We start from the raw sequence: 144,179 nt of genomic DNA on the forward strand, positions 1-144,179 counted from the left end.
CATGGGTATCCCTAGGGGGCCTGCGGTCCATTGAAGCGTCTACCACCGCATTGAAAGTCCCCACCCATGATCAGCTCCCCTTCCAGCAGGTCCAACAGGAATTTACCCAGGTCTCTGAAGGCTGGCTGGTGAAGTGCTGGGGGTATGTATACGGAGACCATGTTGTACCTGCATCCTTCCCACTGACAAGACAGGGCAGCGAATCGGCCTTGATCGTCTGAGCAGGTTTTGTGTATCACCAGTGGGGAGCTTTTGTGGACTAATATCCCGACCCCACGGGAGCCCGATGTGAATTCAGCGTGAGTGACCATCTTAAAACCCCACCGATCTAGCGCTTTGCAGGCCCCACCCATCAAGTGTGTTTCCTGGAGCAGCACGACAGTGGGGCCCTTCCTCTTCAGGTATTGTAAAACCAGACCCCGTTTTATCTTGTGTCCCAGCCCATTAACGTTCCAGGATATCACTGACAGTGTATGGCAGGACATGTTCGCAGCTCGGGAGTTAGGGACTCCTTCTGTAGAGTATGCCATTGTATACTGACTGGAAATCTGTTATGTGCCCGATATATATCTGTGCCGCAAGGCTGAAGCGTGTCATTAAGGTGCCCTTACATACTAACGCGATTAACAAAGGACCTGTGCGCGTGTTCCTGATCCCTATCAGTAATCTTAAGTGTGTACTGATTAACCTATAACAGTGCGAAACTAGGCCGATACCAGCCAACCCCCCCACCCCCCACCCTGCCTCCCTGCCCGGCGGATCCCAAACTGTCCACCACCCCAACTGAGCAGAGTGCCTGCTACCCTTAAACATTTGGAACATTCTGGAGGGTGAGACTTCTGTGACGGCGATGAAATCCTAGTCCCCTTAGAGTGTTCACGTGATGCTGTGCCAACTTAGTGTGTCCTACCTGCGGCAGTCTTCTTTGGGTCCAACATTTTGCCACAGAGCAGCTTACCCGTGATGCAAGCACAACCGCCTCCCTCCGCCCCTCCGCCACCCGCAAATCCCAGTCCGTATTACAGATGCGCTGTGTTTCGGCTGCTTACTAGATGTTGTCCATTGCAACCTGGAATCCACGAGCGGGGTTGTTGCAGAGGTCAGCCATGAAGTCCATCTGTCGAGCTCATCGGTCGTCCCGTTATCTGTTGTGTCATCTCGCGTCTCGATTATTGGGCCCTCCCGCTGGTCTCCAGCCTTCCAGCCAGTCTTGTGCGTCTCCAGGTGATTCAAAAAACCACACTTTCCCCTCCGATTCTACGCGCAGCTTCGCCGGGAATATCATTGCATATTTCAGTTCCCGAGTTCTAAGTTCCTTTTTGATTTCCGTAAAGCTAAGTCATTGCTGCGCCACCGCCGCCGTATAGTCGAGATAAAAAGAGACCTCTGAGTTATCAATTTTCAGCGGTGGGGCAATTCTCGCGGCCTGCAGAATCGCGTCACGGTCACGGAAGTTAAAGATCCTCACCAGTATCGGACGCGGCGGTGCTCCCGGTCGCGGCTTTCCTCCTGGTACGCGGTCGGCGCGTTCCACCGAGAAGTATTTGGACAGTCCTTTCGGTTGGAGCTGGTTTTGAATTAGGTCTTCTACATATAGGTTCAGTGCCGGGCCCCCTTCTGACTCCGGCACACCCACTATGCGCACATTATTGCGCCGGGAGTGGCCTTCCTGATCCTCGAGTTTGGCTTTCATGAGGCGGTTGTCATCCTCCAACCTCTGCATTTTTTGTTTGAGTTTGGCCGTATCACCCGTTAGTCCCGACGTCGTCTTTTCAACTTCTATTAAGCGATCTGACAGTTTCGCAAAGTCCGCCCTGATTAGGGAGACGTCGGTGGAGATTGATCCCATCGATGTCTGCATCTTTTTCAGTGCAGCCATGACATCTTGGAGCGTAACCTGGTCGTCGCCTGCTGCCCAGGTGTTGGGCTGCGACAGCTGGGGCGAGGTGCGGGACGCGTCCGCCTGGGGGGCGTCTGAGGTGTCTTTGGTGTAGGCGAACTTATCTAGCCGTGGGGGTGGCTGTCCTCTGGTCCCCCTCCCACTCATCTTGCTGGGCCTTGATAACTTTTCCTGCTCACTTTGACTTTGGGGCCCCTTCAGCGTTGTCTGGGCTTCACGCCCCCGATATAGCAGTCCACCAGTGTCCAATTGACTGCCTGTGGGCGAGGCCCACTCCGTGTCCCCCGGGACCTGGTGCTGGTACTGTACTGTGGCCTCAGCGCTGCTACAGGTGGTTCGCGCACCTTACTGCAACGGTCCTGTGGTGCTGGCGGTCACACTGCCCCCCCCTTCACCGTGGAGGGCCTTGGTTGGGGCTATAATGCCTGTGGCCCCCCGGGGTCCGCAGAACCGTGCGGTGGTTCCGCTCCGCTGTTGCGCGCCCGCCGGGGATGGTGATACTGCTGCGGGTTAACGGCCGCTTTCAATTGTTTTTGGCGCGAAGACTCCCGCGTCGCTGGGTATCGCGGTGTCCAGTCCCCTTGGCCTCATGCCCTGTGAACAGGAGTCCACTTTATCTTCCTGCAGGCGGCGCTGCCGTGAGGTGGCCTCGACTCCTCACCTCCACTCCGATGATGTCCTGTCCGCCTAGGACGCCGCGCCGCCGGGCCGCCGGTCAAATACAGTCCCCGGCTCCGGTGTGGCGAGGAGGCCGCTATTTCCACCGCTATGTCACTCTGCGAGGCTCAGGGGTACAGGTCCCAGAAGCAGTGCTCCGTGGACCGGAGATTCGCCCGATTCCGATGCTGGGGCACAGATCCGATCTTTCACAGGATAAGTGGACGGATTTAGCGGGGATGACTTATACCGTCACAGAGCTCTATTAGTGTGCGGCCATTTTGCCTGGTCGCTAGCCACGCCTCCCCTGTATTGTATTTTTGAATTAAATCGTCTTCTAAAGGGTGTTTTCAGCTTCCTTGTGGAGAAGACTATCCCACCGATCCATTAAATATGGTTTTGCTGAAAGTAACAACTTTATGTCATGGGTTTAAAGTCCATTGATTTGTATTAAAAATGTGTGTATATATACTAGTCTAAATGTGTACGTTTTCATAGTTTGTATGCCCAATTCACCATTTTTATTAAGAGCAATGGTCAGCCCAAATGACAATTGTTTAATTCTTTTGATGTGCTGCCTGCTATTTTGCATTAAATGCTGGTTGCACTTTAGGCGTCCTGTTGCTTTATTGTTAACACTATGTATGCTTTTCCAATTATTTTTTTGATGAAACAACTAGGGCCCATGATCAGAGTTTGGCTGAAAAGATAATCTGTCACAAAATGGAAGATGTCCTGTCCACCATATGGCAAGTGTATTAAAGCCTATAGCACTTCAAATACTGCAGACAGGATATACGCCATGTTTTGTAATGTCCTTCATACTCTGTCAGGCCCCAAATCTATCTTTAAGCCAGGCATAAAAATCGATTTGATAGGGTGTGTTTCTGGGGCTTTAAAATGGGCAAGGGAAATAAGAAAATTGACATAAGGACAGAGTTTATGTGTGGCAAAGCTCACTATGGGAAGCTGATAATGATTTGTAGGTATTATTTTAGTATAACATGCAAGGCACATTAAAAAAGCATTTAAGTGCATGTAGATATGCTATAATTAGCATGAGATTCACCAGATAACTTCCAGATAAATTGGCAGGAAACCAATGATACTCACCCAACGTGATTTAAAATCTGCTAGTTTCCATTAACCCCTTGTGTGCTCATGATGGCTCCTCGCCGTCATGAGCCACGGGCGGCGTGTGCTCATGACGGCGTGGAGCCGTCATGCCGCCGCCACTCCTCCCACGAGGCACTAATTCCCCTCCTGTGCTGGCAAATTAATGAGCGGGCGTGGTCATGATGGAACCATGCCGTCATGAGCACATGCCACCCGTGACTCATGACGGCGTGGAGCCGTCTTGAGCCCCGAAGCGCTGCGCTCACCCCGTAGCCCCCCGCGCCGTGGCGGAATTTGCAGCGCAGGGAAGGGGTAAACTGCCCAAACAAGTTCTTGAAGTATACCCGTGAGACCCCTACGTAAAGATATCATCAAATTTTATACAGTTCTAACCATAGCTGCACACACATATTCTCTTTTAAAATGTTTCACTTTTCACTAATTTCCACAAAGGGACCAAACTTGCAACACATTGAGAGGACCTGGTTCCATTACCACATGGATAACAAACTCATGCTCATCATGAAATATTGATGGGAATGTTTAAATTCTGCAATCGGAGTGCGTTTCCTAACTAGGATTTTTTCAGTTTTGGACTTCTGCAATACATGAGCTTCAGGAAGAAGGGTGTTGCAGGTCCTCATTTAGTTTCCTTTCTAATATTCACAGTTTCTGTGTGGGATAATTAGGGTTCCTCTTGTGTATTCTCATATATGTGACTCATAGAAGTTTGAAAACGCTCCTAACATCGGGGTGACACTCTCTGCGGTGAGCTTGTTTTTTGTGTTGGGGGTCTTGGCCAAGAGGGAGAGTATGAGTTGTATGTTATCGGCGTAGGAGAGAATGTTGTATGCGCAGTTGACGTTGACCAGAGGGATTATGTGTGTGTTGAAGAGGGTGGGGTTGAGCGATGTACCTTGAGGCACTCCGCAAAAAAGATGAAGGCTTCCGAGGAGTAAGATACCCGGGTGATGGCTTGCATTCTATCTGTTAATAAGGAAAGAACCAGCAGAGAGCGTATGTTGTTTGTGGCGGTGAGGAGTGCTGTTTCTATAGTGTGGTTGGGCTTGATTACGGACTGCATGGTGTTGAAGAGCTGAAGGTTTGCTGAGGTGGGTAGTGAAGTGCTGGTTTATTTCCTTTCTATAAGACCTTGGATGGGTGGAACAAACTCCTTATGGATAGCAGATTCCGAATCTGGTATTCAATCTACAGGCTGTTTTTTAGAACACACATAAGTAACTTAACTACAATGAAGGGATGACTTGCCAACATATAACACTCATGTTTCCAACCAGGCTTCCTGCAGATTCTGGGCTTTCTAGTATACCTGTCTCGCTGCACGATGATCTGTATGAAATTCGCACACTAACGTCCTGATTCAGGCAGGTATCATACATTTTTTGAGTGACTTTACTACTTTTGGCCTTTCATTAAGGGCCTGATTTAAAACGATAACTCACACTTGTGAGTAACTTACTCTTTTTAAGGAAGTTTACTACTTTTTGCTTATTCATAAAATCTGAGTTTAAGGTACAAAAAAAATAGTATTAAAGTAAGCACCACACATGGCCAACCACTGGAACTGAAACACCCTCCCGTAGAAAATAAAGGAGTTCGGGAAATAAAATAAAACCCCACAACAAATAATGTTCTATTCAATTATGTACAATAGTTAAAAATATAATGAATTCTCATTTAATCTTCAATATATAAAATAGTGCATATTTATTCATTAATTACAAAATATTTCAATGCCCCATTTTGAATATATTGTAACTATGTTTATTAAATATAAAATTATTTTCAATTAATTCTCAACATTACTTCATGCATATTTAAAATATTTATTTTCTTTCGGCTTGGATTTATTGTTTAATTTTGACTTCAGAAGAATGATTTTAATTTCATTCAATATAGTTCTATTAGTGAAACATTTATTTCAAAATTAAGTTAATAGTGCTATAGCATTTTTTTTATTCTGTTAAACTAATTATATAAAGTACATTTACATTCACATTTAAAATAAAATAAAAATATTTTTTATATTTAGCTTCGGGTTATAATGCATTTTTTAAACCTTCCCTATACTTTACCGTTGGGAGACTCCAGAGGGAATATTGCCTTGCACACTTTTAACTGCTTTGTTTAATTTTTGAAATTTTAATTTGTATTATTTGTTTTTCTTTGTCACTTTCACAATAGTTCCCCTTGCAATTCGGCCATATGGTTTTCATAAATGTTCAGACAGCATCCATTTGAAACTCTTGAAAAAAACATCTGATGTATGTTCATCTTGGGAGCAGTACAAGCTAAACCTACTTTTCGAAAACATTCCAAACTGTCAGTCTGCCCTCTTACTTCAATATGTAAGACAGATTGGACAATCTTGACTGACATACAGTATTCTGAAAATAGGCATTTAAAATAACAGTCCAAAAAATATTTGATATGTTTTGCATTTATTTGCTAAACTACAACCAGGTTTGTGCGGACATTTCGAAAGAATTCTCAATTAAATGAAAGTCATTGTAAAAGCAAATAATAGATACTGTGTTCCCATCATATAACTCAAAGAAATGTCAAGGTGTTTGCAGGCCAAGCTGATATAGCTGAAATTGTACCATTTACAGCGTCATTTTTTGCTTTTTAATTTTGACTTACCCCAGTTCAAACCGTGCAGTTTTGTTCCACAATAAAATGTCTTTTAGTTATGTTTCAGAATCTCACTGTTAATGTCACATTCTGGCCTATCAGTAGCTTCCTTGGTTTCCCTCCTTTGGTGTGTAGAAATGCATAAACACTGGACAGAGTGAAGACTGGGCTGCATTGGACTCAAATTGATGAGATATAAGAAAGAAAATATAGCCTGGCAGAAGGTAGTCTTTAGAATGCGATTTTTTATATTCTGCCGGCAGAAGAAGATACATTTCACACATTTTGTGAATCAAAACGTTATGAATCTTGTGGGCATTTACACTTTTGAGTAGTTTTCAAGCAAATTAACACAATTTCTGCAGGAATATTTCCTGCTAAATATTGATTTGTGAGTTTTATTTTTTTGCAAATAAGTTAGATACAAATTTATATAGATGTTGCACGTATTGTGCTGGAAAATGGGATGGAATATTTTTCTGTTTTACTCAGGGGAGTAGCTTGGTCAATGAAGACAATCACGCCAGCATATAATGTAAAAATACATTATGCTTAAGGGGCAGTGAAAAGGGAGAGGAATGCAGATTGGTAGGGGTACTAAGAGAGGGAAAACACAGCCTTTTGGAAACTTACCAACATTTTTTAAAACTTTCCAAACCAGACAGTGTGTGTTTTTGTCTGTCCATGTAAAACTTCCTAGTGCTATCCGACAGACACCTCAACATACCCGACTGAAAACACCCGTTCCCAACTATCTACCAGAATATTAATTTACTGGGGGGGGTGTAACACCCCCTTGAAGCTACGCCCCTGAGTTTAATGTTTCGGAAAATTTTAGCAAATATTTTGAGCACATAAACCAGCAAAATGGAAGCTTGTCAGAGTTTAATCCTGCCACTTATTTTGCTGAAAAACAAGTAAGCAGTATTTCGTAATGCTGAGGTTCTGCTATGCTGTGGCAGTGCGTACCGCAGAGACCCTTCACTCTGAGACACTGCAGTGGATGCTTGCCCTCCTTTTCTACCATAAAAAGGCTTCGATTAATAATTTACCCAGATCTTGCCTGCGCAAATCACGGCTGACACTTTGGCGCATATTTACAAGGGGAATGCGCCACATAGCAGCTGTTGTTAAAGAGTTTTTTTCCTGTGAAATCTATTTTTGCTGTCTTTTTCACACAGATTTATTTTTACATTTCACAAATGTTATGAACATTATGAAGTTTGATAACTTTGGCCAACATTTTCCGAAAGTGTGCATTAATAAAATCTCACGGTCACACATATCACTGCTTCAATCACCTCAGTCAATTGCAACACAGCAGTTGAAAAGGACAGATGTCAAGGATAAAGATAGATAAAGTAGAGGGAGAGATAGGAATATGCCCACTGTAAGGACTGAGGGACATATTTTCAAGACAGGCGAAAGAATTATCGCCATTTTAGCGGCAGAAAACTGGCGCTAAAACGGAGATAATGGGCTTGATAATATGCTCTATGGAATTCCAATTGAAGCCCATGTTAGATGTCCTTCACATCTAACATGGGCTTCAATTGGAATTCCATAGAGCACATTATCAAGCCTATTATCGCCGTTTTAGCAGCAGTTTTCTGCTGCTAAAACAGAGATAATTTTATCGCCTGTCTTGATAATATGCCCCCGAGTTGGTTGGTAATGAAAATTCTCAAATTTGTGGAGGAAGTGGCAACTCCTCTCTTGGAGAATGTTCTGCCAATGGGTAATCTTCCTCAGCAAATCTCTGAACTTTTACTATATTACCACTCATAGTGGTATTGCACACTACGCCAATGCTCTATAATTTGGAGCTCTGCTCAACTTACTCCGAAGACTGTAAGAAATCTTGAATGTGACAGATAGAAAACAATTGTATCTATGCCTTTGGAATTCCATCTGTCGAGCCCTGAAAGTCATCTTCTCTTTACCGGTGGCTGATTCTGCTAATTCAAGGCTCTCTGCATCACCCACAGGGCTATGCATGGCAATCGGCCCACCTTCATACAACTAAGGATTGGTGATACACCCAAAGGAGCCTACTCCCACAACCATCCCACCTATCAAGAGATAGCGCCTAAGTGCTAATTTGTTCTCTGTGCAGATAGCCAAGGGCCAGATGTAGGTAATTCTATTTTACCACTTCTTAAATACCGAATTTTACCGATTCGGTATTTAAGAAGTGGTAAAATAGAGGGGGGGGATGTAGGTATTTCAGAATCGGTAAATACCGAATCGTTAAGATTCGGTATTTACCGATTCTGTAAATACCGATTCGGTAATGCCCATTGATTCCTATGGGCCTTGAAGCCCATAGGAATCCATGGGCAATACCGAATCGGTATTTACCGATTCGGTAAATACCGATTCCAGCAAGGGTGCAGGGGGTGTCACTTTGACACCCTCTAGCACCCCAAATACAGGCATGTGTGCCATGTGGCACACAGACATGCCCTAAGGGCATGTCTGTCTGTCACATGGCATAGGTGTGCATGCACACATGTGCATGCACACCTGGATTCGGTATTTTACCACCCAATTGGATTGGGTGGTAAAATACCGAATCTGTAAGGCCTTAGGGACTCTGAAGAGTCCCACCTACATCTGGCCGTTACCGAATCGGTAAAAATACCGATTCTGTATTTTACCGATTCGGTAAATTTACTGAATCTGTAAAATAGGCCCCCTACATCACAAATACCCATTTACCGGTCGGTAACGGCCGAAATCGGCCGTTACCGACCGGTAATTGGCGACCTACATCTGGCCCTAAGTTCTGTTACAAACTACCAGCAACAATAAGGACCAGCCATTATCACCTTGAATCCCATGAAGCACATTCATCCCTTGTCACCTATTATATACTTCAAATAGGCAGCCTACCAAAGAATTACCCGCTAAAAAGCTTTGTTTGATTCTCTGGTTAACTATTCCTCCTAAGCAATGTGAATGTCTGGAACAAAATCAACAAGAATACCTACTTATATTGATGAACATTCCACCCCAACGTGTTACCTTATAAACAAGCTACTTACATTTACAGTAAAAACATGGTCACACCAGTACCCAAAATGAAACAATCATGTTCATGCTCAGAGGCACATGGCCTGCTACGTTAATGATGGAAAAGGTAGGAGCGATGGCTGATGACCACTTCTGCATCATCAATGTATCCCTCCAGCGAGACCGCTTCCAAGCTGTTAATGAACAAGCATTTATTCTCCCCCTTGAAAAACAAAATGTGAACACGTTCAACTTTTGACTCTTTTCTATGCTACCATTCGTAGCTAAGATTCTTGAAGTAGAAATACTTTACAATACTTTGCAAACCCCATGAATGTGTAGAATCAGGTAACATGTTATTTGATGCTCTGTGAGACTTGATAAGTTATGTTGATTTGTACAGCGCGGCTAATCAACTAGTTGAGTATCCAAGCACTGTAGAGGGTGTGTCGGTGTAGGACTGAGGGTGATGGGAATCAGCCCTGAGGAATTAGTCGAAGTACAAGGTCTTCAGCTTCTTGCGAAATTCAAGAAGTGAGAAGGAAACCCTGATGTGTAGAAGGAAGTTGTATCAAGTCTTGGGTGCAATGTAAGAGAATCCTAGACTTCCCGTTCTTCTTCAGTGGATGTGGGGAGTGTGAGTGAGTGAGGTAAGTACATGGAGGCCAGGGGAGGTTCAATCCACCTGGCCTTCATGGACTTATCCAGTGCATTTGATACAGTAAGTCGGGGTAAGTTATCGACACTTATGGAAAAAAATGGGCTTTGAGGAAGCTCTTATTACCCTGCTACGCAGGTTGCATGCGTCAACCACTGTCTTTATTCGTTACGGCCCAGGAGGAGAGAAGACTAGACCTACTGCCTCAACAGAGGACGTGCGACAGGGCGGTATCCTGTCTCCCTTTTTATTTCTTTTATATACAAATAGAGGTGGAGAAATGTTTTACTAGATCAGCACCTGGATTATCCTAGTATAGGAGGGCAGTTGGTCCCCCTTATTATCATAAGCCGATGACACGGTTTTGATGGCCTTACCGGCAAATAGCGTTAAAAAAAAGTTGATTGCTTTTACTGATTTTATGACGGGTTTGAACTTGAAAGTAAATTTCAGTAAATCATTCATCATGGTATGTGGCCCCAAGCAGACTAAAACGCAAACATTTGTGTTAAAAGAAAAGGTCATTGATAAGGTACCAATTTTACATACCTGGGGAATGTTTTTAATAATAAACTAAATTTGGACCATTTGATTGTAGCCAGGTCCCAACATACTAGTAGAATTATAGAGGGCTGTTCTGTTTTGCGTACAAACTGGGACATAAGCCAGTGACAGAAATGTTGACTTTATACAAATCAAAATACCTTTCGTTTGCTACATATGGGGCAGGAGTTGGGGTTCACCAAAAAAGCAGCCAGATTCAAATTTTAGAAAATAAATTCCTGACTTGGCTGACCATGAATCACAGGATCTAACACAAAGTTCTAAGCTTGGTTGGGAAAATGATCAATGGAAATTCCCAAAATATTTCAAATTTTAGAAAATAAATTCCTGAAAAGATTACTGTTGATCCCCATTAGCTCTCCTACAAAATGTTGTCACTCTGAAGTGGGTTTAGACTATGTCAGAGATAGAATAAATATTGCCCCATTGATTTTATGGGGAAAGGTATGGACTTCGGCTGAGTTATTAGTTATTATACTGGTGTACTGGCCTCTACAGCTAGGTCAATTTCCAGCACTCAATGATGTAGCGTGAAATCTGGTCGATCGCTACAAGTCTCTGCTATCATTTGACCCTCTGATACAAACCACTGTGAAATCCCACTATTTTCAATTGTATGCTTTATTAACTATCTGCCCTTGTTAACTATCAACTAATTACTAATATAGAAACCAGTGATTATAAATTGTATGCTTATATATTTAGATATTCCCCAAAATTTGTTCACAGACTACAATTGAAGGAAATGAGCCAAAATTATCATATACTATCTGAGGAGCGGTGACCATGTATCTATCATGAGATCTCAACTGACTTGGCTGACCATGAATCACAGGATCTAACACAAAGCTCTAAGCTTGGTTAGGAAAATGATCAATGGATATTCCCAAAATATTTGTCACATCATTTCTACCAATCAGTCATCCCCTGCATTCCTGATCTGACTGAAAAGTGTTCATCCCAAAAGGAAATTTGTACAAATATGTAACCAGATTATCTGAACTAGAAAGGATAAAACACTGGAATAATCTCCCCAAAGATCTAAAGCTAGTGAATGATTGTTCTAACTTTAAGAGTAAGTCAAAACAGCATGTGCTCAACTTACAGTCATGAGAATAAAGATTCATTCAGATGCCTCTGTCTTAAAGTCATCACAGGATGCCCTCCAGCAACTGCCCCTCTAGCTCTACTTCACCTTATGTACATAATTGTGTATACTGACTATTAAACCTGGGCGTAGTTCGTAGAGTTTTGCTATGCGGAACTTCACGAAATTACAAAAAAACTCTGCAAAGTTTTGTAAGTGGTGGAGTGGAGTGCGAACTGCTGTTAGCACTGGTCTTTCTGCTGCTCGAGTAGACATTCTATCCGAGCGTCAACTCGCGCTCGTAAACTTACCTTTCGTGGGCATGAGTGGGGAAAAAACTCCACTGCACTACAGAGTTTTCTGCACTCCGCAAGCTCCTCAGAGCACGGTATGCGGCAAACTATGCAAACTCCACGAACAGAGAGGAGTTCCCCGCCTAGGCCTACTTACTATCCTGTTTAGGTCAAGCATTCAAGACCTCTTGTATATACCTTAGTATATACTCTAGTGTATATACTTTAGTGTATACTTATATGTGTATGTACTTTGTGGGCTCTGAAGATCAGCCCTAGGACTTGTCTGTTTCCGTTTAGGGACTTTTTTCTGTTCAACTGCCTCTATTTAACTGTCTTGATAGAAAACAACCAGTAGAGGTCAGTAAAATACTAGAATTTCTTTTTGCTTAGGGACTTTCTTTTTCTTATTTTTTCTGGCAACTGCCTCTATTTAACTTCCTTGATAGAAAGCGACTAGCAGAGGTGTGGCGACTAGCGACTAGCAGAGAGGTGGCGCCGTGGCTAGGGCGACTGACTCCGGCGTCTGGGGATCACGGTTCAATCCCCGGCACCGGCGGCAGATTAGCTCAGCACCATGTGACTCTGGGCAATAGCTTGCTTGATCTTCTCGACGGCCCCGAGCGCCTAGAGACCCTTACGGGTGATTGTGCGCTTCACAAATGTGGATTATTATTATTATTATTATTATTAAAATACCAGAATCACTTTAGCATTCTCTAGATTCCAGTCCATAGAAATTGTCTTCCATGGGCACCCGTAGACAATAATATTTTTTCAAATCTTGTATTTTCAGTTTTATGACCACTGAAGGCCCTGATTTTATATTAAAAACAGAGATTTAGACTATAACATTTCCAGCTGAAAGGCAATATTTCTCTCCATGTGTTCCCATAGTTGGTGTGTCACGCAGGCTAATGTGCTGCATAGCTAAATGCATACAAGGTCCGAAAGGCGAGACTGATTGTATTGCAAATGCTTGTTTACTTGGATTTCAGTCTGTTGGAAATCGGGTTACTTGTTGAGGGGGTGAAACCCCACTCAAGCAGCAATCACAATGTCTGTCAGGGTGAAATACAAGCAAATCACAAATTAACCTGTGCTGCTTAACCCTCTGGAAGCTTGGCACAACTTAGTCAGGCTAAAATTAGAGGCAATATATAAAATATTTATGCAGCACTTCTAAGAGTAATAAGGTGCAAGCACAAGAAATATTCTACACCGATTTGGAAACATAGAGTAAAATGTAATACATTTTTTACACCAGAATTATTACAATCCAATCAGTAGCAACGTAGATAAGCAATTTTAAAGATTTAAGTGAAAATAGCGTCAAAAGCACAAAGCGGAAACCATGGTTGTCTGGCCTTGCAGGACCAAGACAAAGTCACCCATTCAGGCCATCTGCAATGGTGCGCCGGCAAGATATAGGGACCAAGTTAGCCCCACTGAATAAAGTACCTTAAATCCTTGTTGCGGAGTGATGCGAAGTCCCAAGTCGATGATGCTGTGTACAGCAGAGGCGATGCGAGGTTCTTGTGGGGAGCATCATGGCATTGCGGTTCTTAGGTGGCGATGTGAAGTCCGTGCCTGGAGGTGTGTCATGCAATAGAGGTTTTGAGGAGCTGCAGTGCCAATGTGTGGTCCATGCATGGAGATGCATCATGCAGCAATGGTTGCGAGGGGCGGCGGGCTGCAGTGTGATAGTCCTGCATTGGAGATGTGTCATGCAGCGGTTCCATTTGTTGATTTGAGCTGTGTTGGTTCTGTAGGGATGACAAATGGGCTGGCAGAACACTTCAGGCCCACTTCCAAGAGTCAAGAACTGGGTTGGCACCACTTGGGAAGACAGCCTCACAGGTAGCAGAGTCCAGGCCAGCGGCGGCTGGCACAGGTAAACGTGGTGGGCGGTTGGGTGGGGAGGGGGCAAGGGGAAATGGACAGACGACATATTAGGTATAATTAAATAAATAAGTTAACACCTATTCCGTCGTCTGTCAGCTTCCCCCCTGTCGCGCCCTGCCGTGCTTCCTTGTGCCAGCCGCCTCTGGTTCAGGAGCTGGGTTTAAGGCTGTTGGAGCCTGTTCTGTCCCTGAGGCTCTGATCAGGAGGTCAGCCAACTTGCCCTTGGAGTCACCCTTGGGGGTCATGGGTTCAAGATGCAGGCCCAATCCTTCACTCAGGCATCAGGGCAGCAGGCAACTAGGTAGCAGGTTAACAGAGTTGCAGTCCATCTTGCAGAGAGCCCAATGAGCAAAGGGCTGTCAGGCTAGAGAAAGTAAGACACAATGGAAGTTACATAATATTGCCAACAGAATCTTAGGAAGCCAGGAAAAATATTTGTTGTGCAATAAAAAGACATGTATGGCATAATAATGACAGTGGCGTATTAGGTAATTGGGTTACTTGTATGGGGGTAGAACCCTGCACAAAGCATAGAGTAAAATGTAATAACTTATTTGACACCAAAATCACAAAGTTCGCCAACAAAAATATTGCTGTCATAAATAAAGCGTTTTACTAATATTGATAACAAAATTATCATAAACATATAAGTAGTCAAAAATATAAATTCACACAAACTCGACTGCATTGATATCACCAACATAATTAAATTATAATTACAAAACATATTAATAATAATTTGTACTTAAAATAAATTATGAAAATAACAATTAAACAACATATAAACATATTTTACCAACTAATTAAACATATACCATTACGAAAATACATATAAATCACCCAAAATAAAACGAAAACCAAACACATCACAAAATCAATGAAAACATATTTGTGCTAACTACAAAGATTTGAACTAAAGTAAATATTTGTAAAAATATATATATTTATTTATATAAACATATACATCCATATATAAACACACATACATGTATGTATATATATATATATATATATATATATATATATATTCTCTGAAAAAACCATAGGTTTAACACTCGTTATAGTTAGGAATTAGCATTTAAAACACCTTTGAAATTCACTGAAAAAACCATAGGTTTCACACCAGTTATAGTTAGCTGGACATTTTACTCATACAAAACCATTGAAATTCCCACGTTATAGTTAGTTGGACTCACTATAACTCGTGCGCCCGCCATCCACTGCTGATGATGTCACATATTACATCATTCATGACATGGTCAGTGACATCACTGATGACATCACTGATGACATCTCAAATGACATCACTGATTACATCACTGATGACATCATCCAGTGTCTGTGTGTTTCTGTAAAGTTAAAATATGTTTAACATATTGAAGAATGAGTGTATGTATGAGTGTCTGGATAAAGGATTTAGTATGTGCGTGACTGACTATATGAGTGGGTGATTAAATATGTCTTACTGTATGCATGGGTTAGTGAGTAAACTGTTTGAATTTGTGCATCATTATGTCTGTTGTTGTGTAAGCTGCTGCATGTATTGATTAGTAGTTATATGACTGGATATATGGGTTATTGATTGGTTGCCCAAGTATTTGTATGTGAGGGTGAGTGTGTGTGTGGGTGGGTGGCTGGGAGGTGTGTGACTGTGCATAGATGTGTGAGCAGTTGATTCACTTGGTGTATGGGTTCACGAGTGCATGTGGAAACAGCTGTATTTGCGGTTGACTGTGTGAATGGGTGTGTTGGTGAGTGAATGGATATCTCAGTGCTACATGTCCAAGTAAGTTCATATGTAAAACACTGTGCATGTGAGAGTTGGCATATATCAATGACTATACATTAGAGCCTGTGATTGCGTAAGTGGCTGTATGGATCAATGTGTACTTGTATCAGTGATTGTAAAAGAGAGTAAGTATGTGTTAGTATATGTTTGAATAAGTAAGGTTATGTGTGTATAACTGTATAGATGAGGAAATGGGAGTGTGATTGATTCTTTGAATGACTGACTAGGTTTGTGAGTAACTCCATGGATGAGTGGCACTGTGTGAGTGTCTGTATAGGTGTATGAGTGTATATGATAGTGTTGTATTGATGGGTGACTGTATGTATGAGTGATTGTATGGGTGAATGAGTGGATGTGTGTGTAGACTTAGGAATCAGTGAGTGCGTATGCTGTAACTGGTATTGGTGTGTCAATGGTTTCTGGAATGGTAATCTGTATTTAACACTGGATGTATCAAAGGTTAGATTAGAGTGTGAGGAGGTGCATCGTATTATCACATGAATGATGTCATCAGTGATGTCATTTGAGATGTCATCAGTGACGTCATTTGAGATGTCATCAGTGATGTCATCAGTGATGTCACTGACCATGTCATGAATGATGTAATATGTGACATCATCAGCAGTGGATTGCGGGCGCGCGAGTTATAGTGAGTCCAACTAACTATAACGTGGGAATTTCAATGGTTTTGTATGAGTAAAATGTCCAGCTAACTATAACTGGTGTGAAACCTATGGTTTTTTCAGTGAATTTTAAAGGTTTTTTAAATTCTAATTCCTAACTATAACGAGTGTTAAACCTATGGTTTTTTCAGTGAATTTCGAAGGTTTTTTAAAAGCTAATTCCTAACTATAACGATTGTGAAACCTATGGTTTTTTCAGTGAATTTCAAAGGTTTTTTAAAAACGAATTCCTTTATATATCGAGTTTGTAACCTACAATTTTTAAAGTGTTTTTTTTTATTAGCTGTTTTTTATAACTATGAATTAATATTTTATTTTTTGTAAAATTATTTTTTCAATGTATTTTTCATGTTTTTTTTAATCATTTGGTCCTGGGGCACTCAGGGTGCGCGCACCGGTAAGCTTACCCGTATCATTTTGACTTGGAACGCTCAGGGTGCGCGCACTGGTAAGCTCTCCCGAGAGCGCAGCGAGAGCGCTATTTCTGCGTTCGTAAAAAAAAAATATGTATGAAAACTAAATAATAATGCAAGACATTCAGTACCATACTTATAAAAGTAGTATTTTTGATTTTCCAAATGAAAATGATTTTGCATTTCGGTAAAGCTACCAAAACATCATTCAGGCGCGCTGCGTAAGCGCCCCCGGGAGCGCCTACGTTCGCGCCGCGTAAGCGCCCCCGTTATCGCCCCGGACAGCGCAGCGTAAGCGCGTCAAGTCATGTGACCTTAAAATAACTCTTTTCATTGGTTGTTAACAGTTTTTTTACAACTAATGAAAACCCCACCCTTTTCCTTCACTTCTTCTTTCACTTTGGAGACAGCAAGACCTGTTTTTTTCTGTCCTACCATTTTGTGGAAAGAATGGCTGCCAGAGCACCCAGCAGCAGTGAGGAGTCAGATGGTTTCATTGATGAAGAGCCTCCTCAGCCCAAGGTCAAGGAACATTTTATTTGGAAGTTTTTTTCAATTCCTGAAGGATTAAAAAAGGTGAATGCTCCCAAAGTGGAATGTAAAATCTGCCAAACTGTGCTTTCCCGAGGAGACTCCAAAAGGAAGTACAGTTTTGGAAATTCAACAATGATTCGCCACGTTCAACGCAGGCATCCTCAGAACTATGCCAGGGAGAGTGTCTGAGACCTGGCACGTAATCCCCCAAGGGATGGTGCCTCTACATCAACAGGATGAGCCACAACATCAGGGAGAGGACGTGCAGCGGAATTAGAGATGATTTCGAACATTCAACCTGTTTTTAATGACATTACTATAAAATGCAAGCAATGCGATGAATTGCTTTGCTATGGTGAGCAGAGCATCAAGCTCATTACACGCAAGAGACACCGCTGCCCTCCCCAGCCCTAATTTTTCCCCTTTTTTTTGCTCCTGTTGAGCAGTTTTGCATTCCCTGTTTTTATTTTTGTTGAGAAAAAAATAGAAAAAAGAAGAAAAAAAACAGTTCTTTTTAGAACTACCTCCAATTCTCAAAAAAGAGCTGTATTCTTAACAAATTCAAAAGGAGTAACTGAAGTGGAGTGCAGTGAGAGAGGAAAGGAAAATGAGTGAGAAAGCAAAGAAAGGGACGAGAGGGGAAGGGAAGTGAAGTAGGGGGACTGAAAGAAGGTGAGTGTGGGAGGTGAGTGAGGAGAAGGGGAGTGAACAAGGGGAATGTGGATAAGTGAACAAAATGTAGTAAAGGAACGGGGGTGTGGAAGGGTAAGAAAAGAGCAGTGATGTTGAGGAAAGAGTGGAGATACAGACTTGATAAAGGCAATTGAGTGTGAGACATGGGGAGTAAGGGAGTGAAGAGACAGAGAAAGTGAAAGAAAAAGTGAGAGTAGAGGACTGAGTGAGGGAGGAAAGAAACATAAGTGAGGGAGTGTGGCTGAGTTATAGGGAGTGAGCGTGATAGAAGAGGAGTGACAGATTAAGGGGTCGGAGAGAATGAGGCTAACAGAGAGAATGAGGGAAGGGGAGTGTAGAACAAAGAGGACAGAGGAAGAAAGAGAAGGAGTTAGTGAAGTGAAGTAAGGAGAGTAAGGGAAGAGAAAAGAGTGAAGGAGCAAAAGAAGGAAAGAGACAGGAAGGAAAGCAAAGGTTAAGGTCTGAAAGAAGGTGAGTGTGGGAGTATGGCTGAGTTGTAGGGAGTGAGCGTGACAGAAGAGGAGTGACAGACTAAGGAGACGGAGACAATAAGATTAAAAGAGAGAGAATGAGGGAAGGAGAGTGTAGAACTAAGAGGACAGACGGAGTAAGAGAAGGAGTTAGTAAAGTGGAGTAAGGAGAGTAGGGGAAGAGAAAAGAGTTAAGGAGTGAAAGAAGGGAAGAGAGTACTAGAAAAGTAAATGAGAAGGTTTGAAAGAAGGTGAGTGTGGGAGTATGGCTGAGTTATAAGGAGTGAGCGTGATAGAAGAGGAGTGAGAGACTAAGGGAATGGAGAGAATGAGGGTAACAGAGAGAGAATGAGGGAAGAGGGGTGTAGAAGTAAGAGGACAGAGGTAGTTAAAGAAGGAGTTAGTGAAGTGGAGTAAGGAAAGTAAGGGAAGGGAAAAGAGTGATGGAGCGAAAGAAGGGAAGGGACAGGAAGGAAAGTAAACGAGAAGGTCTGTAAGAAGGTGAGTGTTGGAGTGTTGCTGTGTTATAGGGAGTGAGCGTGATAGAAGAGGAGTGACAGACTAAGGGGACGGAGAGAATGAGGCTAACAGAGAGAAAATGAGGAGAAGGGAGTGTAGAAGTAAGAGCACAGAGGGAGTAAGAGAAGGAGTTCGTGAAATGGAGTTAGGAGAGTAAGGGAAGGGAAAAGAGTGAAGGAGCGAAAGAAGGGAAGAGACAGGAAGGAAAGTAAAGGAGAAGGTTTGAAAGAAGGTGAGTGTGGGAGGGATGTATGACGTTACAACGCAGGCTATTACAACGCCTGCCTTTACAACGCGTTTTTTACATCGCAATCCATTACAACGCATAGCGCTTTGGGGTGCTGGATAGTGAAAAGTTTAATTTACTATTCCAACACCAGTCCCCGTGGACACTAGGGAAGGTGTTGGATAGTAAATTAAATTTATTCCCTATCCTAGAGCGCCCCCCAGCGCAATGCGTTGAAATGGTTTGCGTTGTAATGACCGCGTTGTAATGGTAGTGCGTTGTAATAGTTTCGTTGTAAAGGTTGTTCACCGTGTGGGAGTGTAGCTGAGTTATAGGGAGTGAGTGAGACAGAAGAGGTGTGAAAGACCAAGGGAATGGAGAGAATGAGGCTAACAGAGAGAGGATGAGGGAAGAAGAATGTAGATAAAAGAGGATACAGGGAGTTTGAGAAATAGTTAGTGAAGTGGAGTAAGGAGAGTAAGGGAAGGGAAAAGAGTAAAGGAATGAAGTAAGAGAAGAGAGAGGAAGTAAAGTAAAGGATAAGGTCTGAAAGAAGGTGAGTGTGGGAGTAAGGCTGAGTTATAGGGAGTGAGCGTGACAGAAGAGGAGTGAGAGACTAAGGGGACGTAGAGAATGAGGCTAACAGAGACAGAATGAGGGGAGGGGAGTGTAGAATTAAGAGGACAGATGGACTAAGTGAAGGAGTTAGTGAAGTGGAGTGAGGAGAGTAAGGGAAGGGAAAAAAGTGAAGGAGTGAAGGAAGGGATGAGAGAGGAAGGAAAGTAAAGCAGAAGGTCTGAAAGAAGGTGAGTGTGGGAGGGGAGTGAGGAAAAGTTGAAGATGAAAGTTCTTGATAAAGCGCACTGCGACCAAGCGGCTTCCTGGCGCTGGGTTTTGACAGAAGCACACAGAGGCGGACCTAGGGAAATTTAAAAAGGCTAAGCTTGGGCAAACAGATGGGTCTTAAGCGCTTTGCGGAACTGGGGGTAAACAGTGATGGACCTGATGGTCAGAGGAAGACTGTTCCAGAAGCGGGGGGCTAGAATGGAGAACCTCGTTCCACCAACTCTGGACTTGCGGAAGCGAGGGACATTGAGAAGGACCTGATTGGAGGAACGGAGGGTATGACTGGGAGTGTAAGGACTGATCAGAGAATTTATGAAAACCTGGGCAGTGCGGGCGTGGGCCATAAAGACTAGGCAACCCATCTTGAAGAGGGTTCTCTGAGGAATGGGGAGCCAATGAAGGGACTTGAGTAGGGGAGTGGTGTGATGAAACTTGGGAAGATGGTAAATGAGACGGGCGGCTTGATTCTGGATGGCCTGAAGACGGCGCAGTTCGTAGGCAGGAATGCCCACGTACAGGCTATTCCCGTAATCTAGACGGGAGAGAATCATAGCCAAAACAATAAGTTTAAGGGCATCAGGGGAAAAAAAACGAGAGATTTTACGGATAATACGGAGGGAAAAGAAACAGGATGAAACGACTGGGCTAATCTGGGGATGCATGGATAGGTCCTGGCTAACTTTAATACACAGAGTCCTAACTGAAGCATAGGGGACCGGGGGAGGACCAAAGGTGGAGGGCCAAAAGGCAGCAGACCACGGGCTGGAAGAACCACCTGTCAGGACCAACTCCGTCTTGTCCGGATTTATCTTAAGATGTGATTCATCCAGTCAGAAATAAAAGTGAGGGTGGTGTGGAATTTCAAGAGGGAGTCAGGGGAAGGGAAAAGGTCAAATACAAGCTGAAGGTCATCCGCTTAGTTATACATGGAGACCTTCATGTCAAGCAGAGAAACAATAAGGGGGTGAATGTAAAGATTGAAAAGGAGGGGGGACAGGGAAGAGCCTTGGGGAACCCTGCACGGTACCAAGCGGGTAGGGGCAGAGAAGCCTGAAAGGTGGACCGCCTGCGACCGCCCTTGGAGAAATGAGGTGAGCCAAGAGAGGGCGGTGCCCTGAACGCCCGCTGCCCTGACACGGCCGAGAAGGATGGAATGGTCGACCGTGTCAAACGCAGCGGACAGATCAAGGAGCACCAAAGCTTGAGGTAAGTTGGAGTCAACCTTACTCTTCAGCTCGTCTAGGACGGAAAGGACCACTGATTCAGTCGAGTGGACCGGACGGAATCCCGCTTGGTGGGAGGCCAGAAGGTGGTTGTCCTTGATGTAAGCAGAGAGGCAGGTGGTAATATGATTCTCCAGGATCTTCCCTAGGTAGGGGAGAAGAGAAATGGGCCTAAAATTAGTGGGGAGGGTGGGGTCTGAACCAGGTTTTTTTAAAATGGGGATGACTATGGCCGATTTAAAGAATGATGAAACTGATCCTTGAGATATAGAGGCATTGAGGAGAGAGAGGGGAGGATCAGGGCAACTAAGGAACAGCTCCCTTAGGATGCGAGCCGGCCCACAGTCCGCGGGGGAACCAGACTTGACTTTCCTAAGGAGGGCAAGGAAAGATTCCTTTGAGATAGGAGGAAAGTGATCAAGAAGGGAAGAGGGCAAGGGAAGGAGATGGGAGGAAGGAAGAGAAGGTACCAGAGGAATGTTACGTTTGATATTAGCGATCTTCTCCATAAAAAAATCTTTAAGAGAAGAGCAAAGAGCTTGGGAGGGAACAAGATTAGGGTTGACTCTGTCAGAAGCAACCAAATTATAAACAATGGAGAAGATCTCTTTAGATTTATTGGCCGCCAATGTGATCTTCTCAGAAAAGTATTTGGTTTTGGCTGAGAGGACAGCTCTCTTATAGCTGTTAAGAAGAGATTTATATTTGGCCCGCAAGGTGGGGCAATAATTGCGCCTCCACTGGCGTTCTGACCGTCTAAGGTCCAATTTAAGGGTTTTAAGTTCATTAGAGAACCATTTGTTAGCCTCATGGGGGCGACAGGCCTTAAATTTCCTGAGGGGGGCGACCAAGTCACAAGAGGCGGACAACCATGAGTTTACGGCGTCCACTTGGAGATCGAGGGAGAGGTCAGATAGATCAGGAGGGGAAGAAGCAAGAGAGGTGCAAAGAGAATTGAGGTCGACCCGGTTCCAGTTCCGGGCTAGAATATTCTTGGGTAAATGGGGTTTATCTATTGCGCCAAGGTCGATGGAAAAAGAGATCAGCGAGTGATCCGACCAGGTGCATGGGAGGATGGTGGGAGAAAAAATGGCACGACTGGCCAACCAGATTTGGTCCAGAGTGTGTCCGTGAACGTGGGTGGGGGCATGAATATGGGGGGAAAAATTAAGGCAATGAAGAGTAGCCGAAAAGTCTTTAGAGGTCTGGTCTTCCCTGGGGTCCCCAGGCCAATAATTGAAGTCGCCCAAGAGAAGGACCGACGAGTTATTGACCACCAGAGTAGCTAGGAGTTCCTGCAGAGTAGACACAAAGGAGGGCATGTTTTGAGGGGGGCGGTAGAGTAGGACTATAGTCAGAGGAACCAGAAGATTCACCGAACGGGCAACTAGAAAGTCCACATTGGAGATGGGGGGTGAGGAAGAAGCTGGAACTGAAGATTAGACTGGATGATCATAGCCACACCCCCTCCGGCTTTCCCATCCGGGCGATCCGCACGGAGGGCATAATAAGAGTCGGGGAGAGTGGATAGGACATCAGGCAGAGAATCTGCGGAGAAAGAAGTTTCTGTAAGAAACAAGAAATCAAGGATTTCAGTATCCAAGAGATTAAAGAGTTCCAGCTGATGCCTGCCTGCCGAACGGGTGTTAAGGAGATAAGCAGAGGCAACAGTAGGTGGAAGGGGGGGGGAGAAGGAGGGGAAACCAGAGGAACAGTTCATGGGGACATGCACAGGGTGAGAGCAGGCTGGGGGGGAAGAGGGGCAGAGAGATTTAATGCGGCAATACGTTTGAGCAGGGAAGTGCTGAGAGGCCAGTTACCATAATGAGCGAGAAGTTGAGCAGGGGAGTAAGTCACACAAGGGGCAGGGTCAGTGGCCCCGGGTCCCGACCGGTCGCGGACGGGCGCAGACAGGCTTAACGTAGGCGCCACTTTGGCGCGCCTCCGTCGCGCCCGCTGCGCAGGTCCGCTGCGCGGCCGGGAGGGTGGTGTCATTATGTAGGAGTCAGGGGGGGCGTGGCAGGGGGGGAGTGGCCGAGAGACTGCACCGGTAACCCCAGAGCACCCTGAAGATGGCGGCAAGACCTCGCCCGTCCCCGCTCCAGCAACCAGAACGGCAGTGAAGGGGAGCGATCAGCGAGTAGGCGCTCTGAAGTGCGGGCAGGTAAGGAAGTTAAAAGCAGCAGCAGGAGGTGTGCACAAAGTCCAAAGGTTACACTTTAAAATAGAGAGGAAACGTTGCTGCCGGCAGGGCGCCTCAGGAGATCTGCAAGCGATAGTCGAACTGGCGCGATAGCAGTCATGCGCCAGAAGTACTTGTCAGGGGGGGAGTGGCCGAGAGACTGCACCGGTAACCCCAGAGCACCCTGAAGATGGCGGCAAGACCTCGCCCGTCCCCGCTCCAGCAACCAGAACGACAGTGAAGGGGAGCGATCAGCGAGTAGGCGCTCTGAAGTGCGGGCAGGTAAGGAAGTTAAAAGCAGCAACAGGAGGTGTGCACAAAGTCCAAAGGTTACACTTTAAAATAGCGAGGAAACGTTGCTCCCGTTAGGGCGCCTCAGGAGATCTGCAAGCGATAGTCGAAAAGGTTAATTGGTTCTACATTTCAACACTTTGAAACTCACATAATATTCACCCATCCCCCCAGTGCTCATTCAGCCTGTTTCCATGGTAACTCCCACCTAACCCAGCCCACAGGTGAAAAGTTCATGATACTATGTTGCAAAAGAATCCAGCAAGGGTGTTTGACCTCTAAATGTACTAGCTAATCATGTACAATGTTTCTTTCAATGACTTTTTCTCCACCATTAAAATGACTTCTTTAAAAAAAAAAGCATGCACCCTAATTTTCAGTGGAGATTTTTAAGAAAGCACCAATCATTTCTGGTTTTTGAAGTGCACTGAATCTTACCCACTTTTTATCATAATCAAACTGCCATTTCATTTCCACAACTCATCTGAATAGAAGCACATCTACCCTCAAGATGCCAAAAGTCTGGTTTGTGGGTCATAGCTTTGTCTTCTGGAGTGAAAAATTTGCAAGCAACAGAGGAATTTACAACCTTGATTTACCAAATGTGGACATTGTGTGGATTGGACAGAGAGGATTAAGATGCCACCAATTGATACCATTGGTAAAATCCTTTATGCATCTTCCACACCCTGACCTTATAATTGTGCACTGTGGTGGAAATGACCTAGGCACTTTGACTGGGGTAGGTCTGGAAATGCTTTTAAAGGACATCTTTGGGCAATTGATGTCACTTTTTCCAAAAACTGCCTTGGTATTTTCTAATATATGCCAAAGGCAAAAATGGAACTGGTCCAACCAATTTAGTCCACAGATTGAGAAAGCAAGGAAACATGTAAATAAATATGTTTCTGCTTTCCTCAGAGACTATGGTATGGGTTCCATTTACCACAACAACTTGCATTACAACATGCAAGGCATCTATAGGAGAGATGGTGTGCATTTTACAGATGAGGGGAATAGAGTTTTCCTCTTGAATATAAGATTCTGCATTGGTACCTACTTGTAGGTACAAAAAACACCCACATAACACAACATCTTTTTTCAGAGCTACCCTACCTCTAAGCACTCAAAATAATTTTTTTACTCTATTTTCTTGCACTATTTTTCCCCGTGGTGCGCTCAGGGTGCGCGTACCGGAGAGCGCACCTGGGAACGCACCCAGCGCTTACCCCGCGAATTAAAAAAAAAAAAGGGTTTTTGCCCTTTAGGGTCCTTCTAGACCCCCCTTAGAAAACCCAGGGGGTCAGGGGTTATCTACTCTGCCCCCTTTTAATTATTTCCCCCTTTCTTTTTCACCTCTTGTGTCTTGATTCTACCGAGACACAAGATGGCGAACTCTCCGGACTGTTTAGAATGTTGACAGACACCCCACAGCCAATCAGCTTTCCGCTCACGCACTCCTGTAGCGTGCCGGGTGCGCTCCCCGGTACGTGCACCGGTGAGCGCTCGGAGCGCGCCTATAGATATATATGTGTTTTTGAAGTTGATTTTCAAGAAAACCACTGGGGCAATTTTTACCAAATATAGCAAAGGCACATCTGCATACCAGTCCCTACAATTTTGCCAAATTTCTCGTAATTCCCTTCAGCCATTCGGGCTGTAGACTTGTCAGACCGTCCTATGGAAATTAACATGGGGAAAACACGTTTTGGGACCCCCCTTTTTTCTCAACCCCCACTTCACGAATCCACCCGAAACTTTTAGGGAAGGAGCGGAGCGGAGCTGGCCAAAATTTTGGAAAATTACACTCAAATTCCTCAACCGGCGCCACAGTTATTCCCAATAGAATGTTGCAGATTTCCTATGGTAGCTAGGTCCTAACTATAACTACCTACTGGCGACTTCCAGTAGGTAATATATACATATATATATCAAGCAAAATGAACTAAATACATACTAAATATCATAAAACAAATATTAATTAGCATTCTCTATAAATGACCATAAGTGAAAATAATCAGACCTAAAGGAAGCAATCCAACAAAAATTAACCATAAAGAAACTTAAACAGTAAAATCACACCAACTATTAAACCAACAATATAAAAGGCACACACATGTTTGCAACTTGCTCCTTGAAAAACTACAAGAGCTGCAAGAAGAGGAGACTCTGCTGCTTTTTCAGAACCATAACCCGAAAACAGGAGTGGAGATATATACACAACTACCTTGCAAAGTAAGTAAAACATATGTTTAAGCTAAAACATAAAATGTATTAAAGTTACATATGTCAAATACCAAATAATTAACTAAACACTCTACTACTTCTATTTCTGTATGTTTTGTTGTTATAAAGAAATTACTACAGCATCAATAAACAGTTAATCAACCGAAAAACAAACCCACTTATATACCTGGAAAAAGACATACAAAAAGTACATAAATTAACATTTTTACTAAACAGTAACTTACCCTAAAACTGATGAAAAATAAAACCTAACTAACCCAGCCTCCACTACCTATCAACAAACAAACATACATTTAAAATGAAAGTAATGCACTTTTTTAAACAACGGAAAAGAAAACCACCTGCTTCACTTTACAAAACCTTCAACTGAAAACCTGCAAAGAAAGTGTGCAACATCTAGTAAACATACATGTAAGTAAAAAAAAGATAAAACGATGCATAATTTTGTTTGTGAATAACAAATGTACTATACATTTACATTTACATATTTTATTAATTTATACTATTGCACTATTTTTAGACAGAATGACAGAAAGAGCAAGATAATTTACACCACTTGAAAGGAAAGCAATTATAACACATGGACTGCATTTACAACTAAGAAAGTACAACAATGGAATTGCACTAAATATTACTTGATTGTTTGCTATGGAAGGACATTGTAAATATTGCTAGGGAACACAGCCATCTCCTAAATGTTACAGAAATAAAAGTAAGACATATATTGCAAGATATAATATTGAAGAAGCACTAGCTCCCAAGAGTCCACTACTAAAATCCAAAAGATACACTCCCTAAAGTCCCCGAACACATTCACTGGCCAACTACCAGCTTTACCCACTTTAAAATACCTAATTAAACAAACTAAAAAAGTCTCCAGTGATATCCCTCCTGCCTATAGAAGATACTAAGTTATCCAAATACCTGAACACTTAACAACCACACATAGGTCCTCATTTATTTATTTATTTTATTTATCTAACTTATAAAGCGCACTATCACCTCGAGAGGCGTCCTGGCGCTGGCAGGCTCGAAGAAAAAGAGGACAGCTATTAACAGGCTGAAGATTAGGGAAAGAGGGGTAAAAGCCAGGTTTTTAGCTGCCTTCTAAAGGCAAGAAGGCCGTTGATCTGCCTAAGTTCAATGGGTAGAGAGTTCCAGAGCTTGGCCTTAGCCACACTGAATGATCTACCTCCTGCTCTGGATCTCCTAAACCTCGGTACGGTCACCACCCTGGCCGAGGAGGAGCGTAGGTTATGGGCCGGCACATGCCAAGAAAACTTCCTTTGTAGACAGGCCGGGCCCAACCCGTGAAGGCCTTTGAAGGTCAGACATAGGGACTTAAAAATCACCCTCTCCCTCACTGGGAGCCAGTGCAACTGAGCTGGAGCCCCTGCGGAGGAAGATATCGTTGGCCACCCTAAGGCTAGTTTAGCAGCTGCAGACTGGAGTCTCTGGAGCCTATCCATAAGGTAGCTCGGGGACTCTAGCTGCAAACCGTTGCAGTAGTCTAACCTACTGAGCACGGTGCAGCGCACCACCTCTATCCGAGCAGTGGGCGGTAACAGGGGCAAGATTTTTCTCAGGAGGCGAATGATGGTCATGCAGCAAGCTGCCACCTTTGAGACCTGCGCCTCCAGGGAGAGATCACTGTTGAACATCACACCCAGGTTCCGAACTACTTTCACAGGCTGGACCAGTGGAGAAAAATCCTTTGGCCAGAAGTTGCAAGGTAGAAAAGATTGTATCCTGGTCTGAGGGCAATATAACACCTCAGTCTTCCCTGTGTTAAATTGCAGCGAGTTGGCTTTCAACCATTCCGCAGTGGCTCGCATGCAGTTGTGGAATTCCTCCAAGGAGGTAGAGTCATTTCCCTCCAAGGTCAGAATCAGCTGCGTATCATCAGCGTAGTTGACAATTTCGATCTTAAAATGTTTGATGACCGCTATTAAGGGCTTCATATAGATGTTGAAAAGAATTGGGCTAACTGCCGAGCCTTGAGGGACGCCATGCGAGATGGTAGAGAAGGCGGATTGGAAGGGAGGAAGGGACACAGCTTGTTCCCTACCCTGGAGGAAGGACTCAAACCCCCCAAGGGCACTCCCTGCAACTCCTACTTCTTTCAGCCTGTCCAGCAAAATGTCATGGTTCACCTTATCAAAGGCGGCAGACAGGTCAAGCAGGATCATAACCCTTGCCTGTCCCCTGTCTGCCCGCCAACGAAGCTCATCCAGTACGCTCATTACGATGTTGGTTGACTTTTAATGCCCTTGTACATATGGGCCCCTTTCACACATTACTCTGTGTGAAAGGGGTGTTTCATGGGTGTTGCTGTTTGTGTTGCCATGCAACATTCATGCAACCTGACACATTCCCAGATTTACAACATTTTGTACAGCTAGGAATGCATCAGCATCCTTTGCCTCCCCCAAGGAGGAGTAGGAGTGGCGCAATGTGGGGGAATTCTTTTATTTCGCTCTGTTTTTCCCTCTTTCTATGTGTGCTGTATTCTGCAGCATGCATAGAAAGAGGAACATTAGATCAATGACTGTTTTTGAGCAGGAAGGTATTCCTTCCTGCTCAAAAGAATCATTACTGCAACGCAGGCACCCTTGCAACAAGAAGCAAGGGTGCCTGCACTGGCGCGTGGCAGCCAATTCTGCACCAGTGCAGGGGAAACCACACAGAGGTTGTTATTACAACGCATCCCGGTGCTTTAAAAATGATTCAGCCCAGTGCAGCAAAATGGCTTGCGGCGCCTTGCTGCGTCATTTTGGAGCAAATGAGGTCCTCAGTTCAGAAATATAAAATATAAATACATGGGGCCCTTTTGCAAGTATCCATTAATTCTCTCTCCTCCAGCTCCCAGCTTCCCTATTATGAATGTTCCTCATTCAGATGCTTCTCCAAGAGTCAACAGGCTCTTGAGTTTATCTGGTGATTGCCATGATATGAGTTTTCATTGTCAGTGTCCTGTTTACTCTGATCTTCAACGCTAAGCAGCTTCTACTGCCTCCATGGCACAGAAGTCAAGCTAACCCCTGCAAGGTTGGTGCCGTCTGGCAGGCGGCCACAAGCAAAGGCCTTTGGATTCCCAGAGACAGGGCACATGGCGTAGGATGGAGAGCGGAAGAAAGCATCTCCACTGGTTACAGCACATTTCCTAGTACTGAGGTACATCCACCTTTCTGCTTCTCTCTGTTAAACGTCATCTGGCTCAGAGCATAGCAAGGGCACACCTCTCAAAGCACAATGTTCTAGTCCTTCAACGGATATGATACAGAAAATGAAATGACATCAAGAGAAGTAAATTGAAGGGTAAATATTTGAAAAGATTTATGCCTCTGATTATCAAGAGTTGATGTAGCAATATGCATTCAATCTTAGGGGAAAATGTACTAACTTTTTGATGCAGTGCAGTGCAATGAGCTGCGCCAAAGGGAGAGAGAATAACAGAGCCATGTTTACAATGTTTCTCACTCCCACCGCACTGGCATACTTTAGGCTGTACTGCACTAAGGGACTTAAACGTTCACCTTGGGGAAAGGGTGTGTGCTTTCTGTCAAGCATAGGTTTTGTAGGGGAAGGGTACCCTTTCAACACTAAATAACCATTCATAGAAATGGTTTAACACTTTTTCTAAATGCAAAACATTGAAAACGTTTGGAGACATTTTAAACTTGCTCTACCATTATGCCTACTTTGAGGAGATGCAATTTTTCTGGGACCAAATCCCTGTCTACAAATGTTAGCAACCACTGGTGGCTGCATAGGAATGCCCATGTACCATCCATGGAATCCTCCCTTGACTCACAGTGGCATAGAGTTAGCCCTACAGTTAATTTCTGTAGGTAACTTTTCAATGCTAATCATGTTGGAATTCGAAAGCCAATCCCAACACAACATGTTGCAACAGGTTTGACCCAAATAAAAAAGTATTAGTAATGTTGCCCCACTCTTTCAAACGCTTTGTCATTGTAGGCTTTTATAAACATCCAGTTAACCATTAGACCCGAGGACTGTGTGATATGTTTGTAATGAGATGTATATAGCATGGACCTAGATGAATACATGAATGAAGATTCATAAAGCACTGATGTCGCCTGGAAAGGCTAACCTGGCTTTATTGTGCAATGGAGCACAACACATTGAAGGGGAAAGGAACGTTTCAGGATTGTGCACAATTTATTTGCTTCCATAGTGGTCCAGGATGTAGGTGGGTCCAGGGGAAGGCAAGGTTCAGCAGATTGTAGGAGCTTGAGGTTCTTTTTCAGTAGAGGGTGAAGTGTAAATGGTTTAGTTTCAGTTCAACTTTTCAGTACCTGATGTAAACTCAGCATACCAGAGTCAGCCCATATGCATACATACTTAGTATACCACTGTGACACGATTCACTGGTCTAGTGGCTAAACAGTGAACTAATACACATGTGGGACATCTCACACTAGTATTCTGATATTTGTGTGTGCTAGTGACTATTCTCTCTTCAGGGGGATAATGCAGGTCCTGCAGCACAGGGCCTCCCTATTAATTCAGGGGAGCCCCCAAACAGCTCAAGATGAATGAATATCTGTGAAATATGAGAGACTTCAAATGAAATGAAATGAATTATTTATAAAGCGCTGACTGCCACTCCGAAAGGAGCATCCTGGCGCTGGTTTGGCGGTGGAAAGGAGCTCAGGCGATCTTAAATGAGAGAGAGACAGAATTCATCTGTGGCTCCGAAAACCCACGTTTTCAGTGCTTTCGTATATTGAGTTTCAGTTTTTAACACTGGGTTCCAAGCTTTGGTATCCAGGACGGCCAATGTCTTGCCTCCCTTTGTTTTGCATCTAAAATGGGGGGGGTTTGAGGAGAATAGCTTATGAGGATCTGAGGGTTCTGGTTGTAATGTAGGGGGTGAACCTCTTTGAGAGGTACTTTGGTCCTTGTTTAAGTGAGGCTCTAAAGGTGATTAACAGAATTTTAAAGAGTATTCTTTTATGCAGTGGGAGCTAGTGAAGGGTTTTTAAGGCTGCGCTTGCTGAGGACCTTCGCGGTAATTTTAGTACCAGACGGGCCGCTGCGTGTTGGACCACTTGGAGTCTTTTTAATGTTTGTTTATTGGCTCCTGCCTTGAGGCTGTTGCAGTAGTCCAGGTGCGAGAGAATCAAGATGACTGCTACTGATTTCCTTGCGGTGAGTGGAAGGTGGGCGCAGAATCAAACGGTACTCTAGGTTTCTAGCTACCTTCACCATATTAGGCGGAGGTGTTGTACCTTCCGGCCACCACTCACCAGGCAAGAACTAGACCTCTTTCCCTATCGGTAGGATCTCAGTTTTATAGGTGTTGCACCAGAGTTGGTTGTGCTTCATCCACTGGATGACCTCGGTTAGGCATGTTTTGAAGTTAAGTTCAGCGTCCGTCGAGTCGTTGTCTAACAATAGGATCATTTAGGTGTCGTCTTCCTAGGATGGAACTTCGATCCCAAATGATGCTATCAGGGAGATGTAAATATTAAACAATAACAGGCTTAACGATGAACCTGTGGTACTCCTGTTGTGATGGTGCGTTCGACCGAGAGGTAAGTTCCAAGGGACACAGCTTGTCTGCGATTAGAGAGGAAGGATTTTAGCCAATACAGTGATGTGTTGGAACTACCGCTGGCTTTGAGTCTTGCCAGGAGGATACTATGTGAAATAGTATCAAATGCGGCTGTCAGATCGAGTAGAATCAGCACAGCCTTCCTGCCTGTCTCAGCTATAATTTTTAAAGCGTCCGTGATTTCTAGAAGCGCAGACTCTGTAGAGTACTTGGGTAGGAAACCTGATTGCTGAGGGTGGAGGGTATTGGCGTCCTTGACAAATTTGTTTAGCTCTTTGTAGACACATTTTTCTATAATTTTTCCCAGTAAAAAAAGCAATGATATTAGGCGGAGGTTAGAGAGGACAGAGGGGTCGATATTTTGCTTCTTTTTCAATGGTTTAACTATTGCTAACTTCCATTCATCTGGCACTATGCCTGAACTTAATAAGGAATTGACAATTTGATTTATTATCGGGTTGACAGTGTCTAAGATTTAGTGGAGAATCGTGGGAGGACAGGCATCTAAGGGAGAACCCGATTTACATGCTACCATTGCATCACGAGTTTGCTCCAGCGACACTGGTTCAAATGATCGGATGGAATGACTAGTAGTGGCAGTATCGTGCTCCAAGGCAGTGTTCTGGTTGCGGATGGAATCCGTTACAAAATCCTTTTGGATATTCTGGATTTTTTCTTCAAAGTAGGTTGAGATCTGATCACATAAGCTCTGGGAAGGAGGTAATTATTTCTGTAATGCTTTGGGGTTGGTAAAGGACCTTAAGTCTGGGAAAATAACTTTTTGGTCTAGTTTTACCTCCTGTCTTTTGTTAGCGTAGTACTCTTTTTTGGTTAATTTGATCTGGGTTAGGTAGAGCTTCCTACTTATTTTAAATGCTTTTTTCTCTTCTGCGTCATAACATCTTCTCCACTTATGTTCTTGTTGCTTACATTGGCGATTTATTTGTGCAAGAGTGGGCGTGAACCAGGGAGCTTTACAGGATTTTTGTTTCACATTCTTATTGTATTTCTCTGGTGGGCTGAGTTCGCTGCTTAGAGCAGTTAACCAGGAGTGAAAGAGACGTGAGTCTATTGCGGTAATCCCTGTAAGAGCAGGGACCTGAGCCTAGGCAGTGGTAGCCAATTTAGGATTGCGGGCGAGTTGTGTCCATTTACGCCTAGATTGGAGGGCGGCAGGTTGCTAGTCTGGACGATTTGTCCATGGAATCTTAAGCGTGAGGGGAACAAGATTGTGGTCTGACCATATTTGTGGTATAGGAAAATCTGTGGAGAGCAGGGTGAAATTGGAACAGACCCCGTCCAGTGTATGGCCAGCTTGGTGTGTGGAGGCATCAACTACCTGGTCCAGACCGAGTATTTCTATTATTTGAAGAAAGCTGTCCACACATGGCTCTTTCCTGTCTTCCAGGTGCAGATTAAAATCACCTAATAAGGCGAAGTTGGCATATCTCAGGAGGAAATGACTTAGAGTGTCTCCTAGTGAGTCGATGAAAGTGGCGCTGTGACCGGCTGGGCAATAGATCAGGGCTCCTGAAAAGGACCTGGAGGCATTTAGTCATATACAGAAGCCAAGGCGTTATGCTCCCTTAAGTGTGTCCAGCTCAAAATTGGTACAGTGTAATGTATCACGAAGGATGATGGCCAGGCCCCCTCCTCTGGTGTCCCCTCTATCTTTCCTATAGATCGGGCAGTAGGGTGGCAGTGCTACTGCGATATCGGGATTACACCAGTCTTTCAACCAGGTCTCAGTGATAAACATAAAACCTAACTGTTGCTCCATGATTAAGTCTCTGCTATCTTGGGCGTGTTTACACAATAAGCGGGCATTAATTAGTCCCCCTTTCAATTGAGCAGTGTTAGTAGCTGCTGATGCCCTGGCGTTAGTGACTTAGATAGGAATTTCCAATCTGCAAAGGTGACATGAGAATGCCCCCTTTATGTTGTCAGCAAAACACACAAGATGATGCACAATGGCAAAACATTCACCCCCAGTCACAGATCTGGGTTTAATCCATCGTTATTGCAAATCAGTCTTGGCCCTGTGCCTCATGGGAACAGTCCTGCCTGAACTGCCAAGCCATGTCTTCCGTGGACTGGAATTAAGCATCCTAGGACCGGTTTATGGCTATCAGCCATCTTCAGCCAGGATAGCTTGACTCCAGTGGCGTAGTGAGCACGGGACCCACGTCTGGGCATACCCTTCCCACATATGGTGAACAGCAAAACACACAAGATGATGGACGGAATGTTGCACAATGGCAAAACATTCACCCCCAGTCACAGATCTGGGTTTAATCCATCATTCTTTTGCTCACCAAGCCACCCCAGTTCAGACATGGTCATATGCAAATCAGTCTTGGCCCTGTGCCTCATGGTAACAGTCCAGCCCGAACTGCCAAGCCATGTCTTCCGTGGACCGTAATCAAGCATCCTAGGACCAGTTTCTGGCTATCAGCCGTCTTCAGCCAGGATAGCTTGACTCTAGTGGCGTAGTGAGCACGGGACCCACGTCTGGGCATACCCTTCCCACATAGGGTGAACAGCAAAACACACAAGATGATGGACGGAATGTTGCACAATGGCAAAACATTCACCCCCAGTCACAGATCTGGGTTTAATCCATCGTTATTTTGCTCACCAAGCCACCCCAGTTCAGACATGGCCATATGCAAATCAGTCTTGGCCCTGTGCCTCATGGGAACAGTCCAGCCCGAACTGGCAAGCCATGTCTTCTGTGGACCGGAATCAAGCATCCTAGGGCCGGTTTCTGGCTATCAGCCGTCTTCAGCCAGGATAGCTTGACTCCAGTGGCGTAGTGTCAGGCGCTATCAGGCATCTGCACGGTCCCCTTGTGCTGAAACTTTTTAACGTAGCAGAGGAATAAACCATACCTGGACTTTTTGGGCAGCATTTCCTGCACTTGGCGCGGCCTTGGCGCGGACGGGCACAAACAGGCTTGCCTTTGGCGCGTCGCACCAGCATTAGCATTAGCCCACTAGCACATTTTGCAGGGGGCTCACATCATTTTGTGTTACACCATTGTCTCTCTTTAGGTTTCCACTCACCTGTTCTGTGCTCCTTACCACTTCACTGCTATCCTGTCTGTGTGTTCTTGCGTGCTCCCTGCCTACTACCTTCTTCTGTTCTCCATCCCAGTGAGGAAGCAGGTTCTGATCATTGAAACCCCCTTTTCTGCTTACGGACCTCTGCTGTGAATTGGGAGCTCCTCCTAATGAAGTCTCTCCCACTGTAATGCTCTTGGTCAATGATTTCGAAATGTAACCTCCAGTGCCTATCTTTTAAAATACGACCAGTTGCTGTGGACATCTGAGTTAAAGGGCTCTTCATAGATGCGTGACAGATGTATGATATATGTGCAGGTTAACTGAGGAAGGCTGTTGTCTTACTCAGCTTGGCATCTGTGCACAGGTAGCACTGTGATAGATTGGGCCCAGCCTATGATGTATTTGGCAACTGTACCTTCCATCTAGAGTGAAATGTGTCATGTCTCATGTTTTCACTGAGGACTCTATATGTTAAATTGTGATTAAACTGAAACTCCAGACAGGAACATGGTACAAGGATCAGCCTAACTGCCTTGTATATAAACTATTGATCACAAAATGGAAATATGAGATAATGTCTTAAATCTGGATTCCTTAACATACTTTATAATGTGGCATATTTCACTAAGGCAGCCCTTAATAAGTTTAGTTCTTCGAAGTGGCTTGCTGTGTGAGTTAAGTACTGTACTACACCAGCTGACAAATCTGACTTCAGGAGACAAAACCCATTTCAGGAGGATTAAGAATTTGCTTCTGCAGTAAGGAGGTGGGGATGGAATTTACACAGCCATTTTCCTGCCACTCCTTTCTGATGCAGGGGAGGTATGCTCTCAATGGCTCAAACCTCAATCTCTCCCTAGAGTTGGTCCCTGTCAGTCCTGGTACCATTGGCGTGAGTCTCCCTTCCATTTGTTTGCTGTTGTCTCCTCTGTTTTTAATATGTTTGGCTGGTTTTAGATGCTTTGGGCACTGTGCCACTGCTATTCAGTGCCACAGTGCAAGTGCTCCCTATTGTAAATTGCTGTAATATATTAGTGACTCCATGATTGCCTAATTTGATTTACTTGTCAGACCCTAGTACAGTGCATCATGTGCGCCCAGGGCCTGTAGATCAAACGCTGCTAGTGGGCTTGCAGCACTGATTGTGCCCCTCACAGAAGCAGCTTGTAAAGTGTGGCTCAGGCCTGCCATTGCAGAGCCTGTGTGCAGTCTAGTACTGCCATGTCGACTTGGTAAGTGCAACCCCTTACCAGTCCCTAAACCTTCCCTTTTCTACATGTTAGCTACCCCTAAGGTAGGCCCTGGGGCAGGGTGCATTGTATGTGAAAGGTAGGACATGCCCGATGTGTGTAGCATATCCTGATAGTGAATCACAGCCAATTTAGTTTTTCACTATTGCAAGGCTACCTGTCCCCATAGGCCAGAATGGGCAGTTTGATTATAACATCTTATAATCCTAACTGACCCAGGGATCATGGTAGAAAAATGTATGTAGTAAGCCTGAACTCAGAATGATAAAATACATATTTTAGTGAAGTTGGTTTTAACATTCTGTGTTTGAAAATACCAATTTTAGAAAGTAGGTATTTTCTTGCCTAGCCATCCAAGCCTGCCTCTGCTAGGTTGTGTATTGCATGTCTGGTTTGTGAGTGACAGGGGCTGAGGGGTCTCCATGAGGCAGGTTGAGTCAACACAAGGCTGAATAGACCTATCTGAGGGGGGAACACCAGAGACCTACCTGAGATGCCATCGGGCGGAGCAGGGCCGTGAGGGGAACAGCTTCCTGGGGTGATCGCCGCTTCTCAATTGCGGCTCCTAGACTTTGGAACACCCTTCCAAATCACATAAAAACCTGCCCTTCTCTTCTTCAGTTCAGAAAAAAACTGAAAACGTGGTTATTCAATCAGTAATCTACATCCCTGTACCTCCTGATCATGCTGAGATAACAATGCATTTAGCGCCGAGACGCCCATGGGTAATTGTACGCGCTCTACAAATATCATAAAACATAAACATAAACATAAACATAAACGGCGGCGGCACTTTCTGCATACCAAACCACAGCCCCCAGCAGCCTCAGGGGCGGCGCGCTCGTGACGCGCTTTGGAGCGCCCGGAGGCGCTAGAAAACCGCTGACCTCCCTCTCGCCCCGCGAGTCACGCGCGGGAGAAGCCCGGGACAAGGGGGGGCCGTCTGTGGCCATCTAGGGACGACGAGGGACGGGACGGGCTCCCCCCTTTTGATCCAATCTACAAAATGGGTAAGCGTAAATTACAAACATCTTCCAATGGGGGTCCAGTTAAATCCAAAGTAGCACGCAAAGCCGTTGCATCAGCAAGTATTATGTCTTATTTAACTACTGCAGTGGGTAAACTGAACAAGGAAATTGCTGCAACGGAACGTGAATTGGGACTAGAACAGATAATTATGGATAGTCAATTATCCCCTACAACAAATAGACTTCCAATTCCACTGGAGCCAGCAATAGTTGTTGGTAAATTGCCTAGTATTGTCCCACAAGATCTAACAAATACCACTGATCAAGAGGGTTTAAATAATATGAATCAAGACATCCTACAACCAGAAGTCACCTGCACCCAGGTACAAACTCTCCATGCTACTAAACGTCTTAAACGGGTAATTCGAAAACCAAACAAGCAAGGACTATACATACGGAAAAAGGTCCGTTAACCGTTAATTGACATTGAATCCTCACTGAAAAACATGGTGGAGAAAGTACTTGTGGATAAAATTGAAGCGACACTTGTGCAGATCTCCAATGACATAATAGAAACTTTAAAGGAATGTGTAGTAGATATACTCGGGAAATGTGAAAGGATTAATACATTTTTGTCCTCAGATCCCAGAAGGCCATGTACATGCATTTCAAATACTGCACCATGGCCATCATCTAATCCTAATATACAAACACAATCCCCTATGGAACAAGAAAAGAAAGCTCAACATCCTCCAATGCCACCTACCCCGCCCCAAGTATCTGTGGGTAATGCACAGCCCCAAGTATCTGGGGATAATGCAAAGCCTCAAACGGTCACCAGTATAACCAGGGTGCAGCAGACGAGTAAAACCTGTCCTGCTCAAGTTACATCTAGAGACTCAGTAACAGGCATTTCTAATTTACCAGGGCCTAGAACCCAACGCTCAAGACCACCTGTACACCTTCCCCCAGAAGCAACACCTTTTGTTGCTATTCTAGTGAACGTACCAGCACTGAAAAGGGGAGAATGCGAGTCAGATATTGCACAGTTAAAAAATATTAAGATGTGGTGTGATGCAAACTGTACTGGCCCCAACAACATCTCTGAGTACATCCAAACAGGCAGAAGGGTTGATTGGGTGGGGTATACACCCAAGAAATTTGCAGGGGATTGTATGATTGTTAATTTCAATAGACCCCATGAGGCCCTACGGTTATTCTGGGATGCTACTGAAGTGAGGGAAGACGGGATCAGAGCAGTACCGTTAGGTTTCTTTTATCCTCTACCTGCAATACATAAGCCCCAACCAGGAAGGGTCCTGCACAGAGCACAACCTAGATACACCCCCTGCCCAAGTTCATGGGCCACACAGAAAACAGGCTTGTTGCCAAAAATTAGTGATAAACAGGGAGGGGAAGCCAGAAATGGCCTTGTGCTAACAAATAGGTTTGCTGCCTTCTCCAACTTAGAGGAAAATGATTGACTAATCCCACCAGGTAGTATCACAAATCAGTCACAACTCCCCATCCCACCTGTAATTAAAAAGAGCAACACAGTAACTATTCTTGATGACACACTCTCCCCATCTCAACACACTCGGCCGCAAACCATTGAAAAAGGTAGTAGTGTGAAAATGATGAGCTGGAACATTGCAGGCTTACGCTCCAAAAGGGGCGATACAAGATGGTTGGACCTGTTAAAAAAATGTGATGTTGTGGCCCTACAGGAGACTTGGGATAGGGATTGTGATTTTTGGTTAGATGGATATATTTCTTATGTTTTAGCTGCTCAGACAACAAGTTCAGGCCGAAATAAAGGGGGCCTGTTGTTTTTAATATCTGTAAATGTGAAGGGCACTGTGAAGGTACTAAACACACCATCCCAAAACTATTTAGTTCTGGAGGTTACAATGCCTAACACCCATAAATGTGTCTACATTAATTTTTATAATAGCATACAAAGTATAGCTTTAAATGCCAACAAGCCCTCAAGACCCTGCATTGGCTCCCTTTGCACAAGAGAATACTCTTCAAAATCCTCATTGTTGCTTTTCGAGCCTTCAACAATACTGGTCCTGCTTACCTTACCAAACGTTTCCCTCACTATAAACCTATTCGTTCCCTTCGATCCTCTCAAGAAAACCTTATGACAACCACCAAATTCAATCTGAAGTCTAAAGGAGGTAAAACCCTTAGCACCCTGGCCATCAAAGCCTGGAACAGCATGCCAAGACACCTCAGACTTCAGACTCTTGAGAAACCCTTTAGGAAGCTCCTCAAAACTTGGATTTTTAATCTCCCTGACGACTGGACTAAATCCGCCATCTAACTCCCCCTTCCCACCACTCTGCGATTTGGGCTCAAGGATTCACAGCACCATGATGCTCCCTCCGGAGCGAACGCCGCGCTTTACAAATACCCCTCCAAATTCCAAATTCCAAACATTAACTCGTTGATGGAGTTTTTATGTAGATATAGGGAGAGTCAAACCACTTTTGTATATTTTTTCCTGATGGGAGATTTTAATACTCATTTATGCCAACAGAACTGTCATGTCATGGATACAATTAATACTGATATGTTACAATTATCACATTTTGAGCACTCAGAAAAGTGGTTTGCCCTAGAAGAACTTCTTTTAGAGAATGACTTATATGAACCAGAGTTCTTCGACAGAAAAGACCGGGTGCCAACTTATAGTGCTAGGGACAGTAATACAATCATTGATTATATATTTATTTCACCAGGCCTGTTACAAAATGTAATGTTTTATAATGCTGTACAGACGACTTTTAGCGACCACAACCCGGTAATACTAGAAGTAGATAATAACAATCTGTTTTTATTTACAAAAGGAATAAATATTGATCCAAATATAGCAGGGTACACAGAACTGATTGTTAAGGACCAGGGGAGACGTGTCAAATGGAGCAATATCATCCCTGAGGACTTTCTCCTTTCTCTTAACCTAAAGATGGGCAAAGAAATTAACATCTGTATGGACCCAACTAGGTTTGAGGGGAATATAGTTCAGTCCTTTGAAATGATTTGCTGTCAAGTATCGGATGACCTAAAAAGTAACTCGAAAAAGAAAGAGAAAAGGGCTATGGGATGGTTTGACAAAGAATGCTCCAAATCCCACTGTGAATTATATAAAGCATTAAAAAAGATACCACGTGATAAACAGGAAGTGGCCAGCTTAAGGCAAAAGTATAAGGCAAACATCCTAAGACAGAAAAACGAAATAAAAAGAAGGGCATGGGAAGACCTATATGAGAAGGCCACTCTGAGGGACAGTGCTAAGTTTTGGAAAATCGTTAATACCCCCTTATTTAACGGGATTGAAAATGCACCGTTAGAAGTAAATATCCCGGAACGAGATTGGTTAGAGCACTTTCAAAACATCTATGGTAGCAATATCGCTGTAGGTCCCCAAGACCAACAACTGATTGAAACAGACGAGGTTTTAGCCAGTTTTACTATTAAAGAGGTGCAGAAGGCAATTGAGGACACAGCAGGTAAGAAGGCCCCTGGCCCAGACGGCGTACCGGCCGACATGTTTAAATCAAACTCGGGCATGTGGGCAGTAGTTCTCACTAACGTCTTTAATGTGATTAGCTTGGAAAGGACAAAAGCGCCAACATTATGGTCACAGTCTGTCATAATCCCCATTTTTAAGAAGGGCCAAAGGGGAGACCCTAGATGCTACAGGCCCATTTCTTTGTTAGATTCTTCCTTTAAAATATTGGGTAAAGTCATCTTGGAAAGAATCTCAACTTGGGCAACAAACAATGATATCCTGTGTGAAGCTCAGTATGGCTTTCGAGCCGGGAGAAGCACAGAGGATCAATGCCTAAATTTACATCTTACTCTGGGTAAATATACTGTGGCATCAAAGGGGATGATGTATTTGGCTTTTATGGATTTGTCCACAGCTTTTGACCTAGTCAATAGGTCAAAGCTGTGGACAATACTTTTGAATCTGGGCCTAGACCAAGCACTAGTGAATTTCCTGGCACGACTCCATAGTGATCTGAGGGCTACCATACGTATGTCCCAAGAGGGAAACTGTACTGCCTTTTTTAAATCAGGAAGGGGGGTGCGCCAAGGGTGCATTTTGGCACCAATGCTCTTCTCACTTTATATTAATTCACTGGGAAAGACCCTGGAAACGGCCTCCATTGACGTACCACGTATGGGTGACTCTTTAATGCCGGTTTTATTATATGCCGACGACACTGTACTGTTGTCAAGAACCCCCAATGGTTTACAACGTCTCTTAAATTCTTTTGGGGCTTTTATGCAAAGCTTGGATTTATCAGTTAATATTGAGAAATCCCATGTTATGGCAGTAGGTAGTCGTAAGAATAGCATTAAAACCCTTACCTGTAATGGTTCAGTGTTATCTAAAGTTAAAGTTTTTACTTACTTGGGTGTGGTGTTCGATGAGAAGGGGACATGGGCACCACAAATTACAAGTAAAGCTGTGGCAGTAAAAAGATCGGCTGCCGCCATCCTAGGTTTTGCAAAAAGGTTGGGAGGCAAACCACCTGAGGCTATATTAGCAATCTATAGAGCTAAAACTTTGTCTATTGCGAGGTATGGGGCTGCGATATGGGGTTACAAAAATCTGGCCCATATTCAAAGAGAAGAGAACTTATTTTTGCGATCCCTACTGGGTCTTCCTAAATCCACCCCAGCCTTTTCCGTACACATGGAATTGGGGATAGGGTACATTGAAGACCCATTGACCCTGGCCCCACTACTGTCGTGGATTAGGACATGGCTTAATCCAGCCTTAATTTTAAACCATGTGATCATTAGGGATTGTATGGGGAGGGAAAATGTGGCTAAGATCGGTTGGCTACAATACATTAAAATCACAGCAGTATACCTAGGCCGACCGGAGCTATATACAAACCCCGAGAGCCTAAGGAGAGAGGACATCGATTGGGTAAAGAAAAACTTTATAGAGAAGAAGGAAGCAGAGAGAGAGGCTAGCAAAATTTTAAAACCAACCGTCAGGGCCCACTATATGATGATTGCTTCGTTATCTATTCAATCTTACTTGACGATAGTAAATAAACCTTTCCATAGGTGGGTCCTCACTAAATTCCGTTTTAACCAAGCACATTTTTTGCTAGGAGAATTCGAAAAATGGTGTAAGCCTCACGAAAATGCTCCCTGCAAATGTGATCACTTCTCAGATCAAGATTTATTACATTTTGTGTTTTTCTGCCCCTTTTATAAGAATGGGAGGGAGAGATACATTAAACCAATTCTGAGAGGTTTAGATTTTATACAGGTTAGACCAGCCTTATTGTATCTGCAGCTCATGGAAACTACAGTAGTAATGTATGGGGTAGCCAATTTCTTGATTATGTCAATTCGATCAAAGCAAGCAAGATCAAGGTTAAATACCTAATGTAAATTGATTGCTTGAATCTATTAATTGACTAATGTTTTTGTAATTCAGAAATGTGAACTTATGATCTGCATGTCTTGCACTTTTTCCCCAGGCTGCTAGTACTTTTGTATTTAGAACTGTAAATATATGCTAGTTTTGCTAACTTTTTAAATTTTGTACACTGTTAAGGGCCTATAAAATTGTTATTGCTGTAAACATGATGGCAAAGATGTTTTTATATGAATTTTTCACCTTTTAATAGCAACTCTTTTAGCCTTTTTTAACTTGTTTTTAATAATTTGTCTGTATGATCGAAAGTCATTCTGTAGCATACTTTTATGATTTTAAAACAATCGAATAAAGTGTTTTTGACTCTGACTCTGACTCTGACCTATCTGCATTGGGAGTGGTGGGAGGAGTAGCACCTGGGCCTGAATAGGGATATGCCTGCCTTACACAATGCTGACTCCACCTCCTGTGGTGCATCTGATGATGCTGGCTCACACTGACAAAGGAAGAAGTTGTGCACTGGCAGAATGCACCCAGAACTGTTTTGGACTAGGTGCAGAAGGGGGACCCAGACCCCAGAACTTTAGATGACTTCTGGACATCAAGACGGACCTTTTGCCAAGGAGAAGAACCAGAGAATCTCCAGGAGTTTTTGACTTCCCCTGTGCCAGTGTGTTGATTTCTGGGGTTGGCTTGCAGTTGTTTCTTTATTGCTAAGGAAAGGTGAAAGACTTTTAATTTTTTTTTAATTTGTTTTATTGAAAATCAGTCTCCGTTTAACACAGCTTCACGCCTACAACCCTGCGGGCCGGCAGCTTAATCATTCACAGCAGTGTACACAGCTATTTAGTCAACAACCCAAGGGGCAGGCAGCGTTCATCAACATTAGGTATCCAGTAAACCCTTGCTCGTGGTAGTCATGGTGCACCTAACCCATTAGTCGAAAAACAGCATTCACCTTGTACAGTAAGCTTATGAAAGCAAAACTCACAAACATCGCACCAAGGCCAGAAAGATGCAGCGACACCAGGCAGTCGGGATATCATTCCTCACGTGTGAAGCTAAACCCAGCCCCCTCTCTACGATATCCGCCTGATGTGCCATATACGAATCTTTACCATCAGTGACGTGTCCAGGGGGATATCTCGTGGTGCGTCCCATGTGGCGAGTATCAAGTACAGGGTACGTGTGTGTTAGTGTCAGTAGTGGCAGGGACTGTCTCACTCGGAACAACCGCTTTGGAAAGCAAATATGAAGTATATAGTCCCCAGAAGTTCTTGGACCTGTTCCTGGGGGTAGAAATTCGCTAAAGGTGTCAGTTTGGGTACTACAGTAAAGCATGTCATGCGACCATTGCGCCACTGTGGGTACAGGGCCTTTCAACCAGCACATTGCACACCGTCTCTTTGCTACGAGCAAGCCCATGTCTACCAATCTGCGGACTGCCTTAGGCAGCTGTTTAGAGTCCCCCAGGAGAGCCTAGGACGGGTCCGGAATAAGGTCCACGCCCACCACCCTTCCCAGTTTCAGAAAGATCTTTTCCCAATAGCTATGAACCTCGGGGAAATGCCTAGCAAAGTGGACAAAGTCTGCAGAGTGTGCTCGGCATCTATCCCATGCCGAGTCCTCCCTCAGTCCATATCTGCATAGCCTCTCTGGGGTGTAGTACGCCCTGTTCAAGGACTTGAAGTGGATGAGTCTGTGTCTACTGTGCAGTGATATACGTCTGGTGCTGGTGCAGAAATAGGAACACATAGAGTCATCTATCTCCAGTTGCAAGTCCCGTTGACAGGCTAGCCTAGCTTTCGTATATTGACTTGCTTTATGAGACATTGCTTATTTAGAAATGTTGGAAACCCCCTTTCGTGGCGATTTAGCTTTAATAATGTAAGACAGTTCCAGCATTTCAGGTGGTTCCGGCAGATCGTCTCCCAGTCTTTCACTCAATTTTCTCCACACCCTATGATATTGTAATCTCTGTAGCAGAGTGCTGCTAGCAGCTGAGCTCTCCACTACTTGCCACGTCTTTACTGCACCGTCACTAAACAAGTCCCTCACAGTCAGTACCTTCAATGTTTGCAACGCACGGACCACCCCTTTATCCCTGCAGGGAGCCAGTCAAAGGGCCCACTCCAAGGTCATAACCGGAGAGTACAACAGGGCCCCGCCTGCAGGTTTAGTATCAATCAATCAATCAATCAGGAGTTTGTTAAAGCGCAACTACTCACCCGTAAGGGTCTCAAGGCGCTAGGGGTGGGGGCGTGCAGGTTCCATTCCATCACGGAGGGGGTCTGTCGAAGAGCCAGGTTTTGAGGTTTCTTGCGAAGATGGGGAGCGATGTTGTCTGTCTGAGGTGGAGCGGAGGGGCGTTCCATGCTTTGGCCGCGAGGAAGGAGAAGGAGCGGCCTCCCGATCTGGTCTTTCTGGTGCGGGGGACCACGGCGTAGGAGAGCTGGGATGATCGTAGGGTCCTTTGGGGTGCGTGGAATTTGAGCCGGCTGTTCAGGTATGCTGGTCCGGTGCCGTGAAGGGCCTTGTGTGCGTGGGTGAGCATCTTAAAGGTGATTCTCGCCTCGACGGGGAGCCAGTGGAGTATGCGCAGGTGCTGGGAGATGTGGCAGTGTTTTGGCAGGTTGAGGACCAGTCTTGCGGCGGCGTTCTGGATGTTCTGTAGCTTGCGGATGAGGTTTTTGTTTATTCCGGCGTAGAGTGCGTTGCCGTAGTCGAGTCTGCTGGTGACCAGGGCGTGAGTGACTGTCTTTCGGTGTTCGAGGGGGATCCATTTGAAGGTCTTACGAAGGAGGCGGAGGGTGTGGAAGCAGGAAGATGAGACGGAGTTGATCTGGAGGTCCATTTTGAGCTCGGAGTCCAGGATGATTCCCAGGTTGCGTGCGTGGTCTGTGGGGGTTGGCGGGTTTCCGAGGGCGGTGGGCCACCAGGTGTCCCTCCAGGCGTCGGGGTTTGGGCCCATGATGAGTACTTCTGTTTTGTTGGTGTTTAGTTGTAGGCAGCTGTTTTTCATCCATTTGGCGACGGCTTCCATGCCTTCTCGAAAGTTGCGTCTGGCGGTGTTGGGCTCGTTGGATAGGGAGAGGATGAGCTGGGTGTCGTCTGCGTATGACACGATGTTGAGTCCGTAGGTTCTGACGATGGGGGCAAGTGGAGCCATGTAGACGTTGAAGAGCGTCGGGCTGAGGGAGGAGCCTTGGGGGACTCCGCAGTTGGCAGGTGTGGGGTCTGAGAGGAAAGGGGGGAGTCTGACCCATTGCGTCCTGCCGGAGAGGAAGGAGCAGATCCAGTCGAGGGCCTTGTCCTGGATTCCTGCGTCGTAGAGTCTGCGTATTAGGGTGCGGTGGGAGACTGTGTCGAACGCCGCTGATAGGTCTAGGAGGATGAGGGCTACTGTTTCTCCTTTGTCCAGTAGGGTGCGGATGTCGTCTGTTGCGGCGAGGAGGGCGGTTTCCGTACTGTGTTTTTTTCTGAAACCGGATTGGGAGGAGTCGAGGATGTTGTGTTCTTCAATGAATGTGGCGAGTTGGCTGTGATGGCTTTCTCGATGACTTTCGCTGGGAAAGGTAGCAGGGAGATGGGTCTGTAGTTTTTGAGGTCGGTGGGGTCCGCTGAGGGTTTCTTTAGGAGGGGGTTGACCTCGGCGTGTTTCCAGTCGTCGGGGAATGAGGCGGTCGCCAGGGAGCGGTTGATGGTGTGGCGGAGCATGGGTGCGATGGTGTCTCTGTTGAAGATGTGGTGGGGCAGGGGTCCGTGGGGGCCCCTGAGTGGATTGACTTCATTGTCTTCAGTGTGTCTTCGGTGGTGAGGGCTGTCCAGTCATCAATCGCTGGTTTCCGGGTGTCAGGGGTGGTTGGTGAGGGTTCAGTGTGTTGGTTGTCTTCATCAAAGTTGTCATAGATGCTCTTGATTTTGTGGTGGAAAAAGGTGCTGAGTTTGTCGCAGAGGTCTTGTGAGGGAGGGATGTCGGTAGACTCGCTGGTGGGTTGGGCAAACTCCTTGATGATGCTGAAGAGTTCCTTGCTGTTGTGTGCGTGGGTGGAGATTCTGTCTTCAATTGCTTTTTTCCTCGTTTCTCTGATGAGTTGATGGTGGGCGTTGGTGGCGGCTCTGAAGTTGTTGTGGGCTTCTGTGGATTTGGTGTTTCTCCAGGCCTTTTCGAGGCGGCGGCATATGCGCCTGGACTCTCGAAGTTCGGTGGTAAACCATCTGGCTTTCTTGGCACGGGTATTGTTGTTTTTCTTGAGGGGGGCTATGGTGTTGGTGCTGTCCGAGATCCATCTATGGAGGGTTCGGGCTGCGGTGTTGGGGTCGTCGTTTTCCGCGATGGTTGGGGTGGAGTTGTTGAGTGAGGAGGTGAGCTGGTCGTCGGTGATTTTGGTCCAGTTTCTTTGTGGAAGCAGGTGCTGGTGTCTGTGGATGGTAGGTGTTCTGAAGGTGAAGTGGACGCAACGATGGTCGGTCCATGGGAGTTCGGTGGTGTGGCTGAAGGTGATGGAGGTTCCTGTAGTGAAGAGGGGGTCGAGGGTGTGTCCTGCTGAGTGCGTGGGCTCGGTCACGATCTGGCAGAGTCCAATGTTGTGGAGGTTGTCCAGGAGGCATGTGGTGTTGGGGTCCAGTTGATTGTCGAGGTGGAAGTTGAGGTCTCCCAGCAGCGTGTAGTTGGTGGATGCGATGGCCTGTGGGGAGATAATGTGCGTGATGGAGTTGGCGAAGGGTCCGCAGGGGTCCAGGGGGTCGGTAGATGAGGGTTCCTCGGAGGGCGGCGGTGAGCCTGGCCAGTAACTTGAAGTGAAGGTGTTCCATCAGTTCTGTGGACTCGTCAGGGAGTGTGCTCAGGCGGAGGGTGGATTTGTGGACGATGGCGATTCCTCCTCCTGGGTGGGTGGGGCGGTCCTTCCCGGAGATCTTGTATCCTTGGGGGATGACGATGGCGATGTCCGGTCCCGAGGTGGCGTTGGTCCAGGTTTCAGTGAAGAATGCTATGTCCGGGGTGGTGCTGTCGAGGAGGTCCCAGATTTCTGTGGCGTGTTTGTGGAGGGATCGGACGTTGAGGAGGATGCATTGCAGGGCCTTCGGTTCGGTTGTGTTCTTGTGGGCGGGTTGTGCTGGATCCGTGTTCTTGGCGGTGCTGCAGGTGTGCTGGCAGCGGTGACAGCTGAAGGGTCCATGGGTGTCGGCTGGTGATGATAGCTTGCAGTTGTTGTTGCAGCCCGGGTTGAGTGTGTGGAGTGCTGCTGGGTCGTAGCGTTGGCGGGGCGGAGGTCCAGGGTTCCTGGTGCTGACGGGCGCAGACGTGCTTGCCTTTGACGCGCCTTCGGTGCACCAGCGGCGCGCCCGCAGCACGCAGCCCTGCGTGGCCGTGCAGTGGCCGCCATTAAGTAGGGGTCGGGGAGGGCTGGACAGCTGAAAGCCGGGAGCGGGGAGAGGTGCTGGATTCGGCCAGTCGCGCTGGGGGGAGAGGGGCCGCGGGGGCAGCAATGGCGGGGAAAGGTAAAGGGAGGAAAGAAGGGATAAAGAAAAAAGGGAAAATAAGCAGAAATAAGGCACAAAAGAGCAGAGATGCAGAAAAGGGCAGAAAGGTGAAAGATGGAAAGGGTAGAAAAACGAGTGAAAACGAGTGAAGGAGCAGAGGGAGAGAAAGGGAAAATGGGCAGTAATAAGGCACAAAAGAGCAGAGGTGCAGAAAGGTGAAAGATAGAAAGGGTAGAAAAGCGAGTGAAAACGAGTGAAGGAGCAGAGGGAGAGAAAGGGAAAATGGGCAGAAATAGGGCACAAAAGAGCAGAGATGCAGAAAGGTGCAGAAAGGTGAAAGATAGAAAGGGTAGAAAAACGAGTGAAGGAGCAGAGTGAGAGAAAGGAGACAGAGGTCCACTGGACCACCAGGGATGAGGCGCAGGGAAACCTGCGGGTGGAGGAGGGCCTCGATCACCAACACTCAAGAGTGCAGGGGCAGGGCACCTCACTTAATGGTGGAGCTGCGAGGGTGGAGAGCAATTTCACTGACAATGAGTCAGTGGTCTTGCTCGCCTGTCCCCGCAGTATGCCAGGCGTGGCGTGTCAAATTAAGCGAGCCTAGTATCCCCACACTGCGGTCTGCGGGTTCACAGATTGTGGCTGGGAGAGGTAGCGGGTCAGCAAAGAGCCTCTCCATGTGAAGAAACAGAATATCTGGTGAGCCGTGCATCCATTGATATGCCTGTGCTCTGTATTACAACCTCAGATCCTGCACACCTAGCCCACCCATCTGATACAGGAGAGTAAGTGTCTGCCAACGCACTCTTGCTTGCTTGCCCACCCAGACTAGCTTTATTAACAAAGTGTTAACCAGATGAATAAATGATGCTGGTAAGACAATGGGGATATTTGTGAACAGAAACAGGAACCGGGGCAGAATCACCATCTTCATGATGGATACTCTACAGAGTAATGATAGCGGTAGCTTAATCCATGCTTCTACGCCATCCTCCAGCCTACTAACTGCAGTACCGTAGTCCGTGGACCAGCGTAGTGGGAAATCCGGTTCAAAGCGCAACATAGCCGGGGTAAGTGGGAACATATTTGATTTGGACCAATTGACTCGTAATCCAGACAGCGCTCCAAAGTGCACAGCTTCTCTGAGGATGGAGGAGAGATTGTTCTCCGGGTCACGGACATACAGCAACATTTCATCCACATCGGTGGTTACCACTATCTTATAACTCGGGAAATGGATACCTTAGTGGCTATGATATTCCCATTGTGCGCACGCCAGCGGCTCTGCTACCAGGGCGTATAAGACGGGGGATAGTAGGTAACCTTGCCTTGTTCCATGAGAAATAGCAATGGATTCCATCACCAGAGTACCTATTTTTATTTGCGCCCTGGGTGAGCTATACAGGACCCCAATCAACTGTAGAAAGATGGGGCCAAGTCCCATCCTAGTTAGCACATGTCGCAGGAAGGGCCATTCGACGGAATCAAAGGCCTTCTCCATGTCAAAGAAGACCGCTATGGCTTTAGTATCCTGCCAAACATGCTGGATGGTTCCGAACACCGTGCGAAGGTTATATGTAAGAATCCTATCTGGGACAAACCCCGCCTGCTCCAGAGCTACCAGTGTCAGTGCCAGGGGGGAAAGACGATTGGCAAGCACCTTTGCCAAAAGTTTGGTATCCACATTGAGCAAGGAGAGTGGGCGATAGGATCCACACTCATCCCACGGCTTATCTGGTTTAGGGATGGTGACTATCACCGTCTTCTTCATTGATGGTGGTAGTGTGCCCGTCACACACATATCATCAAAAAGCGTGGCAAGGTGTGGAAGTAGTAAATATACAAAGGTCTTATAAAAACCAACTGTTAGGCCATCCACACTCGGGGCACTGGATGCCAGCATACCTGATAGGGCCAGCAATATTTAGTCTTTTTCAATGGGCCGCATAAGAAACTTGCGGTGCGTGTTCGTGAGAAATGGCAATTTGATATGTTCGAGATAATCCAGGATTTGTTCCTCTGTACCGGAAGACCAAGAAGTGTAAAAGTCCCCGTAATATCTCCTAAACCTGTCTGCAATGTCCACTTCTTCAGTGAGCAATTCTCCCTTCTCCGACCTAAGCTCAGTGATCAGCTTTCTGCTGCGCTTGGCTTTAAGAATCAGCGCCAGGACTGACCCCGGCCTATCGCCCTCCCCATAAGTATGCATCGTCACATATTTACCCATGTGTTTCAATTCGCTATCTGCAGCTTCCTGGCATTCCCCCAACCCATCCTTAATTGCCTACTTGGTAGCCTCGTCCGGGCTCATCAGCAGATTTTGTTCTAAAGCACCCAGTTCCCTTTCCAGAGTGGAAAGTTTACCCCGAATTGAGCAGAGTATCCCCGAATGCTTAGCCATAGCCATGCCGTGGATGTAGACCTTAAATGTTTCCCACACTACTGGAAACTGTCCACTGACCCCTCATTAAGGGGGGAAAAGGTTTCTATGGCTTCAGCTAGTTCCTCTCTAAAAAGGGAGTCCAGCAGTGAATTCGGGGGGAAGCACCAAGTGAACGGCGGGATTGACTTCCTAGGCGTGACAAGGACCAGCAGTAGAGGAGAATGGTCCGATAGGGTACGCGGAAGTAATGAGCATTCACAGATGTGCTCTACAAGCGTCTAAGAGGTGAACCAGTAATCTATGCGCGTGTGTAATTTGTGATAGACAGAGTAATGTGTGTAACCTCCCTTGTCTGGATGCCGTGCACGCCAGACGTCGCAGAGGTCTAAACGCACCATAGCGCTTTCAATCGCCCTCGCTGCTGCTTTGGCCCTCCTCGACGAGCCCCTCGATTTGTCCAAATTTGGGTTGCTGACTAAGTTAAAGTCCCCACCCCAGATGTACCATGCCTCTGGATGTCTGGCCATGTGGCTGCAAGTGTAGTGAAGAACTCCGGACAGTCATAGTTGGGGCCGTAGACATTTACTATGATTAAGTCAATACCCCTTCCCTGACATCTGGAAATGACATAACGACCATTCATGTTGGAGTCTAATTGCACCAGTGTATTGGGAGATTGAGGGTTCACCCGTGTCAGGCACCCTCTGGCGTGCGTGGTAAAGCCTGATACATTAACATGATCCATCAACCCTCTGCTATGCAAAATTACGCTATTTAGTGTAAGGTGGGTCTCCTGTACCAGGGCCACATCAACATTCTGCCTCTGCAAGTAGTGTAATACCTTACGCAGTTTACGGTGGTCACTCATCCCCGGACATTCCACGTGAGCGCGCAGAGGGAGTCTAGCGGCCTTGGCGCTGGGGTCTCACTGGGCCCGCCATCTGTACTTATACTGAATGTGATGCAACCTGACCTAAACAACACGTGGTTAGAGTGCATAACTGTCAGAGGCCAGTATGAGACTTTAAACAACAAAAACAATGAAACTCTCCCTTTTCCCAACCTCCCCCCTCCCACGACAGACCGCCCACAACTTGGTTGCGAAGAATCCCTAAAAACACCTAAACCGTAACCCACCTCCCTCTATTCCAACATTATCCCCTTAGTGTGATGCACTCGTGGGCAGATGTTGCTCTACTTTGCAAGGAGGAACAATGTAAACATTAAACAGCCCTGCTTCCCGTACATTGTCCAGAACATGAAACTCAGCATCGCTGACCCAAGGGCCCTAAATTTCAACAGACATCTAGTACACTAACGTAACAATGACATTGCTTAACCTTGTAGCAAATGGTCCAATAGTCCGGAACAGCACTTACCACTAGTTCGAGCTCAGGCTCCATGTGGCCTCCACTTATGCAGCTTACCCAAGGCCCTTCCCAGGCTAATAAGAATTAAATATCTGGCGACAGCCCAGTGCATCTGCCAAGGCCAAGAAAACACCAAACCTTCTGGCGGCCCCAGCCAGACAGATTGTGATCCCACCTCGACTTCCGTGCCCAGGAGACTCAAGTGTCCCCACCCCCTCTGTTTAGTCTGCCAGCCAAACTTAGCAGTGTGTCTTGGTCGTCCACAGCTAGTCTTGTTCGTCCAGATCTCCCCCTGCCTCATCATTGAGTTGTCCAGCCTTTTAAAGCCTTGTGGAGCGCTTTTGGGTCTGTGAAGACATGGGAACGGCCCTACGTGTTGACGCGGAACTTGGCAGGGTACCGCATGGCGTAATCTATGCCCAGTTCTCGCAGCTGTTTCTTCATGGGAATGAATTGTCTACGTAACTCCTGCACACGGATTGCAAAGTCGGGGAAGAGCGGGGGGGGCGCTAGAGGGCGCACTGCGGAATGGCTGGCTAGCTTGTCAGCTCCGCCGGACGGTCGCGTAACTAGCGGCCTTTAGCCCCTTGAAACCCCATAAAAATAAGCGGCGATTGTAAATATGGGCGTCGGAAGGTGAGGCCGTCATCCCGAGTTAACGCTAGAAGGCGATTTCTGCGGGGAGAGGAAGAATCAGCCCAAAACTCGGGCTCCGGGCTACAACATCGCCAAAATGGCCGCTCAGGGCGCCTGGCGGATCGGCGCTTACCGAGGCTCCTGATGAAGTGAAACAACGGTGCACACCCAGCGCCACTTGGTGAGTGGCCACTGACCACCAGCGCGACGACTGCGAGGCTCGAGTAAGCCCCCAAGACACAGCGCCGCACCAAGCAAACGTGCGTTTCACCGCGGACAAGATGGCGGCACCCGTGGAACGCACCGGACTGAAGACGGCGGCAGACGCTCCCGCAGGCCGACTTCCCAACATACGCTGCCTGTGCAGAACACACAAGTGAACCGGTAACGGAGGGAGGCTCCCAGCGATTACCAAAACGCATGCCTTGCATCGGCGCTGACAGCGGGACAACGCAGAGGGCCGCCAGTGTGCCAGCCTCGGAGGTGAGCAGACAGTCCAGATAATACGCGGGGCGCCCGTAATTTGTGCACAGCAGCGCATAGACATCGGCACAATAGCACGCCTCAGCTGCCAGCAGGAGACTTCTGCACCGCGCAGTGGCACCTGACGTCCACAAGCACTATCTCTGGCCCCCGCGCGGGAGATGAGGCTGGCTGCACATTGCTCCGCAGAAGAGAGATATACATGGTGCTTGCGCTTCTGAGGAGCGAGCCCCATAACTTTGCCAAGCACATCGGTTCCGCGCACCAGCTTTGAGGAGAGACCCCCCAACGCGTTGCAGCCACTAGCATAACGCCGTTTGGAGCCCTGAGCGGACGGCCCTTCGCGGAGGCGACCGGCCTTATTTCCAGAGCACGTGGCTGACTAATGACTACACGCAAAGCTCGGTGGGGGGCTGCAGCGAAAACGCACCGCGTCAGCTCCACGGCCGGTGGGACAACGGCTAGCAGCCCCAGATTGTCGTCGGCACACACTACGCCGAAGCAGCAGATGGACATGGGGAAACCAGACAGGCAACAAACTAAGCTCCAATTTGAGGCGCGAAAACAAGATAAAATGGCTGCGACGGACCATGAGGCGGAAGGAGGTCAGGAACAATCAGGCGCCACGGGCATGGAATCAGTGCTGCGGGCGATTCAGAAGAGCCTGCAGGAAATGAACGGAAAACTGGACAATGTGGTGCAACGAATGGACAACATGACGGCGAACATTGAACAGCACGACGGGCGTATAACGGAAGCCGAACAACGAATCTCGCAAGTGGAGGATGACCATCAGGCCATGTCCAGGTCCTGCGGAGGTCTGGAAAAAACAGTGGAAAGCTTGCGCGCCAAGGTGGAGGACCAGGAAGCCAGGTCCAGGCGCAACAACGTCCGAATTTCGGGCTTGCCCGAATCCACAAACACGGGGAAGATGGAGACTTATATAGAATCGTTGGTGAAAGAGATATTTGGTTCTGAGAAACTGTCTTCCGTGTTCCTGGTCGAACGGGCACACCGTTCACTTGCGCCTGTGCCGAAACCTGGTGCCGCCCCCCGCATGGTCATAGCCCGCTTACTCAACTACCGAGACCGCGACACGATACTTAGGCTGGCCAGAGAAATGGGTAAGGTCACTCATCAAGGTAACACGCTAGAGTTCTATCCAGATCATACCATGGCGGTGCAACTGGCTCGGAAGGAATTCGCTCCAGTTAAAAAGAAGCTGAGAGAGCTAGGACAAGAATATGCGATGCTGTACCCAGCGAAACTCAAAATCTTCACTGGTGGGAAACCGGTCATACTGCCAACATTACAGGCGGCGCAGGACTACGTTAGGCAACAACTGAAAAGGCGCAAGCAGCAAGATCAAAGTGCGGCCACAAGCGATGTGGAATGACTGACCCAGTCTGTGGACACACGAGACTGATTTTCGGTGCCCATCAGAGAGGCGCAGGCGACGGGCACTACATTTGTGAGCGAATGTTCGCACACCCCTAAGCGGTTGTGATTGTAGCGGATGGTGACCTGGCGAGGCACTTGCGAACTCACTGTAAGTATGGACCTTGCTGGAACTACGCCGCGGCAGAGTCATCATGACTGTGAGTATCTCTGAAATAGAGGGTGTGGGGATGGCTTGTTATTTGCCACTCGGCTATGAAGATTGCGTGATCACGACCAAGTGCCGGCCACTCTGGTAGACAATATGGCTTACATAGCTCAACTGACGGACGGCACTTTGTCCATACCAAGGCTTGATCTGGTGGCTACGCAGATGTAACTAAAAGTTGGGGACTTGGCGTACTGATGTCATGCCGCATTGGCGGCCCTGCCTACACTGGAGGGGTGGGGGGTTGGGGGACCTGGAGCGCATGTACTACACTACAGCATGATATCGCGACCGTCCACGTCCACTATGTGGATGGAGATGTGTGAACCTGGTGATACCCCCGAGTGGGTGTTCCCCACTAAGAATTTGACATTACTGTTAAAGGTTGTTAAGGGATGGCTTTGGCAAAGTTCGGGGGCTAAAGTGGGTGGGGGGTGGGTGGGAATTTCTAAATACTTACAACTGCAATTTCTGTGTCTGAGACGCATGGCGAACTCCTTAGCTGTGTATTATGATGTGAGAGTTGTCTATGTGCAGAGCGTCCCAACGTTAATGCCGGTCACTGTAAACTGCTTACGTCCATACGGACTGAACAAACAAAGTTATAAAAGTAAGGTCTATGCCGTTGATGTCCAGTCACATACCCATTACAGGTACTAACACGCTCAAATTTCTAACATGGAATATAAGGGGGCTAGGCGACCCGAAAAAGATCAGGCGACTCTTTGCCTATTTCGACAGGTTGCGAGTAGACATTGTGTTTTTACAGGAAACGCACTTAACCCGAGACAGTACATCCACACTAGGCGCTAAATGGGCTGAGTCTGTCACCAACTCGAACTACTCGTCATACTCTAGAGGGGTGAGCATATTGATCAGAAAGGGAACGGGGTTTGAGATCACGAGCATACATAGAGACTCAGAGGGGAGGACCGTCATACTAGCTGGAGTGGTGAGACGGCAGAAGATACTGTTAGTGAACACATATGGGCCTAATGTGGATGACCCGGACTTTTTCAGACAGGTATGGCACACTATCGTCGACATGCAGACGACGCACATAATTTGGGGTGGAGATTTCAATGTCGCCCTACAGGATATTCTAGATAGGGCAACACATACGCTGGAACAACACGGCAAAGCGCGATTGATGCTGCGAGACACCATGGAAGACCTGCACATGGTAGATTTATGGAGGACACGCAACCCAGTAACGACTGTCGCGACACACATAAATGCAGCAAACAATAGTTGGTCTAGGCTGGACTACTGGCTGGGCACACAGGAGGTACTTTCGTGGGTCAGGGACATAACTCACCTACCGCGAACACTTTCGGACCATGGTCCAGTACTATTAGACATTGCTATACCATACTATGACCCACCACCTTTTACCTGGCGTTTCAACGCGACTGCACTGCAAGACCCTGTTTATGTTGAGACCATACACAAAGCAATCATAGATTACTTCGATCTCAACGCCCCCACCACTGAAGACCCTGGTCTACTATGGGAGGCCTTTAAGGCCACGATACGGGGGATCTGTATCAGCACCACCTCTGGCATCCTCAAGGATATCAGACAACAACTGCACACACGAGAACGGGCTATACAAACCCTGGAACAGACGTACGCCCAAACGGGCGACGCTGCTGCTTTGGGGGAAATTAAGGCACTCCTAACCGAATACGATGAGTTCGCGACGGATGAACTAAAGTATGTATCGAAGCGTGCGACAGCGAGGAGATATGGGGAAGGAGGGAGGCCTGGTAGGGAATTGGCCGCAAAGATATGCGCGGGTAGAACCCCACAAAACATAACGTCCATTGGCACAGACACAGGGGAGGCGATCACGGACACCAAGGGGATATTAACTGAATTTATGAAAACTTACGAGGCACTTTACACTGCACGTCCATCACCACCACAGGGTGATTTGCTACACTACATGGAAGATATAGAGCTGGCATGGCTAGCTGAAGGGCACAGGCAATATCTGGAACGCCCGGTGACAGTAGAGGAAGTGACTGACACTATTCGGAGATTGCCAAATAACAAGGCGCCCGGGCCGGACGGCTTCGCCACGGAATTCTATAAAAAATACGCGGATACCCTAGCACCATACTTGGTGCGGCTGTACGGGGCGGCACATGAAGCGCAGTCGCTACCAGCATCCATGAGAGAGGCACTGCTCGTGGCATTGTTGAAGCCGGGTAAAGAAGCCGATAGGTGCGACTCATATCGCCCTCTCTCTTTATTGAATGTGGACACTAAAATCATAGCTAGTTTATTGGCGGACCGGTTGAAGCCCCTTATGCCTTTGCTGGTCAGGCCAGACCAATCAGGTTTTATCCCCGACAGAGCGACTACACATAACACTCGTACATTGTTCGCACTGGCCCATTATTTAACACCGGAATCTAAGGCGGTGGCTGTGTTACTTGACGCAGCAAAAGCCTTCGACACAATCAGCTGGCCCTTTATCCAAGCAGTACTGGTGCGTATGGGATTTCCGCAGATCTTTCTGGGTTGGATAACGATGTTGTATTCCAACCTGACAGCACGCATCAGAGTAAACAGGTACATATCAGAGCCCATTCCAATATGCAGAGGCACTCGGCAGGGGTGCCCGCTCTCGCCGATGCTGTTCGCGTTGGTGCTAGAGCCGCTGGCATGTAAGATCCGGCAACATCACCACTATTCAGCGATACAAATGCCCTCCAGACCCATACATATCTCACTGTACGCAGACGATATGGTGCTATATGTGAAGAATCCTGAGCAGCACCTTAATCCACTCCTGAGAGAGTACATTAGGTTTGGCCTACAGTCCGGGTTGCAGATTAACTGGGATAAATCTCTAGTTCTGTCCTTAACGGACAGCACCCACCCGACAAAACTAGACTATCCTCTAAAATGGCAAGAAGAACCTACGAAATATTTGGGTGTATGGTTCCACAGAGACCCAGAATTGGTGGTAAGGACGAACTACGGGCGGACCATATCGTCGCTGGAGGATAAGGTTAAAAGGTGGAACAGACTTCCCCTTTCATTGGCAGACAGGGCGGCCATTGTAAAAATGGTGCTTCTTCCGAAGTTCCTGTACTTGTTTAACAATATCCCAATCAAACCGCCCGCTGCCGTATTCCGTAATATTAACACACTGGTCCTAAATTTGTTGTGGGCGGGAAAGCAAGCGAGGATGGAATTACGTACCATGATGCTGCCATATGCTAGGGGGGGCTTCAAGGTGCCGGACTTTTATTTATATTACTTATGCGCGCAAGCGCAATACGCGCATTACTGGTACCACGAGGTGCCCTTCATGACACATGTGGCCGTAGAGGCGGGAGACGCTGACCCTATCCCACTAGCCAACATATTAACACATAAACGCAGTAAACGGCATGAACGAGACATAAATCCTGTTAATACTACGATTGAGGCTTGGCGGCTGATAGGCAAGGCAACACACAACTTACCACTGTATGCACCAACACTCCCTCTGGCACATCACCCAGCTCTTTCGGTGACGCAGGAAAGGGTAGGCATAGACCTGTTCAGGCGGGCGGGCCTAGACACTCTTGGGGATCTATACGATGGCGGGGTCTTTCTAACGCTGGACAAGCTGACCTACATCACAAACCCGACACCATTATTCAGTTTTAATTACTATAGACTACAAAGAGCGCTTAGGGAACACTTCCCGACACACCCGGAGGAACCTCCCACACTAGCGCCCCTACAACTGCTCCTAACTACACCGACAGCGTCACATCTAGTGTCCAAACTGTATGCCACTGTACAGGAGGCGGCGGGGGCGAATACTCACAAGGCTAGGGACAGATGGAGTGCTGGACTAGCAGAACCTCTCACTGATTTGGAATGGGATTCCTCTTGTGCACTCACTGGTATGTTGACGCCTAACGGGAACTTGAAAATAATACATTACAAGTATTTACATCAGGTATACCACACGCCTCAGAGGTTACATAGATATGGTTTGCGAGATGATTCACAATGTTGTAGGTGTAAGCAAGATGAAGCGGACTTCATGCACCTAGCGTGGCACTGCCGCAAAGTGGCGGGGTTTTGGGAAGGCGTGATGCAGGTCCTGAACGAGATGCTGGGGACCTCTATGCTGTGTGATGCGAAAATCTGCTTGTTGGGCATTATCCCGCAACTAAGAGCATTGAAACGCAAATTCTGTGCTATAGCGCTTTTACTGGCTAAGAGAAGGGTGTCTATGTACTGGAATGGCAGAAGGGCCCCTGGGGTGAAGCAATGGATAAGTGATATGGTGTATTGTCGAGATACGCTTGCAACGTATGAGGAAGAGCTGCCAGGTGGCTCTCGGCCCAAAGATTATTGGGGATACTTGCGAGTATATTTACTGGCACATGTTGGTTCTGGATCAGAGACGGAGATATAGAGAGATCAACAGATAGGACACTGACGACTCTAAATGTACAAGTTTAGTGGTAATGAAACTGAGGAGGGAGGATGCTGTGACACAGAAAGATAATTGCAGGATGTGAACTAAAAGTTGGGGACTACATTGTTTGGTTTTGTTTAAGTTACGGTACCAGATAAGAAGCAAGAGAACTTTGAAAATGTAAGATTACTGATTTATAAGTGAGCGAACATAGCACTGACACACGCATGGATGCTAACAATCATTACGCCGCCGGTCCGCTGGATGTCGGCTGATGGGCCGTGTAACACTAATGCAAACGATTTTGATTTTTGAGTGCGGGTAGCCGGCCATTTATGGATGTAGGCAACTGCACTGTATATGTTTACTCTGTGTTTCTGTTTGTCAGCTACATGAAGTGCAGTGATCCTCTTACTTCAATAAACAAATAAAAAAAAAAAAAAAAAAAAAAAAAGTCGGGGAAGAGCGATATTTCAGAACCCTCATAGATCAGTGTCTGCTTGTCTCTCGATAATCGCAGGGTAGTGCCTCTGTCTTGATAATTGAGCAGTTTGGCAATGATCGGGCCGGGTGGCGCACCCGGGGAAGGGCGAGGCCCCAGTGAGCGATGTGCTCTCTCCACCACAAACATTGAGGAAAAAACCCCTTCTCCCAGCAGTGCGACCAACAGCCTCTCGATAAATTGTTACATGTTGCCAGTTTGGGTCGACTCCGGTAGGCTGACTATTCTGAGGTTACAGTGATGTGAGCACGCTTCTACATCCTCCGTTTTATCTTGTAGGACACACATAACTCGACCCAGCTGCTTGTGTTCAGTATCTTAGGCCTCAGTGAATTTCTGCTCTGACACCAGGAGCGCTGCATGTTTGTCTAAACGCTCAGCCATTCTGTACATCCTGTAGGAGAGAGCGTCCATTTTTGTACCTAGAGAAGTGATGCCGCTCTGCAGACTTTTCTCCATGGTCAGTAGTATGCTCCGAATATCAGTGCCGGGGTCAAATGGTGCAGGGGTCTGCGTCCGTGCAGCATCCTCTGTTGAGGCATCATGTGAATTCAAGCTCTTCTGATCGAAAGAGAGTTTGGGCTGTGCGCTATTTACTCTGCCCATGGTCGTTGTTAGTCGAGCACTCCCCGCAACGCTCCTGTACTGCACAACTCCATAGTCCTGATAACCCTTGGAGGCAGCCGTAGAATACTCCATGTCACTACTATCCAGCACTCCCTCCGATCGTCACAATGGGCAGTGCCCACTCCAATATGTCTCGTTGACCGGCTCTCTGAGGTCAGCACACGTCATTGAGGAATTCCACTATGGTGTTTGCCGATGAGCCCCTAACAGCGTGTAGAGTGCACGCACAACGCAGGGTGTATTCAGCAGCAGGATGGCCTGCTGCCGCACCCCATGAAACCCTCAGCCATGCCACTCTATCCAAAATAGCCCCACTGGGGCGCTCGATCAGAAAAACTACTATTGAGGACGGGGTGCTAGTGCTATGGGGCACTCCAACAAGTCGTGTACTACTCCCAGACCAGACTACGTGTGTATAGTCGTCTCCACTCACAAGATGTGTGCAGGACTCCCTCTGGGATGTGGTGCAGACAGAACTCCGCTCATTTCCACTGCTCCCCAGAATTCCCAGATCCAGTCCGCACTTCCCTGCCAAGTAGTGCTCTGCCTCCATCCCCTCAAGCTCCACCTGCTAGGAACCACGTGCTCGGACCACCTCAGTCTTTCTATAGCAGGGCCAGTCCAATCACCTCCGCCACAGTCGTGTCCAGCGCCCAAGGCGTTAATGCGAAGCGGTCACAATTCCTACTTGTAGTCCACCTCCAGGGCACCCCTTCACTCTCCCCTGGCGATCACACATTAAGCCCGGGGCTTCACAACAAGGGGCGGACCGCCCAGCCCTCCTGCACATCCGTTTCAGGCCGCAGGCGCCCTCTGAGGCCACGCATCCCAGCCCTGTGAAGAGCACACCAGTGGGCCCAGCGCACTCAGCAACTCCTGCATCGCCACGGTCCCAAGGCGATTAATAGTCCCGATAACACTCAACCTCGGTACATATGTTGCGGCAAGTATTCCACTGCCAGGTATACCTCGCGCTGCCCTGTTCTGATGCCTTCCACCTCCGCATCGCTCTAATCAAGTTGGGTGGAGCCTGTGGTGTTGGACGTGTCCAGCACTTGGGCTTCACTGTATTTTCAAGTGGGATAGAGTTCAGGCTGAAATGGGTCCGCTGACCTCCCACTCCAGGACAGATTCCAGACTTTATGACCACAGCCACGGGCGCAGAGTGCCACCGTCACCGGTCTCGTCTGGCCACCCGCTGGTGTTAAAGGGCTCTGATCCGCCGTACGTGCAGCCGCACGTCGTCCAGTGCCTCCAGCTGTCCCCAGGCATGCCCCAGTGAGCTAGGGCCACCCCACCTTGCAGTCGGGCCGGTCTCTCCGGGCACCACAGCGGCACTCGCTCCCAAAGAAGCACCCCAGCTCAGCGCAACTCGAGCCCGGGGATCCAAGGCCTGCTGGACGGGCGACTTCTGTGCCTCATAACCCCATCATCCGTGGACTGTGACAGTCCGGAGTGCGATCGCTGCGTCCTCCGCGTTGTCCGGCATTCAGGCCACGTCAGTACGCTTGGTATTGTAGAGTAATGCTGTACAATAACTGCCGGATAGTGAGACAATGTTACGGAGCTAAAGGCTCAAGCGGCCATCTTAGTCGTGAGCAAGCTCCGCCCCCGAAAGGAGAAAGACTTTTATTTGCAACGTTCATCATCTTGAAGAAGAATCTCCAAGGGCTTGAACTGTGCTTGCCTCCTGCGGAAGTTTCAGGGATACAAGACTTCACCACCAGCTCCCCCCTGAATTTCCTTGCCAGAAGTTCTGCATGCAGAAGCCTGCATATTGTTGGGAACTGGAAGCGCGACTCAACGAGAAGAAGCATGTCGCATCGGCAGCTGTCGCATCATCGGAGAAGTGTATCGCCACCGCAAGGGTCTCGGTCGCATCACCGGAGAAGCGTGTCTCCGTCGCACCTGTGTGTCTTCGTATCAACAGAGAAGCGTGTCGCTACCGGAAGGGTCACTGCCGTATCACCGGAGAAGCGTGTCGCAGGGCCTGTCGCGGCCTCAAAGTTACGGAGTTGCCACACGGCCGTCAGGCGCGCACGCATCGTCTTCACGTCTTCGCATCGCATCAAGGGTGCCATCTTCTTGCATCGCACCGGATCGTTGCATCGCATCAAGGCGCCATCTTGTCGCATCGCAACTAGGACGCACCATGAGATCGTCGCATCATCTCCTCTCCGGTAAGGGACAGACACATCGCCTACTTTGCGCAAGCACTGAGGAACAGACGCATTGCCTCCCCCGAAGCAACTAACCGACGCATCGTTCTCCCTGAAAACGTTTTGTTTATCTTGCGCGACGCATCCAAAGGTACTTTGTGTGAAACGTGTTGCATTCACCATCTAAAGTGAACTGAGTTATATCTACCATCTTACCGTCATTTTCTTACTACTGTATTGTGGATTTTTGTCGTTTGGGTCTTGTGTTAAGTCTATATAAAGAATCCTTATTTTTACAAAACCTGTGCTGTTTCCAACTGTAGTATTCTCTCTGTATTACTGTATGTGTTCACAAATGCTTTACACACTGCCTCTGAGATAAGCTTTCCTGCTCGAGCCAAGCTACCACAGGGTTGAGCAGGGGTTATTTGGGCTCCCCGAACTGTGTCACTCACCTGGGGGTCCGGGTGGGACCGGACCCTCCAACGAAACAAAGACTTGTCCGGAGGCCCACAGCGTGGCCCTCCCAGCACAGCAGGGGAGCCACTGCTATGATATTCACTGGGCTGGAGGAAGTGGCCATTATGCTTTGCAGGCCCGAGTCGGCCTGCAGGAAAACTGCAGTTTTTCTGCATGTGGTGGCCCCAGGAGGACAATATCACCACAACACTTGTCCCAAGGTGCAGGGGGAGCTGCAGGAGCAACGCAGTCTGCCTCAGAATGAAGATGTTTATTCCCTCCCTAAGTCTCATGAGGACTTAAAAGAAACAATCCCTCAAGGGCTCAGCCAGTCATCAACTTTCTCCTGGGCGGGAATTTTTATTCTACAGCTGGGGGGGTGCATTAAGGATTGCCTCAATGTGCGGAAGACTGAGCTGGGCATCCCCTGGAGGTGAAGACGTGCAACTGCACAAGACATGCATTTACCATGTTATTTCTTTTTAGAGGGACTGAAAGTCACACGTGTAATAAGCAAAGTGGGGTTAGGTTGCCAGACATCCCTGCTAGGGTGTCTAGATGTATATGCTCAATCCTGTGATTCTAACTGTGATGCCTTTAAGGGGATTTAATTGCAATGCATTACCACTGTTATCAGCTATTATAAATGCCTCATTTAAAGTGATGCCCGGACATGGATTCTTGATACTGTGTTAGGGGAAGAACAACCCAGACTGTTAGCCACTAAGATGTAGAGGTGGATACTGTAAGGTCAATATAAAATGCTCAGTCAGGGTTATGTGTCCCCAGGGCAGGATTACCTATTTGTAATGCTTGTGATGGGGTGGGTCGCCACTGGGATGGTGCCAGTTGGCAAGGCCCTAGCTCATGTTGTGTCAACCCACTGCAAGATGATGTGCATACATGGGAGTGGTGGTACTAGACCCCGCCCTCTGTGGGAGGGGTGGAGATGTTATGCAATGTCACAAAGTAATTCTAACAGCTTATGTATATTTGTAAATTGGCGCATAGTATTACGTAGTGTGTGTGTTTAATAAATGCACTCTTACTTTTAAAAAGCAAAGTACAGACTGTACAATTAATTATTGAGTGTTATTTCTACGCACCTGTAATGGCGATTACTAGCCCACACCACCTCCCTTTAGTAAGCCTTAGACTTCTCTGCAACGCTACCCTCTGAGAGTCAAGCGCTACAATAGGGTGTTTGGTTCCCAGTGAAGGACAAATGTGACAAGTTATATGTGCAGGCCTCAAAGATACTGCCCCATTTTCCAACATTGGTGTCTAGCAGAGGGAAACATAGTATCTCATTCTGGTGCGCATTTATAGCATTTGATAAGTCCAGATTTGCCACACATTACCTATGCAGTAATGAGCAAATGGAAGAGCACAAGGCTCTGAGAAGGGTTCAAAGGTTTGGTTATGTGAATTAAAAGTATGGGAAAGGAAAGCACTGAGCACATATATGTCATGTGAAGATATTATGGTTTAAATGTAAACTGTATTGATATGACTGAGTTATGTTGATTATCATGTGCTAGCTGGATGGTGCTTTCCAGGAAATAATTGCGTACAATTGTTCTAAGCCATAATGTACACCTTTGAACCCTAACACTACACACACTACACCTGCATGAGGAGGGTGTCTTCTCAAGAGATATGGATAGCAACTGATACCTACATCACAGATGGGGGTGTAGGGGTGGATTGACCTTTGGGGGGACAGGAGAGGTAGGGGGCCCTGGGAGATTCCTGTGCTTTTTAAGGGCAGGGAGGGTTTCCACAGAAGGGGCCCCAGATATCCTTCCACCGCTGAAAGTTTTCTTGCCATTGTCGAAGGCCAAAACCACTGGAAGGGTGGGGCAGGATGTTTCTTTACCCCATGTAGTAACACCCCAGGGGTTCCCATGGTGGGGGACCCCAAGAAACCTTTACCACAATGGGAGGAGGGTGTGGTGGAGTTGTGTGTCCGGCAGGCCCTCCAGGTTAACTGGTGGGGGAGGTGAGCAACCCAGGGGTGGCCCGTGGTAGTGGGTGGCCCCAAAGGAGGATAGTTCTCGAGCAGGATGTGTAGTGGTAGCTCCTAGGTACAATAGGTGGGCTAGGTAACTGACCATGTGGAGATCTGAGTAGGAGTGATGTGCTCCCTAGATTCCAGGTGAGGGGGTAGTGGTGGACCCTGAGGTGTCAGGGTCGGGTAGGCGGTTAACCAGGGAAGCAACAGGATTTCATTCTGGAGCTGGTGTTCTGAATCAGAAGTGGTGGCTGGGGCGATGGCTAGCCGATGACCAGTCAGGTAGGTCCTGTGGGACCTGGAGCATGGGGGTGTTCCCCCAGCTCGATGCAGGAGGTGGACTTCTGCAAGGTAGTACCACCCTGAACACAGGTGGGGCTCATCTTAAGTGAAGGGACCCTGTGTTTCCAATAAGGGTGGTGTAGGGCCTGGGTGTAGCTAACTTGAGCCCACAGGCTCTCTAAGGGTACTCCGGGAGGAGAGCGCTCCTCTCGGAGGGAAGGGTGCATGGGCCTTGTTCTAGCAGCGGAGAACAAGGAAGGGCCCTAGATTGCCGGGGTAGTATCAATGTGGAGCTACTGACGGGGGTAATGAGCTGCAGGTTGTCTGATGAGGCACCCTCAGTGTTCCTCCCTGCCAGTGTGGTAGTGAGGCCGGTCTGAGGTCCTATCGGGGATCCAGGCCAGTGGCTGAAGGCGCTTTTCTGTGTGGGGAAAGTACAAATGGCTGTGCTTTCTTTAGGGAAGAAAGTCATCCCGAAAGGGCGATGGCAGCTGAATGACCCTAACGGCAGGCTGAGGGTCCAGACAGGTTGCATCTTTGGGGTACATGGACCAAAAGGAGAGATGGTACTGGTTGGAACAAACTCTGGAAGGGAGACCAGCTAGTGACCTAGGTCATGGAATGTAGACCTATCCCAGAAGACCTCATTGGTGCTGAGGCACTGTACCTTTGTCCAGAGAAAAGGCAAGCATAGTGTTGCGTGACCAAGGGCAACGGTGGGCCTAGTTAGGCTGAGTCCATGTAGACCATGAGTGACCTAAAAGTATCTAACCTAGAGCCCGGAGAGTTCTTAGGGTAGTCTGGGATCCCTGTCATGGGTGGAGGTCTCATGGATGGGAGGAGTAGGTGGTCTAAGCGGAAAACTGGCGAGTAAGAGGGGGTCTGGTCAGAACTCCTTATAACTAGTTATCGCTGACTACGGAAAGAATACCCTTGTAGAGTGGCTATGTCTTTCCTGTGGGAATCAGCTGGGTGCTGCATGTGTTGGAAGGTGGTTCTGACCATCTGAGCCGTCCTGATTTTTTGCTTTCTGAACACCTATTTGTTGAGCTTTTGCTGTGGGAGAGCCTCATAAGTTGGGACCCACAGTGAACTCATGATGAAGGGGACTGCATGTGTAATTTACCGGTGTCAACCTGCCGCGAACAGGCCGCCGAGCTGCAGCCAGAGTAAGGGGCACTGGGCTGGTTACATGCAGACACATGTGTACATGCATGTCAACGAGTGTAAGGGCTGCACAGGGGAGATTCCTGGCAAGCGCAGCCCAGGAGCAGCTACAAAGTGAATGGTGTGGCAGGACTTATGCAGAGCTGGGTGGTGACATGCAATAGGATTTCTACAATAAGAAGAAACATTTGAGGCAAAGTCTGTGTGCTTTACTGTTTTCACTCTATTATTCTCCTATCAGGAGGAAGAGCACATGGGCTAGTTTCCAGACACACACTAAAGTCCACTGTAACTTATGTGAGAAGAAGTATTCTGCAGAGTCCAAAATCATATTTGTACTGCTTTTGGGTCATTGAGTAATGTCATATTTCTCTGAGTCAGCTCATAACCAGGGTCTTGCTGGGGCTGCCCTGTCAGGCTGAATTAATGACCTTCCCCCCCAAGCTGCAGCATCAGAGGCCTAACCCTGCACAACAAGCATTCCAAGGGCTAAGGCCTCCACACCAAGAAGAGAAGATGGGTGGAACTACAAGTTAATCCATCAGCAGCTGACACCTGGTGCCAGGCACCAAGCTGCTCTGGAGAGGAGGCAGCGAGGGGGAAGGGGCTCTCAGAGACCATGTTGCATGAGACCCCTGGACAACGCCAGTTTGAACAAACCCTGAATCCTGGGCATGAAGGAGGGAGCAGGGGCAGAGAAGTGATATGTCGCTGTTTGATAGGGCAAGCAGAGACTTCCTGCTAGCCCCCTCCCCATTCTTTAAAAAGAGTTTGCACAGGAAGAGGAGCTCTCTCTGGGTTGTGGTCTGCTGAGGACGACTGGTGCTGGAGCATGGCACCATGGGCAGCAGGAAGGAAGAACCTCCAGACTGGCCCAGGACCCTGACTTGCGTCACAAGGGGAGTCCAGGACCAGTGAGCAGAAGCCTGGGCTTTTGCGCAAGGAGAGGAGAGGCCCAGGAGAAGAGCCAGGTGAGAGGCTGATGCGGGGAGCTAGGGAAAGCATCATCCTGCTGCATTCACCCTCCTGGAGATCAAGAGGGTGAAGGAAAGTGCTCCCAGTGGCTGGGGAGCACCACCAGGAGCAAGAGGAGGCCAGAATGATGAAAATCGGCCACCTGGAGGCCAAGATACACCCACCCCAGATGCTATGCGGCCCTTTACCTTTGAGAAGGTCGACTACAAAGCGAGTGGGGCTCCGCTGCCGGCCTCCAATGTGCCCCCGGGGTCGATCAGGTCCAGGAGGCTGCCCCCGGAAGAAGTAAAGTTGGGGAGCGGTGTCGCACTCCCAGTACATGTGCCCATAAGGGGTGCCAGGAGCCTACCCTGGCCCCCAATGACATCAGGGGAGGGGGAGCGCTCCCTCACCCCTCTCGAAGAAAAGTTTAGGGGCATGGGGCCCCCCACTCCAGGCCCCGGTGATGTCGCTGATGAAGAGGGAGATGCTCCGTTGCGCAACCCCCCCTCGCGGGCAAAGCTAAGTCGGGGAGCACCGGCGTGCTCCCCGTGAAGATGGCGTGGGGCCCTGCACCTCATCTCCGGGCCCGGAAGTGACAGAGGAAGGCGGGGGAGCGCCGCACTCCCCTGTGGCCAGAGGAAGGTGGGGGGAGTGCCGAATCACTCACCCGAGGTCCGGCTGGACCAGGCAGACCAGAAGAGGAGTCCCGGCTCCCGCCGCAGCTTACGAGCCAGCTGGAGCCACCAGAGGTGGGCTCCTCGAGTGGCTCTCCAGCGAGCCTTCGGTGCGGGGTTTCGGGTGAGACCGGGACCCTGAGCAGGAGAGGAGGTACCAGGGGCCCGGGTGGGACTGGATCCCTGGAATAAGCAGGAAACGCCGGGGGTGGGCTCCCTGAGCTGTGTCACTCACCTGGGGGGACCGGACCCTCCAACGAAGCAAAGACACGGCCGGAGGCCCACAGCACGGCCCTCCCAGTGCGGCGGGGGAGCTGCTGCTAGGATATTCATGGGCTGGGGAAGCGCCCCATAATGCTTCAGAAAAGGGGGTGGTGATGAACAGAGTGCCTGAATTAAGCAGACCACTCTTACCCAGTCCAAAGATCAGGGCTTGATCCATCACCGTTTTTTAGCTCACTGCACCATCCCAGCTCAGAACTTGGCTATATGCAAATTAGTCTGTTCCTGTCCCAGTGCATGATGGGAACAGGGCAAACCAAACTACCAAGCCAATTCTTGTACTGGGAAGGAAACAAGCTTCCGGGGACCGGTTTCTGCCATTTCAGGCGTCGTCGCCCCGGCTTGCTTGAATCCTGATGGTGCAATTAGCAAGGGACTCACATCTGAGTATACCCTTCCACGCTTATGGTGGACAAAATGATTCAGAAAAGGGGGTGGTGATGAACAGAGTGCCTGAATTAAGCAGACCACTCTTACCCAGTCCAAAGATCAGGGCTTGATCCATCACCGTTTTTTAGCTCACTGCACCATCCCAGCTCAGAACTTGGCTATATGCAAATTAGTCTGTTCCTGTCCCAGTGCATGATGGGAACAGGGCAAACCAAACTACCAAGCCAATTCTTGTACTGGGAAGGAAACAAGCTTCCGGGTACCGGTTTCTGCCATTTCAGGCGTCGTCGGCCCGGCTTGCTTGAACCCTGATGGTGCAATGAGCAAGGGACTCACATCTGAGTATACCCTTCCACGCTTATGGTGGACAAAATGATTCAGAAAAGGGGGTGGTGATGAACAGAGTGCCTGAATTAAGCAGACCACTCTTACCCAGTCCAAAGATCAGGGCTTGATCCATCACCGTTTTTTAGCTCACTGCACCATCCCAGCTCAGAACTTGGCTATATGCAAATTAGTCTGTTCCTGTCCCAGTGCATGATGGGAACAGGGCAAACCAAACTACCAAGCCAATTCTTGTACTGGGAAGGAAACAAGCTTCCGGGGACCGGTTTCTGCCATTTCAGGCGTCGTCGGCCCGGCTTGCTTGAATCCTGATGGTGCAATGAGCAAGGGACTCACATCTGAGTATACCCTTCCACGCTTATGGTGGACAAAATGATTCAGAAAAGGGGGTGGTGATGAACAGAGTGCCTGAATTAAGCAGACCACTCTTACCCAGTCCAAAGATCAGGGCTTGATCCATCACCGTTTTTTAGCTCACTGCACCATCCCAGCTCAGAACTTGGCTATATGCAAATTAGTCTGTTCCTGTCCCAGTGCATGATGGGAACAGGGCAAACCAAACTACCAAGCCAATTCTTGTACTGGGAAGGAAACAAGCTTCCGGGGACCGGTTTCTGCCATTTCAGGTGTCGTCGGCCCGGCTTGCTTGAATCCTGATGGTGCAATGAGCAAGGGACTCACATCTGAGTATACCCTTCCACGCTTAAGGTGGACAAAATGATTCAGAAAAGGGGGTGGTGATGAACAGAGTGCCTAAATTAAGCAGACCACTCTTACCCAGTCCAAAGATCAGGGCTTGATCCATCACCGTTTTTTAGCTCACTGCACCATCCCAGCTCAGAACTTGGCTATATGCAAATTAGTCTGTTCCTGTCCCAGTGCATGATGGGAACAGGGCAAACCAAACTACCAAGCCAATTCTTGTACTGGGAAGGAAGCAAGCTTCCAGGGACCGGTTTCTGCCATTTCAGGCGTCGTCGGCCCGGCTTGCTTGAATCCTGATGGTGCAATGAGCAAGGGACTCACATCTGAGTATACCCTTCCACGCTGTTCATCACCACCCCCTTTTCTGAATCGTTTTTGGCCACTATAGGTGTAGCAGGGTATACTCAGACATGAGTCCCTTGCTCACTGATCCATCAGGATTCAAGCAAGCCGGGCCGACGAGGCTGAAATGACAGAAACCGGTCCCCGGTAGCTTGTCTCCTTTCTGGTGAAGAATTGGCTTGGTAGTTTGGTCTGCCCTGTTCCCATGATGCACTGGGCCAGGGACAGACTAATTTGCATATAGCCAGGTTCTGAGCTGGGATGGGGCAGTGAGCTAAATAACGGTGATGGATCAAGCCCTGATCTTTGGACTGGGTAAGAGTGGTCTGCTTAATTCAGACACCCTGTTCATCACCACCCCCTTTTCTGAATCGTTTTTGGCCACTATAGGTGTGGCAGGGTATACTCAGACATGAGTCCCTTGCTCACTGCTCCATCAGGATTCAAGCAAGCCGGGCCGACGAGGCTGAAATGCCAGACACCGGTCCCCGGTAGCTTGTCTCCTTTCTGGTGAAGAATTGGCTTGGTAGTTTGGTCTGCCCTGTTCCCATGATGCACTGGGCCAGGGACAGACTAATTTGCATATAGCCAGGTTCTGAGCTGGGATGGGGCAGTGAGCTAAATAACAGTGATGGATCAAGCCCTGATCTTTGGACTGGGTAAGAGTGGTATGCTTAATTCAGACACTCTGTTCATCACCACCCCCTTTTCTGAATCGTTTTTGGCCACTATAGGTGTGGCAGGGTATACTCAGACATGAGTCCCTTGCTCACTGCTCCATCAGGATTCAAGCAAGCCGGGCCGACGAGGCTGAAATGCCAGAAACCGGTCCCCGGTAGCTTGTCTCCTTTCTGGTGAAGAATTGGCTTGGTAGTTTGGTAGTTTGGTCTGCCCTGTTCCCATGATGCACTGGGCCAGGGACAGACTAATTTGCATATAGCCAGGTTCTGAGCTGGGATGGGGCAGTGAGCTAAATAACGGTGATGGATCAAGCCCTGATCTTTGGACTGGGTAAGAGTGGTCTGCTTAATTCAGACACTCTCTTCATCACCACCCCCTTTTCTGAATCGTTTTTGGCCACTATAGGTGTGGCAGGGTATACTCAGACATGAGTCCCTTGCTCACTGCTCCATCAGGATTCAAGCAAGCCGGGCCGACGAGGCTGAAATGCCAGAAACCGGTCCCCGGTAGCTTGTCTCCTTTCTGGTGAAGAATTGGCTTGGTAGTTTGGTCTGCCCTGTTCCCATGATGCACTGGGCCAGGGACAGACTAATTTGCATATAGCCAGGTTCTGAGCTGGGATGGGGCAGTGAGCTAAATAACGGTGATGGATCAAGCCCTGATCTTTGGACTGGGTAAGAGTGGTCTGCTTAATTCAGACACTCTGTTCATCACCACCCCCTTTTCTGAATCGTTTTTGGCCACTATAGGTGTGGCAGGGTATACTCAGACATGAGTCCCTTGCTCACTGCTCCATCAGGATTCAAGCAAGCCGGGCCGACGAGGCTGAAATGCCAGAAACCGGTCCCCGGTAGCTTGTCTCCTTTCTGGTGAAGAATTGGCTTGGTAGTTTGGTAGTTTGGTCTGCCCTGTTCCCATGATGCACTGGGCCAGGGACAGACTAATTTGCATATAGCCAGGTTCTGAGCTGGGATGGGGCAGTGAGCTAAATAACGGTGATGGATCAAGCCCTGATCTTTGGACTGGGTAAGAGTGGTCTGCTTAATTCAGACACTCTGTTCATCACCACCCCCTTTTCTGAATCGTTTTTGGCCACTATAGGTGTGGCAGGGTATAATCAGACATGAGTCCCTTGCTCACTGCTCCATCAGGATTCAAGCAAGCCGGGCCGACGAGGCTGAAATGCCAGAAACCGGTCCCCGGTAGCTTGTCTCCTTTCTGGTGAAGAATTGGCTTGGTAGTTTGGTCTGCCCTGTTCCCATGATGCACTGGGCCAGGGACAGACTAATTTGCATATAGCCAGGTTCTGAGCTGGGATGGGGCAGTGAGCTAAATAACTGTGATGGATCAAGCCCTGATCTTTGGACTGGGTAAGAGTGGTCTGCTTAATTCAGACACTCTGTTCATCACCACCCCCTTTTCTGAACCATAATGCTTTGCAGCCCCAAGCCGGTTTGCAGGAAAACTGCTAATTTTTGCATGTGGTGGCCCCAGGAGGACAGGGTCACCACAACATGTGTGCCAAGGGGCAGGGGGAGCTGCTCGAACAACTCAGTCTCCCTCAGCATGAAGTTGTTAAGTCTCATGAGGACTTAACAGAAACAACCCCTCAAGGGCTCAGCCCGCCTTTAACTTTTCCCTGGGCTGGAATTTTGTTCTACAGCTGGGGGTGCCTTAAGGATTGTCTCAATGTGTGGAAGGCTGTGCTGGGGATGTCTGGAGAAGGGCATCCCCTGGAGGTGAAGAGGCACAACTGCACGAGAAATGCATTTACCATGTTACTTCTTTTTAGAGGGACTGAAAGACACACGTGTAATATGAAGTACCTGTGGATGGTGGAGTCATAAGCATTCTACAGCTGGGGAGGGGGGGGGGGTGCGTTAAGGATTGCCTCAATGTGCGGAAGACTGAGCTGGGGATGTCTGGAGAAGGGCCTCCCCTGGAGGTGAAAACGTGCAACTGCACAAGACATGCATTTACCATGTTATTTCTTTTTAGAGGGACTGAAAGTCACACGTGTAATAAGCAAAGTGGGGTTAGGTTGCCAGGCATCTCTGCTATGGTGTCTGGCTGTATATGCTTAATCCTGTGATTCTAACTGTGATGCCTTTTAGCGGCTTTAATTGCAAAGCATTATCACTGTTATCAGCTATGATAAGTACTACATTTAAAGTGCATTAGGGGAGGAACAACCCAGACTGTTAGCCACTAGGATGTAGAGGTGGATACTGTATGGTCAGTATAACATGCTCAGTCAGGGTTATGTGTCCCCAGTGCAGGATTACCTATTGTTAATACTTGTTGAGATGATGGGGTGGGTCGCCACTGGGATGGGGCCAGTTAGCAAGGCTCTAGCTCCAGGTTGTGTCAACCCACTGCAGTAGGGGGAAAGATGATGTGCATACCTGGGAGTGGTTGTATTAGACCCCACCACCCCTGCGGGAGGGTGGAGATATTATGCAATGTCACAAAGTAATTCCAACAGCTTATGTATATTTGTAAATTGATGCATAGTATTAAGTAGTGTGTGGGTTTATTAAATGTACTCTTACTTTTATAAAGCAAAGTACAGACTGGACAATCAATTATTGAGTGTTATTTCTGCACACCTGTAATGGTGATTACTAGCCCACACCACCTCCCTTGAGTAAGCCTTAGACTGATCTGCAACGCTACCCTCTGAGAGTCAAGCGCTACAATAGGCTGTTTTAGTTCCCAGTGAAGGACAAATGTGATATGTTGTTTGTGCAGGCCTTACAGATACTGCCTCATTTTCCAATAGTTCAGGTTTACTAGGTTTCCCTAGGTGCCGACAGAGCTATTGTCCAAAACCGACACCTACCCACATTGGAAGAAATGGTCAGTCTTCAGTGGAAAAATGTGATGTGTCCATGTTGCATTTTGGGTCATTTTGTGTTGCGGGCAATAGACCTACCCACACAAGTGAGGTACCATTCTTATTGGGAAATGTTGGGGAAATGCTGAGTGGCAGCAAGAATCTGCCTTCCAATAGATTCCAGAACATATCATCACTGAAACGTAAGGAAAATGATTTTTTGTTTAGTCAAAGTTTGAGGTTTGCCAGGGATTCTGAGTAAAAAAAAGAACTGGTGAGTGCCATGCATGTCATCCTAGGTGTCTAGTTTTTAAAACTGTACAGGTTTGCTAGGGTTTCCTAGGTACTGGGTGATCTAGGGTAAAACATTTACAGCTACCCACATTGGTAAAAAAGGGTCAGTTTTCAGTAGAAAATGAGAGTCTTCCATGTTGTGTTTTGGGTTGTTTCCTTTTGTGGGCACTAAGCCTACCCACACACGTGACGTAGCATTTTTATTGGGAGGCTTGGGGGAATGCCGGGTGGATTGAAGTTTGTGGCTCCCCACAGATTTCCAAAAATTCTATCATAATAATTTAAGGAAAATATATGTTTTTAGTTAACATTTGAGGTTTACAAAGGATTCTGGTTAGATACACCTGGTGAGAGCCATGCAAGTCACCCTAGCCCAGATACCCCTAGTTTTAAAAAATATACAGGTTTTCTAGATTCCCCTAGGTGCCGGCTGACCTAGGGTACCAAACCTGCAGCTACCCTCTTTGCAAAAAAAGGGTCAGTTTTAAGTGGGAAAATGTGATGCGTCCACGTTGCGTTTTGACAGTTTCATGTCATGTGCACTAGGCCTACCCACACAAGTTAGGTACCCTTTTTATCAGATGACTTTGGGAAAATCTTGGTGGATGGTAGTTTATGTTTACCCGGAGATTCTAGCACTTTCCATAACGGAAATTTGAGGAAAATGTGTTTTTTTAGTCAGAGTTTGAGGTTGGTAGGAATTCTGGGTACAAAAGCCTGCTGCGAGCCATGCAAGTCTCCCCACCCTGGATACTGCTAGGTGTCAAGTTTTAGAAAATTTACAGGTTTGATAGGTTTCCGTAGGTGCCAGATGAGCTAGGGTCCAAAATTTACAGATACCCACATTGTAAAAAACTGTCCGTTTTCAGTTGAAAAATGTGATGGGTCCATGTTGTGTTTTGGGTTGTTTCCTGTCCGGAGCACTGGGCCCATGCACATAAGTGAGGTAACATTTTTATTGGGAGACGGGGAAATGTTGGGTGGTCAAAAGTTTGTGGCTCCACGCAGATTCCAGAACTTTCCATCACAGAAATATGAGGAAAATGTTTTTAGTCAAAGTTTGAGGTTTGCAAGGGCTTCTGGGTAAAAACACTGGTGAGAGCCACACAAGTCACCCCACCAGCTAGACCCCTTGGTATCTAGTTTTGGAATATATGCTGGTTTTACAGTTTTTTCGAGGTGTTGGCTGATCTAGGGCCCAAAATCTACAGCTACCCACATTGGAAAAAAGGGTCAGTTTTCAGTGGGAAATTAGATGCTTACATGTTGTGTTTTGGGCCATTTCCTATTGCAGACACTTGGCATGCCCACACAAGTGAAGTACCATTTTCATTGGGATACTTAGGGGAACACAGACTGGTAGAACAAGTGTTATAACCATTTGTCTTTCTATGCATTTCTGCCTTCCAAATGTAAGACATTGTGTAAAAAAGAATTCATTTTGAACAATACCCTCTGATTTGCATACTAATATGGGTACCCACAAATTCAGAGATGCACTAGGGGTAAATGCCAAGTGGACAGATGTTTGCGGCTCCCCCCACCCCGATTCCAAAACTTTACATTCGAGAAATGTGAGGAAAATGTGTTTTTTTGTCAACATTTGAGGACTGCAAGGGATTTTGGGTAAACGAGACTGGTGAGACGCATGCAAGTCACCCCACCCTGGATTGCCCCATGTGTCTAGTTGTCAAAAATATGCACTTTTGCTAGGTTTCCCTAGGCGCTGGTTGAGCTAAGGCTCAAAATCCACAACTACCCAGTTTGCAAAAAAAGGGTCAGTTTTGAGTGGAAACATGAGATATGCTCATGTTGCGTTTTGGGCAGTTTCCTGTCACAGAAGTTAGGCACCCTTTTTATTGAGAGACTGGGGGGATGCCTAGTGGATGGAAGTTTGTGGCTCCCCACAGATTCCAAAACTTTCCATCACAGAAATGTGAGGAACATGACTTTTTAGTCAGTTTGCATGGCATTCTGGGTAAAAAGAAACCTCATGAGAGGCACACACGTCACCCAACCCTGGATACCCCTAGGAGTCTAGTTTTAAAGAATTTCACAGTTTGCTAGGGTTCTCTAGGTGCCGACTGAGCTTGGGTCCAAAATCTACAGCTAGCCACATTGGAAACAAGCATTTGTAATGCATAAGGTCTCGCATTAGGAAAGTTTGAGCTATTGGTATTGTAAATGACAATTTTTTTATATATGTGTTGGTTTTGAAAATAGCAAAAATAATAGCTTTGTCATTTACAATGCCAATAGTTATAACTTGTGACACCTATAGCATTTGTAATGCAATATGTGTTGTATTCACGTAACTTAGATGTATTGATATTACAAATAACAATGGCTTTGAATTTTTTTAATAATTAATACTTAAATAAAAGTTATTGTAATTTATAATGGCAATAGCTTAAACTTTTGTAAATAACTTTTGTGAAGAATATGTTCAGTGTATTTTATTGTGACGAAAATCCAAGAACAGAAGTGAAATACTAACCTCTTTTTGTGACATTTGTAATAAAGCTTGAAACATTTAAAGATCATATTTGACCCAGTTGTTGTTGAATGGTTGCACAGATTGATGCTGTGGTGGCGCTGAGTGATGTTGTGGTGGCGACTAGTGATGCTGTGGCATTCAATGATCCTGTGGTAGCGCATAGTGATGTTGTTGTGCCCCTTAGTGATGCTGTGGTGGTGCTGAGTGATGCTGTGGTGGTGCTGAGTGATGCTGTGGTGATGCGATAGATAGAGTGAGTGGGATAGATAGAGTGAGGGCGATAGATAGATAGATAGAGGGAGGGCGATAGATAGGAGTGAGGGCGATAGATAGCTAGACAGATAGATAGAGTGATGCAATCAGTATCTAAATAAATAGATAGAATGAGGGCGATAGATAGATAGAGTGAGGGCGATAGGTAGATAGATAGAGTGAGGGCGATAGGTAGATAGAGTGAGGGCGATAGATAGATAGCGTGAGGGCGATAGATAGAGTGAGGGTGTTAGATAGAGTGAGGGTGTTAGATAGATCGATAGATAGACGGATAGATAGAGGGAGATAGATAGAGTGAGGGCGATAGATAGAGTGAGGCCGATAGATAGATTGAGGCCGATAGATAGAGTGAGGCCGATAGATAGAGTTAGGCCGATAGATAGAGTGAGGGCGATAGAGTGAGGCCGATAGATTGATAGATTGATAGATTGATAGATTGATAGATTGATAGATTGATAGATTGATAGATTGATAGATAGAGTGAGGGCGATAGATAGATAGAGTTAGGGCGATAGATAGATATAGTGAGGGCAATAGATAGATAGAGTGAGGGCAATAGATAGATAGAGTGAGGGCGATAGATAGAGTGAGGGCGATAGATAGATTAGGCCGATAGATAGAGTGAGGCCGATAGATAGAGTGAGGCCGATAGATAGAGTGAGGCTGATAGATAGAGTGAGGGCGATAGATAGATAGAGTTAGGGCGATAGATAGATATAGTGAGAGCAATAGATAGATAGAGTGAGGGCAATAGATAGATAGAGTGAGGGCGATAGATAGAGTGAGGGCGATAGATAGAGTGAGGGCGATAGATAGAGTGAGGGCGATAGATAGAGTGAGGGCGATAGATAGAGTGAGGGCGATAGATAGAGTGAAGGCGATTAGATAGATAGAGTGAGGCCGATAGATAGAGTGAGGATTCAGAAAAGGGGGTGGTGATGAACAGAGTGTCTGAATTAAGCAGACCACTCTTACCCAGTCCAAAGATCAGGGCTTGATCCATCACCGTTATTTATCTCACTGCCCCATCCCAGCTCAGAACCTGGCTATATGCAAATTAGTCTGTCCCTGGCCCAGTGCATCATGGGAACAGGGCAGACCAAACTACCAAGCCAATTCTTCACCAGAAAGGAGACAAGCTACCGGGGACCGGTTTCTGGCATTTCAGCCTCTTCGGCCCGGCTTGCTTGAATCCTGATGGAGCAGTGAGAAAGGGACTCATGTCTGAGTATACCCTGCCACACCTATAGTGGCCAAAAACGATTCAGAAAAGGGGGTGGTGATGAACAGAGTGTCTGAATTAAGCAGACCACTCTTACCCAGTCCAAAGATCAGGGCTTGATCCATCACCGTTATTTATCTCACTGCCCCATCCCAGCTCAGAACCTGGCTATATGCAAATTAGTCTGTCCCTGGCCCAGTGCATCATGGGAACAGGGCAGACCAAACTACCAAGCCAATTCTTCACCAGAAAGGAGACAAGCTACCGGGGACCGGTTTCTGGCATTTCAGCCTCTTCGGCCCGGCTTGCTTGAATCCTGATGGAGCAGTGAGAAAGGGACTCATGTCTGAGTATACCCTGCCACACCTATAGTGGCCAAAAACGATTCAGAAAAGGGGGTGGTGATGAACAGAGTGTCTGAATTAAGCAGACCACTCTTACCCAGTCCAAAGATCAGGGCTTGATCCATCACCGTTATTTATCTCACTGCCCCATCCCAGCTCAGAACCTGGCTATATGCAAATTAGTCTGTCCCTGGCCCAGTGCATCATGGGAACAGGGCAGACCAAACTACCAAGCCAATTCTTCACCAGAAAGGAGACAAGCTACCGGGGACCGGTTTCTGGCATTTCAGCCTCTTCGGCCCGGCTTGCTTGAATCCTGATGGAGCAGTGAGAAAGGGACTCATGTCTGAGTATACCCTGCCACACCTATAGTGGCCAAAAACGATTCAGAAAAGGGGGTGGTGATGAACAGAGTGTCTGAATTAAGCAGACCACTCTTACCCAGTCCAAAGATCAGGGCTTGATCCATCACCGTTATTTATCTCACTGCCCCATCCCAGCTCAGAACCTGGCTATATGCAAATTAGTCTGTCCCTGGCCCAGTGCATCATGGGAACAGGGCAGACCAAACTACCAAGCCAATTCTTCACCAGAAAGGAGACAAGCTACCGGGGACCGGTTTCTGGCATTTCAGCCTCTTCGGCCCGGCTTGCTTGAATCCTGATGGAGCAGTGAGAAAGGGACTCATGTCTGAGTATACCCTGCCACACCTATAGTGGCCAAAAACGATTCAGAAAAGGGGGTGGTGATGAACAGAGTGTCTGAATTAAGCAGACCACTCTTACCCAGTCCAAAGATCAGGGCTTGATCCATCACCGTTATTTATCTCACTGCCCCATCCCAGCTCAGAACCTGGCTATATGCAAATTAGTCTGTCCCTGGCCCAGTGCATCATGGGAACAGGGCAGACCAAACTACCAAGCCAATTCTTCACCAGAAAGGAGACAAGCTACCGGGGACCGGTTTCTGGCATTTCAGCCTCTTCGGCCCGGCTTGCTTGAATCCTGATGGAGCAGTGAGAAAGGGACTCATGTCTGAGTATACCCTGCCACACCTATAGTGGCCAAAAACGATTCAGAAAAGGGGGTGGTGATGAACAGAGTGTCTGAATTAAGCAGACCACTCTTACCCAGTCCAAAGATCAGGGCTTGATCCATCACCGTTATAGATAGAGTGAGGGCGATAGATAGACAGATAGAGTGAGGGTGATAGATAGATAGACAGATAGAGTGAGGGCGATAGATAGATAGATAGTTGTGTGTGGTTGTGTTTGGTTGTGTGTGCGTGGTTGTGTGTGTGTGGTGTGTGTTATGCTTTGTTTTGCTATGTTTTGTTATGCTATGCTATGTTTTGTTGTGTTTGGTATGCTATGCTATGTTTTGCTAGGCTATGATATGTTTTGTTTTGTTATGCTATATTTTGTTTTGTTTTGTTATGCTATGTTTTGTTGTGTTTTGTTAAGCTATGCTATGTTTTGTTATGTTATGCTATGTTTTGTTGTGTTTTGTTAAGCTATGCTATGCTTGGTTAGGCTATGCTATGCTTGGTTAGGCTATGCTATGCTTGGTTAGGCTATGCTCTATGCTTGGTTAGGCTATGCTCTATGCTTGGTTAGGCTATGCTCTATGCTTGGTTAGGCTATGCTCTATGCTTGGTTAGGCTATGCTCTATGCTTTGTTAGGCTATGCTCTATGCTTGGTTAGGTTATGCTCTATGCTTGGTTAGGTTATGCTCTATGCTTGGTTAGGTTATGCTCTATGCTTAGTTAGGTTATGCTCTATGCTTGGTTAGGTTATGCTCTATGCTTGGTTAGGTTATGCTCTGTGCTTGGTTAGGTTATGCTCTATGCTTGGTTAGGTTAGGTTATGCTCTATGCTTGGATAGGTTAGGCGCTATGCTTGGTTAGGTTAGGTTATGCGCTATGCTTGGTATGCTTGGTTAGGTTAGGTTAGGTTATGCGCTATGTTATGCGCTATGTTATGCGCTATGTTATGCGCTATGCGCTATGTTATGCGCTATGCGCTATGTTATGCGCTATGTTATGCGCTATGTTATGCGCTATGTGATGCGCTATGTTATGCGCTATGCGCTATGTTATGCGCTATGCACTATGTTATGCGATATGCGCTATGTTATGCGCTATGCGCTATGTTGCGCTATGTTATGCGCTATGTTATGCGATATGTTATGCGCTATGTTATGTGCTATGCGCTATGTTATGCGCTATGCTATGCGCTATGTTGCGCTATGTTATGCGCTATGTTATGCGCTATGTTATGCGCTATGCGCTATGTTATACGCTATGTTATGCGCTATGCGCTATGTTATGCGCTATGCGCTATGCGCTATGTTATGCGCTATGCGCTGTGCGCTATGTTATGCGCTATGCGCTATGTTATGCGCTATGCGCTATGCGCTATGTTATGCGCTATGTGCTATGTTATGCGCTATGCGCTATGTTATGCGCTATGCGTTATGTTATGCGCTATGTTATGCGCTATGCGTTATGTTATGCGCTATGTTATGCGCTATGTTATGCGCTATGAGCTATGTTATGCGCTATGTTATGCGCTATGCATTATGTTATGCGCTATGTTATGCGCTATGCGTTATGTTATGCGCTATTTTATGCACTATGTTATGCGCTATGTTATGCGGTATGTTATGTGCTATGTTATGCGCTATGTTATGCGCTATGTTATGTGCTATGCGCTATGTTATGCGCTATGTTATGCGCTATGCTATGCGCTATGTTGCGCTATGCTATGCGCTATGTTATGCGCTATATTATGTGCTATGTTATGCACGATGCTATGCGCTATGCGCTATGTTATGCGCTATGCGCTATGTTATGCGCTATGCTATGCGCTATGCTATGCGCTATGCGCTATGTGTTGCGCTATGTTATGCGCTATGCGCTATGTTATGCGCCATGTTGCGCTATGTTATGCGCTATGTTATGCGCTATGTTATGCGCTATGTTATGCGCTATGTTATGTGCTATGTTATGCGCTATGTTATGCGCTATGTTATGCGCTATTTTATGCGCTATGCGCTATGTTATGCGCTATGCGCTATGTTATGCACTATGTTATGCGCTATGCGCTATGTTATGCGCTATGTTATGCGCTATGTTATGCGCTATGCGCTATGCTATGCGCTATGTTGCGCTATGCTATGCGCTATGTTATGCGCTATGTTATGCGCTATGCTCTATGCGCTATGTTATGCGCTATGTTATGCGCTATGTTATGCGCTATGTTATGCGATATGTTATGCGCTATGCGCTATGTTATGCGCTATGCTATGCGCTATATTATGCGCTATGTTATGCGCTATGCGCTATGTTATGCGCTATGCTATGCGCTATGCGCTATGTTATGCGCTATGCACTATGTTATGCGCTATGTTATGCGCTATGCGCTATGTTATGCGCTATGTTATGCGCTATGTTATGCGCTATGTGCTATGTGTTGCGCTATGTTATGCGCTATGCGTTATGTTATGCGCTATGTTATGCGCTATGTTATGCGCTATGTTATGCGCTATGTTATGCGCTATGTTATGCGCTATGTTGCGCTATGCTATGCGCTATGTTATGCGCTATGTTGCGCTATGTTATGCGCTATGTTATGCGCTATGCTATGCTCTATGCTATGCGCTATGCGCTATGTTATGCGCTATGCTATGCGCTATGCGCTATGTGTTGCGCTCTGTTATGCGCTATGCGCTATGTTATGCACCATGTTGCGCTATGTTATGCGCTATGTTATGCGCTATGTTATGCGCTATGCGCTATGTTATGCGCTATGTTATGCACTATACGCTGTTATGCGCTATGTTATGCGCTATGCGCTATGTTATGCGCTATGCGCTATGCTATGCGCTATGTTGCGCTATGCTATGCGCTATGTTATGCGCTATGTTATGCGCTATGCTATGTGCTAGGTTATGCGCTATGTTATGCACTATGCGCTATGTTATGCGCTATGCGCTATGTGTTGCGCTATGTTATGCGCTATGCGCTATGTGTTGCGCTATGTTATGCGCTATGCGCTATGTTATGCACTATGCTATGCGCTATGTTATGCGCTATGTTACGCGCTATGCGCGATGTTATGCGATATACGCTGTTATGCGCTATGTTATGCGCTATGCGCTATGTTATGCGCTATGCGCTATGCTATGCGCTATGTTGCGCTATGCTATGCGCTATGTTATGCGCTATGTTATGCGCTATGCTCTATGCGCTATGTTATGCGCTATGTGATGCGCTATGTTATACGCTATGTTATGCGCTATGTTATGCGCTATGCGCTATGTTATGCGCTATGCTATGTGCTATGTTATGCGCTATGTTATGCACTATGCGCTATGTTATGCGCTATGCGCTATGTGTTGCGCTATGTTATGCGCTATGCGCTATGTGTTGCGCTATGTTATGCGCTATGCGCTATGTTATGCACTATGCTATGCGCTATGTTATGCGCTATGTTATGCGCTATGTTATGCGCTATGTTATGCGCTATGTTATGCGCTATGTTGCGCTATGTTATGCGCTATGCGCTATGTTATGTGCTATGTTGCGCTATGTTTTGCGCTATGTTATGCGCTATGTTATGCGCTATGTTATGCGCTATGTTGCGCGCTATGTTATGCTATGTTGCGCTATGTTGCGCTATGTTGCGCTATGTTATGCGCTATGTTATGCGCTATGTTATGCGCTATATTGCGCTATGTTATGCTGTGTTTTGCAATCCTATGCTTTGCTGTGTTTTGCTATCCTACGCTTTGCTGTGTTTTGCTATCCTATGGTTTGCTGTGTTTTGCTATCCTATGCTTTGCTGTGTTTTGCTATCCTATGCTTTGCTGTGTTTTGCTATCCTATGCTTTGCTGTGTTATGCTTTGCTGTGTTTTGTTATGCTATGTTTTGTTGTTTTACTATGATATGCTATATTTTGCTATGCTATGTGTTTTTTTGCTATCCTATGCTTTGTTTTGCTATGTTTTGTTATGTTCTGCTGTTTTGTTCTGCTGTTTTGTTGTGTTGTGTTATGTTATGCTATTCTATGTTTTGCTATGCTATGCTATCCTATGTTTTGCTATGCTATGTTTTGTTTTAAGTTATGTTATGCTATGTTTTGCTATGCTATCCTATGCTTTGTTTTGCTATGTTTTGTTATGTTCTGCTGTTTTGTTCTGCTGTTTTGTTGTGTTATGTTATGCTATGCTATGGTTTGTTTTGTTTTACTATGCTATGTTTTGTTTTGCTATTATTTGTTATGTTATGTTTTGTTTTGTTATGCTATTCTATGTTATGCTATGGTTTGTTTTGTTTTACTATGCTATGTTTTGTTTTGCTATTCTTTGTTATGTTATGTTTTGTTTTGTTATGCTATTCTATGTTTTGCTGTGTTATGCTATGTTTTGTTATGTTCTGCTGTTTTGTTATGCTATGTTTTGTTATGCTATGATTTGTTATGCTATGATTTGTTATGCTGTGTTTTGTTATGCTATGTTTTGTTCTGCTATGTTTTGTTCTGCTATGTTTTGTTCTGCTATGGTTTGTTGTGTTATGTTTTGCTATGTTTTGTTGTTTTACTATGATATGCTATGTTTTGCTATGCTGTGTTTTGTTTTGCTATCCTATGCTTTGTTTTGCTATGTTTTGTCATGTTCTGCTGTTTTGTTCTGCTGTTTTGTTGTGTTATGTTATGCTATGCTATGTTTTGTTTTGTTTTACTATGCTATGTTTTGTTTTGCTATTCTTAGTTATGCTATGGTTTGTTTTGTTTTACTATGCTATGTTTTGTTTTGCTATTCTTTGTTATGTTATGCTATGGTTTGTTTTGTTATGCTATTCTATGTTTTGCTGTGTTATGCTATGTTTTGTTATGCTATGTTTTGTTATGCTATGTTGTGTTATGCTATGTTTTTGTTATGCTATGATTTGTTATACTATGTTTTGTTATGCTATGTTTTGTTCTGCTATGTTTTGTTCTGCTATGTTTTGATGTGTTATGTTATGCTATGTTTTGTTGTTTTACTATGATATGCTTTGTTTTGCTATGCTTTGTTTTGTTATGCTATGGTGTTTTGTTGTGTTGTGTTATGCTATGCTTTGTTGTGTTTTGCTATGCTATGTTTTGTTGTGTTTTGCTATCCTATGCTTTGTTTTGTTATGCTTTGCTTTTGCTATCCTATGCTTTTGTTTGTTATGCTATGCTATGCTGTGTTTCGTTATGCTATGCTATGTTTTGTTATGCTATGCTGGTAAGGGTATGTGAGGGTGTGTGTGTGAGTGTGTGTGAGGGTAAGGGGGCGAGGGTGTGTGAGGGTGAGGGTGTGTGAGGGTGAGGGGGTGTGAGGGTGAGAGGGTGAGGGGGTGTGAGGGTGAGGGTGTGTGAGGGTGAGGGTGTGAGAGTGTGTGAGGGTGTGTGAGGGTGAGTGAGGGTGTGTGAGGGTGTGTGAGGGTGAGTGAGGGTGAGTGAGGGTGTGTGAGGGTGTGTGAGGGTGAGTGAGGGTGTGTGAGGGTGAGTGAGGGTGTGTGAGGGTGAGTGAGGGTGTGTGAGGGTGAGTGTGTGAGGGTGAGAGTGTGTGAGGGTGAGAGTGTGTGAGGGTGAGGGGGTGTGAGGGGTGTGAGGGTGAGGGGTGTGAGGGTGAGGGGTGAGGGGTGTGAGGGGGTGTGAGGGTGAGGCAGTGTGAGGGTGAGGGGTGAGTGAGGGTGAGGGTGTGTGAAGGTGAGGGGGTGTGAGGGGGTGTGAGGGTGAGAGGGGTTGTGAGGGTAGAGGGGGTGAGTGAGGGTGTGTGAGGGTGTGTGAGGGTATGTGAGGGTATGTGAGGGTGTGTGAGAGTGAGGGGGTGTGAGGGTGAGGAGGTGTGTGAGGGGTCAGGGGGTTTGAGGGGGTGAGGGCGAGTGAGGGGGGTGAGGGCGTGAGGGTTAGTGAGGGTGAGTGTCTCCAATGAATGTCGCTGCTTCGCCTTCTTTGAAAATGTTCAGTGCTGCAAATAGAGCATGCCGCCCTAATTATCACAGCATGAGGCCCCAAAGTGATAATTATCACAGCATGCAGAGAGCCGCCCCACACTGCTGGAGCACTCAACTGCACATTAATTATAGTTGAGTGCTCCAGCAGCCTGGGGCGCCTGTTGACATGCTGTGATAAGTGGGTCTCATGCTGTGATAATTGTTGCGGCGCCTGAGGAAGTGGAGACTCCTGCTGGGATAATTGGTCTTGTGGCGCCTCAGGAAGTAGAGTTTCATGCTGGGATAAATTGGTCTAGCGGCGCTTGCGGCGCCTGACGTCCAACAAACGTGCACAAGCTGCTCAACCTTGAAGCGCGTTCACAGACCTGGGTCGGCTCGTGCCCAGGTCTGTATCGGGCTCGTTCACAGCTGTTACTCCCTTGACATGGATGAAGGCGGCTATAAGTCTCGTTGGCGGCAGCGCGAAGCGCTGCAACGCCAGCGAGACCTAAAAAATGGGGTCAGTTTTGAGTTGAAAAATGTGATGCATCCATATTGGGTTTTGGCCCATTTCCTGTTGCAGACACTAGGCCTACCCATTGTGGTGAGGCCCTATTTTATCAGAATACTTGTAGGAGTAGTAGAACATTTGTTATTATAAATTCGATGTAAATGTAAGCTACTCTACAATAAACAAAACATGTTAAAAAAGACCCTCTAAATCATACGCTAATATGGGTACCAAAAAATTTAGAGATGTACAAAAAACCACTGCTCCTAAATTCGATATCTTGTGCCCATTTCAGAAATACATAGTTTCCTTGATACCCATTTTTCATCCTACATATTTCACCATATGAATTGGTATAGACTCGCTTCTCAATAAAAAAACATTGTACAGTGCAGCTTGGTTTATGGCTTTCTGTACCTTGGGATCTTGGAAAACCTACACATCCTATATATCCCCGCAACCAGAAGGGTGAATAAGATATAATGATATATTGCTTTTGTAAATGAGCCATTATGACAAAAAGTTACAGATGAAAATGTTTTCACAATGGCAGTGTTTTCTTACTCATTTTCAATATTTGTTTATTTCAATAGTCATATTTTTGGGGAAAACCTTCAGGGGTCTATACATCTGACCCCTTGCTGAATTTGGAATTTTATCCACATTTCAGAAATCATTCCTGGATCCCCCTTGGGTTTTACACTGGTTTCCTCCACAAACTGAAAGTAGGATGAGAACATAAAAAATAGGAAAAATGGGCTACCTCTTCGAAAAATGTCAAAATCGGGGTACAACATTTTGATTCAGCTCTGCATTTGCCTGAAAGCTGGGAAGATTGTGACTTTAGTACAGCAACCTATTTGAGGATGCCACTTTTAGGAATAAAACCAGACTTTTTTATATGTAGCACTTTTTTCCCATTTTTGATATATTTGCCCCAGTACCCTCCAGGGGAATCCACAAATCCTGGGTTCCTTTAGAATCCTCAGGATGTTGGAAAAATAGAAAGCAAATTTGGCATGGATACCTCTATGTGGAAACAAAGGTTTTGGAGCCTTATGTGCAAACTTTCGCAAAAAGCCAAAAAAGGGCTCAGTACTGAAAACGTTGTTTGGGGGGCAGAGGAGGGAGGGTTAGAAAGGCTCAGTAGTTAAGGGGTTAAAATGAGCATCTGTGACTGTTTTTATTTACTTCTTTCAAAAGTATCCCATGCCTTGATTTCTTGGTAGTTAAATAGGAACATGACAAGCTATTTGAAAAATCAATCAATATAAAATAAACTTGGCAATACAGAATAAAGTAGGCTGCCAAATGACTCTTCATCTTGTAGCGGCATTCCATCAGTCATAAGTGCTTGATGATGTGACCAGAAGCATATATGCAATTTGTAGTTTGCCTAAGCAGACTTGATGGCAATCCATTGCTCACATTATTTCACTCGTCATAACCGCGAAAAAATGAGATACGTGAAAAGGGAAAGTTTTGACAAGTGCATTATTGAGAGACATAATTTACTTGCATTTCTGTCAAAATTGAATTCCAAATGACTGCAATCTCTAGACTGGAATAGATGGCAATAATTTCATATTTATTGGCATCAGTCCTTTTTGGTGCACTTGAAAGCAGAATGAAGACTGAAGAAGTCAGTATAACTCTTGGGTTACCAAATGGATGCAATCGCTGCTTCTTTCCTGGGAATCCATACTCGCTTTCAGCAGTGTTTCTCTTAAGAGAAGACCTGCTCATAAGGGTTATAAAAAGATGTGACTTGGGCACATGTAATACAGCAAATCTACAATGTGCTCATTATTTTTAAAAGTTTGTAAATTACTTCATTCCCTAGTCATGTTTTTTGGGGGTATGGTGTAATTGTAAACATACAGGGCCTGATTCACAAAGGTAACTTTCACTTTTGAGTAAGTTTCAAGCTGCACTTTTGATCGCAGCTTGTGCTGTGGCTCAAAAAGGGCATCTGAACACGCTGCAATGGAAAAAAGGATGTTTTTAAACATCCATGCTCCATGTGTCAAGCACCATGTGGTGCCTGGCACCCTATGGTACCTGCCATACGGGTATGGAGGTTTAGGGGGGGTACCACAGGTGCCCTCCAGGCCATAGCAAAGGCCAATAGGGGACGGTGGACCTGCTAGGGACCCCCAAAGTCCATTTCTTACTTCCCTTTCATGGTGGACAGCGATGGAAAGGCTGTCGGAAAGGGACATCATAATATTGTAGAGATTACGATCCGACTGATGGGCCATCTGGCTCCATCATAATGCTGCGCTCTTCTGGATGTCGGTCAGACTGCCTCCGACGGCCTGTTGGTTGCGGTAAGACATCCTAATGAGGCCCATAGTAATGTTGGATTATTTAAGTACCTGCATGGACGTCATTTAGAGGTTGCCAGAGGTCGCAGGTGAAACCCTTGGCTTTTCCTTCGTGACCCTTGGCACTATCCTTTCAACCTCTGCCTCAAATCTTGCCGCAAACACAGATGAGAGAGAGCTTTACATGAGCCTTGATTACTTTCCATTGTTCCAGCTCTCACCTTTATTTATTTTCCACTTTCGTTTTGCAGGTGCATTTCATTTTTAATTTTGAAAATGTTGACATGTGAGATACTTTCAAAAGAAAAAAAAATGACAGCTGCAATATATAGGAGAAAATGACAGAGGTAAGAGGGTCTTCAGTAAATCTGGTATATCCTGCACGAAGGCATTTCAAAGTTTAATTTTAAAACGGTAAAAGCTTACTACTCAGTCCATACAGCCTATTTGGATATTATTGACTCAGCAACAGATCCCCTGAGCAGATTCCAGCATTTTTCCATGCAAAACGAAAAATGGTTGTATTAATATTTATTTTGAGGATTTTACAAATAGTATTTCTCAGCTTTACTGTTGAGGGGCATACAGTGAATAGAAAAAAACACCACCCAGTCTTACATCGTAAACAATAATCAACAAGCGATCTAGAATGGTGATTTGTTTGATGTGAGGTTTTTGAAAACTGTTGTAACACCATTCATTGGAAGCCCCCTTTAATGTTTATAAGTGTAATTGTTCTGATCACTGCACAATACAAAGTGCACTACGGAAACAAAAGAACATGAGATGTAATTGTCTGTACTGTCACCAATGTTAAAGGTTGGATGTCACTCCCTATATGTTGTGTAGTCTAAAGTAATGCAAGTCCACTTCCTGCGATTTAATCGGGGTTATGTGACCTGTGAAGTCCTGGCTTTTTGGTGAATTGAAGTGCATGAATAGGTGTGTTTTGAGATGTTTTGAAAGCACTAGCGTTTCTTCGGATTGTTACTTTAAGGCTAACTTTGCTGATTTCTTTTTTTACTTGGAATGAAACATTGTAGCTTTCTAATGGATGGTGGCTAATACAAGTTCTTGTCTTCAAGACCTACAGGCAGGGGTAAGAATATAGTTGAGGATTCTCTGAGTGGATAATATGATGTTTTGAATAGATAATTTTGTAGCTGGGGAATCTGGCCTATTTATTTTGTACATAGGAGAGTTCAGTCTCCTTAGAATGATCAGTACGCTGATACTTTTGTGAAGGGACTCTTCTTTTCCACCAAAACAAGGGCTTTTCTTGTCAACTGTGGGGGCATGCAGTCAATTTCTCTAGGTTATACATTGTTCACTACTATGCAGCCCTGTAAAAGGCATTATTGAGGCTCTGGTTCAGCCCAGGAGTGTCACAGTCAAGGGGCCCAGATTTTGTGGATTAGTAGATTAATTTAGATATCAGAAATGTGATGATTGGAATATTTTAATTTATTTTAGCCACTGGTAACTACTCCATTGTAGCTTATCTGTGCCTTTACAAAGACCAACAAATGCAAATCAGTCTCTTCTTGCCCTAAAATGGATGAACTAGACTGAGCTGTTGGGCATGTCCACACTGAACACAATAGGAACACAAGCAGCCCCAGACTGGCTTCAGCTTTGTTGGGACTCCTCTATAAGATGCAATGAGAGTTTTTAAAAGCATAGAGCTCAAATCCCATGTCAGTCTGATATCTCACTCACTTACATAGCATATTTGTATATTTTTGACTTCTGCTTCGAGTGGCACAGTCAACAAAAAACACTGACTAGAATGTGGTATATAGTCATTATCAGCATCTGAAATTACTTTGAGCATTCCACTAATCTATTTTTCGTTTTTCTCAGTGAGACATCCTAAATACAATAAATATTGCCAGACATGGGTCCTGAAGCTCAGTATAATACAGCATACACCCTACACAACACGGATGAGGCCCAACAAGGCTTAAAATGGTCTTGGGTATCTAGTATTTCTGTTCCAAGAGTGTGTGGCTCAGATGTTCAAGCTGAACTGTCACTTAGGGACCAAGATTGATTTGAATGTTGTTGGACCTTGTCTCTAGTAGCATCATCAGCAAAATAATTGTGACACCTAGTAACTTATCAGTGGCTTAAATAAATTCAAGCATTCAATCCATCGAATTAAATCCTAGCAACAGTGCAAGCCTGGAACTTGATGGAATTTATTCCATAACTAGACACTCTTAGTGGGCAATGGAAGGAGAGTTGCAATAGACTTGATTCATTTAAAGTACATGGGTAATAGATATGAACTGCCTGCCATTTTATGCAATGGCTGGCCACATTTTCAGCTAAAATGAAGGGTGCTCGAAATGAGACCACTAAGGATTTAGACTGAAGAGATAGGTAAGAAGGCAGTGCCTGTGCATTCCTTCAAATGCCATGACCTTTCACCAGTTGCATCACAGTAACTTTAGAGGCAAGAAAGAGCCAGTGAGCTGTGACCTGCAGAAATGGATTATCAGCTTTTTGACCCATGCATCAGTGGCCACAAGGAGGGGGCGTGGCTTGCAGGCTGATGGAGGCAGACGCGTGAGCTCTGAGCTCCGAGCTCCATGCCAGCCCCATAAATTATCCAGTTTACTGACCGTCCTGTCCCCGGGGGGTAGTCGTGGAGCTTGCCCGTGGTAGTGTGAGACTCTGCAGGGCTAATCGCGGCCATTTTTTCCACCTGCCTGGAGATGTTTGGCTTCGGCGGCCGTAAAAAACTGTGGGCTGAGAGCAGCAAGATGGCGCTGGCCTGCGCGGGGACTGCTTAGGGGCTGTCTTGGGCTTCCGACTTGGGATGCCCGGAATCTGGAAACTGGGAGAAGAGTGACATTGTCAGCTGTGGCGGCGACGGCGGCGCGACCAGTGAATATCCCGACCAGAATTACTGCTCCCCGAGGTAAGCCCCTGATACTGTTGACCGAGGGTGGTGGGAGTCCATAACCTGAGGGGCGCGATCGTGGCCACAGTACGGCGAAATTCACAACCTGGAGTTTGCTGTCCAGCTTGCTACATGGAGGGCCCTGCATCAGACCCTGCAGTGCTGGGTATTCCGGACCACTCCGACCCTGCTGCGGCGCCTAGGAGAAGATGGTGCGGCGGTCTGCTCAGCTGACTTGCAGTGAGTGTCAGCGGCGGCAGCCCTGAGCAGCTAGGACCTGCGGTGGATGAGCTGCTGCGGAACGTGTGGGAGAAATTGCCCAGCCTCCAGTGTGGACCCCTGCCCTGGCCTCTGATGTACTGAGTATATGGGGGGCTCGTGGCTGAACAGTGAGCGCCTGACTACGCCCTAGCAGTGGAAGCACAGAGACTGGTGATGATCTGCGGGCCTGCTCCGCTGCGCTTTGTTGTGGGTTTGTTGTGTGGCCGGTTGTACAGGGCGGCGGTGATTGACCTGATGGGCGTCGATCTGGGAGCGCACTGGGGTGGCCCCCTTGCTGCACGGACGACCACCAACTGCGACTTGCTACCATCACAGGCGCTCGTGGGTGAGTGTTGGCTTGCGAGTGCTTCTTCACCCTGTGCACTGGCCCTCGCAAAGTACAATACTGCTACCCCTGGGGCTTCCTCGTTACAGACACAAGCCTGAGCACTTCATTAACCTGCACTGGCTCCTTGCGTGTACGCTCCAGCCTACCCGACAGTACCTCGGGAGAGCTGGCGGCCCTTAAGGGTATCTGTCCATAACACTAGATCATTGCCTAGTTGGTTTGCTTGGAATGCGCTGGAGAAGGAAACGACCTAGTGAGCCCGACAAACTGCTGGATGTGAGCCCAGTAGCGCCTTGTTGGGTGTCGACAGAGCACTGGTGGGTCCTTATTGGGAAGAGTGTAACGCTGTAAGTGAAGAGTGCCCCGCCTGCAATAGAATCTCTGTTTCACAGCTGCAATATGGGGAAGCTCAGAGGAAAGCTTCAGACGGCTCACCAGATCAGGAGGGCACGGGTCAAGAGGAGAAAAGGCTGACTTCACTTGCGGACCCAGGGGACGCAGGGGTACAACAACAATTGGCCCGCATACTGCAGGCTATTACAGATACAAGGGAGGCCCTACATCAGAACATTGCAACAGTGTCAGTGGGACTGGGGCTGCTGCAGGCCGAGCACGCCAAGCTGGAAGACAGGTTGGAACAGGCTGAAACCTCCCTGGCAACTCTGGAGCCGGCACAGAAGACCATTGCTGACCAGGTGGGGACGTCTCCCGCAGGATTTCGGTGCTGGAGAAAGGGCTGAAGATGCTGAAGGAAGAAATAGGATGAACAACATCCGGGTTTTGGGTCTTCCGGAAAGAATTAAGGGGTTCATCATGGTCCTGTATCTGGAGGACTGGCTCTGCGACATGGTAGCGCCAGAGGGCTGACGCGGTTTTACACGCTGGAAAGGGCTCATTGAGTTCCGGCCCGCCCAGTGGCTCCGGGTCGTCCTCCGCACCCAGTGGTGGCAAGGCTTCTTCATTATAAGGATAGGGACCACCTTTTGCCGCAAGCGCACACAGCTGGACCATATACGGTGGACAACAGCAAGGTTTTCATCTTTCCGGATTATACGCTGGAGGTACAACATCGCCGGGTGTCTTTCCTGGCTGTCAAAAGGGCTCTTTGTGATGAGGGGCTTCAGTATTCGCTGATGTTTCCTGGATGGTACGACGCACTTTTGTGAGGATCCGTCGGAGGCATGAGACTGGCTGGAAATGTATAAGACAGGCAATAAACTGGCAGGGGTGACTGGGGCTAGTATACCCCAGAGGAGTTTGCCGCAGCGTCGCCGGGGGCCGCGGCGGTGTCCCGCCACATCAAAGGCACCTAGCGCTTCCCAGACGGAAAGGGAGAGCAATAAAGTGCTTTACGCAGTGTCGCAATTGCTCCAGGAACCTGCAAAGGGATTGGGAACTAGCACAGATAAGGATGGTCCATCTCCAGGCACTGATACGGGTGAGACACAGGCTAGTGAACGGCAGTTGCCACATGTCACACCAAGATTGTTAGGATCCGAAGGCCGTAGATCCCTTTTTCTGCATTCTAGGGAGGGGGGGTTACAGGAGGAAATATGCTGTGACGCACTGCTTGCACTACATCTCCCAGAATGCCCTGGTGGGGGCAACCGTAACAGACAGACACTAGAGGGTTGTGGGCCAATCAGAAACAATGTGAGGAGGCTCTTATACCTCCCCCACCAAGATGGCGGCGCTTGGTTTTCCTTGCTGCAGTCCCTAGATGTTTTCTCGTGTATGGACCTTGGACCAGCCGTGTTTGGATCTTGGACCTGCCCTCTTTCCGAGATCGAGTACCTGAACGTTGTTCCCCCTACCTTTCCTTCTGAACTCCTGGACGCCTTTCCCTTCCGTGTGGATTTGCGGCACAGTTCCGAACTGCGAGCCTGGTTATCGCGGCTCCTCCCCCTTGCACTCGATTCACTCCCCCGTCACCTCCGTGACTCTGGACCTGGAGTTTCGTTTTGCGCACGGAAGCGCTGACACGGAACAAACATTGTTTTTCTTTGTTTTGAACTTAGCAGTGTGTGAACGCGGCTGCTTCTTTTTTGCTTTCCATCTCAATTACTTTCAACCTCGGAAACCCGAAGAAGTGTTTTTCCTACGTTGGAACCTCGGAAACACGAGGAAGTGTTTTGCCTACGTTTGGCCACGTTATTCTTATTTTTGCTGAAACGCGAGGCAGCGTTTCTACAGACTATTGTGCTTGTGCCCCGTGAACTCTGGAAAACGTTTGTTGGCGTTTAATCCTTTTTCTTTTTTTTTTTTGAAGTACACAGGCAATCTTTATTTGTTGGGAACATTCCCCCTGGATATCGTCCTCGGATATAAAAGACTAAAGAAACCCCTGAGAAACTCTGTGGCCATACTGTATCTTTATATTTGAGAGAGACCTACAGACTCCGGCTCGTGTGATATCCTTTTGTTGTTTGGGAGCTTCTTGGGTGCTCATTGATATAACCTTAGGAGAGTATTTATCTCAAAGGTCAGGTAAGAGCGTAACAGCATATTTCCTTTTAGAATGTAAATGTAAATGTAAATGTAAATGTATTTCGATTTATATAGCGCACGAATCACCCAGGGGTCTCAAGGCGCTTGCTTAGGGAACCCGTCCTGGTATTCCCCTGTGAGATACCCCGGCAGGGTATTCACAAGGTGAAAGCCAGGCATCCCGCCGCGAGGGGCCGTAGTGGAGATTAAGCAAGCTATTGCCCAGAGTCGCAGAGTGTGACCCCGTGAGTCGAGTAGGCACCGGAGCGAGAATTGTCAAGTCCGTGGAATTTTTTGAGCCCGAGACCCGCCGAGGCGGGGAATCGAACCCTGGTCCACAGCTGATCTCAGCTTCCGGGTCTGCCGCCTCTAACCACTGAGCCACGCTTCTCCACAGAATAACTAGTAAGCAAGTGACTAGACTTTATTTGATTAATGTTCTTAAATTCTGTCTTTTGTTCTTGTCTTTTTTTTACCCTCTGCAGGGAAACTGTATCCCATTGATGTTTGGGGCTATATCCTAACCCCAGTTAGACCTTTGGTTTTTGGTCTCTCTCTTTTCCTAGGACAGTAGCCATCCCCTTGTGTTTTGTGTCACGGAGGAGGGTCTGTCTTGGGGAAGGGGATTGACACTGTCTACACTTCTGAGGAGTCTGGTTTCTGCCTGGATACTGATCTACGCCCGACAAAGATCTGCTGATGATATTATTTAATAATGATATTCATATCTCATTGCTTTATTTTCCTTGGGGGCTGTTGGATGAGCCACGTGCCATTTGTTATTGATATATGTCTTTGAGCTCTATTATGAGACCGGGTGGGGGTTGGGTGTTATTATTGATGCAACACCTTCCGGGTATGGGAGCGTATTGCACATCGTGGGGCATAGGTGTGGTCTTTTCTTTGCACTTTCATTGGTGGTATCAGACGGACTGCAGCCACTTTTCCCCACTGTTCCTCTGTAGTCACTGGAGGGAAGTCTGTTTAGAGTAGTTTGGATGAGGGCTAGTTTTTTGGTGCCTGTCCTGGGGCGGGGTTGTTGGAGTTGTTTCTTTTACATTAAGGGAATGTTACAGGGTATACGGCGTAACCTTTTAGAATGAGCTGTGTGGAGTCACTGCGAATCACTGCAATGTCGCTGCAGATCACTGCAATGGGTTCGTTATCTGATTTGAAATGCTTATCTTGGAATGTCAGGGGTATGCACACAATGACACGGAGGCATAAAATGCATGCATACTTAGTCCGTTAGGGGGGTCCAACTGGCTTTTCTTCAAGAAACACATATTGCACCGAAAGAAGATATGGCATTGCAGCGTAGATGGAGAGGCTAGATTTTTTGTACAACCTACTCAGCCTTTGCACAAAGGGTCCTGGTATTTGTTTGGGTGGGAGTTCCTTTTCAACCCACTCACCAACTGAAAGATCCTGAGGGCCGTTATATATTGGTTGCAGGGCGGTTAAATGGTAGGGATGTAGTACTGGGCAGCGTATATGCACCAAATACAGAACAATCGGCCTTTTTTATACAATTGTCTGTGAAATGTTCTCCTTTCTTAACCGGGTCAGTGCTATTGGAGGGGGTATTTCAATTCTGTTATGGATGTCCTGCTGGATAGATCGCATCCTCACCTACCGGATACCCCCTACTCATGCAAATTTTCAAGATTAGGCGGGAATGGCAGCATAGTTGGGGACTAATAGACACCTGGAGGACGCATCACCCGACCACCCGGGATTATTTGTTCTTTTCTACCTTGCATGACCTCCATGTTCGGCTAGATGCGATGCTTTGCTCTCCTGACATACATGCTGTAGTACAGTACAGCAAATACTTCACTAGAATGATATCTGACTATAACCCTTTATTACTATGAGTGAATTTATTGCCTGATCGCCCTAAAATTCCGACTTGGCATTTAAACCCAGAATTGTTGGAAGACCGTGCGTTCTGAAGGGAGGTGGACACTGGCATTATTGATTATTTTCAGAATAACACTGGTACTGCCTCATCGCTGATGGTGGAATGGGACGCCTTCAAGAGTGTAATACAGGGACGTTGCATAGTCTATAAGATGGGAGTGCGTAAAGTGCTATTGCAAGATTTAGAGACGGCCGATCAAACGTTGCGGAATGAGAGGGAGAGGCCTGAGCATCCAGACAGCCAGCATGACCTATTAGTAGCAAGGGGAGAGGTCGCAGTACAGGTGGAGCGATTATGTTGCTTCGTCTGTAAAAAATACACTACACGAGCGTATGCAGAGAGTGATAAATCTGAGGCACTATTGGCATGGCTGGCTAAACCAGCGCAAAGGGGGACGGTCGTCTTGGAACTCCGTGCCCCGGATGGGGAGGCTCACTACACATAGCAGGGGATTAACGACCTGTTCTTTGCTTATTATAATGATTTCTATCAAAGTAAAGTGTCCCCTCGTGCAGAGGTCATTCAGGAGTTTCCGGAGGCGGCAGATCACCCAGAGCTGGATAACGAGAGGGTGGAACTACTGGATCAGGACATTACCCTGGGAAAAGTCCGTGGTGCGATTAAACATATGGCCCGGAAAAAGACCCCGGGTGTGGATGGGCTCCCGGTGGAATTTTATAGTACGTATGTTGACCTACTGGCCCCTAGATTGGTGACACTGTATAATACTGCGAGGAAAGAGTGTCCCTTACCTGCCACTACTGGAGAGGCGTTTGTTATACAATTGCTAAAAGCGGGTAAGCCTCCCCATGACAGTACTGCCAATCGCCCACTGTCCATGCTGACCATTGATTATAAAATTCTGAGTCGGATTTTGGCGACTCGCCTGCTCCCATATATGCTCCCATATATGGCCCAACTTACACACAGAGATCAAGCAGGGTTTATACCAACTCGGAATACGGCTCAGAATGTACGGTGCCTTATTGCTATTTTGGAGGCTGACACCTACCACAAAGAGTCTGCTGCCATTTCGGCAATAGATATCGAGAAGGCTTTTGATAGCTTGGAATGGCCGTATCTGTTCCACGTCATGCAACACTTCGGTTTGGGAGACGGCTTTGTAGGCTGGACATATCTTTTGTATAGACAGGTCACAGTGCGGGTGAAGATGGTGGGGATGATATCAAACACTTGCTCGGTGGGTCGAGGGACAAGACAGGGTTGCCCCCTCTCTCCACTGTTGTTTGCCCTGGCCATGGAGCTGATGGCGGCACGGGCTAGGACAGGCTTGCATTATGCAGGATTGAGAGTCCAGGAGCAAATTCATCATATTGCATTATATGCTGATGATCTCCTTTTGTTTTTGGCTGATATAGAAGATGTCCTCCGTGGCGTGAAGGTTTTATTAGAGGACCTTGGCAAGGTTAACGGTCTAAAGGTAAATTGGGCAAAGAATTGCAGGCTGAGTGACAAATATATGCACAGGGGGTACAATGGGAGGGACAATGTTTGACGTATCTTGGCACTCGCATTTATCACACCAAAACTGACTTATTAGAGGGCAACGTGGGCAGGGCCATCATAGCACTTTAGGGTTGTATTGAGTTTTGAGGTATGCTCCCGCTTCTGGTGGCCGGGCGGGTAGCCCTTCTCAAGATGGTAGCGCTCCCCAGACTGCTATATTATTTCAGGACGTTGCTGATCTTGATCAAAGCATCTGTTTTTAAACAACTCCAGTAGATGGTGATTGGGTTCCTCTTGGCTGGGGGACATGCTAATGAGGCCGCGTTTGAAGGGGGGGACTGGAGGTCACTGATTTTGAATCGTATTAGTTAGCGGCGCAACTACAGTGGCTTACTCAAGCGGTGGCTTGAACGCTCTGCAGTGGAAACGACATGGAGAGGAATCAGCCACATAAGCAAACCCTTTCTAAACTGCTGTTGCAATTGCCGCTCCTGGCCTCCTCTCTCACCCGAGAGATGGGGACATTCAAGCTCTGCTGGAAAAGAAGTCAAAGACGCGCACAAATAGTGCGTCCTTATGTCCCTGAGATCCGTTGGTAACAAACATCTGTTATTCAGCGCCAAGATACCCATAGTGGTATAGTGCTGTAGTGTAGTTCCTATATTCCCAATAGGCTCTGCGCATTGGAATAACATACACTATAGATTTGACATTGGACTGAGGTCAGTATGTGTCTATCAAGTATACTAAACTTAATTGTGTGTGTCAGCTAACTCAGAGGTCACTAGAAACTTTCTCGCATAAACAAGAAGGGATTCATTTCTGACAACCGCATAAACATGACAACTTTGTTTCCAGAAGAATCGAAACATATCTTCAGAGTCACGGAAACAATAGATAACTATTTTACTTAGTCAATCGTGCATGCTTCATTTCTACAGATTTGCATAGAAATAGAGAGACGGGCTTTTCAATAAAAAGGGTTTATTGAACAGTCTTCTTTCTCATGCAAGAGAGGTGAACCGCTACAATCGTTAGACAGAATGCAAAGTTTAATGCGTACAGCGTAAACAGTAAGATAAAATAATACTGTATAGCATTGTCTGTTGCTATGACATATAAAAATACATACATAAAAAACACAGGATAAAATACTTAACTGGTGCTTCTAAAATATGCCTACCCCAGTGAACCTAACCTAGGTGTAGTACGAGGGAAGAAGTAAGTATTGCTTTAGCATAGGTTTAGTTTTGCCAAGACTTGCCAAAGGTTCCTCTAGGTTCTAATCAGCTCCATACCTTAGAATGAGAGAGGTTGGTATCTCTTTCACGGACTCGATTTCCCAACACCCCACAAGGGGAGTCAAAAACACTGGAGCTGGATTTCTCAGCAGAGGATGACAGCTTCTGATCAGTGCATCAGCTTGAGAGTTGGCTTCCTTCGGCACTTGCTGGAGCGAGCTGTGTCTTGCAAGTAGGTAGTCGAACTGCCCTGAACCACACCGTGCTTTGCTACAGCAAGTGAAGGCATATGAACGTCATGAATGAACCCCTAAGGAATAGTTGTTCATGCATAATAACTGAGTTCTTGGAGAAATCAATGTTCAAGCAAGGGGAAGTCTCTAACGGCTTAAGAGTCTGGTCTTCCAAAAAATTGTTGTGACGTAGATTAATGATGGAAGTAGCCATGCCTGTATTTGGGCAGCATGGGCTATGCCTAAATAAGGACTGGATTTCTATGCGTATATAAGGGCAACACGATTTGTACCTATATAAGGGCATGAATCGGGAAATTCAATTGGAATCTAAAATGACATACAATAACCACTCCACATTCTTATGTACGACTTATACTAAATACTAAGTTCTAAACATGATGAAACATATATAAAACATTTCTACAAAATAGTGTTTAAAACCCACCCAAAATACATAAAAATGTCTTGGTACTGGTTGTACACAAAAGAGCATTGGTGCTGTACGCATTCAAGCAATGTTTCATTCTAAGCATAATTCTTGACATTCAAATGCTAACTGAATGAATCATGAAAATATACATAAATGAAATGGCTCGTAAATACAGATGAAAAAGGGGCCGAAACCATTTCATGTCAGATTCACATAAAACTGTTGGTATGTGGACAAGATCAAATATTGTCTCTGGAAATTTTTCAAAGAATTCTTATTCTCTATGAATAGTTCTACTTTAAGCAGATTACTCGTGCCAAAAAATGAAAATTTAATCATAGGAAAAAGAGTTCCAAAGGCAGTACTTTGTTTTGATAAATGAAGGGCAAATTCAAAGTCTCTCAGAACACTGTGTGCCAAAATCAAAGGTCAGTGTTAGGTCTAGGAGGAAACATGAAATCTTCTATGTCGGTTGACAAATAGTCGTCTACCATTGTAGGCGAAAGTTGGATTACCTTGTTTAGAAGATTAACCACACATAGATGTGTAGCATTGCCTTCAGCATTGGTCGCATCTGCAATGTTCGAATTGGATGGTACCTGCGCACCTGTTTCCTCTCGTACCTCAGCATCAGCATTTTGCGTCTGTGAGATCTCAATGAATGCCGTCATCAGAATTGGGAGCCGCTGGGGACAACACAGAGCATGGGCCGTTACTGGTTCAAGCAAAGTATCACCATCCATTGGCATGACTGATGGGAGTGTGAGACGTGTCTAACACGCATTCTTCTCTGCATAGCAGGCAACGTAGAACAGGTAAGATGCAATCTTGCCAGATTAGTCTGAATGACAGAAACCATTGGTATTTAATTCTCGTAGACGAGGTAGTCCCAAAATGTGGACGATGCGCTCACAACACTTCATCGCCAGTAGAGTTGTCTCCATGGAGAACTGGGTGTCGCTGGTGAATTGGCTTGCCATATCGCAGCAGAAGGAGCAAAAATAGTATCCCTGCAGCGAGTCCCAAAATGAGGGGCAGTCCGCCAAACACAGAGTGCACGAAGTTTGGAAATATTCCTAGGACTGCTTCAAAAGGTGCTAACAGTCCAGAAAATAGGATGTTAAATACATGTACAATACCGCTAGTATCAGACATGTTCAAGATACAACTTAACATTTCTGGGAAATGTATACGGCAGTTTGTAGTTAAGAGGGCATGTATCTCGGCAGAAGTCCTTGTGACTTGTAGATCATAGGTTTCTTTGGCTGAGATCAGTGGCACAGTTTTTTGCAAAAGAGTGGCTTTCATTCTGCTTAAAGTATCAATTCGTATAGAAGAGATGTTCAGTGAAGGCCATAAAGGCGACTCCCTGTCTGTCTTAGTTTAGGTAAACAATACTTGCATACAGAAAGTGACCCTGGCTGACACAGTTACTTGATATGGCATGCCTGGCAACATTGAAAATTTACAGGAAGGAGCAGTGGCACACCTGTTTATTGATCTTTCTCCAGTTTAAGGGAAAGAATCCTTTTATGCATGCAGAATGGTTGCATGCCTCGCCTCAGCGCATGTTAATGAAGTTGAATCGATACCTTGTTGCAGAACTCTGGTGCAAAACCAATCGCACAGCTTCTACAGAGCACGTCACAACCTTATTTTGATTAAAGTTTATTTTTATTCTTGTCATTTTTTTCTCACATGTAGTCAAACTTTTCTTGCTTATACACAATGAAACAGTCCAAATATCCTTTAGCTTCACATAAAATAGTTGTGCCAATGCAGGACTCATACTACTTCACGTCAAGGACATATAATTCATAAAAACCAGCTAAAGTCATATTCCCAATGCGTTTCGGGCCTTTTTTTGCCCTTCGTCAGGGAAAGCTGTTCAGATTGAAAAGGTAGAAAAAACCCATGTTAGTCCTCGGTACTACAACACTATCACGAATTTTCCCCAAATGTCATTTTAACGTTGTAATTTATAAGTCTCCTAATCTCACCAAGTTCACGATAAACAAACCCACTAGGCCTCAGTGTTGTTCTCTAAATATGCAGAGTTTACTGAACGCGAAAACCTCCCCCACTCCTTCCTCGATTTAAAACCTGCCCATGTATTCATGTAACCAAGTAAACACTAAACACAACATCCGTATGAAAAGAACAAACATGCATGAACCTCACACCCTTTGTCTATACAAAAATGCATTACCCAAATTGATGTTCTTACTTGCTGTGTCCATTTTGACATATCTTCCATTTATCAGCATTCCCATGGTTATACCAGAGTCAACCAAAGTGGAAGAAAAAGTACACCCAACACAATCCAAAGTTCAAACCATAGTGAAACCAGATTAGTCTTTTGCAGGTGATGAAAAAAGTCTGTTGCTTGTTTTTTTAAAATTCTTTTTGCTGGTGTCGTTTCAGGTTCGCTGGGATCCTCTGAAAACGTATCAAAGTTAATGAAATATCCAGAGGCACTTCTGTCAATTGTTGGGATTGCATCAGGATTCGTTGAAATCACTAGAACCTCAGGATCACTTGTTACATTTGTGTAGTCCGATACTACTTCATTGTAGACAGTTGTTTCTTGACGAACTGTTATTTGGGTCTCAAGAGGTACTAGTTCCATAGCTTTGTTGCTTAGCCCTTCATTTCGCACTGCAGATTCTTCAAAGGTGATGAGTCTCTCAGTTTGAACCTCTTGGATAGTAGCTAGAGCAGGGCGTCTGCTACATTGGCGGAGTCCACTTCGCCTACTGCTTATTATCGGCCACATAGTGTGGTTTAAACAGGTTGATGGACAGGAACCTGTTCTCCTTTTTACCAGCAAGGGGCGGCAGTAACACTGTTCTTGATCCGTGAATTGTTAGGACAGGTACTGGTTGTCTGTAAGAAGGCCCAAATTCCTTTTTGTCCGCGATCTTTTCTCTTGACTAGATCACCAAGCTTTGGGATGCAGACAGGCCTTGCTGGGACGGTCGGTTTTCCTCAGTGGTGGTGGGATTCAGGAGCACGTTGCTTTGTTTCGTTCTTATTTCTTTTAAGTCCTGTAAAATAGCCAAACAATCTTTGATATCAAAATCTTTTTGGTCCACCACTGATATCTGACAATCAAGGTCCGCAACCAGCATCCTAGTCCCAAAAAGGACCTCATATGGCGTGATACCCCCTAGAGAACTTCTTGGCAAGTTGTTAAGACTACATTGGACATTTATTAAATGTTTGACCCACCCGTCACCCCAACCTAATGCCCTAGCTGTTATAGATTGCTTTATGCCCCGGTTTTTTCTCTCCACAACGGAATTTCCCTCAGGATGGAATGGACTAGAGTACCCCAGTGGAACGCCCAATTTGGCCATAGCCTCCTTGTAAGCTCGAGAGCTAAATGCAGGACCCTGGCCAGAATGTAGCATGCCAAATATGTATGTGCCGATAAAGACTCGCAAATCTTTTATAACAGTTTGAGCGTCAGCCGAGCGCTGAGGCCACATCCAAATGAACCTTGAACACGAATCCACTGCGACCATGATATATTTATAGTTACCATCCCTTTGTAAGGGACCCCAGTTGTCCAGGTAAACGCAAGCTAATGGTTTATCTGAAATTAAAAGGAGCGTCTGCGCAGGACGTTTCACAGTGGAGACTTTCATCTTATGGCATATTTCACATTCCAAAACATAGTTTCTGGTCTGTTTCCTCATGAAAGGCCACCAGTATCTCCGTTTTAATAATGACACTGTGGCGGAAACACCTGCACGTGCAGAGACTAGCCCTTCATGTGCTGCTAGGATTAGTCCCAATCTATGTTCCATGTTTAGTATTACCCTATCCCCCACTCCAGGGATTCGAGCAAAAGGAACATTGTTCGCAACAGTTATATATGAGTATTTGAGTGGAAACCCTTTCGGTAAGGTTTTACCACTGTCTTTGCTTGAAGCATTGACAGCCAGAATTATTTCACTGTCTATTTTCGTTTTTGAATGAGTGATTGCAGCTACGGAAGCCGTTTGCACAGCTGCCTTCGTGGTTTCATCAGCCAATGAATTCCCCTCAACGTGAACGCCATCACGTTGATGACTCAGCATGTGTATCACATGAGTGTTTTGTAGTCCTTGTGGTTGACTTAACTACTTGTTCCCAAAGCGTTTTATGCTTAATTGTGCCACCTTTTGCATCTTTGAAACCATTTTGAAGCCAATTTTGCAAGTATTCATTGTAAGATTGAACACAATCATACAAATCGCATACTATGAGTGTGGGAAATTCGCGATCCTTATTCTCAAGTGCAATCTTGAATGCTTGAGGTTCAGCTCGCTGAACTGTACAATCTCCTAAGGATTGAGTTTTGGTGACCAATGGTCTAAATTTGCCATCGCACCAATGACCTTTAACGATCGTGCACGCCGCACTATATGATTGTTTACCCCCCATAGCGGGTTGAGCTGATCCGTCAGTATAAATTATACATTCATACAGTTCTAGAAGCAGAATTTCAGTAGGCAGAGGACATTCTTGTTCATATTGTAGAAATGCTTCTGTTTTCAAATAAGGATCAAAAACGTATTCAACATCAGTTGCAGCAAGAGAATTAACCCATTGTATCCATCTCGGATGTAAAGCTTTAGCATCTGGCATGCTCGCTTTCGTTACTGCCTCTAAGGCAGGTACAGGTGTAACGACCATAATGCGCTTACCGTGTGCAAAGGCTCTCTCTTTTGCTACAGCAGTTTGAACAGCTGTCAGAATTTTTTCTGTAGAAGTGAATTTCCTTTCTGCTTGTGTGTACAAATGTGATTTGTCAGCTATTGGTACTTTTTCACCTTCGTTAAAAGTTAAGTATGTGAATCTGCATTTTCCTGGAATGATTCAGATCACTAGGTTGTGTAAGTTTATGCGTGTTTGCAAATGTTTATTTGCTAACATATCTGTTTGCAACAAACGCAAAATTTCAGTGTGTTATTGTGTCAAATTTAATGTTTTAAAATCAGGTTTCATTAATTCGTAGAGAGGTTTAACCCTTTCTGCGTAATTCAAATTGTATGTTCTTCCGAAGTTCAGGAGATCGAGTATAGACTGTAAGTACTTCAGCATTTTTGGAGGTTGGAGCAGCATACATTTCTCTGGAAAGTTTACTGCCAGGCTTTTGCCTTCACTCGATAACTCAAACCCTAGAAATAGGACGTTGAGATGGGCTATTCACGATTGCTTAAAATTTAATTCATATCCTTCTGAGGCAAATCCAAGTATAATGGTGTTCACCCTGCTCAAGTGCCTGTCCAAGTCATCGTCTGTCAGATATCATAGACATATGACAATGCCTCGTTACCCTTGCTGAGAATAACCCAGGACTATTCTTGAATCCCTGAGGGAGACGACAGAAGTGACGCTGTGTCCCCATTATTGAGAAAGTGGTCAAATACCTACTTTCAGGTGCAATGTTTTGACAGAAGAACCCATTAGAAATTTCTAATGTGATTTTATATTTTTTACACACAATGTTATTTATTAATGCTGTACTGTGTGTGTTTTGCACTGCAAATGTTTTGCAACAAGAGTTTAAATGTCTGTAGTCCAATACTAGACGATATGTATTGTCTGGTTTGGAGATAGGAAACAAAGGATTGTTCATTGATGAGGTGCATGTTTCAATCACCCCTTGGTATTCAAGTTGATCTAAGATTTTCCTGACCTGTTTTTTAGCTTCTTTCTTAACTGGGTACTGCCTTTGTGCAGTTGGTTGATTTTTAGTTGGATTTTATGGTGAGGGGAATCCTCATCCCATCCTACATGATTTTTGTATAATCCAGGAGTTTGGGCTACTGCCCATTTCCTGGCATAAGTATATTTTAAATGAATTGAAATTTGGTTGGAGAAGTCTGGCATAATGATGTCCTTGCCACGTGGGCATTCCCTGACAAATTCTGGTGGTCAGTCTTGTTCAGCTAGAAGAATGTCATAACCCTTAGAGAGTCGCTCTCAAAAGGGTGCTCTCACGTTTCTTGGTATGTCTCCCTCCATCCGGAGTGTTATTTCATATAACTTATGTGGAGAACTCACCCTGGTATCTGCAGTTTCAACTTGAATGTATTCATTCAAGTCCGCTGTCTCCAGATGATCCTTCAGGTTCTGGCGAGCTATGGTGACTTCTGGTGCGCTGTCCAACATTGTCTGAGCCCATTCTCCATTCTTGAGTTGTGTCCTCAAGATCCTCGGCATGAATGATTTTTAGACCCGCTACCTTCTTTTTGGTGAATTGAGGTTTCTTGTTTTGCTGAACGTGTTGATTGTCTTTAGACTTCAAGCGTTCTTCCTTATTTTCTGACCGTCCTCTTCTTTCAGATTTCTGTGATGAAGTCTGAAAGGTACTAGAGGAACGTGTATCAGTAGCTTAGAGGGAAAAGGTTAGTTTTGAATAACAACACCATATGGCATTGCGTAGCTTTGAAATTTGGAACTGTAGTCACATTAATTTATACTAAAGTGAATATTTTACCGTTTTAGTGTACCCCTGAAGAAAGACTATAAAGAGCCTGAAATGCATTGGGTTAATTACATCCACTATCAATGATGATGTCTATACACAACATGTTTTGGAAAAAGGCCTGGATGGGCATATCCGATTCAGAAGAAGTTTAAGTGCACAGATACCGCCTCACATGTGGCAGGAGGAGAAAAAAAGTGAATAAATTGGATACATTGTTTGAAATCAACAGAATAAAGAGAATGGATTATTGACAAACTAAGGATTACATGGTGAAAATGTTTCACGCAACATGCTGTGCGTCCGGATGGAGTGGAATGCTACTTCTGTTTTTGTTGTAAATGTTTTACACGAGGCACTGAGGCAGGCCACGTGACCGAGGCTGCACGCTAATAGGAGACTTAAGGATTACAATTGCAAGAGGAAAAGTGTAAAAGAAAGGTGTGCACATGGCAACCCCTTGTTGTGATAATGATGTCCTTGCCACGTGGGCATTCCCTGACAAATTCTGGTAGTCAGTCTTGTTCAGCTAGAAGAATGTCATAACCCTTAGAGAGTCGCTCTCAAAAGGGTGCTCTCACTTTTCTTGGTATGTCTCCCTCCATCCGGAGTGTTATTTCATATAACTTATGTGGAGAACTCACCCTGGTATCTGCAGTTTCAACTTGAATGTATTCATTCAAGTCCGCTGTCTCCAGATGATCCTTCAGGTTCTGGCGAGCTATGGTGACTTCTGGTGCGCTGTCCAACATTGTCTGAGCCCATTCTCCATTCTTGAGTTGTGTCCTCAAGATCCTCGGCATGAATGATTTTTAGACCCGCTACCTTCTTTTTGGTGAATTGAGGTTTCTTGTTTTGCTGAACGTGTTGATTGTCTTTAGACTTCAAGCGTTCTTCCTTATTTTCTGACAGTCCTCTTCTTTCGTATTTCTGTGATGAAGTCTGAAAGGTACTAGAGGAACGTGTATCAGTAGCTTGATATCTATCAGGTTTTTTAAAATTATCCCTAATCCTGAGGTTATACCTCCTATCAGAGGGCTCCTTTTCAGGAGACCTGCCTCTGGAATGAGAACGCTTCTCTTAAGAAGTTTGTTTGCTATTTTCTCACTTCTTTTTAAAACTAGTTGGAGTGTTTTTAGTAAAGACCTTTTCAGGACTTTTAGACAGTTGGGGTTTCACTGGTTTCCCACCCAGACTGTCTCTGCCTAATTCTTCATAGGATTTTTCAATTATTCTGGCTAGTTCTTGTGAATGCTCAGTTACATCAAATTCCCTTAATTTTTGGCGGATCGCCACTCATGCAGCTTTACCTTTAATATTAGCTAATGTTATTGCTGAGACCTGTTTGAAATCTTTCAGTAGTTTCATACCCACATTTAAAGCAGGCTCTGCTCCGTATTAATTTTGAATCTGTTTCAGGACTTCAGGTATTACCGCCATTGACGGAACACCGTGTGTTTTTGTGTAAATAGCAGCAAAGACTGTACTCCAAGTGGTGCAGTTCTCCAGATGTGGTGTGATCCCCATTGGTAAACAGATTGTTAAAATTCTGTATTTCTCATGAGGGCTAGTATTAGGAAATACTGCTTCAATTTGAGTAATTTTCTGAGCTATCCAGAACGAAATTTGTTCCCGCTTTGCAGGTAACTTACCAATGACTGAGTTTAAAGTCTGCGGTGTAATGTTTAGTGTATTACCCTGGTGAGATGTATGTTGTGGAATCACTATTGCAGGTTGGACTGTTAGAGTCTGCTTGACATATTGAATCAATTGTCTATAGATTTTGAAGTACTCTTTGAGTTGAGCTAGTAAGTTTACATCTGACATTTCATTAATGCCAGGATGTGGTGTATAGCTGGCTAAGATTGGCCATGTTCCTCTTGGTCTACTTAGTGGACCGAGCCTGGTAAAGTGATTTAAATGTTTTAGGGCGCCTTCAAACCAGAGCTCATGGTATGTGAGTGGAATTTCAATATCCTCGAACGGGATGTATTCCTCTGGTGGATCCTCTTCTTTGTAGGAGTGAAACACACGTGTTACTGGATTTGCTTCGGGGAAGACTATCCATGAATAGAATACCTCTGTCTGGTGATATTCATGTGCCTCTATCACAAAAACTGCCCTACCACCTCTTGATGTTAGGCCATGTTTTATACGTTTTATGGTGAAGGTTTCCCTTAAGTTTAGAGGAATGGATATAGCATCCTCGTCGGTTTATTGGAAACCTGTTATGCTAAAAGCTGCTGGATCAGCCGCAGCTCCACTGTTCTAGGTGTTGTTGCCGTTATTCGACATTGTTTAATGAAAATTGCAGAGCAACTTTCAAGGGAACAAAGATAAGGTGCACAATATTTTGGAACACAGTATCCTTCAACGCTGAAAAAACCAAAAAGCTAATACACAGGATTTTCGTCCTACTCAGCTATGGCAATTTTATGCTTTTACCCACTCCAGACATCTATTGGAGTATTACGGAAAAAGGGGTCTCTGAAATAAGAATGACTGAGTTACTTTAGTATCTAGCGTTAAATTAGTGCCATAGCAAACCGTTGTGCGCCATGTAGTGTAGTTCCTATATTTCCAATAGGCTCTGAGCATTGGAATAATATACACTATAGATTTGACATAGGACTGAGGTCAGTATGTCTCTATCGAGTATACTAAACTTAATTGTGTGTGCCAGCTAACTCAGAGGTCACTAGAAACTTTCTCGAATAAACAAGAACAGATTAGTTTCTGACAACCGCATAAACATGACAACTTTGTTTCCCCAAGAATTGAAACATATCTTCAGAGTCGCAGAAACAATAGATAACTATTTTACTCAGTCAATAGTGCATGCTTCGTTTCTACAGATTTGCATAGAAATAGAGAGACGGGACTTTCAATAAAAAGGGTTTATTGAACAGTCTTCTTTCTCATGCAAGAGAGGTGAACTGCTACAATCGTTAGATAGAATGCAAAGTATAATGCGTACAGCGTAAACAGTAAGATAAAATAATACTGTAATAGCATTGTCTGTTGCTATGACATGTAAAAAATACAAACATGAATAACGCAATCTAAAATACTCAACTGGTGCTTCTAAAATATGCCTACCCCAGTGTACCTAACCTAGGTCTAGTACGAGGGAAGAAGTAAGTTTTGCTTTAGCATAGGTTTAGTTTTGCCAAGACCTGCCAAAGGTTTCTCTAGGTTCTAATCAGCTCCATACCTTAGAATGAGAGAGGTTGGTATATCTTTCACGGACTTGAATTCCCAACACCCCATAAGGGGAACCAGAAACACTGGAGCTGGATTTCTCAGCAGAGGATGACAGCTTTTGATCAGTGCGTCAGCTGGAGAGTTGGCTTCCTTCGGCACTTGCTGGAGCGAGCTGCATCGTGCAAGTAGATAGTCGAACTGCACCGAACCACACCGTGCTTTGCTATAGCATAGGTTTAGTTGTGCCAAGACTTGCCAAAGGTTTCTCTAGGTTCTAATCAGCTCCATACCTTAGAATAAGAGAGGTTGGTATCTCGTTCACAAACACGATTTCCCAACACCCCGCAAGGGGAATCAGAAACACTGGAGCTGGATTTCTCGGCAGAGCATGATTACTTCTGATCAGTGCATCAGCTGGAGAGTTGGCTTCCTTCGGCACTTGCTGGAGCAAGCTGCGACGTGCAAGTAGGTAGTTGAACTGCACCGAACCACACCTTGCTTTGCTATAGCAAGTGAAGGTATATTTATACCTTGAAAGTGTTTAGGAATGCCAGCTTTGACGTAAAGTCGGGCATATGAACGTCATGAATGAACCCCTAAGAAATAGTTGTTCATACATAATAACTGAGTTCTTGGAGAAATCAATATTCAAGCAAGAGGAAGTCCCTAACGGCTTAAGAGTCTGGTTTTCCAAGAAATCGTTGTGACGTAGATGAACGGATGAAAGTGGCCATGCCTGTATTTGTTTACAACAAGGGGTGGTGATGGACAGAGTCTCTGAATTAAGCAGAATACTCTCACCCAGTCAAGAGATCAGGGCTAGATCCAACACCGTTTTTTAGCTCATTGCACCATCCCAGTTTCAGTACCTGGCTGTATGCAAATTAGTCTGTCCCTGGCCCAGTGCATCATGGGAACAGGGCAGACCAGACTACAAAAGCCAATTCTTACACTGGGAAGGAAACAAGTTTCCGGGGACCGGTTTCTGGCATTTCAGCCGTCTTCGGCCCGGCTTGCTTGAATCCTGATGGTGCAATGAGCAAGGGACTCACATCTGAGTATACCCTTCCACGCTTAGGGTGGACAAAATTATTTACAACAAGGGGTGGTGATGGACAGAGTCTCTGAATTAAGCAGAATACTCTCACCCAGTCAAGAGATCAGGGCTAGATCCAACACCGTTTTTTAGCTCATTGCACCATCCCAGTTTCAGTACCTGGCTGTATGCAAATGAGTCTGTCCCTGGCCCAGTGCATCATGGAAACAGGGCAGACCAGACTACAAAAGCCAATTCTTACACTGGGAATGAAACAAGATTCCGGGGACCGGTTTCTGGCATTTCAGCCGTCTTCGGCCCGGCTTGCTTGAATCCTGATGGTGCAATGAGCAAGGGACTCACATCTGAGTATACCCTTCCACGCTTAGGGTGGACAAAATTATTTACAACAAGGGGTGGTGATGGACAGAGTCTCTGAATTAAGCAGAATACTCTCACCCAGTCAAGAGATCAGGGCTAGATCCAACACCGTTTTTTAGCTCATTGCACCATCCCAGTTTCAGTACCTGGCTGTATGCAAATGAGTCTGTCCCTGGCCCAGTGCATCATGGAAACAGGGCAGACCAGACTACAAAAGCCAATTCTTACACTGGGAATGAAACAAGATTCCGGGGACCGGTTTCTGGCATTTCAGCCGTCTTCGGCCCGGCTTGCTTGAATCCTGATGGTGCAATGAGCAAGGGACTCACATCTGAGTATACCCTTCCACGCTTAGGGTGGACAAAATTATTTACAACAAGGGGTGGTGATGGACAGAGTCTCTGAATTAAGCAGAATACTCTCACCCAGTCAAGAGATCAGGGCTAGATCCAACACCGTTTTTTAGCTCATTGCACCATCCCAGTTTCAGTACCTGGCTGTATGCAAATTAGTCTGTCCCTGGCCCAGTGCATCATGGGAACAGGGCAGACCAGACTACAAAAGCCAATTCTTACACTGGGAAGGAAACAAGCTTCCGGGGACCGGTTTCTGGCATTTCAGCCGTCTTCGGCCCGGCTTGCTTGAATCCTGATGGTGCAATGAGCAAGGGACTCACATCTGAGTATACCCTTCCACGCTTAGGGTGGACAAAATTATTTACAACAAGGGGTGGTGATGGACAGAGTCTCTGAATTAAGCAGAATACTCTCACCCAGTCAAGAGATCAGGGCTAGATCCAACACCGTTGTTTAGCTCATTGCACCATCCCAGTTTCAGTACCTGGCTGTATGCAAATTAGTCTGTCCCTGGCCCAGTGCATCATGGGAACAGGGCAGACCAGACTACAAAAGCCAATTCTTACACTGGGAAGGAAACAAGCTTCCGGGGACCGGTTTCTGGCATTTCAGCCGTCTTCGGCCCGGCTTGCTTGAATCCTGATGGTGCAATGAGCAAGGGACTCACATCTGAGTATACCCTTCCACGCTTAGGGTGGACAAAATTATTTACAACAAGGGGTGGTGATGGACAGAGTCTCTGAATTAAGCAGAATACTCTCACCCAGTCAAGAGATCAGGGCTAGATCCAACACCGTATTTTAGCTCATTGCACCATCCCAGTTTCAGTACCTGGCTGTATGCAAATTAGTCTGTCCCTGGCCCAGTGCATCAGGATTCAAGCAAGCCGGGCCGACGACGGCTGAAATGCCAGAAACCGGTCCCCGGAAGCTTGTCTCCTTTCTGGTGAAGAATTGGCTTGGTAGTTTGGTCTGCCCTGTTCCCATGATGCACTGGGCCAGGGACAGACTAATTTGCATATAGCCAGGTTCTGAGCTGGGATGGGGCAGTGAGCTAAATAACGGTGATGGATCAAGCCCTGATCTTTGGACTGGGTAAGAGTGGTCTGCTTAATTCAGACACTCTGTTCATCACCACCCCCTTTTCTGAATCGTTTTTGGCCACTATAGGTGTGGCAGGGTATACTCAGACATGAGTCCCTTGCTCACTGCTCCATCAGGATTCAAGCAAGCCGGGCCGACGATGGCTGAAATGCCAGAAACCGGTCCCCGGAAGCTTGTCTCCTTTCTGGTGAAGAATTGGCTTGGTAGTTTGGTCTGCCCTGTTCCCATGATGCACTGGGCCAGGGACAGACTAATTTGCATATAGCCAGGTTCTGAGCTGGGATGGGGCAGTGAGCTAAATAACGGTGATGGATCAAGCCCTGATCTTTGGACTGGGTAAGAGTGGTCTGCTTAATTCAGACACTCTGTTCATCACCACCCCCTTTTCTGAATCATGCCTGTATTTGAGCAGCATGGGCTATGCCTAAATAAGGACTGGATGTCTATGCCTATATAAGGGCAACGCGGAGCGGAGCGTACCTATATAAGGGCATGAATCGGGAAATTCAATCGGACTCTAAAATGACATACAACAGTGCGCTTTACAAATACACATGCTATGTTATGTTATATGCAGTGCCATTACCGCATGGTGGCAGCTGGGGGGGGGGCGCTGATAGACTGGGCGGAGAGGGTACTGTCCACCATAGGTGACCTATATGAAGATGGCTCAGTGCTTCCATATGAGGTGTTGCAGGATAGGTATGAACTGGCTCGGGGAGACTACTTGCTACACTTACAGCTTGTAATGGCTATTCAAGCACATTAGAAAATGGGACTCAGGGAACCGCCCACCTCCATGGTTTGTCAGTATGTAGTCCTGGCTGCAGGTGCTATCAAGGCAGTTACCTGCTTATATCGTAGAATGACCAGTGAGCGATAGTCCCCACTAGTAGTGCTCCAGCGACGATGGGAAGTAGTAGTAGTTTAGTTTATTAGTCAATTAAAACCATAAACAAAATCACACGGTTAAAAAGTACATAACGAATAAGTAAAATGGATAGGAAACTGGTTTGTCATACAGCCAGTACAGCCTCGACTCTTCACGCTACATACCATTTGCGTTCTTCAACTTTCCTTCCTAGAAATTTTTGTCAGGATACCAACACTAATCTATGTTAGAAAAAAAGTGACTAAACAGAAATTATTTGTTACCCTAATGTATACAAAGGCAAGCTTTTTGCACAGATAACTAAAATATCTCTCAAGTACAATGATATATAATTAAAATGCCTATAAGCAGTACTAAGAAAGGTATGAATATGGTGCCAGATGGACTATGAAACCCACTATAAAAACAATTATACAACTATTCACATCATTAAAAATACAGAAATAGATAAAGTAATGAACTGAGTCTAATGGGATAGGGAACTATTTGTTTTAGTCCATAGCAGCCCCTCCTTCACAGTTACTGTGCGTGCTTGGTTAACATTAAGGGTTTCCGAGTTATCACAATTTAGGATTACATTCAGGGACCACCTCCAGACTACACATCACATATCCTGTTAGCTGATAATTTTCTTAAAACAGATCAATAACTGAGTCAGTCTAATGTTCAGCATGGTGTTGATTGGGTCCATTGACTCCACTAGTGCATGCCTGCAGGACCTAATTCCCCGTTCAAGGAACTCCCGTCTTAATAGAACTCTTTGTTGAACCATCAAAGAGGGACAAACACAGACAATGTGAAGCAGAGACTCAGGCCCCTGGTGGCATAGACAGCAAGACTGGTCTTCACTTTGACCGGGCATCCTCCATTTTGGCATGAGGTCTAGCATGGGTATTTCTTCAAATCTTAGGGCCAAAAATGACTGTTTGATCTTCCGGTGGTAAGGCACAGCTAGCAAGGCTAATTCCCTTAAAGTGGAATATGATTTTAACACCAGACACTCGTGGCGACGTTTTGACAGGGTATCTTTGTCTGCGATCCATGAGAAGTAGATCTAGGTGATGAAATTCCTGAGAGGGCATGGGTGGGACTGTTGGAACGGGCATGGAAAAGCACTAGGTACGCGCACTTCCAGCTAGTCAATTTCTTTATTCTTCATCGCGCATACCTTACACCGAAAAAAATATATATATTTTAATGTGACCTCAGCAATGTGCCCGCTCGGTGGTTTGGTAGGAGCAGATTTTTGCCACATGCTGTGGAATTGCACTCAACTTGGTGCATTTTGGGTGGAGGTGGTCGCTCTTTATGTACTTTTACGGACAGGGACATCGAATCCACTATTGGTCTTTGCTTGCCGCACTGGTTCCCCCATACCTGTAGGAATAAGATAACAAGTAAGTTTATAGACTTGGGACTTCTGCTAGCAAAGAGAGAAATAAAAGCCCACTGGAAAGCCAAGAAGGGCCGAAGTTTCAGAGGTGGCGTACTGAATTTATTAAATGGGCGGAATGCGAGGGAATTACGAGGCTGCAGTTGGCAACCCCCACTAACATCGATAGGGCGTTGGAGCTGGCAAGGGCTCAGGAGGTGCTAGTACAATCACTGAAGATGCTGCGCACCGACTCTGACGAAGACTCGAGCGCATCAGGGTTGGAGACCTCGAGAGATTACACCTCCTTAAGAGAATGGCTACAATGCTTTCATTCATGTAACTATCTCTGACACCACAATGTGGCTTTCTGGTCTACTGTAGTATGCACATCTACTATTGACACAGCTATGATTTGTCAATATTGTTATTTACAAATATTTTTATGCCAGCAGGAAGGGGGGAGGGATACGCGGGAGGAACAGTGATCTCATTTTGTGCTATTTGTTTAATGATGAGTAATTTGTTGCAGTTGTACGTCAATGGCGGGATGATTATCTCCAGAGAATTGGGCTGATGTTATGACGTTTCAAGTGTTCACGACTATTATGGACTGTATTTTCTAGTACTTCAACTGTATAATTGGATGTCGGATATGTTCTACTGAAAGCGATTTATCTTAGTATCATGTTGCTTACTGTACAACTGCCATTTGATGAAGAAATGCGCTTGTCTTGTTTGGAAAAAAACAATAAAAATATATTAAAATAAATATATAAATCAGTGGCCACATTAGTCACTTTTGATTGCCCAATTGCTTTGAACCTTCACTAACCTGCAAAACGATGCTAAATGCAATTCTGTAAGGATATATTTTGTAGCTTCCTAATTAAAAACAAGCTCTCTAATAATGGCCTAGAGGCTAGGGGGAATGTTTGTTAGGAGGATTGGCCACCCACTACGTTCCACAGTAGAAAGAGCAAATATGGAGAATATCATTTGATGTTGAGTTTTTTCAAGAGCTTGTTTTTTTATTTTAATAATCAACAACTTATATTACTAGGAGAAAATATATACATTCCCATAATTCAGAATAATCAAATATTAAACAATTAGCGCAGAGATGGCATAACATTTTTAAAGATAGAGCGTGAATTAGAGTCATATAGAGACATGAAATATACAATATAATTATAGAAGCATAACTAATTAGGCAAAAATGTTAAAGGCAGCTTCAGTGCTTTTTCTAAATTGATACACATATATTAACTGTGAGAAATTGAGTTATTGTTTGAATGGGGTGTGGGCCCTGGTGAAGCAACAGCCGCAATCCCCTGCAGGATGAAACAGAAAAAGTCACTAAATTAACCTGTGGTTAACCCTGGGTGGCTTCACACAAAAATCTGGCTTAATTTAGAGGCAATGTGTAAAGAATTTATACTTTACAGAAACAGTAATAAAGTAAAAACACAACACAAGAAAAATCCCAACCCAGTTTAGAAAATAGAGTATGCTTTAATAAATGATTTGACACCAACATGGCAACAATCCAATCTGTAGAACCAGAGATATGAATTTTTTTAGTTAAGTTTCTAGTGAAATCTAGCACCTAAAAGATCAAAGTGCCACCATGGACATCTGCTGTGCGATACCCGTTGAAAGTCGAAAAGATGGCCAACTGCGATGGAGCGCAGTTCGGATACAAGAGGTGTTTTCTCTTACCTTTAGACTTAGAAAAATATCTGAAGAAAATGTTCTGAGAAGGTAAAGTTCAATGGGGCAAGACTGCAGGAGGTGTCCAGAGAGGGAGCGTCATCGTTGGATGCCTTGAGTCGAAGCGGCGGTTACAATTTCTGGGTTTGGACCTAGTCATTGAAATGGAAGTTGAAAATCTCCAGTGGAGCAAGGCAGAGAGTTGTATCCAAGGACAATTCCACAAGGTCAGATACTTCTTTGGCGAAGGACTGCTGGAAAAGATTTGCTGCTGTGGGGAAGAACATAGTGGGGGAAGCAGCAAAGTCAATCTGACCAGCGATGCACCTTGGGTGGATAGGCGAGCAGGTTGGACTCAGTCTCCTCCAGGTCCTCAGTTTGATGAAGTAGCCATCTGTGCACCTTTTGCACCACAACCAAGAGTCCAGGACTTGTGGGACTTCAGGACTCAAGTTGGGTTCAGGTGCGGCTTCAAGATTGTGGAAGCCTTTTATATCCCTGTGGCTCTGAACAGGAGGCCAGAAAACTAGTCCTTGGAGTCACTTCTGGTAGTCCTGGTTTCAGGTGATGATGCAGGGCTCCTGGCAGGCTCCAGGCAGCAAAGCCGTCCTTCCAGGTACAGAAGCAGCCTGTCAGAGTACACAGAAGTTCACTGCAGCAGGAAGTCCTTTGAAACTCCTACCACAGGTCCAGTAGTTAACTGAAGAGTGGTTCTGAAGGTCCTATTTTTATACCCCTATGCCCTTCTTCTGGAAGGTGGGAGAAGATTCCAAAAATGATATATTTACCTGCCCCCAATTAGGAATTACATCTTATTCATTGTAATAAGGAATAAACAATGTTACCTTATAGGATGAGTAGGCCTCACAGTAGTGAAAATTGAATTTGGGAGTTTTCACTAGCAGGGCTTGTAAAACATAAGAGTACATGTCCAACCTTTTAATTACACAGCATCCTGCCATATGGGCTGCCTAGGGCCTGCCTTAGGGCGACTTATATGTAATAAAAGGGGAGTTTATGGCTTGTTAATTGGTTTTAGATGGCAAGTTGATATGTCAGTTTAAAAATACATGCAGGCTGCAATTGCAGGCCTAGGGCATGTATTAAAGTGTTATTTAAGTGGGTGGCACAATAAGTGCTGCAGGTCCACTGGTAGCATTTAATTTACAGATCCTGGGTGTAGGGCATACTACTCTACAAGGGACATAAGTAAATGTCAATATGTAAATTAGGGGTATGCCATTCAACCCATGTATAGGAGAGTGAGCACAAGCAGTTTAGTCCTGGTTAGTAGTTGTAAAGTACACAGAAGCCTAAGGCAAACAAAAATGAATTTCAGCTAAAACTGGAGGTAAGATGGCAAAATGTTTAGGGGAAGACTACCCTAAGGCTGACAGGTCTAACATTAACCAATACAATTGTTAGGGATCACAATATATACTGTTTAACTGCCAATGAGATAAGTGATACAAGAGCCATACCTAACTTATGATTTTATTAAGCACTATACCACCCGGCTTAAAAAGAGATAATTGAAGTATTTTCATTTTTTTGTAATTTACTGTAAGGCAATAGCAAATAAAATATCTCTCAAATGTTTATCAAAAGAATAAAGGTGCCAAATATCTTATAAATTACCTAATGTAAGAATCTAAAAGCATGTAAAGAGGATATGTTTAAGAATGGCTCACTCATATTTGCATGACTAACAAGTAAGTCGCTGATATATTTTACATTTGTATTGAGAACATGAAGTTAAAGGTAGCCTCCTATAAATAAAAAATCATTATCCATATTTTGTTCCAAAGTGAATCTGCTATGTGGAGGTAAATCTTTTCCCTAAGCAAGTTTCACTTTAGATTTGAGTCTCACTTGTTCATTATTTCATATAGCTTTATGACTGCATGTCAGAAAGCATAGTGTAAGTATTCAATATGACATTATACAGTAAATCTTACTTTTGACTATAAGAATTGGGTAAACCAACCTCCCCTGTAAATTTGTGAAAGATAATAGCACATTATTAGCATACATATGATGAACCCAATTTACATCTCCATGAGCTCCAAGTTACAGTATGGGTAGGTTTCAAAGGATACAAGCACTGATTAGGATGGCGGGGAGACCGCCACCGACAGGCTGTTGGTGGCGATATCCCCGCCATTTTAAGCCGCTTTCCTGCCCACCAGATTTTGATGGCAGGCAGTGTGCTGGTGGGCGGAAAGCCTGACTGCCACTAATCCAACGGGCTCCTTGATCCCGCCGGTGTGGCAGAGGGCCTCCCAATCCCTACAATGGTGGTGGTGTCTGCCAGGCACCGCCGTCAGGATTAGGATGCTCCCATCCTGTCAGGCTTTCCATGCCGGTTCATCCACCATGAAGAGAATGGCAGGGATGGACATTGGGGGGCCCCCATTGCCCCTTTGGCCCATTTGTTTGGGTGTTGGGGTGCACCTATTGTGCCCCCCTACATATCCCTGTACAAGGTGACAGGCACAACATTGTGCCTGTTACGTAGGACAGGGATTGTAAAACATCCCTTTTTTACATTGCGGCGGGTACTAAAATAAATAGCATGGGTTATAAATGGCAGCCTTGACTCACACCTCTGGCTAATGAAAAAGAAGCAGAGGCTTTACCATTAATAAATATTGGTACTTTGAAATGAAGCATATTGTAAAGATATAAAAATAATAATATGGACACCAAAGCCAACCTATGTAGAGTATGAAAAAAAAATCCAATCCATCCTATTAAAATATTTTTTTTGTCTAAAGTAATATCTGCTACAGGATATTTACTAATTCCAGCTTTACTACTAATATTTACAAATATTCTAATATTATCAGACATTTGTTGTCCTTTTACATAGCCAGGTTATGTTTTTTACCTAGCAACTTAGGCACGACAAACTCTAAATTAAAAGTTTTAATTCTGGGGGAGCTTTTATAATCAACATCAAACACTGAAATAGGCCTATACGTGTAACAATGTTTGTGATCTTTCCTTCTATTGGGATTAGACAAATGAATGCATCTTGAAATGGTCTATTTGATTGTACAATTTCAGCAAAATGTTTATACAAAATAAATAATCTGGGTAGAAGACATTTTGAGAATTAGATATAAGGTTTAACAGGAAAACTGTTAAGACCTGGAGCCTTATTCTTCTTCAATAAATTTACTGCATTAGTAATACATTCCAAGGTGCAATCAAAGTTGGTTGGGAATTTCTTCCTAATTTTTTTTTTTTTTTTTTTTTTGAAAACCTTTATTGTCGCATTACTCAGGTACAGGTACGGGCCTACAACCTGCGTGGCCGGCCGCTAGTACAGTTAGGTCCAGGCAAGTAAAGCATATCACAAAAACAACGGTCCGCCACCCACAGTCCCTGTAACAAAGCAAGAGAACATTCACCCTGAGCAGAACACAGACATGTCAGGAGCAAGGAAGGTTTCTTTTTAAAGGTTTAAAGAAGAACAGGATCCGGTTACATATCATCAATCAATAACAAAGTAGGGAATTACAATAGAGCAGGATATTCACTGACAGGATCACTGTGCTTGAAATGTCGGCTCCGGCGCATCTGAAAACAGGATAATCAATAAAAACAAAACTACCCAGCACCGGTAAAACATCCATGCCTCATGCCTACGAGCCCCATAGGAGCACCCTCCCCAACTGAACAGACTAGCAAAAAATTATAGAGACATACTACCCAGATCCCGAAAAAGAAAAGGGGAATAGAAGAAAAAAGAAAGGGCCATAGAAACAATAAAAGGACAAAAAGAAGAAGAACCCATCCCCCACCCTGCACTCCTGTAGATGGCTACGGCCTACCCCCCCTAACAGTGTGCCTGTCGCCCATAAGAACTAAAACCCCAAAAAGAAAAGTCCATAAGGAAGAAAAGAAATTAGTGTCGCATAAAGCGGAGGAGGACCCCAGGCCAACCCCCGACCCCCTCCCACCCTGCGCTTACCTTAAGTACGATAAACAATACGAAATCAAACACAACCAGGCTGCAGAAGGGTGAGACGATACGTTTGTTAGCCCATAAGGTTACACAATCACAAAAACCTTCTCGTGTCCCTCTCCCTCCAACAGCCCGTTAGCAGCCTCTGCGCAATATCACCATCTCCAACCCGGCCCACCCTATCGAGCTCGCCCACCCGCGAGGCAGTCTCAAAAAAAGGAATGTTACAGGAAGCTCGGGCTCATAAAATTAGGAGCACCCAGTGAAACAGGATAATGTTATGCAACGATCAATTGTGTAGAGAGTAGAGTCACAACAGCGGGAGCACCCAGTTAAAACAGGATAGTGTTAATCGTTCAGCATTTCAGGTCCCACAGGAGAGTATAGATCTCCCCAAGTAGCAACAATGGCGCCCCGAGCGCACTCGATTCCCACGGGCCCGCAAGATCAACAGTACAGATTACACCAGGCACGTAGTGTCGGGCCGGGCTAGAAAGTACAGACTGGAGCACATAAGTCAATAAGTCGCATCCACGGTCGGCCGCGGCCCCTCCGCAGGGAGCTGCAACATTCATCCCACAAGGAGTGACGGGCAAAGCTGATGTCGGCTTACAGTTAATCATCGATCCAATGGTAATCAAAACATCCTCACGCCAGTTCCAGAACGTATTCTTCTGATCCCCTGGGGGCATACAGTCGCCATCTTCCGGTATCCAATACACCCGGCCGCCACCATGACTAGGCAGAACCTATTGAGTCGCCATTTTCTAGGGAGCACTCCCTCGGCGTAGTGCAGACGAGCTTCGGGACCGCCGGCCCCCGCCAGACAGGGGGTCGAGGTGCACCGGTGCCCCATCGATAAATCAACACAGGACGCCACTCTCCCCACACACTAGCCTGCGCAGACGGGCCCCCCCAGCCCAAGGAGTACCACAGCAACATTGTGTCTTCACCGGTAACAGTGAGCCGGAGCATCAATAGCAATGCGATGTAGACAGGCAAACAGCGTACCTCCAGGGAAACAAAGAGCAGGTCTCATTGTCCGGCTGCCGATGAAGTATGCCGGGGGGGGGGGGGGGAAAGAAGCAAACCGCACAGAGGGAGAGCGCATCATGTCAATTGCGGGCACCAGCGGCGTCGAGGAGTAAATTGGTCTCCATGACGGGAGACCGGCGTCCCACGGGTCTGTGTGGCCACTATTATTCAACTGGCGGCCGGATGCAGTAGAGCGCGAGGTCCCGGCTGCAGGCAGCGGGCGGGCCGCACCCCGCGAAGGAGCACAGCCCCGGCCATGGAGCGCGGATTTTCACCAGAGTCAGACGCCTCATCTCAGTGTCCCTTCCGACGCGCAGAGGCTCCGTTTTCGCACGGGGCAGGCGAGCAAATCGGGCGGGGAGGGAAGAAGGTCGGCGGAGCCGGGACCCCGTGCGGCCATCTTGGTCGCCGGCCCGGCTCCGCCCCCGAATTTCTTCCTAATTGAAGTAAAATATCAACTTTTTGAGATTGTCAAGGAGTAACCTCCGAGGTATATAATTTCTTATAAAATTTATGAAAAATATCTCAAATCTGATGATCCCTAAATGTGAGAATATTTGTGTTATCATAAACAGATTTTCTCTTAGGGCATGATTTCATTATTTTTAAATATTTAGCTAATAATTTCCCTCATTTATTTTGTCCACGATAATGTTTAGCACTGGTTTGAAGTAAATAGGGTGAGGTCTGCTCGGTGGAGTGTTTATTAACTTCAAATTTAGCCTGAATTTTCACGTTAAACATGTCTCGGGAATTGCTAGTATAATATAAATGTTTGAAGCATTGAATGTTTGCTGTAACTAGACTTAGTCTATTTTTTATGGTTTTATTCTTTTTTTCTGACAAGGTTTATGATTAAACCCTTGCAACATTTGTAAAAGCATCCCATATAAATGGGAAAGAGAGCTAGGCCTGCACAAAATCAGCATAATTGAGAAGTGCAAAACTGAAATTCCATCTACATGTTTTGCTTGAAGTCAAATTAAAATAATAATCCTAACAACAGAGGCAATATCTAATGTTAGAATTGCTCTGATATCAGCACCTACGATGACTGGACTAATTTCTGACTTTGGAATGTATGATCAAATTTGGTTTGGGAATTATAAATAGGAGAAAAGAATGAGTCATCTCCAAGCATCCACCAAAGATATTTTGGGTAGCAGCTGCTTAAAGCTGCCTTTGCATTCTATTTGGTATATTCTTAGATTTCAAGTGTCTGTATCACCCTTCAAATCATACACTCATTAGGATATTACATTAAAATTTTTGTAATATTGAGTCAAAACTAATTATCAATTGGGGTAGGCCCATAAATATTAACTATAGTATTTGGTATCCAGTTAATGGTCAGTTACCTACTTATCTTGTCTCTTTCTTGAGAAACTACCGAGATATCTATTTTCATATCATAAAGGATTATTATGCCATTCTTCTTTTTGTAAGCAGGAGATACAAAGACTTGACCCAGCTAACTTTGTTTTGAATTCATTGCCTCTTCTGTTGATGTATCGGTTTCTTGTGAGAAAACAATTTGGGGAGTATCTGTTGACAAATGTGAAAGTACTCTTTGTCTTCTAATAGTGGAACCCAGCACTTTAGTATTCCAAGAAAGTATTTTAGAAGTCATAACCAAGTAAACTTTTCATAGATAGTGAACTCTACTGAACAATAAGGGACAGATCTGCAACCCATTTTTGCATGCGCAAACAGGTTTGTGAACCCGTTTGTACATGCAAAAAACATATTGGGCCAGGTACATAGCCAATTTAGCGAATTACAATTTTTTTGCGACTTGCTAAATAGGTTTTACTTTTCTCTATTTGGAAGGGGCGCTCCGTTACAAATAGCGAGTCTCAAAACATTGTACTAATGTTTTGCGACTGCAGTTGAAGTCGTAAACCACTTGCAATTACCACCTACTTCAAGTAGCGGGTAATGCCTTTGCAACTGCATGCAAAATTATTTTTTAAGGGCAGGCAGTGGTCCCAGGGACCACTGCCTGCCCTTAAAAAATTTAATAAAAACGTTTAATTATTTTTTAAATGCAGCCCGATTTCCTTTAAAGTGAGTAACGAATGTCCTGCCACACATTATTTCCCCAAGTGTCCTGATAATCATTGCGTTTTTCAACTGAAAATTTACCCTTTTTGTGCAATGTGGCTAGCTGTGGATTTTGGGCCCTAGCTCAGCTTGCACCTAGGGAAACTTAGCAAACTTGTACATTTCTGAAAGCTGAACACCCTGGGGAACCTCAAATTTTGGCTAAAAAACATATTTTCCTCACATTTCTATGATGGAATGTTTTGGAGTCTGCAGGGTGCCACAAATTTCCTACCATCTCCCTAAGTTTCATATTAAAAAATGTACCGCAATTCTGTGGGTAGGCCTCATGCCTGCACCAGGTAAGGCCCCAACATACAATGTGGCACATCAACATTTCCTGTCACTAAATGATCTGATTTAGCAAGGGAGTCGGCCAGAATTCACAAAATGCCTACCACTCCGTGTTCTCCCACTTCTCCTGATAAAAATGCGACCTCACTTGCATGGCTGGGCCTAGTGCACTCAACAGGTTAGCATCAATACTGGGTCAATGGGAGTCCTGAGGAGCCACTCTCATTGACCCTGGTTTGATTTGTGCCTGTCGAAGGTAAAAGGCCAAATCACAAACATGGGGTAGCATTTTTATTTGGACAAGTGGAGGAATGTCGGGTAGTAGGAGATAGGAAGTTTATGGATTCTTGCTCATTCCAGAAGTTTGTGTCACAGAAATGCAACAAAAATGTGTGATTTTAAGCAGAGTTTGATGTTTGCAGGGCATTGCAGGTAAGAAAATGTTGTCGGATTCACCGACGCACATCACCCGGGACTCTCTTGGATGTCTACATCCGAGAGAGCACACCACCCGGGACTCTCTCGAATGCCTAGTTTTCAGATATATCTGGGTTTGATTGCATTCCACCGAGCCTGGGTCCAAACACTGGAGCTACCCTTATTGGCGATCGCTCCACATTGCGTTTTGGGGCCTTTAGTATCAAGGATGCTAGGACCAGCCATACAGGTTGGGGTAACATATTTATCGGGGCAAGTGGAAGAAGGCAGGATGGTGGGAAAGGAAATTCTGAGGTGGATCCCTAAGGATTCCGGAATGCAAGGAAAATGTGCCATTTTAGTCAAAGTTTGAGATCTGCAGGAAATTGTGTGTAATAAAATGAAATGGATCCTCACAAGGCATACTATCATGTACTGCACCAGGTGTTTAGCTTTCACAAATTCCTGGATTTAGTAGGCTTCTGCAGGTAGCAGCTAACCCAAGCACAAAAAGTGCAGCCATTCAGCATAGAAGTAAGACTATATTGGTACGTAGCCCACCTCTGCTACCCATATGTTTATAAAAAAAGCATTAAAAATCTAAATTTCTCTTCTAGCCAAAAAGATGGGGATGCTTTAGACCCCGGGGGACAGAAAGACTGTTGGGGTTATATTGGAGGTGGAGGCTAAGCCCGATGTGGGGGCGGGTGGGCAGGCCACCCCCACACCTTCAAGCAATAAAGAAAACTCCCTGGTGTTGAGTGGGCTTTCTGCCCCTCCCACCAGGGCAGATTGAAGTTAAAGAAAGACTGTTGCAGGTCATTTGAGGTGCAAGGTTAGGCCCAGCGCCTAGACGTGCCGTAAGTGACCCATTTCTGCACAAAAAAATCCCTGATATCTATTTGACATTTTGCCCCCTCCTAAAGCAGATTGGAGGTAGCAACCTCTAATCTGCCACCAGAGGGCTGAAAAGCGTTTTGGCCCGGGGAGTGGGGATCACTAGTCCATTGCAAGGGGGCAGCTCACCCCCTCAAAAATATAGTCCCTGGTGTCTAGTGGGTGGATCCCTATTTGAGGTTTACCCTACTGTGGCGATTCCCAAGCAGGCATCTACAAAACAAAGGCGCCTTCGAACAATACCTCTCTCATCTGCATCTGATGCAGTGAAAGTGAAATGACACCATCATATCATTTCACTTTCTCTGAAATTTCATCAGCGCACCACACACGCCTATTGTCATTCCAGAGAAAAACAAAAGTGAATGAAAGGAAATCCCTCAGATGCTCATACCAGAGGGATTTCCTGCCTCAGTGCCAGAACGTGCTTTAGCTCCGCATGACGACCCCAGAATGTCCATAGCACTCAAGAGGTGATGACAGGTTAAGACGATATACTCACGCGAAGCATTGAACAATATTAAGCATATACTTCATAAACATACCTTTTCAAACTGAACATTATTATCTTTAACATGAGTATATAATTCATGGTGTCATTGAAACAAAAGTGACCTAAAATGTGATATTTAGTGATTGCTTACTTGACAACTTAAATGCTTTGAAGGTCCCTCAGCTACTCGAAGCTCTGCTAGTTAACTGGCATCCTCCTACGGCATGAAGCCACACGTCTTTAAGAACTTGTTAAGCCATTTTCATTATTTTATGTTTATAAAGTGATAAAAAAGGGGCTTGCGCAGGAGGGTGAAGTCCAGCTGAGCTGTTATGTACTTAGCAGCTTTTCTATAGCGACGGGTGTGGATTTCTTCCCCCGACCCAAAGGACTCAGTCAATGTGCCAACCCAAATCAGAAAAACTGTTGTACTGCACACCATACACAACCCACTGAACAATGTTGGTGTAAGATATGTCTCACACAACATGCAGTCCCATGAAGCATGAGACAGGGACAATTCGCGGAACACCAACTTCTCTTTTATAAAGGAACATGCACTTAAGGATCACTAGAATGCAAGATATGTTTTAAAACCTTTATTTAAACCTAAAAACCTAGTCTAGTGCATACAAGATGAATATCACTTCTGAGAATGTGAACAGGAAGGCATCAAGGAAGTTTATGATGAATAATGTAAACAAAAACAAAAAAACTCCTGCGTTTTTTGCAACTAAAGCTATAGCATGAACGCCCTTATTTACTACTTCCAGATGCTATCCTTCTTCTAGTTCTAGCACATTAGTAACACATTAATAATAACAATCCAACCCATTGTAAGTCTCAAAGACGGTTCGCACCAGCATATTTTTTTCCCGAAAAATAAGTTCTATTTTCAGCGAACAAAGATAGCTTTGTGTGTTCGTAATGAGGCACAGTTTATGGGGCTACCAGCTGAGCAGCCAGTGAAGGCTGAACGCTGTGCAGGTTCAGTTAAGAATGGTGACAATTGGGTCCTGGTGTCCTACGGTTGCCTGGCGTGATGACCTCTCAGATGTTTAGCTCTCTGTGCCTGGTTTTTATGGATTATTCCAGGGTTTGTTGAAGATGTTAAAGATAAATATTCAACAATGAGTTGTTTAATGCCCTTTCAGCTATTTTCAATCTATTAGACAGTGTTCTCTTGGAAAGACAAAATATGTAACATGTAGTTATCAACCTTTTAGAAACTTTGTCATTGTACCATAAAGATGAAACATATCAATGATCAAAAGCAATGATTTATTAATTTGATATATGCTCATTTAAGCTTGATTATCGAATCTTCTGCTCAAAGGAACAGAACATAAAGAAATAAACGTGGATTTGATTTGTTCATACGTATTCCCTTTAGATTAAAAATAATTACCGCATACGTGTCATATACAGAAGTGGAATTCAAAGAAAGGGAACTCACACTTTAAAAGGGGAAGATAAAACGTGATATTTACAGCAATGCTTTTTGCCCATTCAGTTTCCTGAATTCTAGCAGGAATTATTTTTGGGAATAAAATGTAATGCTGAAATGACTTCTAAACAACCTCAAGTCACCCCGAATGGCTCCAAACCTCTTTCATCTGACCTGTCACAAGACAGTAGCATTTCATAGGATTGTTGTGAAGTACTTTGGGCTCCCACTGGGGACCTACCTAGAAGGGTTTTTCTTCAAAGGCATTGTGTCCTGAGTGGCATGCACCAGAACAATGCTAGATATTAATGTGATCCATGTTTCATTTCCACATGGGCACACATAGGAAAGCAAAGTCTTCATGGAGCGGCATGCGTGCTCAAAGAAACATTATCTTGCTCTTGCAAATGCTGTAAAAACAGCATGTCACTCTCTATTCTGGGGCTATTAAGTTCCTATGAAAGCAGCCATGGCTTACACTCTATGCCTTTACCTGTGACTTCTCCAGTTTTGAAGCTTAATAGTTCTTCCAACGGCGTGCTGCACCCCAAAAACTTCTTTCCTCCGCCTTTTCCTTTTACTCGTTTTTCTGCTCTTACCTCAGCTCCTATCTGGTATGAGTTTAATTCAGCCTTTTGTTGGCTTTCAAGTCCTGTCATCTAGGGGGGCTTGAGTGGCGAGAAAACGGGTCAATGGAGTTTAAGAAAGAAACACTAGAGCTCTAAATGCTAGTGATTCCCTGTCACACACTTTCTGGGTTGGGGCCTAGTCAGCATCAAAAGGGGTTGAGCCCTATTTAGGTTTCTTTGGAACTCAGTCCTGTGTCTGGCAATTTGTTGATAGATTGGCTTTCTGATTATCAATTTATTTAAAACCCATTTTGGCGTCCATTCACAGTTTTTTGTTTTTTCTCTTTTTAGTTTCTTAAGTCCCATTCCTGGCTGGTACTATTAGTGATGCTGTCTTTTGTCCCCTTTCTCATAAAGATTTACCTGTTTGTGTCCATCAGCATCCTGGGGTCTTGACTGGATTCCAGGTTGACTATTCACTTGTTGTAGCACCATTTCCTGCTGAAACCACTAACCTTTGTTTTCAATATTATAAGTTCTTACAGACCTCCTTGTATATTATGCTTGCTGTATGCCCGCTGTCTACTATCTTGTCACATATACTATTTAACGTAACATCGAGACAGAGTAGTGCCATCCATATAAACAGACCAAACTTCAGTGAGTGGGCTTTAGTCCAGAGAGTCATAACCCTAATTTGCCATCCTGTCGGCCATGACGCTGCGAAATGTAGATCTCTGTCTTTATGGGGGGCGATGATCTGGCCCCAGATACCAGGTGTCACAATCTCTGCCCCCTCATATATCCCACCAGACCTGCAAATGGCAGAGGTTGGCTATCTCAACTGCATGCCCAATGGTTAATGGCTATCGCTGGTAATACCTAGATGTGCTACCCCAACATCCGGAGTTGACTGGCACCAAACACCATGGCACACAAAGAGTTAGATGCATTTAACTGTCCACTTTCCATATGTGGAATTTCCGTTACCATTGGAATGGGGTTGGCCTAGCAAATTCATTGATAGGAAACATCATGAGGCTGTGCCACAGCAATCCATTATTTCAGCTTACAATACATGCTAACTTAGGGGGAGAACAAGCATCCTCGATAGTGGAACCCCCATTGGTCTTCCTTACTACCTGGGCAGCAAACACCTGTGGATGCCTGCCCAGCCCTTAACCTTCCATCCTACTGCAGGCAAAAGGCCTCCTCCGGATGGACCGTGTTTGCCCCTGGCCAGCAGTAGTAAGTGCACAATGGCATTCTCACAGACCTGCTGTTGCAGGTCAGACACATTTAAATGTTCATTCAGTGCAAGTGTGCACACTGGCCTGCAACAGCTGGCCGTACACGTAAGTAAACCACACCATCGGAAATGTGTGCACACAGACCACAACGGCAGGCCCGACCTACATTTACAAACATCATGTCCGCACCACTTCCTAACATGTGCCAAAAGGGCGCGCGCACTTTCACATTGCAGTACAGTGGGAAAGGGCCCGGAGCCTTAGGGCTCTAGATGAGAACCAGCAAAACGTAAAAGTAAAAAACCAAAAGATTAGGGAAATGCTACCTGACAAGTATCAAGCCCAACAAGGACATACTGTTGCTGGGACTAGAGTGGTCCCGTATCTGGTAGTGGAGGCCCCCCTCTATAAGTTTTACATCAGGGGCTGGCTCTAACCCTTTCTCATGCTCTGATTCTCCCCCACTGGTTCCCCCCTTTACCCCTGCAAGTTATACCCTTCGCCTGTCAAACTCATCCAGCTCAACCTCTACCTCAGGTACGCCCTCCGGCTCCGACATCTTGGTGAAATAGTAGAAGCAGAAAGGGAGATCAACAAGGACACAGTACTCACTGCCCCCCGATGACTCTTCTGACCCGTCTAGGGACACCATAGGAAACAAAGGAACACTTTTGCCTTCGCGAAGTCATTTTTATTTATTTATTTATTTTTACTCCTCATCTCACCGTGTCAAGTCTTTGTGGAACATTTACAGCCGTACTCTCTCTCTGTGGGCCACCAGGCTGACCACGCTTTACTTGGGTCACCAGACCTCCTCCCCTTTAGTACCGGGGACATGATGTAATTATTGGAGTTTCCGGATCATTCTTAAGTTCCTTCCCCACCTCATTAGAGGGTGCCAGATGTTGGACGGCTTCTCCTCTGCCCTTTCGTATTCCAGCCGGGCCATACTAAATGATGATTTTAACCAGTCCTCACTACTCGGGGGAAGGTGGTCCTTCCATCTCCTAGATATTTCCCTCCTGGCCAACAATATCAAATATAGGAGGAGCCCTTTTTCCTTACTTGTGGCTATCTGGTAGAAGAATCCATCATCCCCAAAAATAACTAGAGAGGAGTTTACTTTAATTGTAGTGCTGAAAAGTCCCGACAGTGCCTGTCCTATCTCCTTCCAGTATTGATCTAGTTCTTTGCAATCAATAAACATGTGGATATCGTTAGCCATCAGTTCCTAACATCTTGGGCATTTCGGTGGGGGTATAGGGGCAAATTTCCCGTTTTTATAGGGGGTGTAATAAAGCCTATTAACCACGAAAAAGTGGTTCTTCTTCAGGCAGGCAGGCTTTATATATTTATATAAGGTCTTCAAAGATGTTTCAAACATGCCCTCTGCCTGCAATGCCCTATGCGGTGTTGTTCCAAACCCCCTCTGCCGGTGGTATCCCCATATCTCTCCTTTTACTAAATGTTGGTACCATACTGAGATTTCTTTTGCTATGGGTGTGGGGGATTGGCTAAGCCTTTCTACTACCTCATTACTCCCCATCTCCTATGCCAGGACACCAATTGAAGATATTTAAACCTTGATAGGTCAGTCACTACCTTTGCCCTCAAATACTCCCATGGGTGTATCCCCTCCTCATCCATTAATTCATTCCACTTCAAGATTCCGGCTCTTTTAATGGGTATAGCCAGGGCATCTTTTAAACAGTCGGGGGTACCAGGCGAGTCCCAAATTGGAGATGAAGATGAATAGTACCCAATCCCACTGCCTACCCTTACCCTGTACCATACCTCCAAAGCTGTTTTTAATATCTTCAGACGAACCCTCTTGAAGTATCTTGGAGAGCCAAACTTATACAAAAATTCATCATTCCTCCCTTCTACTCTCACCATTTCTTGCAACAATTTGCCCCAGGATGAATCATCAGGTCTGGTGAGTAACATGCGGAGGCTCTTAAACTGAAAAGCCACGGCATAAAGGCTGATATCCGGGAGGGCTAACCCACCCTTTAACAATCTTCTTTAAAGTTTCTTCCAGGTTAGTCGTACCCCTTTGTCTCCCCACACAAAACTCCCAATTTTGCTCTGTATCTTTTTTACATCTTTCTTGGGGTATAGTAGCGGTATAGTTGAAAATAAATATGAAAGCTTCGGGAGAATAACCATTTTAACTAGATTCACTTTCCCATATATTGTTAGTGGAAGATTCTTCCATCTACTAAACAGACGGTCTGTTACCTTAGTGGTTCTATCCAGATTTATCTTAGGAATCCGATCCAGTTCCCTCACGATGTAGATCCCCAGGTATCTAAACTCCACACTCTTGACTCCTAGCCAATGATCTATGTTCCAACACATGACCTCGGTCTTGGATCTATTCGCCTTATAACCAGACAATGCACCGAACTCTGCTGTCAATTCCTTGATACGAGGGACAGCTGCCACTGGGTCTCTTGTGTACAAGACCAGATCATCTGCATAGAGGGCCAACTTGGAGCTATACTGCCCGGACTGAAAAGATGTTATAGTAGTGTCGAGCCTATTAGCCTGAGCCAAAGGTTCAATATATAAATTGAACAGCAACGGTGAGATGGGACACCCCTGTCTGGTTCCCTGCTGAATGTTGAATACTGATGTTAATGTTCCGTTTAAAAGGATCCTAGCAGAGGCACCCCTATAGCAGTTCTTAAGCGTATATATAAATAGTGGCCCAAACCCCATTACTTCTAGGACTTCCCAAAGGTATTTCCAGCAGACTTTGTCAAACGCCTTGGCCGCGTCGAGGGCTACCACTGCCAAGGGTTCTGAGTTTCCCACTGCAAGGTCGATGTTCCCCAGCAGAAGGTGTGTTTGATCTTCAATATGTCTACCAGCCACAAAGCCCTTCTGATCTTCATGAATCAATTTAGGAGTTAATTTGGCCAATCTCCCTGCCAAAATGCCCACAAAGATTTTATAATCTGCATTTAGCAGGGAGATAGGTCTATATGAGTCCGCTCTTTCGGGATCCTTCCCGGGCTTCAAAATCAGAACTATTATAGCTTCCTTCCACAAGTTTGGGACCCTACCTGTAGATGAATAGATTGAGTTAAAAATGATTTCTAGTATTGGGCATAGATCATCTGTTAGGTGCTTATATACCTCACTGGGTAATGCATCCGTACCAGCAGCTTTTTTGTTTTTTAATTTCTTAATCTGTGTTGATATTTCTTCTACAGTTATGGGGGCATCCAAACTATTTCTTCCCTCCTCAGACAATTTTGGCAGATTCTTATTGCTCAACCATGTACGTACGGCTTCAATGGGCGGATTCACCTCTTCTCTATACAAATCTGAAAATAGAGAAAGGAGGCATCTCTGCATATCCTCAATACTCCTTGATGTTTCCCCATTATTGTTAATTATTAACTCCTCGATATCATTCCTAACACGATCAGTTCTAGTTTTCCATGCTAATAGTTCTCCTGCCTTTTCTCCATATTCGAAATTGTCCATCCTACTTAAATCCCACTGGGCTTTACACTTTGCATCTAAACGCCCTCTATACGATTGTTTAGCCAATTCTAAATCCAGTTCGATCTGGGGAAGTCTTTCCTGCTCGCTACTGTGCACATTAATCCTATCCTGCTCCAGCTGACCTAATCTGTTCTCAATTTCCTTTAGTTCCCTCGCTTCCAATCTGTTCTTAGCACAAACTAATGCATGGAGCTTTCCTCTGAGCCCTGCCTTATAGGAAACCCAAACGTAATCTGGAGTGGTAGACCCCATATTAAATAGAAAGAATTCCGAGGTGAATGCCCGGATCGATTGTATAGTCTCTGGGCTAGACAGGATAGCCCTCTTTAACGTCCATCTAGACTGCATCTGTGTTATACTTTTCACATACACTAACTGTAGAGGAGCATGGTCTGATAAGAGGCTAGGCTTCACTTCTACCTTCTTAATGTCATTGATTGAATGCCTATCTGTGAACATATAATCTATCCTGGAGGCATGTTTGGACTTCTTACTATAAAATGTATGTCCCTGTAGTGTACCCTGCTTAGCTCTCCATACATCCTCCAAATCAAGATCATGAATCATATTCCGTAGTGCACGCCGTATCTTTGGTGCCCCTACGTAATTACTCAAATTTGACCTATCTTTGATGGGATCTAGTAATACATTAAAATCCCCTCCCAAAATATAAGGTGGTGCCTCTAACATCAATATGGATTGTAGTTTCAAGAGGTAAGATGGATCGTCCACATTTGGACCGTAAAAAGAAGTACATACAACCTCAATGTTGTTCAATAACATTTTGACAACTATCCATCTTCCAGAGGAATCTGTTTGGACTCCCCTGATTGTTGCGGAGATGCCTTGTTTCACTAGTATAGCCACTCCTCTATTATGTGTTGTCTGCTGGGAGACCTCAAAGTCCTTTATCCATTTGACCGTAGAGAATATGGATCGACTTTCAACTACACTCAGATGGGTCTCCTGTAGTAGACAAATCTGAGCGCTCGATATTTCCAAATATTTGAGAACAAGTCTCTGTCTACGGGGACACCGCAATCCATTAACATTCCAGGTGGTAAAAATGTTTTTTTTACTCCCTGAACTTTGTTCTCCCATCATTCTTTCTATTCCCTAACAGGCTTAATTCCTTAACTCTAGTGAGATGAGTATTTTTTTGAGTTTTATCCCTATGCTCCCCCCCCAGTGCTTCTCCTGTCCCCCCACCCCACACCAACTCCCCCTGTGCCCTACCCCCCCATGAGGAACCCTCCCTTCCAATAGGCTAAGCCTATTTGGCTAGGCTCCCTCTCCTGGATGCAGTTTTATTTTCAATTGATTCTATAATACTCTGTCATTAGTCAGTCTCCATATTGCGGCCTTGACACATATCACCGATCCGGCATACTAAGTCCCAGAAAAAGGGGGAAATATAGAAGGGAAAAAAACAAACCGAGAGGAGAGAAAAAATAATGCAAAAAGGCCAGTGAAAAGAAAACTTCTATCCCCTACCTATACACCTATACACCTTTTCCCCACCCACTCACTGCCTTTTGAACCTTGTTCTTTCCTGATTTTCAGAATTAAATAGTCAGCATCTTCCCCTGTTTTTACCAAGTGCATGTGGTTATTCCACATCACCCTTAAGTGTGCAGGGAACTTTAGTTGTGCCTTAACCCCCAAACCATTCAATTCATCCAGTCTTTTCCCAAGCTCCCGTTGTCTGGTAGCTGTCACATGAGAGCTGTCAGACCTTATTTGAAAATTGAAGGAGTTAGAGCTGTTGAATGCAATTGTTTTTTCTTTCAATGCTGACGAAAGGATCTGCGGAGGAAGCTTCACGGCTCGGAGGTGGAGGCGTTAGCGGCGGAGGCGTCAGCGGGAAGACCCATCATACGCGGTGGGAGGAGGCAGCTCTAGCGCGATGGAGGCGCGATTCCGCTTACAGCTTGTTTGGAGCGATTGGAGAGCTCCAGGCGCCGTGGAAAGGAGGAGACGCCGGTCTGGTCAGAAGTGAAGCTTTCCACAAAGGAAGAGGTAGCAGTAGCAAGGGGGGCTCGTTTAGCGCTACTGGCACAAGTATTCCGATTAGCGCTATCAGTGTGAGTACAACACTAAGCTTACAAGTACAAGCAAAATCTGCAGATCAAGCGCAAGTAACCCCTGTGGAGGGGCATCCCCGGAGGTACATTCTAAGGCATCTTTCGGGGGGGGCAGATCGAGCTGGGCTATTTAAGTTGTTTGAGCTCTCTGAGCTGAAAGTACCGGATAAGGTGGATGTCACTGCATTATTGCAGAAAGGGGGATGGATGGATGATGAAATTGTATACTCTGAGGGGGCCAAAGAGCGGGGGGTGATTGATCAAATAAAATCTGAGGTAGTGGAAGACGTGGTGGAAACAGTGGAGCAGAAGGGAGGTGCTGCCCTGGCACAAAACCGAGCTGTAAGAGTTAACAGGTATGCATTGAGGGCAAGGTTAACACAAGACCCCCTGCAAGAAAGTTCAGGATATCCCATGCGAGTCTCCCCGCCTATTTCCTCTGGAAGGTCTAGTAGTAGGCAAGGTAGGGGCAAAGCTGATAGCCCGATAAAAGTCTAGAGGAGGTTGCGGCAAGAACAGGAACATCTAAAAGGAAGGTTAGAACTAAGAAAGGCGTCCCGCTATATACCAAGGTTACCCCTTCACTGAAAACTTATTATAAAGTAATGGCCACTAGTACCTCTCAGACACCATCCAAATCATTAAAGCCTTCAAAGACACAGACACCCCCACCAGTATTGGCCTCAAACCCCCAAAAGAGCGGTATAAAGCAGGTCATAGGGGTAGAGCAAAAGAAACTTTCTCCAGTGAAGGGGGACGGCGAGCCCAAGAGGAATCCTGCAAAAGTTCCCGCGGATATCTCCATGAATGATGAGACAGCCAAAGCGGTTATGATAGATGGGGCGGATGAAGTGATCCAAGTAGATGCGGGGGGGCTGAGATAGTCAACTTAAACAATTTGTCCATACATCCGAATGTGACTCTCTCTAACAAGTATTCTGTGCTGATAGATGGTGATACGGAAGAGGGGGATATACTTCAACTCAGTCACCAGCCCTCCAAAAAGCCTGAAATGCCTGAGCTGCAGTGGGATCCAGCGTGAATTAGTGACAGTAAGTTAGTTAATACTAAAGTGGACGTGACCTCTTCAACGCTGGCAGACATTCTTCTGACTATGAAGGAGGAAATATCAAACAGGTTTACGGTTTCGGAGAACAATCAATCTGAGTTGGCTAGCCGTTTTTCAACCTCTGAAGCCAATCAGGCAGCCATCCAGGCCTCGTGCGAAGCTCCAGCAAAAAGACTTGACGATGTCACGCTAAGGACAGAAATACTGGAGAAGCAATTACCACTTATAAGGGATTCGGTGCACTCTACAGATGAAGTAGTTGCGAATTTGAGTGCACAAAACCGAGAACTAAAAGAGGACTTTGAGAGGTTAGAGAATCATTCTCGAAGGAACAATTTAAAAATACTCAATGTGCCAGAAGCAATGGAAGGAGCCGATCTGAAGGGCTTTGTGATATCGCTGATAAAGGGGACTGTTTTGAAGGGAGATGAGATGGTGGACCTAACACAGGAAATCCAGAGGGTACATCGAGACCCTTTTCGAAGAAATCCTGCTAGGCAAAAGCCAAGGAAAATTTTGGTAAACTTCTTGCCTTCGCGAACTCATGGCGCGCAGCCAATATCCGGACAATATCCTCCATGTGCACAACAACTCTGGCAATGTGCACCATGCAGTTTGGGTTCTCCACTCCCTCGTCCCCACAAGTGTATTGCACCCTTTGCTGAAGGATGGCACCCGCAGTTATATTGTTGTGTGCCTTTGGTGTAGTTAAGGTTTTTTTTCCCCTTGAATCACATATGTCTCCCCTTATTTGTAGGCTTGTATGCCATGGAGCCTTGGAATGCAGATCTTAATCTTTAGTGGGCCATTATCTGGCCCCTGGAGGCTAAGTATCAAAACCTCTTTCTTAAATCTATCTCATTTGGTCCTCCAATGGCAGGGGTCTGCCGTTCACATGGGATGCCTATGGCTTATTCCTGTCACTTGGGGAATGCAGAGATGTGCTCCTCCTGACCTCTGGCATCCACTGTAGCTAGGCTGTAGTGTAGTTCCTATATTCCCAATAGGCTCTGCACATTGGAATAATATATCCTATAGATTTGACGTAGGACTGAGGTCGACTAGGTCTCTATTGAATATACTAAACTTAATTGTGTGTGTGCCAGCTATATCAGAGGTCACTAGAAACTTTCTCGAACACACAAGAAGGGATTAGTTTCTGACAACCGCATAAACATGACAACTTTATTTCCCAAGAATAAGAATATATCTCTCAGAGTCGCGGAAACAATAGATAAGTATTTCACTCAGTCAATCGTGCATGCTTTGTTTCTACAGAGTTGCAGAGAAATAGAGAGACAGGCGTTTTTAATAAAAAGGTTTATTGAACAGTCTTCTTTCTCATGCAAGAGAGGTGAACTGCTACAATTGTTATGCAGACTGTAAACTATCATGCCTACAACGTAAACAGCAATATGAAATAATACTGTAAGAGCATTGTATGGTTTCTAATAATACATACATAAATAACATTGACTAAAATACTCAACTGGTGCTCCTAAAATACGCCTACCCCAATGTACCTAACCTAAGTCTAGTACGAGGGAAGAAGTAAGTATTTTGTAGCATAGGTTTTAGTTTTTGCCAAGAATCTACCAAAGGTTTCTCTAGGTTCTAATCAGCTCCATACCTTGGTATAGAATGAAGGAGGTCTGGTATCTCTGTATCGGGACTCAATTTCCCAACACCCCGCAAGGGGAGCCGGAAACACTGGAGCTGGATTCTCGGCAGGAGAAAGGCAGCTTCCTGATCAGTGCGTCAGCTGGAGAGTCGGCTTCCTTTTGTACTTGCTGTAGCGAGCTGCGTCGGGCAAGTAGATCTTCGAACTGCTCGGAACCACCGTACCTTGCTAGAGCAAGTGAAGGTATATTTATACCTTGAAGGTGTTTAGGAATGCCATAGTTTGATGTAAAGTTGGGCATATGAACGTCAGGAAAGAACCCCTAGGGAATAGTTGTTCTTTGTAAAGTAACTGAGTTCTTGGACAAATCAATATTCAAGCAAGGGGAAGTTCCCTAACTGCTTAAGCTGGTTTTCCAAGAAATTTTTGTGACGTTTGGTACGGGTGGAAGTAACCATGTCTTTATTTGGTTAGCATGGGCCATGCCTAAATAAGGGCTTGATTTCTATGCCTATATAAGGGCAATGTGAATTGTACCTATATAAGGGCATAAATCGGTAAAGTTCACTTGGAGCTTAAAACGCCACATAACACCCTCTCCACTTTCTTATGTACGTCATTACTAAGTTCTAAACACATAAAAACTAATCTAAACATGATGTGCTAAAACCCACCCAAAATACATAAAAATGCATTAGTACTGGTTGTACACGAAAATAAAAATTGTGCTGTACGCATTTAAAGCAATGCTTCATTCAAAGCATAAAGTTTGACATTTGAAAATGCTATCCGAATTACGGAAAATACATTCATGAAATGGCTCTTAAATACAGAAGAAACAGTCGAGACCATTTCATGCAAGGTTATATAAACTGTTTGAATGTGGACAAGGTCAAATATTGTCTCTTGGTAGTTTTCAAAGAATTCTAGTTCTCTATGATTAGTTCTACTTTTAGGAGATTACTTTGTGCCAAAAAATGAAAAAATACAAATTCGGAAAAACAAAAGTTTGATCATAGAAAAAATAGAGTTCCAAAGTTAGAAACTTTGTTTTGAAAAATGAAGGTCGAATTCAGAGTCTCTCAGAACACTGTGTGCCAAATCAAAAGTCAGTGTTATTGTTTGAAAAAACATCAAATCTTCCTAGTCTGTAAAGAATTCATCTACCATTGTAGATGAGAGTTGTATTACCTCGTTAAGAAGATTAATCACACATAGATGTGAAGTACCACTATCAGTGTTGGTCGCATTAGCTATGTTCGAATTGGATGGTACCTTTGTGCCGCTTTCCTCTCTCACCTCACCGTCAGCATTTTGCATCTGCGAGATCTCAATGAATGCCGTCATCAGAATTGGTAGCCGCTGGGGACAACACAGTGCATGAGCCGTCACCGGTCCAAGCAAAGTATCAACATCCGTTGGCATGACTGATGGCAGTGTGAGACAGATGTCTAACACGCATTCTTCTCCACATAGCAGGCATCGTAGAACAGGTAAGATCCAATCTTGCCAGATTGGTCTGAATGACATAAACCATGTGGTATTCAATTCTCTTAAACGCGTTAATCCCAGAATTTGGACTATGCGCTCACGAAACTTCATCGCCAGTAGAGTATTTTCCACAGTGATCTGGCTGTCTGCTGTGGAATGGCTTGCCATATCGAAGCAGTAGGAGCAAAAATAGTATCCCTGCAGCGAGTCCCAAAATGAGAGGCAGTCCGCCAAACACAGAGTGCACGAAGTTTGGAAATATTCCTAGGACTGCTTTAAAAGGTGCTAACAGTCCCAAAAAAATCATCTTAAATACATGTACAATACCACTCATATCAGACATGTTTAAGATACAACCTAACATTTCTGAGAAATGTACAGGGCAGTTTGTAGTTCATAGGGTGTGTATCTCTGCAGAAGTCTTTGCGACTTGCAGATCATAGGTCTCTTTGGCCGAGGTCAGTGGCACAGTTTTCTGTAAAAGAATGGCTTTCATTCTACTTAAAGTGTCAATTCGTATAGAAGAGATGTTCAGTGAAGGCCATAACGGCGACTCCCGGTCTGTCTTGGCTTTTGGAAACAATACTTGCATACAGCAAGTGACCCTGGCTGACACAGTTACAAGATAGGCTAAACCTGGCAACATGCCACCGCAGCTGTGATCATTCAACATAATGTCATTTCCATTAGAAAGTTGCCTAAAAATTGGATCAATCACTGCAGCTGGGGAACCTTTTATTAGGGGGGTGGAGGTGGGGTGCCTATTGCAGGGGGGCCTGGCTATCTCCGCTTCCCTGCGGAGTCGGAGTTTTGCCCCATATTCCACATTCCTACCAGAGCGTGGAGTGGGCAAATCTCTGCACAGTCCGCTGGCGGAGCCTAGTTCTCGGCCCGCCCTTAGAGTTTACTCACAATAGATGCCAGTGCGCACCCACTGGTCTGTAATGATAGATTGGTCCATGTTTCAGAACATTGAATTAGCATCACTTTCCAACACGTATAGGAAGGACGCGTGCACTTTTGCACCATATTTGCAGTGGGAAAGTGCCCAGAGGCCCGATAAGAGAATCAGCAAAACCCCACTAGAAAAAGCAAAGAATTCAGGGTAGTGTTTCCTGACATGTATCAGGTCCAACATGATGTATTACAGCCTCTGTCATGTAGGTGTCCTCAGACTCCTCACCTCTTAATCGGAGAATTAAGGCATTGGATGTTTAGTGTTACCACTTTAGTGTCAGGCATCTGAGTGGAGGGGGCTGCTGCCATTTCCCTCACCAATAAAGATTATGCTCACTCTACCTCCTGTAAAATAGAATTCCCAATGTCCTGTAACCCACCCAACTAGTCGGATTCCTAACCAAGGATATCCTTTGTTACCCCCTCTTTACTGCCTCGACATAACCCCTTGAGCCCTCCCAAATACTCCAACTGCATAAATAGAAAACAGTATTTAACAACAAAGCAGAACTATTAAATGCAACCACAAATTCAAGACCTGAGAACCAAGTTCATTAGGGCAAGCATTAGTGTGCCGGGAACAGAGGAAAAGTATCTCTGTCAAATCAGCCATGGGACCCCAGCTGGGACCATGCTGGGCACTCTAACAAGGGAAACCTTTACTACAAGCAAAATGGGGGATTGTATGTGTACAATAGAGTGGAGCCATCAATCAAAGAGAGTCTTACCTGTAGGGCAGTGCAGACGTTCCTAGGTTCAAGAACCAAATACTGTACGACTCACAAGGCCGGAAAGCAAAGACTACTATATCAAAGTCAGGGTCTCAATCATCTGATGGTACAGTGTGAGCCTCCCTATTTCCATTGCCATCTATGCTTTGCCTTCAAGCCCTGGGTGTTAGAGGTTTCAACCATAGTCACTAGATGGCTCAACTGTTCGATGCATCCTCAGAGCCATCAGCATTTGTGGATGAATCCTGAATGCCCAATATCTTTTGGACCTCCTCCGGGCAGCATACAATATGTCCCATACCTCTGCAATTGGATGACAGCCAAATTGGATATCCCCATATATAGGGACTGAACTGGTCAGTGCTTAATTTGTAAATAAATAAGTGCCAGACCATCGTCAGGAGGCCACAGCAGTTTGCACTACCCATTTCCCCTGCCAGCACTGCCAATGATGGTATCAACACTACTACTAACCATCACACTCCTACAAGTGTAACATTTTAGACTGTTCCAGGTCCCAAAGCTGTAAGAATTGTTTGGGTGACATGTGTTAGGCATTTTTTAATGTATATTGAATTAATAAAGAGCTGTTTTTGTTAGATTTACAGCTCCACCCTGTGGCAGACTGTCATAAGAACCGGTGATGACAATTAGGTGCTTGTGCCGAGCACCGGAGACCACCAGCTCAAATTAAGCACTGGGATTGATTTCCAGAGCAGTTGTGTTCCTTAAATATATAGCAATGTATCTGGTCAGCACATTGGGAGATAGCTTTTGACCTGTTTGATAAGCTGTATAAACTCTGTGGGTCCGATTCACAAAGGTAAAGTTAGACCTATAGTCTAACTTTAGCCCTGAAGTCTATGTTTAGACCTAAAGTCTAACTTTACACCAGAAGTCTAACTTTAGACCTATAGTCTAACTTAAACCAAAAGTCTAACTTTGGTACTTTTCGGTATTCATAAAGGTAAGTTAATAGTAGTAAGTCTACTACTAGCAAATGCACTAGAAGTAAAGTTACTAGTAATAAAGTTACTAGTAGTAACTTACTTTTGTGAATACAAAAAAGTAGTAAAGTTAGATCTTTGGTCCGAGTTAGTCTTTTGTTCTAAGTTAGACATTTGGTCTAAACTTAGACTTCAGGTCTAAACTTGGACTTCAGGTGTAGAGTTAGACTTTATGTCTAAACTTAGACTAGAGGTCTAAAATTAGGCTTCTGGCCTAACTTCACCTTTGTGAATCGGACCCTGTGTATATGGTTAAATGCATTGTTCACCGATTCATTACCAGAAACAGCATGGCGTAGGAGGTCTAAGACATGCTGTTCAAGCCCTGTATTAGGAAGTTCTGGATTGATATCACTGCTCCTGATATTGTTTCGCTGTGATCTTTTTTCTCCATCTTTTAGTTTTTCCAGCTTCTTTGTTTGAGTCTTTAATGCTCCAACTCTCTCTGCAACGGCATCCTCCTTCTGAGCCTGCTCCTCTGTGACGGTTTCAACTTTATCTAGTCTCGACTCTGCATGTTGTAAGTTCTGGTTTAAGTTCAATTTGGATTTTGCCTAAGTTGACAGTGTGTGGACATCTTGGCTTTAATTTCTTTATTGAGGAACAGGATATTGCCCTTAGTAGCTAGGCCTTGGCTGCCAAGGGAATGCTGCACTGAGTTTGTTGCATGGTCATTGAGGGGGTTTGCATTTCTGTCTGCTGTTTCTTTCTCCTGATATTTTATCAAATCTTAAATGGACAGAGTCTTAGATGCATTCACCTTGAAGGTCGCCATGATGCCAGGCTCCTAAGGGCTGGAGGTGGGAAAGAACAGGTCAAGGTTATCTTCATTCCCCCGAATCTTCTCTAACAGGCCCAGCTCTCCCATCCAGCACACAGGCCACAACTCAGACCACTGAAATCAGCCTCCCGGGAGGTGTAAATTGCTTCTGGATAGCATAAGCTACCCTCCTGGTCTCACATACAAGCACTTCACCAGTCACTAAAGAATAGCCAAGGTCCATGACCCTGGGCCACAGTCAATATCTGTCATCGGCTCCTCCTCTCTGTGTGTGTCCAGCGGCCATCTTCAATATAGGTGAAAGGAAAGATGATGGCCTGGGTGTTTCTTATGTCTCACCACCGCTGAGTGGCACCATTTTCCTAGGTCCAAAAATCGATGGGGGGAAGGGGCACTTAGGCTCTTCAGCCATCTTAGTCCGCACCCCCAGCCATATCACTCACTAGCTCAAGAACTTAAAATAAGGGGGCCACTGTTCATGGCCCTCTCCAGTTGCCAAAAATGTTGTGATATTAGCCGCCTGCAGTGCCTCTACTATTTGTTCATGGCAGGCGCTATCTAGGTTTCTCAGACCGCTGTGATATCTGCACCGCCTGGACCTCATCTAAACTCTGTCAGCAGTCGCTGTATCTTCCACCTGGTGCGAAGGCCGAATATGCCTCTGATTTTACCTCCAGCTCAACATTAAGGAGGCCCCACCAAGCCCAGCACGCCCCGGCGAAGAGACCTACATGAAGCTCAGCCATGACGTGTACTGCCAAATCCTTACTCTGGCCACTCCTCCATGCTTACATCTCTTGAAATATTTAGGGCATGATCATTGAGTTTAAAGTCAGCTGCTTTAAGACATTTGCGAGGTCAAAGTCCCAATTCTGAGTTAGGGAACCAACAATGGTGGACTTTTATCACTAAAAAAGGCATTCAAGGGGTTCTTGAGTGGCTGTAAAAACACTAACGCATTGGATTTTGGGTGCTCACATTCAATTTGCAGATAGTTTCCTAGTCAAGAACCCCATATGAACCTGTTTCTGTCAATTACAGTAGGTAAGTCCAAAAGCTTTCTGTGAGTCCCACCAACAAAGTTGCAAATGTTGGATTCGCCCCTGTGTACCCGAGTCAAAAAGCCAAGTCACACAAGATCCACATCCTTTATTCCTGTTGTGGGATTTCGCAACATTAAGGGGCAGATTTACAATAACTGCGCATCCCTGCATATCAGCAGGGATGCACCAGTTATTGTGCGTCAGGGCTCCGACAACATGGATGAGCCGCATTTACAATGCGGCGCACCATGGGGCAAAAATGGACAGATGCGTGACGCATCTGTGCCATAAAGGCGGCGCATTGCTGGAGTTGTGTCGCAAGCGCGACACAGCTCCAGCAAGGCTCCGGGGTGCCCTATCTTTTAAATGCTGCGTCAATCCTTACGCCTGCTTCAAGCAGGCGCAGGGTTTTGACGCAGTATGGGTTTAAAAGTGACTGAGTGAAATTTTCACTCGCCACTTTTAGGAGACGTTCCTGCGCTGGAACGCCCCCCCCCCCATCCTGCGCCTGAACGCTACTTCTGGCACAGGGCTTTACAACGTGACGCATCTCCCAGATGCGTCACGTTGCAAATACCCCGCAGCATGGTGCCTCTTTTACACCGCCGCTGCGTCACAAAAGTGAAGCAACGGCGGCGTAAAAGAGGCGCAAGGAGCTTGTAAATCTGCCCGGCAATGTTTACCTCACCTATAAAGTTCTTCCAGTATGGCGGATTTTATCACAGGAAAAAACGTATGGCGACTCCTTCAAATGTTCGGAAACCCTGACAAATCTGTGATTTTCACAAACCTTTTCCTCATAGGAAACTGATGCACCTCGTCTTCACTCAAGGGTAGTATTACATCTATTTATCTCAGGGGAAAGGCTATGAGAACACCCCCAAAAAGGTCCAACGTGTAAATGCACAGCGGTTTGTTATTTTCCACACACATACTTTTTTGTACATGAAATATGCATTTCATTACTTCTAAAAAAAATTGTCCATCCCGTGATACTCCTCAAATTCTTAGAGAATTCCCAAAGTTTGAAATCTAGCCCAGAGGTATTCAGAAGCTCGGTGAGTGTATTTGTGATGCAGGCACTGATAGCCCTTTAGAGTTAATATCCACTGCCCAGTACAGTTTGACTCTAAAGGACACCCAACTATTTTTTATAATGTCTAAACTTTTCAACTGCTGTAACACATAGGTTGGATCTGTTGATATCCTTTTTGCTCAGGAGGTCAGTGCACACAAATACGTTTATTGCCAATTTCAACTTGTTGAATATTGTAAAACCATCAAGAACCGCTCATCAGATTAACTATTTCCTGAGTGCCAAAAGATGGCTGCCAGTGGGTGTTTGTAAGCATGACCTTGCGTCTGTGAAATGTAATATCCTGATTGTGTTTGCAGCCTGCCTGCTCCTTGTAAATGCTGCTTTATGTGCAGATGTCACATTGTGAAGAACTATTTATTTTACTTGTGCATTCATTTCTCATAGCATTTATTCAACAGCATTCCTAAATTACATTGTACAAAGAAGTCGGCTTTTAGCAGACAGATTTCAGCTTGTTTGACCTTTGCATTGAGGTAGGCATTGTTATTTATATAGCGACAAACCAGCTGGAAATCAAATGAACACAGTGTGTTCTACAGTGGGTAGGAGGTGGTGGATGACAATGACGTTCATGTTCATCAAGCGGAGATTTAAATGTTAGGATTATGCAGCTGGAATCCCTTTCACATATTACAATTGCAGTTCAAATATTTACATTATCAAGAACATGGAGGGTAACCAGCCTACTCACAGACTGCACCTTCTAGTACATTTACTGGTACTACAATAGTATTATTCACATGACACAAAACGCTATTGACTAACCTTTTTGGGGTGGTCTCCGCCTCCGCTGCTCCTCTCTTTTCTACGCAGAGTTCTCCCGCCCCCTCCATCCCCCCCCAGTGGCGGAGATCTCCGCACGCGTACACGTAAGTGTTTGTAGTATAGGTAAACGTCATTTACAACGCGGTGTTTACACTACACGACCTTTACCACGCTGCCATTACAACGCAA

Source organism: Lissotriton helveticus, chromosome 4_1 (assembly GCF_964261635.1).
Source record: "Lissotriton helveticus chromosome 4_1, aLisHel1.1, whole genome shotgun sequence".
Lineage (NCBI taxonomy): Eukaryota > Metazoa > Chordata > Amphibia > Caudata > Salamandridae > Lissotriton > Lissotriton helveticus.